The sequence below is a fragment of the Bos javanicus genome, chromosome 9 (assembly GCF_032452875.1).
Source record: "Bos javanicus breed banteng chromosome 9, ARS-OSU_banteng_1.0, whole genome shotgun sequence".
NCBI classification, from domain to species: domain Eukaryota; kingdom Metazoa; phylum Chordata; class Mammalia; order Artiodactyla; family Bovidae; genus Bos; species Bos javanicus.
In genome coordinates, this window is record NC_083876.1 from 68,075,859 (window position 1) to 68,191,859 (window position 116,001).

A 116,001-nucleotide genomic window follows, 5' to 3' on the forward strand; every position below is an offset into this window, starting at 1 on the left:
TCAGAGACTGAGTTGATCTTCATCATCACTGGTTCTCAGTTTAAGGCCCATTAACACCATGGAGCCCTGTGAGGTCCTTTCATATTAGCTGAGTTATTCATCCCTTCACTCATTCCTTTTTATATCCATTTCCCAAATCCATGTCCTTTTCCAAGTTATTCTAATCTGCTTAAATTATTAGAATTAAATAGATTAAATAGATTAGAATAAATATGTGCTATACAGTAGGATCTTGTTTGTCTATTTTATATATAGGAGTCTGTATCTACTAATCCCAAACTCCTAATTTATTCCTCCTCCACGCCCTTTCCCCTTTGGTAATCATAAATTTGTTTTCCATGTCTATGAGTCTGTTTCTGTTTTGCAAATAAGTTCATTTGTATCATATTCTAGATTCCACATATAAATGGTATCATATGGTATTTATTTGTCTTTTTCTATCTGACTTTACTTAGTATAATCTCTAGGTCCATCCATGTTGCTGCAAATAACGTTATTTCATTCTTTTTTTATTACTAAGTAGTATTTCATTGTATATATGTGCTACATCTTCTTTATCCATTCATTTGTCAGTGGACATTTAGGTTGCTTCCATATTTTGACTCAGAGAAGGCAATGGCACCCCACCCCAGTACTCTTGCCTGGAAAATCCCATGGGCAGAGGAGCCTGGTAGGCTGTTGTCCATGGGATTGCTAAGAGTTGGACACGACTGAGCGACTTCACTTTCACTTTTCACTTTCATGCATTGGAGAAGGAAATGGCAACCCACTCCAGTGTTCTTGCCTGGAGAATCCCAGGGACAGCGGAGCCTGGTGGGCTGCTGTCTACGGGGTCGAACAGAGCTGGACATGACTGAAGCGACTTAGCAGCAGCAGCATATCTTGACTATTGTAAATAGCACTGCTATGAACATCGGGGCATATGTATCATTTTGAATTAGAGTTTTCTCCAGATATATGCCCAGGAGCGGTATTGCTGGATCACATGGTAACTCTATTTTTAGGTTTTTAAGGAACCTCCGTGGTGGCTCAATGGTAAAGAATCCCACCAGCAATGTAGACACAGGAGATGCTGGTTTGATTCCTGGGTCGGGAAGATGCCCTGGAGGAGGACATGCCAACCCATTCCAGTATTCTTGCTGGAAAAATCCCATGGACAGAGGAGCCTGGCAGGCTACAGTCCACAGGGTCACAAAGAGTTGGACACAACTGAAGCTACTGAGCACATACACATACACAGCACAAGGAACCTCCATACTTTTTTTCATAGTGTGTGCTAAGTCCTTTCAGTCCTATCTGAGTCTATGTGACGCTATAGACTATAGCCCACCATGCTTCTCTGACCATGGGATTCTTTAGGCAAGAATACTGGAGTGGATTGCCATGTCCTCTCCCAAGGGATCTTTCTGACCCAGAGATTGAACCCATGTCTCTATGACTCCTGCATTGGCATGTGGGTTCTTTACCACTACCACCACTTGGGAAGCCCTTTTTTTCACAGTGGCTGCATCAATTTACATGTCCACCAATAGTGTAGAAGGGTTCCCTTTTATCCACATCCTGTCCACCATTTCTTGTTTGTAAACTTTTTAATAATGGTCATTTAATAATGGTCATTTTGACCAGTATGAGGTCATTGTCATTTTGATTTGCATTTCTCTAATAATTAGCAGTGGCCACAGGACTGGAAAAGGTCAGTTTTCATTCCCATCCCAAAGAAAGGCAATGCCAAAGAATGCTCAAACTACCACAGAACTGCACTCATCTCACACGCTAGTAAAGGAATGCTCAAAATTCTCCAAGCCAGGCTTCAGCAATACGTGAACCGTGAACTTCCAGATGTTCAAACTGGTTTTAGAAAAGGCAGAGGAACCAGAGATCAAATTGCCAACATCTGCTGGATCATCAAAAAAGCATGAGAATTCCAGAAAAAGATCTATTTCTGCTTTATTGACTATGCCAAAGCCTTTGACTATGTGGATCACAAGAAACTTTGGAAAATCCTGAAAGAGATGGGAATACCAGACCACCTGACCTGTCTCTTGAGAAACCTGTATGCAAGTCAGGAAGCAATGGTTAGAACTGGACATGGAACAACAGACTGGTTCCAAATAGGAAAAGGAGTACGTCAAGGCTGTATATTGTCACCCTACTTATTTAATTTCTATGCAGAGTACATCATGAGAAACACTGGGCTGGCTGAAGCACAAGCTGGAATCAAGATGGCCGGGAGAAATATCAATAACCTCAGATACACAGATGACACCACCCTTACAGCAGAAAGTGAAGAAGAACTAAAGAGCCTCTTGATGAAAGTGAAAGAGGAGAGTGAAAAAGTTCGCTTAAAGTTCAACATTCACAAAACTAAAATTATGGCATCCGGTCCCATCACTACATGGCAAACAGATGGGCAAACAGTGGCTGACTTTGTTTTTCTGGGCTCCAGAATCACTGCAGATGATGATTGCAGCCATGAAAGTAAAAGATGCTTACTCCTTGGAAGGAAAGTTATGAACAACCTACTCAGCATATTAAAAAGCAGAGACATTACTTTGTCAACAAAGGTCCACCTAGTCAAGGCTATGGTTTTTCCAGTGGTCATGTATGGATGTGAGAGTTGGACTATAAAGAAAGCTGAGCACCGAAGAATTGTTGCTTTTGAACTGTGGTGTTGGAGAAGACTCTTGAGAGTCCCTTGGACTGCAAGGAGATCTAACCAGTCCATCCTAAAGGAGATCAGTCCTGGGTATTCATTGGAAGGACTGATGTTGAAGCTGAAACTCCAATCTTTGGCCACCTGATGAGAAGAGCTGACTCATTTGAAAAGACCCTGATGCTGGGAAAGATTGAGGGCAAGAGGAGAAGGGGACAGCAGAGGCTGAGATGGTTGGATGGCATCACCGACTCAATGGACATGAGTTTGGGTGAACTCTGGGAGTTGGTAATGGACAGGGAGGCCTGGTGTGCTGCAGTTCATGGGGTCGCAAAGATTCGGACACAACTGAGCAACTGAACTGAACTGAACTAAATAATTAGTAATGTTGAGCATCTTTTCATGTGCTTATTGGCCATCTGGATGTCTTCTTTGGAGAAATGTCTATTTGGGTCTTCTGCCCATTTTTTGAGTGAGTTGTTTTCTCTTTGTTATTGAGTTATATGAGCTGTTTGTATATTTTGGAAATCCCTTGTCAGTCACATCATTTACAAATATTTTCTCCCAGTTTGTAGGTTTTCTTTTCATTTTGTTTATAATTTCATTTGCTGTGCAAAAGCTAGAATAAGCATATACTTAAGTGTTGTCATATTGCTGGCTTGCATGGCAGCACTGACCTATATTTCTACCAGCATTGCACAAATTTTTCACTAGCCAAATTCTAATTTTTGCTAGTTTGATTGATGTGAATTATTATCCTATTTTTATTTGCAATATTTTAGAATTTTCTTCTAAACTCACTGCCTAGTATTTTATAGTTTGACTCCATAATAACTGTTAATAAGATATTAAAAGTATAAACATGACCACCAGGAACAGTGCCTAAATCCTCAGAGTCACATAGGCCAAAGAGTGCTTGTGATAAATCAGTGAGTTTTGCAACTCCTACGTATATTTTGCTAGGCAATATTGAAAGCAAAACAGAAAACCACCACATCCAAAGAACATCTTAGTATTATTTACTAAAAATTAAAATGTTCATTTTATCATTCTCTCCATTCTTCTTGCAACAGGAAATGACTTCTGAATACACTGCCTCATCTGTCATTGTCAAGGATTAAATATAAACCAAATTTGCAAGGTATTTTTTTTAAAGATTGCTAGAGCAGAATAATGTCATTGTCAACACTTTTAAACGTTTTATGACTTTGGGATCTTTCCTTAAAAAAACTAATTAAAATTGGTCATGAATATTAATGTTTGAATTGAAAACAACTGCCACTAGGTGGCAAACAATCTACACATAGAATTATACAAAAGAGAAAATTATAAGGACACTATCATATATGCATATATGACAGTGCAAAATATCTGGTTAATGCAATATCATCTGTGTATTACGGAATGTAAACCTAATGGTATTTATTTTGTCAAATGAAAAAAATTTTTTTTTTAACAATGAGAATAGCAGATGTTTGGCCTTAAAATCAAACATTTGTCATTACCGTGGAACTGGAATATGGACATATATTGTTATGTTCGATCTCATCTGTGCTTTCCAAGTAAGGTATCTCTCTATGATTGGAGATACATCGATGATAAAATACTGTAGCCCTGAGTGACCTTGAATTTGTCCTAGGGCTTCTTGTCTGGCTTCATGTATTCTATATGGTCATCAATTTTTATAGAATGTTGAATATAGGAGAAGAGTGCTGCTGGGATTTCATTTCTCCATTTGATTCATCCCTCTGGAAATAAGAAATATGATGTTATGGTGAAAAATGCAGACTCTGGTGCTAGACTGCCAGATTTGGATATTAACACAGTTACCTACAAGTTGTATAATTGTGATAGACTGCATTATTCTTCCCAAATAATAATTTCCCCTTCTTGTAAGCAGATAATACATTCCTCACACTATTGATCTTGGGCTTGATCATGTATGTGCCCTGGCCAGTGGTATGTGAGGAAACATGATGTATACTATATCTAGCAAGCAGCTTTAAGAGCTGTTGTATGTTTCCACCATTTCTCTTGATCTTTCTCTCTACCAAGAAAATGATGTGCCCTCAGTTAGAACTGGCTACTCTTTCAACCTGGGTCTGTGCTGAGAAGAACCATAAAAAGAGCTGAGGAAAATGGCAGGCAGCTACCAGAATATAACTTCAGTGAGAAATAAGTATGTACTGTTTAAGCTACTGAAAATTTGAGGTTATTTGTTATTACAACAATACCTAGTGAAAACTGATAATTACAATGACCTTGGGCCTCAGTCTCTTTATCTATAAAATGAAGCTGATAATTTTACCCTTCTCATAGGGCTTGGGGGATAAGTTAATATAAAGAGTATAGAACAGTATATTGTATCACATTGGTTAGATAGCATTATTAAAATAGTCTATATGTATGTACAAAAAGAGCTTCCATCTATTAAATGACTACTATAGTCTAGGTGATTTTACTTATGATTTTATTTAGTCATACAATAAATTTCTAAAGTATTGAGGTTCTTATTTCATACAGAGGAGACTAAGACTCAGAAAAACCTCCCACTTCAGTGATTCTCAAATCATATGTGGCTAAGGACCTTTTTATTCCCCCTGAAAAGTCATGGGCTAATACTTTGAGGAAATACAATAAAAATGAGTTCTTATACTCAGTAACAGAAAACCAAACAACCCAATCTAGAATGGGCAGAAGACCTAAACAGACATTTCTACAAATAGGCCTTTAGTATATTTTTAATTTCCATTTCCCTTAAATACTGATATGTGTGAGGTCTTATCTGCATTACCACTAAGAGTAATTTAAAGTGCAGACATGTTTGTAGCATTAAATGTTTTCAGCCTAGAATAATGGAGTAGATTTAAAGAATGTATTGACCATCTTTTTATTTCTGAGTCACAGAAATAAACACATACTGTAAGCTGTATTTGAGTTCAACTTTCTTGAAAAAACAGTTCCCTTGACCTTCCTGTCTGTTTCCTCCAGGAGCTGATACTCAGTATAAAGACAAGCAGAAACACTTTATCTTATTCATGAAAGAGTTTTCAGATGTTAAAAAGGTGAGGACTGTTTATAGCATCTAGTTTCAGTACCTGGAAAGCTTAACTTTCTCCAGGTGAAGCAGGGACCATGTCAGGAGGCATCCTTTAGTCCAGGAAATTCAGTTTTTGCTCATGGACTTTCTTAACCAATTTTGAAAATATTTCTATCCTTTCAAATATATATATTTATTTAGTCAATAAGTTTTTATTTAGTTTTCTTTTTAGCATCTTTTATGGAGATACAATTGAATACAATAAACTGCATGTGCTTAAATTATCCATTTCTATAAGTTTCCCCATGTGCATATCCTGCTGCTGCTGCTGCTGTGTCACTTCAGTCATGTCCGACTCTGTGCGACCCCATAGACGGCAACCCACCAGGCTTCCCCCGTCCCTGGGATTCTCCAGGCAAGAACACTGGAGTGGGTTGCCATTTCCTTCTCCAATGCATGAAAGTAAAAAGTGAACGTGAAGTCGCTCAGTCGTGTCCGACTCTTCAGGACCCCATGGACTGCAGCCAACCAGGCTCCTCCGTCCATGGGATTTTCCAGGCAAGAGTACTGGAGTGGGATGCCATTGCCTTCTCCAATTTAGCATATCCTGCTAAAAAAACCATAAACAGTATCAGAAGAGTGAATGTTTCCATCACCCCCAAACATTTTCTCCTGCCTCTCTTTTTCTTCAATTTTCTTCTGCTTTATTTTTATTTTCATTTTTTTGTTGAGATAAAAATGACATCTAGCATTATAGTTTTGGGTGTACAACATAATGATTCAATATTTTCATATATGGTGAAATGATCATCACAGTAAGTCTAGTTAATATCCATGAGCACACATTGTTATAATTTTTTTTCTTGTGACAAGAACTTTTGAGATCTACTGTCTTAGCTACTTTCAAATATACAAGACAGTATTATTAACTATAATCACCATCCTGCACCTTATCTTTTCAAATATTTTAAAATTATTGTATTATATTGAACATCAAAAGTTTTTTAAAAGTTCAGAAGATAAGAGAACATTGGCCTTTTAAAATAAAATAGAACATTGGGAACACTGGCCTTTTAAACTAAAAGCTATGTTGCTCTTTTAATTGGAATATTTTTTACCAAAGCAATTTTATCTACCCATATACAGTTTAAATATATAAACAAATTGTTCCTTAAATGTAAGAGATCTAATTTTTTTCCTTTTTATCTTCCAAGACATATTTGTAATTTCCTCATGAGAACTGTAATATATATATATATATATTTATGATGCATGTTTATACTTAGGATCCTTTTATTGGTCTATAACACTTTATGTGTATCATTTGCATTTAAAAATTTAGTGAACAGAGACTCTAAGTATTAAAAATTCCATCTGGATTGAGTTATCATTCTGATTATTAATGTTCAAATGATCAAAATAATATTTATTATAAATATTGATAAAGGTCCATTAAACACTACACATTTCTCAGAAATACATCTTTTAATGAGATAAATGAGGTTATATCTGTATATGAATATTGAAAAAAAAAAGTGAAAGTGTTAGTTGCTCAGTCATGTCCAACTCTTTGTGACCCCATGGACTGTAGCTTGCCAGGCTCCTCTGTCCATGGGATTCTCCAGGCAAGAATACTGGAATGGGTAGCCATTCACTTCTCCAGGGGATCTTCCTGACCCAGGGATTGAACCCGGGTCTCCCACATTGCAGGCAGATTCTTTACCATCTGAACCACCACGGAAGCCCCACATATGAATATTACTTATTACTAAAATGGAAAACTTACATTTTGGCTTCATCTTTGTAGATGTAAGCACTAAGAAACACAGTGCAGCTAAATAAGTAGCCAGAACTGGGAGGGAATTTGTTATAGCCCTGTTACTCAATTCTTTGAACTCCTGAGTTACATAACAAATACTGTATCCATAGTGATCAGTTAAAAAATTGCTTTTTAGTGATCTATTGATTAAGAACTTGTTAGATTCTCATTTAATTTTGATGAAAAAAAATTTTAAGGAAACTCCTACTTAGAAGGATTTATTAACCAATCACCTGAGTTATTCACTTTTTCACCACTATTTGAAATTGTCCTCTCCTTTTCTGCTGGTAAAATTTTTCAACCAAGAAAAATACAATAGAGCAAAATTCAATTCAGGAAAGGTGGAATCCTTTACTTTTCTTTCATAGAGTGTGAGAAGGGAATTATAAAAGGAGACATGGAAAATAGGAAGTACAAAAGTCAGTTTTAACAGAGTTTTGGGGCAGCATACATGTGGAAGTTGAAGATCTGGAAACTGATTTCCTTAAAATCACAGTTCTATTCCTGGGCCTTGGAAAGCTTCCAGATACTCCCAGGTGTGCACAGACTCTAATTTGAAGATCAGTCCTCTGTTGTCAGCAGAGTAATTCTTTTCTGAGATAGATAGAGGAGACTTTGCTTTACAAGTTTATCAAAGTCCACTCTCCAGTCAATAGACCTAATAATATCATTATTTTACAAGTTGCTCTGTTGAGACAGAATGGACAACTCATTAGTTATTGTGTGTAAAAAGAAAGCTCTTGGCTAAATTAAGTAATATAAATGATTATGTTCTTGCCAAAGGACAAAACCATCTTTAGTTCTAAAATTACCTTTCCTGCTGTCCAATGTAGTGAGAACAAACTCTTCTCTAAACTCCAGGGATATTGAACTGCACCAGACTTTGTGGAAAGATATTGAGAAAGTCTTCTCTGAAACCCCAAGCTTGGCTGATTTCCCTTCCCCTAGTCATGCATATCTGTAGACCTTTATCGAACAGAAAGGTATTAAAATTATTTTCTTATCATCTGTCTTTCCCAAGGAATTTTGAAGTCCTGGAAGTAAAAGAGTCATCTTGTATTCATCTTTAAACACCCTGTTTCCTGCATGATACTTGTTATGTAGAGTTGCTCAATAAATATGTATCAAAATGAACTGTCCTGAATGAGGGAGAAACAATTATATTTGTATGGTATGATGTGAGAGATAGAGAAACTTTTCTGATGTAAAACATTAGCTCTACCAATTATTCTTAATTCCTTTGATAAAAGCTTTTGCTTGTTCTGGAATCCTAATATTAAAAAAATGAAATATGATTAAAATTTAGCTGCAAAAATAAGAATAGCAAGAACAGAAATTGTTCCCTGCCATGGGATCAGCCTCTGCAGTCTTATCGCAGACAATACAGGAGCACAGCCCAGAGCAGAGCTTGCCAGGGAGAGAATGTTCCAGGAGGACAAGGGAAGAGCTTGATCCCTCCATGATCACCAGGGTCTGCTGTGGGATTTGGGGTTTGATCATAAACCTTGTAAGTAGCCATTAGAGATTATTAAGCAGAATGGTGATATGATCTGGTTTGGTTATTAAAAGATCACTCTGACAGACTTCTCTTCCATAATTACACCAACTCTCCCACAAAAAACAGTCAAAACATCTAGAAAAGAATATCTTTTAAGATCTATATAAAGCACTGAAAGGACAATAACTGAATCAAAAATTTCCAGACCAAAATCAAATTAGAAAAATGGGAACCCTGAGAAGTCATTCAATAAATTCCAAGTAGGAGAAATCAAAAGGAGCCCACAGTTAGATATAGCACAGTGAAGCTGCAGAACACCAAAGACAAAGAAAAAAATTTCTTAAATCAATCATAAAAATAACATTTGTTTTCTTGGGGCAGCCATAATGCATTGCCACAAACTAGGTGGATTAAAACAACAAAAATTTATTCCATCATAGTTCCAAAAGTTCTGGAGACCAGAATCTGAAATCAAGGTGTTGGTAGGGTTGATTCTTTTTTGAAGTACCAAGTGAGAATCTGTTTTGTGCTTCTCTCCTAGCTCCTGTGGGTAGCTAACAATTTGTGGCATTCCTTGGCATGTAGCTGCACCACTCCAATCTTTTATCTTTATCTTTATAAGTTGCTTCACATGGCATTTGCCTCTCTGTCTCTGTGTGTCCTCCCCTCTTCTTCTCAGGGCAAAAGTCATTAGATCTAGGGCCCACACCAAATATAGGCTGATCTTGTCTTGAGATTCTAAGCTTATTAGTGCTACAAAGACCATCTTTCAATGTAAGGTCACATTCTGAGGTTCTGAATGAACATCAACCGTAAAGGAACACCATTAACCACAGTCAGTTCAGTTCAGTTCAGTCGCTCAGTCGTATCTGACTCTTTGCCACAGTATGGTTAGGTTATTTTAAAAAGAGAATAGTAGACTAATTTTCAATACTATTAACAGAAGCTAAAAAAATAGTGAAATTATATTTTAATATTTTTTATGTTAATATTTAAGAAAAGTTAAATATATTTAATAATTCTGCCTTATTGACTATACCAAAGCCTTTCACTGTGTGGGTGACAACAAACTGGAAAATTCTTAAAGAGATGGGAATACCAGACCACCTTACCTGTCTCCTGGGAAACCTGTGTGCAGGTCAAGAAGCAACAGTTAGAACTGGACATGGAACAACAGACTGGTTCCAAATCAGGAAAGGAGTGCGTCAAGGCTGTATATTGTCACCCTGCTTATTTAACTTATTGGAGAAGACTCTTGAGAGTCCCTTGGACTGCAAGGAGATCCAATCAGTCCATCCTAAAGGCATTCAGCCCTGAATATTCATTGAAAGGAGTGATGCTGAAGCTAAAACTCTAATACTTTGGCCACCTGATGTGAAGAACTGACTAATTTAAAAAGAGCCTGATGCCGGAAAAGATTGAAGGCAGGAGGAGAAGGGTATGACAGAGGATGAGATGGCTGGATGGCATCACCGATTCAATGGATATGAGTTTGAGCAAGCTCTGGGAGTTGGTGATGGACAGGGAAGCTTGGTGTGCTGCAGTCCATGGGGTTGCAAAGAGTCGGACACGACTGAGCGACTGAACTGAACTGATTTTTAATATGCTGAAAGTGACTTCCAAGTTAAATCCAGTGAGAATAGATTTTAAGAGCAAAGACAGAATAAATTTGTTTTCAGACAAATGCAGTGCAAGCTTGCTACAAGTAGAAATTTGTTAAAGAAAATCCTGAAGAATTTATTTTACCTTTGCTCTTAAAATCTATTTTCATTGGACTTAAGTTGGAAGTCACTTTCTTTCATTATATTAGAAATATAATTTCACTAGTTTTCAGCTAAAGGATATACTTCAGCATAAGGATAGTAGGCCTATGTACTGAAAAAAATGAAGAATACAGATAATGGTAAGTATGTGAGTAAATCTACAGGAGCATTGAAGGTATAGCTTGTAATGATAATGATAGTAGTGGAATTTTTTCAAGGTAAATGTAAAGAAAATGACAACTAAAAATATGTGAATCAAGATGGTGTAAACTGCATTCAAAATGTTCTAGGAATCTTATATTTTCCATGAGGAAGGTAAAAGTAGTGATTACTTTTTTGCTGATTTTTTTTGTTGTTGTCAGTCCATTGTGTCTGACTCTTTGTGACCCCATGGACTGCAGCACACCAGGTTTCGCTGTCCTTCACCATCTCCCGGAGCTTACTCAAACTCATGTCCAGTGACTTGGTGATGCCATCCAACCATTTCATCCTCTATTGTCCCCTTCTCCTCCTGCCCTCAGTCTTTCCCAGCATCAGGGTCTTTTCCAATGAGTCAGCTCTTCACATCAGGTGGCCAAAGGATTTAGCTTCAGCATCAGTCCTTCCAGTGAATATTCAGGATTGATTGCCTTTAGGATGGACTGGTTGGATCTCCTTATAGTTCAAGGGACTCTCAAGAGTCTTCTCCAACACCACAGTTCAAAAGCATCAATTCTTCAGTGGTCAGCCTTCTTTATAGTCCAACTCTCACATCCATACACAACTACTGGAAAAACCATAGCTTTGAATATATGGACCTTTGTTGGCAACATAATGTCTCTGTTTTTTAATATGCTGTCTAGGTTGGTCACGGAGAAGGCAATGGCACCCCACTCCAGTACTCTTGCCTGGAAAATCCCATGGATGGAGGAGCCTGGTAGGCTGCAGTCCATGGGGTTGCTAAGAGTCGGACACGACTGAGCGACTTCACTTTCACTTTTCACTTTCATGCATTGGAGAAGGAAATGGCAACCCACTCCAGTGTTCTTGCCTGGAGAATCCCAGGAACCGGGGAGCCCTTTGGGCTGCCGTCTATGGGGTCGCACAGAGTCAGACACGACTGAAGTGAGTTAGCAGCAGCAGGTTGGTCATAGCTTTTCCTCCAAGGAGCAGGCATCTTTTAGTTTCATGGCTGCAGTTAAACTTTCTGGCGTAAGCACTGAACAAAAGGAAAAGAGTGACTAAATTTCAAGTTACAAAAAAGAGTACAAAGTGATTTAAATACATACTTGAACACAATCAATTTCAAGAAAACAGAGAAAAAGAAACAGAATATGTAAGACAAGTAGAAAGTACAAAATAAGTTGCTGAATTTGCACCATGTATATCTACAGTAATTATATTAAATGTAAGTAGACTAAATGGGCTGTTTAAATGACAGAGATTGTCAGAAAGAATAAAAAATGCAACTGTTTGATGTTTGTGAAAAAGAAATAACTCAAATATATGTATACAAAAGATTGAAAATGAATGGATGCAAAAAGAAATACCATGGAAGCACACTTATAATATACATTTTAAAGCAAAATATATATTAGAGAAAAGATCATTATTTTGTATTTATTTAGAGGTTTCACTTACCAGGATGATATAATAATTTTATATTTGTCTTCACTAATAATAGTGCTTCAAATTCTACTATTCAAAAACAATAATTAAATGAAACAGAAAAAGAAATCAACAATTATACCCTAAGATTTTAACACACTTCTCTCAGCAACTGATAAAAAATACAAACGTGATTATATAAGATTTGGAAAATAAGACCTTAGGTCTCATTTTCAATCAAAAAACTGGCTTAAGGAACAAATTCTACCATTGTTTAACACATTCTTTTCAAGAACAAATGAAATATTTTAAAAATTGGCCATATATATTGGCCATAAATGAATTTCAGTGCATTTCAAAGAACTGAAATAATTGAAAGTACATTTTCTAATCACATACAATTAAACTAAGCATAATTTTTTTAAAGTATCTGAAATATTCCCATGCTTATAAATTAAGAAATATGCTTCAAACAAACCCATGGGTCACTTCTGATTAATTCTTATAGAATATGAAACAGTTCTTAGAAGAAAATGTATAACATTAAATGTGTATACTAGAAAAATAGGGGCTGCAATTTAATGGATTAAGAATCTATTACAAGAAGATAGACAAAATTCAGAAAAATAAATTTAAAAGCAGCAGAAGAAAATAATAAAGAAAAGATCAGAAATTAGTTAAATAGAAAACACAATAAAGAGGACAAACTCTGCCCGAAGTATAGTTTGCAGAAAGTTTGAACTGACAAAATTCTGTTATTACTGAATGTGAGTGCATGTGTGTGTGTAAGAAAAAGAGAGAAAGGAAACTAAATTATTACTGATAGGAATGAAGAGGGAGATATTACTAGATGCATTAAAAAGTTAATAAGAAAATATGAACAATGTTGTGCTGAAAAATTTGAAATTTAACACCAATTCAAAGCAAAAAATGCATCTTATTAAAGTGACTAGAGAAGAAGTAGAAAACTAAAATAGTTCTCTTGTACAGTTCTAATGAATTTGAATAACTAAAAACTTCCATATAAGAAAATCCCTGGATTTGTATGTCTCCAAATGTGAATTCTATCAAATATTTGCAAATGTCTCTATCTTCTTAAACTTTATTTTACCTATAAGAAGATTCCCCAAATCATTTCAGTAAGCTAATATAACCTTCATAGTAAAACCAGACCAGCTTACTATCAGAAAGGAAAATTAAAGGTCAATCCCACTCACAAATATAATTACAAAATCTTTAATGATAATTACAAAGTCTTTAATATATATATATATTTTAAATGTCCTGAAAAACTAATAATAAAAGTGAAAATCACTAATCCAATAGAGGGTATCTACCAAACCCTACAGCAAAAATTCCTAATCATGGAGGATTAATATCTTTCTCCTTAATATTGAGAATTTGATGAGAATGCCTGGTAGCACTTCTATTCAACATTTTATTAGAGATCTTAACTAGCACAAGTTAAGGTCTTCCCTGGTAGCTTAGCTGGTAGAGAATCCATCTGCAATGCAGGAGACCCCTGTTCAATCCTCGGGTCAGGAAGATCCCTTGGAGAAGGGATAAGCTACCCACTCCAGTTTTCTTGGGCTTCCCTGGTGGTTCGCATGGTAAAGAATCTGCCTGCAATGCAGGAGGGGTGGGTTCGATCCCTGGGTTGGGAAGATCCCCTGGAGGAGGGTATGGCAACCTACACCAGTATTCTTGCCTGGAGAATCCCATGGACAAGGGAGCCTGGCAGGCTACAGTCCATGTGGTCACAAAGAGTTGGACATAACTAAGAGATTTTAACTTTCAACATCACTGTCATTTTCAGACAGTAGGATTGGGAAAACAGAAAGTCCAAAATAATCTGGATGCAGAGGTTTCCCTGGTGGTCCAGTGGTTAAGAATCTGCCTTGTAATGCAAGGAACACTGGTTCCGTCCTTGGTCTGGGGAGATCCCACATGCCACAGTGCAGCTAAGCCCATGTGCCACAACTACAGAGCCTATGTACTGCATCTGCTGAAGCCCATGGGCTTAGAGCCTGTGCTCTGCAACAGGAAAAGCCAGTATGATGAGAAACCCACAAATCACAATGAAGAGTAGCCCCTGCTCATGGCAACCAGAGAAAGCCTGCATATAGCAGCAAAGACCCGCCACAGCCAAAATAATAAAATAAAATTCTCTTAAAAGAATCTTAAATGCAAATTATTAAAAGTAATAGTTGAATGTAGAATTATCAATGAATATATATACAAAATCATGTGCTATATAACATATCTGCAATAACCATGAAAGTGAAAGTTATTCAGTTGTGTTCGACTCTTTGCAAACCAATAGACTAAACAGTCCATGGAATTCTCCAGGCCAGAACACTGGAGTGTGTATCCTTTTACTTCTCCAAGAGATCTACCCAACCCAGGAATCCAACAGGGATCTCCTGCATTTCAGGCAGATTCTTTACCAACTGAGTTATCAGGGAAGCCTGCAATAACCATACTGAAGTGAAATTTTAATTTCACTTTTGCAATAACCATACTGAAGTGAAATTAAAAGATACCACTTACATAATACAAAAATGGAAGTATTCAGAATTAAATATATTAAAAGATGTATACACTTTCTCTAAGAAACTTATATAACATTATTGAACATAATTGCTTACTTGAAGGAACAATTAACTGGTTAAATTTTTTATAATTTGAGCACAAAATGAAAAATGATATAATGGACTACAATGGATGGCATTAAAAGAAAAAGAATCCATGAGTTCATGCTGACAGCAAAAACATTAAAAGGGAAATGGGGAGAATGGAAGGGTCTTCTTCACAAAAGAATGCCACCTAATAAAAAATGAATGATGGAATTTCAAGTCACCATTTTGCAACCTTCATAGTAATAAATGATTATCAATGGATGCTAAAATGATTAGATGAAAAATTACTAGGGAACCAGATGTGCATCCAATATTATAATCTCATTTGGTAGGTTATGTATTAATTTCAAAGGGAAAAAGTACCTTTCAAAGGAAAAAAAGTGAAATCTGGCAGAGGTCAGTTTTGTGAAGAGATCAAACTTAAGATTAGTAATATGAGACATGAGATCAAGTGTGTTCTGAGGTGACCATGGATCAGGGAATACTGCCTCTCATCCAGTACATCTGCCAAAATCTTTAACCAAAATATAATCACGAGGAAAGAATAAACTGTCCAAGTTAAAGATTTACAAAACAATTGGCCCAGGTTCTTTAAAAATGTCAGGAAAGACCCACCCGCCCCCCATACACACACAAAGAGAGAGCTGGAGGACTGCTACTTTAGACAAATGGGACTAGAGATACATGTCAATGAAATACTTTGAATGATTGTTTCTGAATGTTTTTGTAATTCCCAAGTATATAGATATTTGTTTCTAGGCTTGATCATCGAAGTGTAGCCACTTTGAATGATTTGTTATAGCAATTAGATCTTACACAATTATGGAAGCTAGTGGAGCAGTCTATGCTGGCCATTGCCTCTGGTTCTAGTATTAAGCCCCCAGATTGCTGTAGGTTAGCTAGTCTGGCAATCGGGAAAGAAAGATATGTATGGTAGGAAACCAAAAACTGAGTCTGTTTCTCACTGCCTCCAATCTCAGTATGATGGGAGACCAGCAATAGAAGCTAGCCCTTCCACCATGGAGCTGTACATGCATTTGGCTAGGACTTGAAGATGATGAAGAAGGAGAGCTAGCAGGAGATTAAAGAGCATCCAGACCAAGTGTTGTCACATACCAACAAGGTGAGCTAACAGAGCAGTGACAAGATATGTGAATTGCCACAAAATCTGGTACCCAGCCCCACTGACATTACATATAGCTGCAGCTTCACATCTTTCTTCCATATCTCATGCAAGCTTCTCTTATGGCCAATGCTAAATCAGAACCAGACAGAGAAAGAAAATCTGAGAAACAGTTAAAAATTGTACAAAGCTACTGCAATTTACCCTTTACCAAAGTGGCATCTGTAGCTACCTCATTTGATCATACTTATCTTACAAACAGGGCTTCCCTTGTGGCTCAGACAGTAAAGAATCCTCCTGCAATGCAGGAGACCTGGGTTCGCTCCCTGGGCTGGGAAGATCCTCTGGAGAAGGGAATGGCAACCCACTCCAGTATTCTTGTCTGGGAAATTCCATAGACAAGAGGAGCCTGGCAGGCTGCAATCCATGGGGGTCACAAAGAGTAGGACACAACTAAGTGACTAACTTGCACTTTTCACTTTCATCTTACAAAAAAGACAATAACAAACCATGCTTCAGCCTAACTTGATGCAAATATCTCCATGCAACAAAAAGACACGTGGGTGCTTTCTCCCAAAAGTTGATGTAAATCCGTTTCTCCCTCTTTCAGTGATATTCACACCTCTTTTAGCTGAGCCACAATCTCCTGTCAAAATTCTATAATTTAATACTGAGATGTAGGGTTAATTACTATCAACACATCTTATTTTAGATGATAGGGGAATGCTAGAGGGAAAGAAAAATTAAAGTAAGAAAACTTAAAGCTACTACAGTCTTTGTTCTGCAACTGATCACACGTCATGGCAGTTATGTTTAACTATCTTCTTCAGATATACTCTCTCTTCCTTTTGTCCTCAGGGAGCGCCTCAGATGGGCATGGTTCCTTGCCTGGTGGGATGACTCAAACCTTTATTCCTAAAGGGTCTAGGCCAACAGTAGCCTGTATTGGGTCAGTATAGCTTTCCATTGACTTAATTCCAGGATACGGGAATACCCCACATCCAAGGAGCGGTCGCTGCGCGCGCACAGGAGGGCCAAAAGGAGCTACTCCACGTTCAAGGTCAGGAGGGGTGGTGGTGAGGAGATACCCATGTTCAAGGTCAGGAGGGGTGGTGGTGAGGAGATACCCCTCATCCAAGGTAAGGAGCAGCGGCTGCGCTTTCCTGGAGCAGCCGTGAAGAGATACCACACGTCCAAGGTAAGAGAAACCCAAGTAAGACGGTAGGTGTTGTGAGAGAGCATCAGAGGGCAGATACACAAACCATAGTCACAGATAACTAGTCAATCTAATCACATGGACCACAGCCTTGTCTAACTCAATGAAACTAAGCCATGCCATGTGGGGCCACCCAAGACAGGCGGGTCATGGTGGAGAGGTCTGACAGAATGTGGTCCACTGGAGAAGGAAATGGCAAACCACTTCAGTATTCTTGCCTTGAGAACCCCATGAACAGTATGAAAAGGCAAAATGATAGGATACTGAAAGAGGAACTCCCCAGGTTGGAAGGTGCCCAATATGCTACCGGAAATCAGTGGAGAAATAACTCCAGAAAGAATGAAGCGATGGAGCCAAAGCAAAAACAATACCCAGTTGTGGATATTGTTTTCATTCCAATCCCAAAGAAAGGCAATGCCAAAGAATGCTCAAACTACCGCACAATTGCACTCATCTCACACGCTAGTAAAGTAATGCTAAAAATTCTCCAAGCCAGGCTTTAGCAATACGTGAACCGTGAACTTCCAGATGTTCAAGCTGGTTTTAGAAAAGGCAGAGGAACCAGAGATCAAATTGCCAACATCCGCTGGATCATAGAAAAAGCAAGAGAGTTCAAGAAAAACATCTATTTCTGCTTTATGGACTATGCCAAAGCCTTTGATTATGTGGATCACAATAAATTGTGGAAAATTCTAAAAGAGATGGGACTATCAGACCACCTGACCTGCCTTTTGAGAAACCTATATGTAGGTCAGGAAGCAAGAGTTAGAACCGGACATGAAACAACATGTTGGTTCCAAATAGGAATAGGAGTTTGTCAAGGCTGTATATTGTCACCCTGCTTATTTAACTTATATGCAGAGTACATCATGAGAAATGCTGGGCTGGAAGAAGCACAAGCTGGAATCAAGATTGCTGGGAGAAATATCAGTAACCTCAGATATGCAGATGACACCACCTTTATGGCAGAAAGCGAAGAGGAACTAAAAAGCCTCTTGATGAAAGTGAAAGAGGAGAGTGAAAAAGTTGGCTTAAAGCTCAACATTCAGAAAACGAGGATCATGGCATCTGGTCCCATCACTTCATGGCAAATAGATGGGGAAACAGTGGAAACAGTGGCTGACTTTATTTTTCTGGGCTCCAAAATCACTGCAGATGGTGACTGCAGCCATAAAATTAAAAGACGCTTACTCTTTGGAAGGAAAGTTATGACCAAACCAGACAGCATATTAAAAGTAGAGACATTACTTTACCAACAAAGGTCCGTCTAGTCAGGGCTATGGTTTTTCCAGTGGTCATGTATGGATGTGAGAGTTGGACTGTGAAGAAAGCTGAGCACCAAAGAATTGATGCTTTTGAACTGTGGTATTGGAGAAGATTCTTGAGAGTCCCTTGCACTGCAAGGAGATCCAACCAGTCCATTCTAAAGGAGATTGGTCCTGGGTGTTCTTTGGAAAGAATGATGCTAAAGCTGAAACTCCAGTACTTTGGCCACTTCATGCAAAGAGTTGACTCATTGGAAAAGACCCTGATGCTGGAAGGGATTGGGGGCAAGAGGAGAAGGGGACGACAGAGGATGAGATGGGTGGATGGCATCATCTATTCGATGGACATGAGTCTGAGTGAACTCCAGGAGTTGGTGATGGACAGGGAGGGCTGGTGTGCTGCAATTCATGGGGTCAAAAGAGTTGGACATGACTGAGTGACTGAATTGAACTGAACTGAAACCCTAGAGGGATCTCCTGCATTCTAGACCTACTCTTTCTTACACTTGTGGTGTAGTAAAATATCTTTGATAGTTGGGATCAATCACCACTGTCAAGCTGTAGCCCTGAACCCTAAGACTAATGGGTGTCCTTGGCATTTATGACACAAAGATGTTAGCAAGAACAGTATTGACCAGTTTTATGGGTGGAAACAGTAAGGAATGAGTGGTGGCAAAGGAAATGGAAACTGTGGATAAATAACATTTTTTTCGGAAGTTTGATGGGAAGGGGCAAAAAGAGACAGCCATAGCTGGAGAGAGGTGTGAAGCCCAGGGAAATGGGAGTGTGTGTCTATGTGACTATGGAAACACTCCCTTCACTTCTAGGGGTGGCAATGTTGCTAGTTTCTGGGTGCTCTAACATCTCTCTTATGTCTCTTAACGTTGCTTAAGTCTCTGTAAGTTGTCTCGTTAAGAGTCTTTTCATTAGAACCATATTAAATACGCTACTTATCTTCTGCTTGTCCTTCGAGATCAACTCTCCACCTGTTTTGCTTCCCAGAAACCTGCAAATAACATCAGGAAATCAAGGGTAGGAGACAAGGGAAATCATGGTGTTTACTCCCTGTCTCTAGCTACCAGGTTGTCTCAAAGAAGTGCTTTTCTTCCCCCAGAGGACTCAGGTCCTGTGAGGAAGTTCACGCTTACATCCAGAGTACTCACTCCCCTTGTCCTTTGAGACCTGGACTGTAGAAGCGTCCTGATTTCTACAAGTTCCAGAGTGTTGTTCCACCCCTTCCTGTTTTCTCTAAATCTTGTCCACATTTTTGCCTTGAGTCCCTTTATTAAACTCTCTGTGAACTACTCAGTTTGATTGTGCCATCTGTTACATGCCAGGGGACCCTGACTGGTACATAACATGGTGGCACTAGTGGTAAAGAACCCGCCTGCCAATGCAGAAGATGCAAGAGGTGCGGATTCAGTCCTTTGGTTGGGAAGATCCCCTGGAGGAGAATGGCAACCCACTCCAGTATCCTTGTCTGGAGAATTCCATGGACACAAGAGCCTGGTGAGCTACAGTCCATGGGACCCCAAATGACCTGCGGCTCCCCCATTACGTCAGATGGTGCCTCTCCAGTTGAGCTGTCTGTGCAGGTTAATTTATTTCCGTGCAATGGATTGTGCTTGTTATTCTCATTCTTTTCTCTCTCACTAAATAATCGTGACTGGATCAAACTCAGAGAAGACACACCCGTGGGATGAAGGGGGATGGGGCAGCTCTGCCTTGTGAGATTTCTCCTAATGCAGGCTCTGGTCCTTTATTAACCAATCTGCGTGACCCCTTGATGCTCTGTCTGCTCTGCTGTGCTGAAGGGAAGGTGTTCTGGATCTCAGGTGTATGTTGGATGGCCAGTTCCTCTTGCTGTGCTGACAGTTCTTCATCTCTTATCTACAACCGCTCAAGATTCACCCTTAGCCTAGTCAGCAGTTGAGGCTGAAGCCATGGTGTGTAGTGGTGACAGCATGAGAGTCAGATATCATGGGAGTGAGTTCTGACTCACCATGCAATTGCTCACAACAACCTAACACTCACACTAATGCTAACTCTGCTGAAACAGAAGGACGTCCCTCTGTGACAGATCAGTCACAGTTTTTTTATACTCAGGAATGACTCCTTTCTTTGGGGCTTTTCTTGTACTGTCTTATAGTGAGAGGAGGAGTTTTATAGACCAGTCTGAATTTGTAGGGGAAGGAGACAGCTTCCTGGCTTCCCTGGTGGCTCAGTCGGTAAAGAATCTGCCTGCAGCGCACGAGATGCAGATTCTATCCCTGGGTTGGGAACATCCCCTGGAGAAGGGCGTGGCAACCTACTGCAGTATTCTTGCCTGGAGAATCCCATGGACTGAGGCGCCTGGTGGGCTACAGTCCATAGGATTGCAAAGAGTCGGACACGACTGAAGTGACTGAACACACACGCAAGTACACAAGACAGCTTCCAGGTGGAATATTCCTTGAAAGTGTGTTCTCCTGCTGGCAGAAATCACTGATTCTGTGGAACACCATTTTTTGCTTGAAGCAACCCAAGTCGTGCCTTATTAGCATTCATACACACAATCCAAGGACTACAAGAGACCAAGACTCAAGGTGTTGAAGAGTGTCAACATATGGACATTTCTAATGTATACTTTTCTACATTAAAAAAGGTCACAAATATCGTGGGTCCTAGATGACATTGCAGAAACACAGCCCACACATATAGGAAAGACTGCATGGTGAAAAAAATATAGTCAGTGTTGCCTGTTTCAAGTCTCTTTTAAATTCTAAATTCTGACTCTCCCTGTCATAAGCCACAGTTCAAAAGAGAGTGTCTTTCTCTCTGATCTGCTTTAGGCATGGTTGGGAGTTCATGTGTAATAGTTAGGATTTGTTTGCTACAAAAAGCATGATATTTTCATGGTAGCTTTCACATTCAGGAACTCAGTTTTCTCTCCTAATGAGAAGACCTGTCCAGGAAGGTACAACTCAGTTTTCTCTCCTGATGAGGAGACTTGTCCAGGAAGGTACAACTCAGTTTTCTCTCCTAAGGAGAAGACTTGTCCAGGAAGGTACAACTCAGTTTTCTCTCCTAAGGAGAAGACTTGTCCAGGAAGGTACAACTCAGTTTTCTCTCCTAACGAGAAGACTTTTCCAGGAAGGCACAACTCAGTTTTCTCTTCTAAGGAGAAGACTTATCCAGGAAGGTACAGCTACTACTGGCTGGGACCCAAACTTAAAACTTTTGGTCCTGCCATACTCAGTTTGTAACTTTAATAAGCACAATGGCAAAATGATGGATGGCTGTAACCAGGCAACGCATCTGTGTAGCTAGCAGGAAGGAGGAAGGGACAGAAAGCCACAAGAGCAGGCCCACTAAGTCTCTCCAGTGATTCCGGATTATACTTTATTGTATAAGGTGGGGCCCGTGGTCATCCATTGCCACAAGGGGATCCAGGAAAGTTTTTTTAACAGAGTGCATTGCCATCGTGACAAACTTGGGGTTGTATCACTAAAGAAGAGAAGAGGTTAGTGAGGAAACTGGCAGTATCTGACACATAGTAATTTTTTTTTAATTTTCTTTCTTCCTACTATATATTCCTTTGCATCTTCTGATGTAGTTACTCTTTCCCCTAGAAGTATGTTTTATATACCCAAACCTAGAGAGTTTACTCTGTTGCAGTAGTAAATGCAGGATATTTGTTTGAGGGATGGGGTGGGGATGGACACTAAATTATTAATATTACCTGAATTAAGGTATTGGATTGGCCAATTCAGGTTTTTCCAATTGAACTTTTTCTGACAATTTATTTTATTTATTTCTGCCCCCACCAAGTTTATGTTTCTTGTCATTATAAAGTTACAAAAATATTTTTTTTAAAATTTAGGAAATAGAGAAAATAAAAGGGTAATTGTTAATAATTTTGCTACCCCAATACCTATAACTGTTAATATGCTTGTATATCTCTTGCTATTATTTTACCAGAGATTTTTTAAATCATCAGTTCAGTTCAGTTCAGTCTCTCAGTTATGTCCGACTCTGCTACCCTACGGACTGCAGCACGCCAAGCCTCCCTGTCCACTCCTGGAGCTTACTCAAATCCATGTCCATCAAGTTGGTGATGCCATCCAACTATCTCACCCTCTGACATCCCCTTCTCCTCCTGCTTTCAATCTTTGCCAGCATCAGGGTCTTTTCAAATGAGTCAGTTCTTCACATCAGCTGGCCAAAGTATTGGAGTTTCAGCTTCAGCATCAGTCCTTCCAACAAATATTCAGGACTGATTGCCTTTAGGATTGACTGGTTGGATCTCCTTGCAGCCCAAGGGACTCTCAAGAGCCTTCTCCAACACCACAGTTCAAAAGCATCAATTCTTCGGTGCTCAGCTTTCTTTATAGTCCAACTCTACGATCCATACCTGACTACTGGAAAAACCATAGCTTTGACTAGATGGCTTTGTTGGTAAAGTTGTCTCTGCTTTTTTATATACTGTCTAGTTTTGTCATAGATATTCTTCCAAGGAGCAATCATCTTTTAATTTCATGGCTGCAGTCACCATCTGCAGTGATCTTGGAGCCCAAGAAAATGAAGCCTGTCACTGTTTCCACTGTTTCCCCATCTATTTGCTATGAAGTGATGGGGCCAGATGCCATGATCTTTGTTTTCTGAATGTTGAGTTTTAGGCCAACTTTTTCACTCTCATCTTCATCTTCAATAAGAGGCTCTTCAGTTTCTGCCATAAGGGTGGTGTCATCTGCATATCTGAGGTTATTTATATTTCTCTCAACAGTCTTGATTCCAACTTGTGCTTCACCCAGGCCAGCACTTCACATGATGTACTCTGCATATAAGTTAAATAAGCAGGGTGACAATATATAGCCTTGATGTACTCCTTTCCCAATTTAGAGCCAGTCTGTGGTTCCATGTCTGGTTCTAACTGTTGCTTCTTGACCTGCATACAGATTTCTCAGGAGGCAGGTAAGGTGGTCTGGTATTCCCATCCACACAGTCAAAGGTTTTGACATAGTCAATAAAGCAGAAATAGATGTTTTTCTGGAATTCTCTTTCTTTTTCTATGATCCAACAGATGTTGGCAATTTGATCTCTGGTTCCTCTGCCTTTTCTAAATCCAGCTCGAACATCTGGAAGTTCATGGTTCACGTACTGTTGAAGCCTGGCTTGGAAAATTTTGAGCATTCTTTTGCTAGAGTGTGAGATGAGTGCAATTGTGCGGTAATTCAAACATTCTTTGGCATTGCCCTTCTTTGGGATAGAAATGAAAACTGACTTTTTCCAGTCCTGTGACCAGTGCTGAGTTTTTCAAATTTGCTGGCATAATGAGTGCAACACTTTCACAGCATCATCTTTTAGGATTTGAAATAGTCCAACTATTCCATCACCTCATAGAAAACACCCTCTTCTAACAACACAAGAGATGACTCTACACATGGACATCACCAGATAGTCAATACCAAAATCAGATTGATTATATTCTTTGCAGCCAAAGATGGAGAATCTCTATACAATGGAATTCCATCACCTCCACTAGCTTTGTCTGTAGTGATGCTTCCTAAGACCCACTTGACTTTGCATTCCAGGATGTCTGGCTGGAGGTGAGTGATCACACTATCGTGGTTATCTGGGTCATTAAGATCTTTTTTGTATAGTTCTTCTGTGTATTGTTGCCACCTCTTCTTAATATCTTCTACTTCAGTTAGGTCCATACCATTTCTGTCCTTTACTGTGCCCATCTTTTCATGAAATGTTCCCTTGGTATCTCTGATTTTCTTGAAGAGATCTCTAGTCTTTCCCATTCTATTGTTTTCCTCTATTTCTTTGCATTGATCACTGAAGAAGGCTTTCTTATCTCTCCGTGCTATTCTTTGGAATGCTGCATGCAAACGGGTATATCTAACCTTTTCTCCTTTGCCTTTGGCTTCTCTTCTTTTCTCAGCAATTTTAAGGTCTCCTCAGACAACCATTTGGCCTTTTTGCCATTCTTTTTCTTGGGGAATGGTCTTGATCCCTGCTTCCTGTACAATGTTACGAACCTCCATCTACAGTTCTTTAGGCACTCTATCAAATCTTGTCCCTTGAATCTATTTGTCACTTCCATTGTATAATTGTAAAGGGTTTGATTTAGATCATACTTGAATAGTTGAGTAGTTTTCCCTACTTTCTTCCATTTAAGTCTGAATTTTGCAATAAGGAGTTCATGTTCTGAGCCACAGTCAGCTCCCAGTCCTGTTTTTGCTGATTGTATAGAGCTTCTCCATCTTTGGCTGCAAAGAATATAATCAATCTGATTTTAGTATTGACCATCTGGTGATGTCCATGTGTAGGGTCATCTCTTGTGTTGTTGGAAGAGGGTGTTTGCTATGACCAGTGCGTTCTCTTGGCAAAACTCTGTTAGCCTTTGTCCTTCTTTATTTTGTACTCTAAGGCCAAATTTTCCTCTTACTCCAGGTATTCTTGACTTCCTCCTTTTGCATTCCAGTTCCCTATAATGAAAAGGACATTTTTTGGGGGTGTTAGTTCTAGAAGGTCTTGTGGGTCTTCATAGAACCATTCAAATTTAGCTTCTTCAACATTACTGGTTGGGGCATAGACTTGGATTACTGTGATATTGAATGGCTTGCCTTGGAAATGAACAGAGCTCATTCTGTCGCTTTTGAGAGTGCATCCAAGTACTACGTTTGCAGATGACACCACCTTTATGGCAGAAAGTGAAGAGGAACTATAAAGCCTCTTGATGAAAGTGAAAGAGGAGAGTGAAAAAGTTGGCTTAAAGCTCAACATTCAGAAAACAAAGATCATGGCATCCGGTCCCATCACTTCATGGAAAACAGATGGAGAAACAGTGGAAACGGTGTAAGACTTTATTTTTGGGGGCTCCAAAATCACTGCAGATGGTGACTGCAGCCATGAAATTAAAAGATGCTTACGCCTTGGAAGGAAAGTTATGACCAACCTAGATAGCATATTCAAAAGCAGAGACATTACTTTGCCAACAGAGGTCCATCTAGTCAAGGCTATGGTTTTTCCAGTAGTCATGTATGGACGTGAGAGTTGGACTGTGAAGAAAGCTGAGCATTGATGCTTTTGAACTGTGGTGTTGGGAGAAGACTCTTGAGAGTTCCTTGGATTGCAAGGAGATCCAACCAGTCCATTCTAAAGGAGATAAACCCTGGGTATTCTTTGGAAGGAATGATGCTAAAGCTGAAACTCCAGTACTTTGGCCACCTCATACGAAGAGTTGACTCATTGGAAAAGACTCTGATGCTGGGAGGGATTGGGGGCAGGAGGAGAAGGGGACCACAGAGGATGAGATGGCTGAATGGCATCACCGACTCAATGGACGTGAGTTTGAGTGAATTCCAGGAGTTGGTGATGGACAGGGAGGCCTGGCGTGCTGCAATTCATGGGGTCACAAAGAGTTGGACATAACTGAGTGACTGAACTGAACTGAACTGCATTTCAGACTCTTTTGTTGACTATGATGGCTACTCCATTTCTTCTAAGGGATTCTTGCCCACAGTAGTAGATATAGTGGTCATCTGAGTTAAATTCACCCATTCCAGTCCATTTTAGTTCACTGATTCCTAAAATGTCAATGTTCACTCTTGCCATCTCCTGTTTGACCACTTCCAATTTGCCTTAATTCATGGACCTAACATTTCTAGTTCCTATGCAGTATTGCTCTTTACAGCATCGGACTTCACTTCCATCACCAGTCACATCCACAACTGGATGTTGTTTTTGCTTTGGCTCTGTCTCTTCATTCTTTCTGGAGTTATTTCTCCACTGATCTCCAGTAGCATATTGGACACCTACTGACCAATCTGGGGAGTTCATCTTTCAGTGTCCTGTATTTTTGCCTTTTCATACTGTTCATGGTATTCCCCAGACAAGAATACTGAAGTGGTTTGCCATTCCCTTCTCCAGTGGACCACATTTTGTCAGAACTCTCCACCATGACCCGTCCGATTTGGGTGGCCCTACATGGCATGGCTCATAGTTTCATTGAGTTAGACAAGGCTGTGATTCAAATGATCAGTTTGGTTAGTTTTCTGTGATTGTGGTTTTCATTGTTTGCCCCCTGATGGATAAGGGTAAGAGATTTATGGAAGCTTCCTAATTGGAGACACTGAGGGGGAAACTGTGTCTTGTTCTGATGCGCAGGGCCATGCTCAGCAAATCTTTAATCCAATTTTCTGTTGATGGGCAGTGCTGTGTTCCTTCCCTGTTGTTTGTCCAGGGGTCAAACTGTGGTGGAGGTAATGGAGATAATGGCAACCTCCTTCAAAAAGTCCCATGCACGCACTTGTATTCATTAAATTTCCTAATCCAATTTTACAATTAGCAAATCATAAGCATTTTCTGTGTTATTAGAACAGTAATATCATGTCATAAATTATATATACATACATGTTTAGTTATACTGGAGTGGGTAGCCATTCCTTTCTCCAGGGGATCTTCCCAACCCAGGGATAGAACCTGGGTCTCCTGCATTGCAGGCAGATTCTTTACCATCTGAGCCACTAGGGAAGCCCCTCTTAGTTATGCATGAAGTGAAGTGAAGTGAAGCTCAGTCGTGTCTGACTCTTTGTGACCCCATGGACTGTAGCCTACCAGGCTCCTCTGTTCATGGGATTTCCCAGGCAATAGTCCTGGAGTAGATTGCCATTTCCTGTGTTATTAGCATTTCCTGTGTTATTAGAACAGTAATGTCATGACATAAATTATATATACATACATGTTTAGTTATACTGGAGTGGGTAGCCATTTCCTTCTCCAGGGGATCTTCCCAACCCAGGGATTGAACCTGGGTCTCCCACACTGTAGACAGATGCTTTACCATCTGAGCCACCAGGGAAGTCTTAGTTATGAATATATGTGACTAAATGGTAAAAACCAATACATGCCATGTTATAAGATTGTTGACATTCAAATAAGATCAAAATAATAGCCACCGTTTAGTGAGCACTTAGTGTATGCCAGACATAGTTTGAGCACAACTTCAAATGCATTATTTCATTTATTCCTTACAACAACCCTAAGAAAAGGGATTACTATCATCTTGTGAACAAATGAGGAAACTGAGGCTCATAAATGGTTAAGTCACCTTTGTAAAATCACACAGCTAGTTTTCATTTCTTTTTTAAATTAGAATATAGTTGATTTACAATATTGTGTTACTTTCTGCTCTACAGCAAAGTGAATCCGTTATACATATATCTATATCCTCTTTTTAAGATTCTTTTTCCATATAGGTCACTCCATTTCATTTTTTAAAATAATAATAACATGATAATAATATATACTTATGAAAGCATAATAATACTATCTTTAGTTCTCATGTCTTGCTTCAATTTTATTATAGAAATCATGCTTTGAAGCAGGACTCATAATTCTATTAGAAACATCTTACCATGAGAACTAAACATGTCAATGTGGTCACATGTTAGATGACAATTTGAAATTATCCTGTCAAGTTAAAGAATTATGTCTGTTTTATCCAATTGAGCCGTCCGTTGTATTCAAATTGCTAATACTTTGATGCATAAATAAGCTTTTAAAAAACAAATTCTTATATATTTGACAATTCTCTGCCTCTCAGCTTAATCACATTACAGTTTCCTGCTTATTTTGTGGTACTTATAAAATAACAATTATCCATATCAAAGCTTAAATAATTTTTCCATCTCTTTTTAAGACGACATAGATGTATTTAGAGTAGGGAGGTTCAGATGACCTATCACTCTTTTCAGAAAAGACTGAGTCAGAAAAGTGGAAAAGTCAGAGTTGCTTAGGATTTTCTTAGATTCTTAATGCTACAAAGTGGAAAGCTAATAAATGATATTCATAGCAATTTATAAGTACATTGATTTAAAACTTTTTAAACCTTTTTCCTTATACCAGGAAAGCTCATCTAAGAAGACGTCTCAGTGTTCTTATTCAAAGTGATTAAACCAGAGAAAAGAATTAGAAGACTCTTGTGATCTTGTAGTGAACTAAAACAATGAAATAAAAAGTTTTATTTATTTTGTGTTTTTAAAAAAAACAAAGGTGATACATTCAAATGAGCTTTTAAAAACTAAGAGAGAAGCATTTAACAAAGGATACATTGAGTTTTTTGCCACTTTCTAATCATCTACTTCACACTCTATTTCCTAAAGCCCACACCCCTCATGGTTAACCTAGTTGCTGGTACTGATTCTTCCATTTCCTGTATAAAATGTGGCCCTCTTCTTCACCTTGACTTTTACCCTTAATAATATCTCCTTGAGATCCTTCTCTACCAGTGCATCTCATGCTTCCTCACCATTTTTTGCAGATGCCTAATATTCCATTATGGTTATGTACCACTCCTCTGCTGATAGATAACTTGGGTTGTTTCCAATCTTTTGCTTTTACAAACAAAGCAATATTGAATAACCTTGGGCATAAATCATTTTGATGTGTGCAGATATGTCAGTAAGACATATTCCCAGAAGTAAGATTGCTGGGTCAAAGGGTAAATACATTTGTAACTATTAAAAATATTGCCAAAATGTCCTTTATGGTGGTTGTATTTTGTGTCCTTCAGCTAGCAAGGTATGAGAGTACCTATTACCCCATAGCCTTAGAAGCAGAATGTTGTTCAACTTTTTGATTATTGCCAAGCTGATAATGAAAAAAATGATGTTGGTTAGCATACTCTGGTTTTAATTCACAGAGATAATGCACTATCGTGAAGCACACAAAAGGGCTTTGGTGATTTTAACATGATCTATGTCTTTGCCGCACACAGTTGTCAGGTTTCATGTCACACAATCAGTGCTGTAAGAGGAACTGTGTTAATGAGGGCTTCCAGGATTTATATTGTTAGCTCTGTAGTATATAAAGGTATTGGTATGGTAACAAGAGCCCTTGAACATAAGCCAGGAGAAAGATGCAGAGCAAGGGGTCAATCCCTGGATCTTCCAGGAACAGATCATTTGCTTTGATACAGTCAATGAATCACTAGGGGTTTAGTAGCCTCAGGTGATGGGAGTATCAGTAAGCAGAAGAATGGGAAGGAGAGACACAAAGTTTTGATGACTATGGCTGGGCTCTGTTGAAGAAGACACCGATTTGAGACAGCAGAAACATGCCTGGCTGAAACCATCAGTTGAAAACACAGACAAGTGATGGTCTGGAGGAGGAATAAACATACTCTATTGGAACTCCATTTCAGTTCCAATCTGGTGAGATGCTCAGATGGACCCTGTGATACTAAATTCTGGTTACACACTGAGACCAAGCCAGTGTTGAAGTTTAAAAGGGACTGGTGTTTATAAACACTTAACTTTACAACCTATGATTAGAAGCAAATTAAATTTATTTTAGTTTGGAGATCATGCACATCTTATGACAATACTTTGAGTTAAATTTCAATTCCAAGATAGTCTGCTTAAAATTACATGCTAGATTTCTGGGCATTGATTCTTCAGTTCAGTTCAGTTCAGTTGCTCAGTCATGTCCGACTCTTTGTGACCCCATGGACTGCAAGCCAGGCCTCCCTGTCCATCGCCAACTCCCAGAGTTTACACAAGCTCATGTCCATTGAATCCGTGATGCCATCCAACTGTCTCGTCCTCTGTCATCCCCTTCTCCTCCTGCCCTCAGTCTTTCCCAGTGTCAGGTCTTTTCCAATGAGTCAGTTCTTCATATCAGGGGGCCAAAGTATTGGAGTTTCAGCTTCAGCATCAGCCCTTCCAATGAATATTCAGGGCTGATTTCCTTTGGGATGGACTGGTTGGATCTCCTTGCAGTCCAAGGGACTCTCAAGAGTCTTCTCCAACACCACAGTTCAAAAGCATCAATTCTTTGGTGCTCATCTTTCTTTATACTCTAACATCCATACATGACTACTGGAAAAACCATAGCTTTGATTAGATGGACCTTTGTTGGCAAAGTAATGTCTCTGCTTTTTAATATGCTCTCTGCTGCTACTGTTACTGCTAAGTCACTTCAGTCGTGTCCGACTCTGTGCGACCCGATACACTGCAGCCCACTAGGCTCCTCTGTCCCTGGGATTCTCCAGGCAAGAACACTGGAGTGGGTAGCCATTTCCTTCTCCAATGCATGAAAGTGAAAAGTGAAAGTTGGGTCACTCAGCCGTGCCTGACTCTTAGTGACCCCATGGACTGCAGCCTACCAGGCTCCTCTGTCCATGGGATTTTCCAGGCAAGAGTACTGGAGTGGGGTGCCATTGCCTTCTCCATAGGTTGGTCACAACTTTTCTTCCAAGGAGCAAGTGTCTTTTAATTTCATGGCTGCAATCACCATCTGCAGTGATTTTGGAGCCCTCCAAAATAAAGTCTGTCACTGTTTCTATTGTTTCCCATCTATTTGCCATGAAGTGATGGGACCAGATGCCATGATCTTTGTTTTCTGAATGTTGAGTTTTAAGCCAACTTTTTCACTCTCCTCTTACACTTTCATCAAGAGGCTTTTTAGTTCCTCTTCACTTTCTGCCATAAGGGTGGTGTCATCTGCATATCTGAGGTTAGTGATATTTCTCCTGGCAATCTTGATTCCAGCTTGTGCTTTATCCAGCCCAGCATTTCTCATGATGTACTCTGCATATAAGTTAAATTTATTCCCTGGTTGCCAAATGTTGTTCAGTCTCTTAGTCACATCCGACTCTTTGCAACCCTATGGACTGCAGCACTCCAGGCTTCTCTGTCCATCACCAACTCCTGGAGCTTGCTCAAACTCGTGTCCATTGAGTCAGTGATGCCATCTAACCATCTCATCCTCTGTCATCCCCTTCTCCTCCCACCATCAATCTTTCCCAGCATCATGGTCTTTTCTAAGGAGTCAGCTCTTTGCATCAAGTAGCCAAAGTATTGGAGCTTCAGCTTCAGCATTAGTCTTTCCAATGAATATTGAGGACTAATTTCCTTTAGGATTGACTGGTTTGATCTTGCAGTCCAAGGGACTCTCAAGAGTCTTCTCCAACATCACAGTTCAAAAACATCAAATATTTAACTAATAATATATAATATTATATATATTATATTATATATATATAATAACTAATAATATATGAGACTCACTTGTGAAACATCTACTTGAATGTAGAGTATAATCCTATTTTATTTGAACTTTGTTTGCTTATTTGTATATATTTATATAGAATATATTTATATAGAATAATATTGACAAGACTATATGGTAAAAAGCATATAGACTTCCAAACCCACTCTATCTAGGCTGTAAAGTTACAAGTAATTTTATTTTTTGCTTGCTTCTATATATTTCTATAATTTTTCTACATCAAATATATGAATATTTGTTATCTTTGAAAAGAATTCTATAAAGTCAAGGAAAAATGCTTCTGAGGTTAAAAAATGGAGGCAGGTGAGAATCTCATTGTTAAAAGTTCAGATAGCTCTCATATCTAGTCAATGCCCTTAAACTAACCAGAGCCATTTTGGATGAAGTCGGGTAAAAATTGCTAAGTGCTTTTTCCCTTTATTAGGGGTCTATCTGAACACTTTCTGAAGTGTAATTCTTTCTTTGTTTTACATTTTTTATTTGAAGTAAGAATAAAGAAAGTCATAGAGCTTGAAGGTGAAAAAGCCTTTCAGCATGCCTATTTGGCACATAAACATACTATTTCAACCACTTTGTTTTATCCCTCTCATGATTTCCAACAGATATAATAGGTCTTAGTTCCATTTTCTATTGTATTATAATGGTTATTTTCACAGGACGCTGTTCATAGTATCTTTTTAACTGGTCTCTGGGCAATCCATCTGACATAGAATCAGATTAATATATTCCAAAAATACCACTTTTATTATGTAACTTTCCTGCTCAAAAATCCTCAACAGTTTCCGTAATTTATAGTCATGATTTTCAAGTCTTTAAATAGTAGAACACTTTTTTCCCAAAAGAAACCTTATGTGGAATCTCCATGTTTAAAAAAGATGAAGATAGTATTTTATGAGAACTTGTAATAAAGTCATTCAATAAAAACCATGAGACTATTTTGATGGGCACAAGAAGAAAGGCTAAGTGTTATGGTTGACCCTGAAAGTCTTCAGCCTTCAAAATATTCCTGAATTTTATTTTGGTTGCATTGATCCAAGAAAATTTTCAATTTATTTGAAATATGTAGATGTTGTTAATAAAAAGCCTTTTTAATAACAATGAATCACCAATTATGTCAAAAATTTGCCCTAAGCTTTACAGTGAAAGTTAGTATGTTTAGAAGTTACTGGATCAAATGTGATATCACATGTTTCAGTATGGATACTGTTTTGCTTGTCTGTTTCCTTGTGTCTTTCAACTACAGAATTTGAAATTCAGAAATTCTATTTTAAAAATATTTAATATCAGATTTGTTCTAAAAGGCATCTTAGTTCATGGAAGGATTTTCAACAAATTAGAGTCAATTTGTTCTTGCGGTCTGAAAGTAGCCTTCTTTTTTCCTTCTTTACCCCATGCCTGCTATCAGAAAACTTAATAAAGAAGAAAAAGAAAAAATCAGTCTTGAGTACTGTGGAAGTCTGCCTAAGTGGGAAATAGTTGATCTCTGCAAATGTAGGGAATTGTTTTTGTGATGTTCACACCTTTTCTCACTTTGATACTGTGCATATTTCAGTAGAAATTTGCACCTATGGAAATATATCTTTCATCAAAAGTTTCAAGACCTCCTACTGTGGTTAGTTGGCTTTCAAATTTGCAAACTCTGAACGTCATCTCCAGAATGCATGCTATACAGAAGGCTTTGAGATTGCCCCTTAAGTCTCACCTGTGAATTTTCATTGCTCCATTTTTACATTTTGTCTGTTGATTACTCCCAATCACAGAGCAAAGCACTTTTCACATGTAGCAATATTTATTCTTAATTCTTTGGAAGACACCCTTCTAATGATTTGTCCCATATGCACAAGAGCAAATGCATTTTCATATCACTTTTCCTTTTAAAATTATTATTTTTTGTCATAAATGTCACTTTTGTTACTTACACTTTTAACACACGTAACTGCTTTTTTTGCACTCATTGCTCATGATTGGGTAAATGCTGATTGAAAACACTTTAAACACACATTTGGTAAACACACAGTAAGCTCCCAAGGATAGTAGTCAAGACTGAAGGAAACAGCACAGTGGTTGACTCCGTCTGTCGGTGACAAACAAAACTGACTCATTACTGCTCCAGATAGTCACTGTGTGTGGCTCTGGCAGTGTTGCAAGCTTGTCAGTTGGCCTTTCCTAAGGAATTTTGTACTTAACAAGTACATTTTAAAAAACAATTCAGGACTTCCTGGCAATCCAGTGGTTAAGAGTCCATGCTCCCAATGCAGAAGGCATGGGTTCCATTCCTGGTTAGGGAACTAAGATCCCTCATGCCACACAGGGCTGCCTAAAAAAAAAAAAAAAGCAATTCAAATCACACATTAGCAGTTAGTATATTTGTCTTATGAAGGCCCAGATAGTAAATATCTCTGATTGTGCAAGTTTCAGGGTCTTGATTTTGACTACTCAACTCTGTGGTTGTAACACAAATACAGCCATGCATAATACGGTGAGTGTGACTGTGTTCCAATAAAACTTTATTTATAAAAATAAGCAATGGGCCAGATTCAGCCCACAGGCTGTAGTTTGTCAAACCCTATATAAGAGTATAAGCAGTCCTCATTTGTATTACTGAGTGTACATTAATACATAAATAATCACTGTGGTGGATTAAAGATGATGTAAAATTCTTTGCTACTTCTTCCTTCGAGAAGTAGTCTAATTTTCCTTCCCTTGAATTGGAGTTGTCATTAATGACTTGTTTGACAAACAGAATGAACTTGAGTGTCATTCTGGAAATCCTGGGCCTCTTGGAATGCTTGTTTTAAGGAAGCCAACCACCATATAACAAGTAGTTCAGTCACTCAGTTCTGTTCAACTCTTTGAGACCCCATTGACTATAGCCCACCAGGCTCCTCTCTTCTTGGGATTTCCTAGGCAAGAATACCAGAGTGGGCTGCCATTTCTTCCTCCAGGGTATCTTCCCAACCCAGGAATCGAACCCGCATCTCTTGCATCTCCTGCACTGGCAGGTGGATTCTTGGGTTTGATCACTGGGTCGGGAAGATCCCCTGGAGGAGGAAATGGCAACTTGCTCCAGTATTCTTGCCTGGAAAATTCCATGGACAGAGGAGCCTGGTGGGCTACATACAGTCCATGGAGTCACAGTCAGACGTGACTGAGCAACTGAGCACAAGCACAAAGTAGCCCAATCCATGTAGCAAAGCCCTAGAGATGAACTGCAATGTGGAGAGAGAGAGAGCAACAGAATCATAAGGATTAAGAATCCATCTTGAAAGGGGACCTATGGTTTCAGTCTCCAGTTGATGCCAAATGTATCAGTGATAAGCCACCCGTACTACACTCTATCCAAATTGCAAATTGAGTCAAATAAATGTTGTTCTTTTAAACCATTGCATTTTGGGGTAGTATAGTTAGTTTGAGAATTTCAGGGCTCATCAAGAAAAAACAAGACCATGTGGTGGCAGTAGCAGGTACCAGCTTTATTGGGGGTGGGGGGGGGGAGTGCTTTGACAAACTTAGGTGTAAGTCCCTCAGGGCAGGAGACCTTCCAGTGGCAGCTGGTATGAAGCCACCACTTAGAAAGGGAAGAGGACACAGGAAACTCCACGGGACACGGAAATCAGAGAGCAAGCTTACACATTAAGCGATGTGAGGTGCTCAAAAGAGCAGTGACAGCTTGGGGTCTTTTATAGCCCCTTGCCTTGTCTTAATATGTGACTATCAGATATTGGGTGCAGTTTATGGATTTTATGCCAAGCAGGCAGGCTCTCAATGGCTAAAAATATGCTCTTTGGGGCTATATATTTTTAAAATTGGATGTGTAAAATTTGAGTTTAGTGCCAGCAGGCTTTGTGCTAACAGTCAGCCTACTGTGAAGATGTAAACAACACGGGGTCAATATACAAGGGTCATCTTTGGCTTATTCATATGACAGGTGGCTTATTATGCAGCAATAGATAAGTAGAACAATCATACAGCTATGCTATAATGCAGTCTTTTCATGTACCTATATTTGGTTTCCCCAATTAGACTCCACATTTCTTCAGCACACAGCAGATATTGTGAATGTTTTGTATTCTGCAGAGGATCTAACCCAATGCTTTGTAAACAGTTGCTAGGTAATAAATATTTTTTAAACGATGCAAATTTACATATATTTCTGTGGCCAAGAAGTCAATATTCTGATTGGTGGGCACAAAAGAAAGGGGTCTGTTGTCATGCAAAATGCAAATATTCTGGAGTCAGTGAAAGAGAGCATTTTCTGCAAAGGTTTGAGAAGAGATATGGAATTAATCTTTAGCTCTGTTGATCAGATCTTATTCTTTGAAATTTACTATATTCTTATTATCCGACTGTTACACATGCTTTGAAGAATATGATTAAATTTCAGTGGTAAGCCATATAATTTTTCTCTGTACTATTTGAAGTCTTGTCTATACCTAGCACTGTGCTATAACTGACATTACTTGGTGCATTTATTCTGTTAAGTAGTAGATTTTAATCCCTAGAGATGTAGATACGTCAGCTTTGTTAACAATATATCCCTCAGACTCATATTTATTTGATCAATGTGAGTTTTAAAAAATTAAATCATTTATTGAGCTACTATTTTGGACAAGAAACTACATTAGGTATTTCAGGGGCCATCAATATATGAATTCAACAAAAGATCTGTCTTCAAAGAGATTACAGTCTAAGAAGAGAGTCAGAATGAGTGTGAAAATAAGCATATGGTAAGGAGGAATAAAAGTCGTAGGAGATGAAGAAACATTGGGAAATAGAGAAATACAAGCTAATTTCATGAATCAGGAAAATCAAAGAAAAGGCATATTTTAGGAAGGATTTTACTGACAGATAACTTTCCAATAGCTAATCTATAAAAACTCATATTATTTTCTAATGTAGTGTTACACAAAGATTTTAGGCACTTCTCTTAAAAGCAATGTCTTAGACAAAAGATCTATAAATATTTTTATGCCATTTGAAATCATGAAATACATCACTGTTCTCTTGAAAAACAGGATAATATGAGAAACTTCTGTAGGCCATGGAACACAATGAACATGTGTACCTACAAAGTGGACCAGACCCACAGTAGTGTACTTTGACACTTGTCTGGACACCTAAAGCAAATAATCAAATGAGGTCAGGAGAGAGTATTAGCAAGTAGTGGAAGACAAAACTGCAGATGAGATAGCAACAACAGTATTTTGTTCTTCGTTGGCTCAACAGTGGGGAGTTGTAGATGGTTTCTGACCAAGAGAGTGATGGGTTTTGTGAAGATCAACCTAGTGGGTTGGAAACAGGAAAGTGAATGCAAGAAGTTTTGTAATACTTCTGTGGAACGAAAGATCATGATGGCTTAAACTAGAGTGATGGCCATTCTAGGAAGTGTTGGAATGGCTGTGAAAGAAACTTTCAATTAGGACTCTTTGGACTGCAAGAAGAGAGCCATTTAAGCTAGCTAAAATAAAGGTGGGTGGGAGTGTTTGAAGGCATATGAATCTTTGGTGAGTATTCAAGAAGAAAATTATAATTAATTAAGACAAGTCTTTTAGAAATTGGAGTTGGAAACCCAGCCTTGTCCCAAGGCTGCTCTGTGTCTGAAGACACACCTCCTTGCTTGCTTCCGCATCTCCTTGTGGGGCTGCCTCCTTCTCTAGTCCATTTCATCATCTTCTTGTACTTGCCCAGAATTTTCTGGTTCATAACTTAAGCTTGCCTCAGAATTTTAATGTATGCCTGAGAATTTTATAGCCCTGATATTGCCATGTGAGCCCTCAGCTGCCACTTCTCTAGCTAATTGGCAATAGTCAGTTGGCTTTCTGAAGTTCCTGCAAGTGACAGCTAATTGACTGAGATGGTCTTTTCTCCCCAGATCACTGGTCATTCTATGAATGGGCTGTCCTCGATAAGGGTGGACCACATCTCTTTAAACAGCTGAGATCAGTGCTAGAGTGGAATCAGCGATCAGTAACAGGTACAGGAAATGGATCATGGTAGATGTGATGGATTGGGGGAGGGCAGGGAGTCAGAGGCCTCAAAATATATCTTATCAATTGTGGTTTATTGTCAACTTGACAACTGACTATGTAGAAGTTCAGAGTTAAAGCCTGGACATCTGGGGGGGAAAGTGGTATCATTAGCCAAAATAAGGAAAGTACATGGGAGAGCCAGTTTTATGAGATGATGAGTCTGGTTATTGATCTTTAGAGAATAATATGAAGATATTCTGTCTGGATTTTCTTGTAAATGGATAGAGATCATTCCTGAAGCATGACTAAATTATAAATGTGGATTTTCAGGACAGTCTTCCTTTGTTAGTGTAGCTAAACAGTGAATGAAAAGGTTATCAGACAATTTTCAAATGGGAATAATTTTTTTTTAATTTATTGCTAATAACTAGGTAAATGATGCCCTGTCTTCTAAGCCCATTAACCTCAGGAAGTTTGGTCACAGCACAAAAATGACAAATAGTGCTGACCATACCTTTGAACTTCTAGGGTGTCAATAATAGCATTATCCAGGCATTTTATAGGTCAAAGGAGTAAATTAAAATTTACAAGAGATAAGCATTTGCTTCATTGCTGAACTGTCATAATTCTGGATACCTTGGAAGATGAGGTAATAGAATAAAGAAAACCAGGCAGGGAGTGGACTTCTTTAAAAGGCTTGCTCAAAGACACAGTTGTATTGTGGACTGATGACACTGATAAAGTGCATTGGATTTCTCGCTATAATGCCGTTTGATTGAGCATTTCTAGAGAGGGAACACTCAAGTAACAATAAAAGAGCCCAGTAAGTTTTCAAAATGTTCTCATCACTGGAAATGTCTTTCTTACCGTAAGTCAAATTATGCTTCCTATAACTACTCTCACTGATCCCAGTTCTTTCCTCTGAAGCTGTACAGAAAAAAAAAAACAAAACTATTTTCTTCAATCTTTTCTCATCTGACATGATTTTTAGATGCCCCACCAACTTCTTAACCTTCTGAATCTACTGATGACTGGCTTTGCTGATTTCTTAATATGGTCTGAGGAGTAAAATTCAATTAACACTTACAAACACAGTAGCCTGATATCAGGTAACTCAGGAGTTCAGAAAACATGGGAACAGGTTTTCTTTATTAAAGTTACAAAATAAAGGGTTAGTTGCTCAATGTCCAACTCTTTGTGACCTTGTGGACTATAGCTTACCAGGCTCCTCTGTCCATGGAATTCTCTAGGCAAGAACACTGGAGTGGCTTGCCATTCTCTTCTCCAGGGAATCGTCCTGACCCAGGGATTGAACCTGGGTCTCCTGCATTGCAGGGAGATTCTTTGCCATCTGAGCCACCAGGGAAGCCCTATGTATTCAGTTCAGCTCGGTCTCTCAGTCGTGTCTGACTCTTTGCGACCCCATGAACCACAGTGTGCCAGGCCTCCCTGTCCATCACTGACTGCCGGAGTCTACCCAAACCCTTGTCCACTGAGTTGGTGATGCCATCCAACCATTTCTCCCTCTTTCGTACCCTTCTCCTCCTGTCCTCAATCCTTCCCAGCATCAGGGTCTTTTCAAATGTGTCAGCTCTTCACATCAAGTGGCCAAAGTATTGGAGTTTCAGCTTCAGCATCAGTGCTTCCAATGAACACCCAGGACTGATCTCCTTTTGGATGGACTGGTTGGATCTCCTTGCAGTTCAAGGGACTCTCAAGAGTCTTCTCCAACACCATGGTTCAAAAGCATCAGTTCTTCAGCACTCAGATTTCTTTATAGTCCAACTCTCACATCCTTACATAACTACTGGAGAAAACATCGCCTTGACTAGACAAACCTTTGTTGACAAAGTAATGTCTCTGCTTTTTAATATGCTGTGTAGTTTGGGCATAACTTTCCTTCCAAAGAGTAAGTGTCTTTTAATTTCATGGCTGCAATCACCATCTGCAGTGATTTTGGAGCCCCCCCAAATAAAGTCAACCACTGTGTCCACTGTTTCCCCATCTATTTGCCATGAAGTGATGGGACCAGATGCCATGATCTTCGTTTTCTGAATATGGAGCCCCATCAAGTATTCTATCAAAGAAGACTAATGGTGATAATGACAGCTAACAAGGTGTGGATCTCCAGAATTTCTGAAGTCCTTTCCTAGTTGACATTTCTCCCTAGTTCCTATTTGTACTACAGTTCTAGTCTTATTCCTCATACTAAGTCCTCAGGATCCAAATAAAGAAGGCAGTAACCATGCATGCTTTGTTATAAAGAGAACAGAAAAAAAAAACCAAAACCCTGCTATTTACCAATACTAATCCTATCTGGTCTTGAAGATGTTGGAAACTGTACTGTTAATTTTTGAATATGTAATTCATACACATAGTACAGAACTCAAAAGATAGCAAACAATATATAAAAAATAATAATTCTCCATCTGACAGGAACTCCCAGCCTCCCCAAATTCCCGCAAAGGTTATGACTGATACCAGTTCCTTTTGAAGACTTCCAGAGATAGTCTAGGACTATATGAACACATGTATTTTTTTTTTACATATATGACTTAAACTGGTTTTGAACACAAATTGTACCAATATGTTTTGTGGACCATTTCATAACAGATCACAAAGTCACCTCATTCTGTTAAAATATCCATTGTACTCTGGTATCACAATTTATTGAACAGCCTATGTTAGACATTTTGGTTGTTCCCAGACTTTTGCTGGTAAAAACCATGCTGCTGCGGTGAATATCTGTGTCCACATTTCATTGTCCCCATATGCAAGTATACCTGTAAAAATAATTATTGGAAATGAAAATGATGTACACAGGAGCATGGGCATTTTTTATGTTAATGGATGCTATGACATCCAGAGAGTCTATACAAGTGTATGGGCTTCTGCACACCCTTGTCACAACTGTGTGTTATCAAATTTGTTGATCTTGCACAGAAAAAGGGTGAAATACGGTGAGCTGCATCTGACTTTCATTTCAACTGGCAAGTTTCCTGTAGTGATATTGAACTTCTTTTCAAATTTTAATAGTTGTAAGTATTTTTCATTGGGTTTCCCAGGTGGTGTTAGTGGTAAAGAACCCACCTGCTAATGCAGAAGACATAAGAGATGCAGGTTCAATCCCTGGATTGGGAAGATCCCCTGGAGAAGGAAATGACAACCGACTTCAGTATTCTTTCCTGGAGAATCCTATGGACAGAGGAGCCTGGCAGGCTGCGATCCATGGGGTCTCACAGAATCAGACATGACTGAAGTGACTTAGCACACAGCACATTTTTCATTATTGGACTGTTTTCTAGTGTGTTTAACAGTCTCTAAAAGACTCATTTGTAGGAACTTTTAAAATGCCAAGCTATTAACATTTTGTCTGTAACATGACATAGTATTTTGTATGTATTTTTGTATTTTGGCTAGAGAAATTTTGAGATGCAGATTTTTCTCTTTTCTGAGTTTACATGAAAGGTCTCCCATTTTCTTATAATAATGTTACCGTTTTAAGTTATGAATACTTGATCCATCTGTAATTTATTTTGAGGTAAGAGGTGGGGTAAAAATTCAACCTCATTTTTTCAAATATCAATTATCCCAGAATTATTTATTGAACATTCTAATTTTCCCTAATGATGTGAAATCTGACCTCCATCACTTACTGAATCTTGTTGGAGATCCTATTAATAGATCCACTCTTCTATTTCATTGGTGTATTTATGTGTACATGTAGCAGTAAAACTATTTCAATTACTATAATTGGTGAGTAATCTTTCCCCATGGCTGAATTTTTTTTTCCTAACTATTCTAATATACTTATCTTCACATATGATGTTTACAAGCTTGTTTAGTTAAGAAGATCTATTGGTATATTATTGAGATCATGAAAAAAATGATACATTACTTCAGACACAATAGATAAAATGTTCCTTTCTCTGTAAGGCTAGAGTACACCTTGTACAATTTTCTTTTTGGTCCTTTAGTAGCATTTTAAACTTGGCTTTACAGAGTTTTACACATTTTTTATTGTCTATTCTCAAGTATTCTTTTTGTTGTTATTACATTTTATCTTTTACATTTTTAAACTAGTTATTGTTTGCATATAGAAAGGATATGTCCCAGGGACTTTGCTGAATTATCATATTATCAAGTAAAAAAATTAATGTATCTTGTTGTTTAAGTAAATGTTAACATTTTATCATTTTTTTCAACATCTGTGAAGATGAGTATATTATTTTTCTCATTTGATTTATCAATATCAGTTCAGTTCAGTCGCTCAGTCATGTCCGACTCTTTGCGACCCCATAAATCACAGCACACCAGGCCTCCCTGTCCATCACCAACTCCCGGAGTTCACTCAGAAATATAGTGAAATATATTATTAGATTTGCTAATACTGAAACATCCTTTGGAGAAGGAAATGGCAACCCACTCCAGTGTTCTTGCCTGGAGAATACCATGGACGGAGAAGCCTGGTAGGCTGCAGTCCATGGGGTCACACAGAGTCGGACACGACTGAAGCGACTTGGCAGCAGCAAACATCCTTATGTTTCTGATATGACTCTTATTTAGTAAAAATCTATTACTGTTTTTTAAAATGATCAATTTTTCTGACTATTAATTTTTAGAATTAAAAAAATCACTTCTCATAAGTGAAATAGATCTGTTGCTTTATGTTTGTATCTATCAGATTTTGGTCATAATATTATTCTAGCTTCTTGTAAAGAATTCGGAAATTTTCCTAATTTATCTATATTCTGGAATAGTTTAGTTAGATTGGAGTTCTCTGTTCTTTAAAGTTTCAGAAAAATACTCTGATGAAATAGCTGGACCTTGTACATTTTGGGAGGAGGAGAGTGAGAAAAAGATGGCTCTTTTTGCGATTTTTTTTCTGTTTTTATTTACATTTTCTACCTCTTCTGTGGTTAGTTTTGATAATTTATATTTTCCTATACATTTCTCTATCTCTCAGAGATTTTCAAGTTATTTTTCATACAGCTGGAGCAAAACAATTCATTATAATTGAGTTGGTTTCCCATTTTCTTTCCTAATGGTGTATTTCTCCCCTTATCTTAGTTGTATTAACTAAATCTCTGTTTTATTGTTTTATTGTTTCCAAATAATCAATTTTTAGATTTACTCAATATTTCTATTATTTTTTTTCTATTTCTTAATGTATGTATTTCTAAAACTTTTTATCTTAAAGCTATGATTCATTTAAAGTGAAAAATATTCTTGTGAAGAATCATCTTTAAAAATGAACAAGAACTATAAGAAGAAATAAAAAATAATAAAAATAGAACTACCATATAACCTGGCAATTCCAGTCCTGTGCATATATCTGAAAATTCTAAAAAAACTAATTTAAAAAGATACATACACCCCAGTGTTCATTGCAGCATTATTTACAATTGCCAAGACATGGAACCAACCTAACTGTTCATCAACAAGTGAATGAATAAAGGAAATATATATAGTGGAATACTACTCAGGCATAAAAAAGGAAAGAAATTTTGCCATTTGCAGCTACATGGATGGACTTGGAGGGCATTATACTGAGTGAAATATGTCAGAGAGAAAAAGACAAATACTATGTGATATCATGTATGGGTGGAATCTAAAAAATGCAACAAAGTAGTGAATATAATATAAAAAAAGGAGACTCACAGAGAGCAAGCTAGTGTTTTCCAGTGGTTGCAGGGACAATATAAGGGTAGGAGAGTGGGAGGTACAAAGCGTTGGGTGTAAGATAGGCTCAGGGACATATTGTACAATACAGGGAAGATACCAATATTTTTTAATATGGCACAGCTGGTAAAGAATCTGCCTGCAATGTGGTAGACCTGGGTTTGATCCCTGGTTTGGGAAGATCCCCTGGAGAAGGGAAAGGCTACCCACTCCAGTATTCTGGCCTGAAGAATTCCATGGACTGTATAGTCTATGGGGTCCCAAAGAGTCGGACACAACTGAGCAATTTTCACACTCACATATACTTTTACATAAATGGAAAAGTAACCTTTAAAATTGTATAAAAATGGATATTAAAAATTTAAAAATACCTGAATATATTCCTCATTTTTTACTTCTTTTTAATTCATTGAATCATGGTATAGTTTTGCTTATTTGAAAGTTGATTTTCCATCTTTTTACAGCAAGCAGGTATTTAGCTTAATTAATTGGCTTTAAAATTCTGATGCTGAAGCTGAAGCTCCAATACTTTGTTCGCTTGATGCAAAGAGCAGATTCGCTGAAAAAGATCCTGATGCTGGGAAAGACTGAGGGCAGGAGGAGAAGGGGGTGACAGAAGATGAGATGGTTGGATGGCATCACCGACCCAATGGGCATGAGTTTGAGCAAGCTTTGGGAGATAGTGGAGGACAGGGAAGCCTGGCATGCTGCAGTTCACAGGGTCACAGAGAGTCGGTCACAATATAGAGACTGAACAACAAAATTCTGATAGCAGGATCTCACTCAAATTGCTAAAGTTTATGTTTAAATCATTATAGTCCCTACCCCCTTCTGAGAGCAAGTTGAAAGTCTGTACTTTTACTTAGGGACTCCTCCCCTGGGCCTGGGGCTTGCCAACCAGTACCATTTTTTAAGGAAACTTTCCTCCTTTGGTTACTTATTTACTCTAAGTTAATTGAAGTCTTAGGCCTTGGATATAACATCTGATGCAGCTTCATTATAGTATTAAATGTTGAGTGCCGTGCTGCCTTTGAAATGAAGCGGATGAGTAGTGCCTCTTTTTTTTATTTTCATGTTTAATCTTTTTTAAAAAATTCTGTGCTTCTGAACCTTTTGAAGTTTCTTTGATGGCAATACACAGGTAAGATTCAACATTCAAAACACAAATGGAGATATTGAAGAAAAAAAAAATCCACCTCTCCTGTCTGTCTCCAAGCCTCAGCTCCAAGTAGTAGAGACACCAGGGTTACCAAAATGTTGATTACCAGAGAGGTGTTCTTTACCCACCCCCACCCCCCATAACTCGATCCGAGGCACCACTCTGTATCAGTGTATACAGCTGTTCCTCATTCTTTTCATCTTCTGCGTAATATCCTTTGTTTAGATGAATCTTTTTTTTTTTTTTTATAACCAGCCTCTTCTGAAAGTTGTTTGGCTTGTTCCTAGACATTTGCTATCACAGTGAGGCAAATACATTTCTCCGCGTGTACTCTTCCAGGAGTAAGTAAAGAGTACATTTCTAAAATGAATAAGCTAGCTCAAATGGTATGTTGTCCAACTCCGTGCAACCCCGTGGGCTGCAGCATGCCAGGCTATCCTGTCCACTATCTCCCGGAGTTTGTACAAGTTCATATCCATTGAGTTGGTGATGCTATCTAACCATCTCATCCTTTGCTGCCCACTTCTCCTTTTACCTTCTGTCTTTCCCAGCATCAGGGTTTTTTCTAATGAGTTGGCTCTTCGCATTAGGTGGCCAAAGTGTTGGAGCTTCAGCTTCAGCATCAGTCCTTCCAATGAATATTCATGGTTGAAACGGCAACCCACTCCAGTATTCATGCCTGGAAAATCCCATGGACCGAGGAGCCTGGTGGGCTACAATCTATGGGTTCGCAAAGAGTCAGACAAGACTGAGTGAATTCTGTGTGTATTTGATCTCCTTGTATGCACTTAATTTTGCTAAATATCATGAAATTGTCTCATAGATAGAAGTTCTACAAATGTATTCTCCCAACAACTCCTGAAAGTAGTAGTGCTCTTGTACCCTTCCCAGAGCAATTTATTAACAAAATACTTTTCTTTACTATTGTGATAAGTGAAAAATAGTTTCTCACTGTCACCTTAATAAGTAATCTTCTTATGAGGGAGTTGAGTATCTTCTTAAAAATAATATAAAATAATATTAATAATAGGAAAATTATTACTAAAATACACATACACATAAGAAATGCAAATATAATAACAATAAAAAATAAGCACACCCCATTGGGCTTTAAAACATTGTCAATCAGAGTGAAGAACACTTTCTGTAGTGTGCCTTTCTGTAGTTGAATTTCCTCATTTCTTCTTTTCAGAAGCATTTGCTGCCCTGAATTTAGTACTTTTTATGCCTTATAACTCACATATGTGCTCCCTAACTACATGTATGTGTATGTAATTAGTTTGCATGTTTTTAAATTTCATATGGTATTATCTGCATGTTTTCTTCAGTGATGGTTTTTAATCCTCAACGTTATAAGAATGCATTCATGATATCTATATAGCTCAAATTCATTCGTCTTAGTGCTCAGTATTCCATTGAATAAACACATCACAATGTATTTATTTTACTGTTGATGTTCATTTAGTTTTTTCTCCAGTTGTTGCTCTTTAAGACAGTGCTGCTATGACCATTCTTGTAAATGTCTCTGCATCTTATAAATGTCTCTGTAATGGAATACTCAGGCCTGGGAGTGGATCTGCCATGGGATTTGGCATCTTCAACTTTACTGCACGTTGCCAAATTGCTTTGGAAGTAATTGCCCCAATTTATACTCCCATCAGCAGGGTAGAAGAGTTCCCATTGTTTTTCATCCTTGCCAGAATGTGGCATTAGGATGTATTAATTTTTTGCCAATATGATGAATTCGAAATGGAATTTCATTGTGGTTTTCATTTGCATTTCCCTGATTACAAATGGGAATAAGCATATTTATGTAAAAGCATTTGTATTTTTCGCTTATGTAAATAGCCTTCTTGTGGTCTTAGCTATTAGGTTATTAACTTTACTATTAGGCCATTGTTGTTTTATTTTTCACTGCTTTCTAGGAGGTTTTTGTATGTTATTTTGGGGATGTTAACTATTTTAGCTATCATTTTTATCACAAATAGTTTTTCTAGATTTTTGTTTTTCTTTTGTCCTTATTTAAAGTAACCTTTATTCTAAAGCAAAATATTTGAATGTATACATTTATACATATTTTCACATAAATAAAACTTTATATAAATGCATAAATGTGACCATATGTAGGAATTTTGTGCATAATTTTTTTCCTGTTTTTGTCTTTCTCTCCATTTTCTTCTATTTTCTCCTCACATGAATCTCCTTTCCCTGGAAAAATAGTTCATATTAAAGACTTTCTGTAACATCCATGTTTTTCACTATATTCAGATAATTCTATATGACATAATTTACAGACATATACATTTATATACATAGCACATGAGGTATTTTAATTTTATCATTATTTGGTTTATAAAAGTAGGATTCAATCCCTGGGTCAGGAAGATCCCTGGAGAAAGGAATAGCAACGCGCTCCAGTATTCTTGCCTGGGAAATTCCATGAACAGAGGAGCCTGGGCAAATTACAGTCCATGGAGTCACACAAGAGTCAGACAGAACTGAGCAACTACACTAAACTAATATGGTTTTTAAATATTTCTGTATTTTCACCTGATAATATTTTTTGAAAATCACTCCAAGTCAGTTTGTATAGTTTTAATTCATTCTTTTAGTGGCTCCTAAATTGCCTTGCATTAACAAAATCTTTGCTAAGAAAAAGCCAGAGTGTAGAAATCTCCAGAAAGCTAAAGAAGGATAATGATACTTAGTCAAGATTTTAGTAAATATATTTTGGACATGTGTCTATATGCATGAACTTTATAGTGACACTAAGAAGTACATTTTGCCCACAAAATTTTGTCATTGTAGAAATTAATCTATAGGTGAATGCATGTATACGTGGCACAGAACCAAATAATGCAAAGTACATCCTTCTATTCTGTTCCCAACTCTGTAGTAGATGGGTGTGTGAACTTGGGGGAATAATTTCCCTTTCTGGACTCCAGTTATCTCATTTATAAAATGAAGGACAGAATTCGATTGTAGGCCGTGTTCCTGAGGTAGTCATATTGTGAGAAAGCCGATTCAAGGCGGATTCAGGGTTTGCCGTCTTCACACCAGCGGATGTGGCGCCACCACGTGGTAGCAGTGTGAACACAATTTAAAATGCGTTTGATTCATCAACTTGCAAATTATGATTCCTCATCAGTTTCTAATTTGAGGAATTGGCCTCATTTCAAGTTTTGCACACGAATAAGCATCCTTAACATGCTTATTTTTCACTATTTCAAGTTTTTATAAAATGTGGCCACACTTTTTGAAAATTAATTTTTATTGGAGTATAGTTTTTTACAATGTTGTTTTGGTTTCTGCTGTACAACAAAATGAACCAGCCATACGTATACAAATGCCCCCTTCCTTCCAGATTTCCTTCCACGCTTGATAGTCAGAGCAGTTTTGACCTCCAACGTTCTTTCAACACCACAGTGTAGCAGTTAATCACGTGAGAAAAAGGGAAAAAATATAATAATCAGAGAAAATTATTCATACTATGAGAGTGAATTTTAGATAAAAGTATTCAATAGCTTTAGCAGTTATATGGCTAAAAAACATCAAAATGACTGAAGCCCCTTAAATCGGGAAGTAAGGGGAACCAGAAAAATTGGGGGCAGGCTTAGATATAAAGATATAAGTCACTGTATTAGAATTCTGTATTATCACTTAGTTTTCAAAGTATTTGAGACATATGCTAAATTGAAGCACATTACACAATCCAGGAATGAGATGGTAAATAAAGGACAATGTCAGTTTTTATTATTTTTCTAACACTTGTGGATCTATTACTGTTTATTGAAAATCATTGTGTCAACTCTTTACTGACATTATGTATTTGATTTTTGTTTATTTTAAAGTAAATATTGAATTTTAGAAAGTTTCAGATTCATATAAAAGCTTCAAAGATAAGACAGAGAGTTCCCATGTACCCTGTACTCAGCTTCCTCCTTTAATATCTTGCTTCACTCTGGTACATTTGTCAGAACTTGAAAGTAAATGTTTGTTGTTGTTGTTCAGTCACTCAGTCATGTCTGACTTTTTGTGACCCCATGGACTGTAGCACCCCAGGCTTGTCCATCACCATCTGTCCATCACATCACCCCTGCCCATCACCATCTCCTGGAGCTTGCTCAAACTCATGTCCATTGAGTCTTTGAGGCCATCCAACAATCTCATCCTCTGTTGTCCCTTTCTCCTCCTGCCTTAAATCTTTCCCAGCATCAGGGTCCTTTCTAATGAGTCAGCATCAGGTGGCCAAAGTATTGGAGCTTCAGCTTCAGCATCAGTCCTTCTAATGAATATTCATTTAGTAACTCATTAGAATATTCATTTACTAACTATAGAGCCACCAAGTAGATGACCCACAAACTGCAGAACAATTAAACTGAAGAAAGCAAACCTTGGAACCTTATTATTACCTAAAGTCCCTACTCTGTTCAGATTTCCTTAGTTTTCACCTAATGTCCTTTCGCTGTTGCAGGATCCCACACAGCTTTCCATGTTACACTGAGGCAGAGTGTCCTTTTGTGCTCCTCTTGGCTGCGGCAGTTTCTCAGATTTCCTTTGTTTTTGAAGACGTTGATGGTTTTGAAGAATACTGGTCAGGTGTTTTGTTAACTGTTCCTCAATTGGGGTTTGTCTGATGTTTTTCTCATGATTAAAATGAGGTTATGGTTTTCTTGTGAGGAAGACCACAAAGGGAAAGTACCACCCTCATAACTTCAGAACAAGGGTACATACTGTTCACATGGTTTATCACTGTTGACGTGGATCTGCATCACAAGGCTAGTATTTGCCAGATTCCTGACCAAAGTGGTGTCTGCCAGATTTCTCCACTGTGAAGCTATATTTTCCCCTCTTTCCATACGGTATCCTTTAGAAGGAAGTCACCACGCAAAGCCCACACTTGACAAGGTAAGAAGTTACCCTTAAGCCATTTAAGTAGGAAGTAGGCACACAAATTATTTGAAATTCTTCTACATGAGATGTTTGTCTCTTTTCCTCCATTTATTTACTTATTTCATAGGGACTTGTGGCTATTTATTTTGCACTTTGGGTTATAGCCCAGGACTTTGTTATCTATTTTGATGCTCAAGTTGTTCCAGTTTTGGCCATTGCCAGTGCCTTCGCGTTAGCCTCTGTGTCCCTTTGACATGCCCCATCATTTTGTTTTGGGAACACTTCCTTACTTTCTGTCACTGCAGTCTGCTCCAAGCTCATCTTGTGTGTTTCCAGCCCCAATGTTAGAATCAGCCATCTCTTCAAAGAGCTCTGGTTCTTTTTATTGGAGAATGTTATTAGAAACTAAGATCTGGGCACAAGATGTGATTTTTGTTAACTTTGAATCTTTCTTCTGTATGTTTTTACATATATAGTTCCCTCTCCATGTCTTAATCGTCTTAAAACTGAGATGAATTTCTAAAAGCTTTGAACACTTACGGATGACTTTGGTTAGTAAGATTTGCTTCGCTCTGGCTAACTGTTGTTTTGGATGATTTCTACTCTTACCACTACTCCATCACTATTTGTAGAGTTTGTCACTCACAGATATGAATTCAGGATAGAAGCTTTCTGGAGAGAAATTATAAATTATGTATGCAGTTTTTCTCGCTACATTACTTTTGACTAAATCAACAGCCGACAAATACGTTTCCGTAGTGAATAAAAAGCACTGCGTGTATATATGCATACAGGTGTTTCCCTTTAGGCTTCTTATTGGATCACATTTCGGGAAGAAAAGTGCCAAAATTATTAGCCTGTGATTCGCTTGAAAGTAGCACCTGTGTGTTCTCTCCCTCATCCTTATGTTTCCAGGGCTTAGCTTGTACTCGACACAATCCAGGGGTTTCCTCAACATTGGCTGAATAAATTACAGAGACTCCTAGAACATGGTGAGGCCTCTCATCAATAATTTAGGTGTGTCTAAGGGTTTTTTGTTTTCATTTTTGTTGTTTTTTGAATGGCCTGCTTTGTTTTGTGGGTTTCAGTACCACTAATTAAAAGAATGGTGGTCACTATCTTTTTCAGGGAAACTGTTTTCATCCCTCGGATTATGTTTCATCATGAGCCATGGTAAATGAATCAGTTTTAGGCTTCTTTTCCAGTGATGAAATAAGGCTCAAACTGTTCATTTAAGAGAAAGTGCTTGCCCATAGAAAGCCTATAAACAAGAGTGTGTTTTCCCTTGATTCACAGTAAAACATGAACCCTTTATCTGAGCTCTCTATTACATGGAAAAGCATTTCGATGTATCGTGTTGAATAAGCTCATCTTCTACTGGATGGTACTGAATTTAATTAGAAGAAAATATCTTCATGAAAATAAGGCTTAAATGATATACTGTTTCATTTTAAGACCATAAGTCATCATATCCTCTAAATGGTGGGATAATGACGCTGAAACAAAACCCTATAGCAGAAAAAGTATTCATTTGGTGCTCAGTCTTTCTGGGGAAAACATGTGCATTTTTATTCTTTATCTCCCTTATATTTTTACTTCCAGTTTCCCATTTGAAAGAAAGTTCTCTTGTATGTTTCATTTTAATTCTATTCTAGATTCAGTATAATCTTCATAAAATGAGATTCATTTAAATATACTTGAGGAACTGAGCAGTCTTGGATGAAAGTATTTGAGGCAGCATTTATGTCTTCAATATAAACACTAGCACCACCATCCGTCCGTCTATTCATTCATCCACTTATCAACACTGCTGTGTGTCCATTGCTGCTGTGGTGCTGGGGAAACATGGATGGGAAAGATAGATCGTGCTTTCAGCAGGGGAGGTGTTAAAAGAAACTGAATAACGTAGCAGGATGGTTCTGGTTGAGCAGAGGAAAACACAAAATCTGGGTCTGGCCTATTGTCTTGTGACATAAGGTGGCCTTTAAGGGCCATGTGTTGTGTGTAGCCGCACAATGACTGGGACAGAGAGAACTGGGGTGGCCTGGAGTCTTGTCCCTGGCCATTAGCTTTTTTTTTTTTTCCTTTTTAAATAATAAGTCACATTTACTAAGTCTTAGCCCATGTCTGGACACTGTTCTAGGGACTCTGTGTGGTCTTAATTGGTTCATTTTTCACAAGAGCCCATCCCAACAACTAGCTTACTGAGATGACTCTGTGGTCTGGAATAGGCATTGTAGCTCCTATTTCCATTTTGCAGATGAGGAAACAGAAGCACTGAGAGTTTAATGAAGTTAACTAAGACCATGCAGCTCGCAGTGGCATAGTCAGGAGGTGAGCCCAGGCAGTGTGCTCCAGAGCCAATCTCTCACTGTAATGATTATCTGCACTCTTTCGAAGTCTTAAGGAAAAAGCAACAACAGTCAGAAGCTAAAGAAGTTGTTTTTTAAAGGGCTCTATGAGCCAAGTAAAAGTAGTGAAGGAAGAAGGAGTGGGGGGCACACAAAGTGCTTCATTTTTTTTTTTAATTTAAATTTATTTGTTTTAATTGGAGGCTAATTACTTTACAATATTGTATTGGTTTTGCCATGCTGCTGCTAAGTCGCTTCAGTCAGGTCTGACTCTGTGCGACCCCATAGACGGCAGCCCACCAGGCTCCTCCGTCCCTGGGATTCTCCAGGCAAGAACACTGGAGTGGGTTGCCGTTTCCTCCTCCAATGCATGAAAGTGAAAAGTGAAAGTGAAGTCGTTCAGTCATGTCCGACTCTTAGTGACCCCATGGACCGCGGCCCACCAGGCTCCTCCGTCGCCATACATCGACATGAATCCTCCACGGGTGTACATGTGTTCCCCATCCTGAACCCCTTTTCCACCTCCCTCCCCGTACCATCCCTCTGGGTCATCCCAGTGCACCAGCCCCAAGCATCCTGTATCCTGTATTGAACCTAGACACGGAGGAAACCAGAATTGAAAGAGACACGTGTACCCCAATGTTCATCGCAGCACAGTGCTTCCTTTGAGTGGCCAACAGTGACCTAGAGTCTGGGAGAGGGAACTCAGCACTGCCCCTTGAGACTGATGGAGTCGGGAGACCTGAAAGCTAGCATCCCAACATGGACATCATTGTTCTCACCTGGGACACCAGCCATCCTGAGGTGAAACATCCTCTGTTAACTTCAGAAGCCAAGGACAATGACAGAGGGCAGAGGAGTAGGGCAGCGGGCACAGTGAAGCAAGAGAAGAGCCCAGAATCTTCAAGGGGACTGTTCGTGAAGCTGGATATATTGATACAGCTTAAGTTGCTTTGATGTGGTGCACATTCTGGCTGACCCCATGAGAGCTATGAAATCATGGTTTTGCTGTTTGTTGTTTTTTTTCCCAGGCAGTGTGTATAATATCCCTAAACCTTACTCTGCTTTGAGGCTCACTGAGATTATAAGAGATTTACATTTTCCACTTCATTAAATATAATTTGAATGTTTATGGATTTATATTATTTGTATAAATGAAAAAAAATTTCCCTATAATTTGATAGAGTTGGGTTAACTTCTAAAGAAATTATAGTACAAATTTATTATTCGTAATAAATTTTTATAATAGCAATCATGCTTTATTAGTATTACTGACAGAAATGTCAGAAATTTAATTGAGCATTATTGTGCCATCCAGTGCTAAGAATGAGGATCAACTATGTGGACCAAATAGTCTCCTCCCTGCTGTCTTTAACTTTAAGGGAGAGATGTGAACATTTTATGTAGCTCATTCAAGATGCAAGGGAATTCTCAGAGATGAGCAGATGCAATGCTTAGAATGATTGATGGTCTTTTCCGAGATGAGCGAGTACAGGAAACAAGACTGTGTGACCGTGTTTCTGCCGGGGTTCCAGGTCCATTCTCCTTTCATCTCTGGCCTCCCTCCATCATAGACTACCCCCTGTCGTAGAGGAGAACGATTGGATGAGTTTTCCCAAGGATAGCGTGAAGTGGTTTATTTTTATCATCACCTAGTAATACAAACTGTTAAACAGAAAAAACTAAGATAAGGTTTCATCCAAACATCTCATCAAAATGTCCCTGCTTCGGAACGTGTTGCACCCGAGGGACTCTTTCAAAGACTGAAGTCAAAACAGCTGCATCTGAGTGACTGCCTCCAAATGAAGAACAGCCCCATGGAAAGGTCAGGTACCTAGAGCCCATGGGAGATCCTCTCTTGACACTTCCAGGCATAACGGGACCAAGATTTTATAGTGTGTTCCCCCATGCCCACAGTCCCCTGGGGCTTTGAAATCTCTGTATTAAAAGTATCACATGAAAATAAATAAATAAATAAAAGTATCACATGACCTAAATGTCAGGGAAAAATTAAGCTCAGTGTTTTAGAGGAGGGAACCTTGAAAAGGAGATTTCCTGGAGGATAAAGAAGTGACCTAGGGGACTGGAGAAATGAGGGTAACTGGGAGGAGGGACAAGGGGGAAGGAGAAGGTATTCCAGGCTGAACAAAGACCCAGGCGTAAGAAACCGAGTGGATGATCACCACAACCTATAGGCATTTGAGGTTACTCACCATCCATCCTTTACTGAGCACCTACTGTGTGCTTCACTACACTGTCCCCATCATTTTAGAGAGGACATGACACGTGGTTGACCTAGCACATGGTTCAGTCTTTTTTCCCTCCTCTCAAAGACAACAACAAAATATACTTGATCCCTAAACCGATTTCAAAAAAACAATTTGATTTTAACCATGTGTGGTTTCCCCTCAGATATGTTCTACTTAATTTTTAAACTACTTTAATATGAATTAAACAATCCAGAAAACTATTTTTTTTCTATTTAGTTTTTAAATCACCTTAATCTGAATTAAATACAGATAAACAATTTGATTTATTTTGAAAAATACAATTACATTAGAAATAAAAATACAAATTGCTGACCAATTAAGTTATTAAGCATCCACTTAGTAAGCCATAACTTATAAAAATATCTTAATTACTCAATCTTAATAATGATAGTTTATATTCTATAGAATAGCAAACTATGCTGAAATATTTTAAATACTATATGTCAATCTTCTTAAAAAATAAATCAACATGTGGATTAAGTTTTCTGTAACATTGCTATTAACCTGAATATTCCCATGGTAACAAGACATATCTAACAGAATACAAAGCAGATAACTTTCAATATTTAATTCAAATTCATAAATAAAACCATATTTGTAGTTGTATGAAAGTTGCACATTAATCCAATCTATCAGGTATACAGAAATTTTTAGAATCATATTTTAGAAAATTTTGTGTTAAGACTTTATAATTAATTTCTGATTACAAAAGTAAGACATACTTTCTGTAGAAAAATGAAAAAATCAAAAGGAGAATTAATCTCAGATTAATATTTGTTTGCAGACTATTTGCAGTCTTTCTTATACATTGTTTCATTTATAAATGTTTTACAATTCTGTATCAAATTATAAATTTAGTTTTGTATCTTTTATTTTTGACTTCTTCCTATGTTGTGAATTAGCTTTTACATTTTTTTTGATAAGTAACAAATTTGTGACATCCTCCACAATGTAATCATGTACTTCCTGTTTAAGGAAATTTTTTTGAAGTCTTAACCACAATTAATCTAATACTAGCAATTATGAAGCCATACTCTGCCCCTTAAAAAATAATGACTAAATAGTTAATTTCTTTATGTCCTTTTTTACTGATTTTGTCAGGTGATTTCTATAAGCATCCAAAATTGATTAACAGTGTTTCAGACTTACTCATCCTTACCAAACATGTTTTGTGTGTGTCTAAAATAGAGTAATTGAGAGAACTTCTAGGAACTCAATCATAAAACAACTAACTTCTGAAGGAGAACTTAGGGGAGGCATTGCCTTATATTTCAGCATTTCTAGTAATCTCCCAGAAAGGCCATAGTATAAAATTTTAAGTATGGTTTACTACTTTGGTACACAAAGAAAAAATGATAGTCAGAAAATGCCCTCCACTTGGACATTTTCACTTTAAATATATCTGTTTCCATTATTTTAACTTTGAAATAATATCAAACAGCAGATTATATCTATATAGGATAGATACAACATAAGGACCATAAAATCTAACAGATCCAATTTACTGGAATATAAATGATCAGACAGGGAAATGATGACATTGCCTTCCTCTGGTTGCAAAGAGCAGCAAAAGGAGAAATTTACAAGTTAGAGAAGACCTCAACCCAAGAGGAGAAATGCCGTGGAAGACCAGGAACTTTGGAAACCAAGATTGCCAAGATTTGGGAAAACCTAGGAAGTCCTCTTCTTTCCCAGAAGTCTCATTTCAGCATATCTATGCCACTTGATTCGTGCTTCTTTCTCTGCCGAGCAGCCTCCTCTGCTCCTCAGTCACAGATTGAGAAATAATGGATGATACCTGCAGCTCCAAGACTTGCAGGAAGTTACATACAGGTACAGCTACATGGAGAAATGGATTTTCTCTCAGTTCTATCCATTAGGTGCTAGAAACTGGATGTTTGTGTCCCTGAAAAATTTCTAAGTCCAAACTCTAATCCCCAGTGTGATAGTATTTAGAAATGCAGCCTTTGAGAAGTAATTAGGTCATGAGGGTGGAGCCCTCAAATGAGATTAGTGCCCTTATAAGAAGCAGCACCAGGCAGCTCTCCTCTGTCTGCTCTCAGCCTTTAGAGGATACAATGAGGAGATGGCTATCTGCAAACCAAGAAGTGGACTCACACCAGACACAGGATCTGCTGGCATCTGGTTCTTGGACTTCTCAGCCTCCAAAATTGAGGGAAAGAAATTATTGTTTAAACTGCCCAGACTATATTGTTTTGTTATAACAGGCAAAGCTGACTAAATCAGCCAGTAGTTGTCTCAGCTTGACTCACATGCCTAATCCTGTGCCCATCAGCTGTGACCAGGGTCCAAGAGTCAACTTGGAATAACCTCTGAATCCCCTCTGATTACTGCAGCAGGGGCCAAATGATGCTTATAATTTTGCCCACTGCAGCCAGGTATCTAAGAAATAGTTTCTGAATTTGTACAAAATATGAGTTTCTTTTTACTATTTTTTCCTTTTTTGAGAATTATGTTAATAGTACACAAATACATTTTCCGTGTATCTGGTCCATAGACTTCCAGACCTTTTCCTTCGGAGAAATCTTACTGTAAATTTTGTTCTACAATTTGTTTTTGTTTTGTCACTTAACAATATGTCTTGGGTGTTAAAGTTATATATTTTAATGAATTAATTTTTGAAGGTATACAAGTAATACTTGAATTCATCTTTATTGTAAAAAAATTCTAGTAATACATATCATATGGATGAAGAAGTCAAAGTTCTGTTTCACACAACTCCTGAATTATTTTTTTTTAATTTTACTACTATCATGGTTATGTACATTGCTTTGCAACTTGAATTAATGCATAAATGTATATTCATTATTTTAAAAATACATTACTTAATGAAACATTATTTTTAAATATATGTGCACAGTGAAAAAAATAGAATACCTTTTCAACACCTTCCTGCTACCGCAGTCTACCTTGCTTTCTCAAAATTACCATTAACAATGTCTTTCTTGTTTTTATAAAACATTCATACAAAAGTGGATAGGTTGGGATTTTTTCTTTTAATGTAATTGGGATCAATTATATTGTAAAGTAAAAGTAAAGTAAAAATAACTACTCTTTTCAGTGTACAGATGTATTTTACAGATAGTTCCACATCAGTACATTGTTGTTGTTCGGTCACCCAGTCACGTCTGACTCTTTGTGACCTCATGGACTGTAGCACGCTGGGCCTCCCTGTCCCTCACCGTCAGTATATACAGACTTACTAAGTTCTCTCTAGCATTCCATTTTATGAATGTGCTGAACTATTCCTCTACTGATAAATTTTGTTTTCAATTTTTCTCTGTTAAATATTATGATGAATATATTTGTACATATTTCTCCATACTCGTGTGAGAATATTTTTCTATATTAAATAAACATAAATATTACAAAAGAGTCCTTCAGGAAAAGCTGCAATAATATAACTCCATTCCACATGCAGTGTTCATTTCCATACAACCTTGCCAACCCTGGATATCAACAATCCTTTTTAATTTTTGCCAATGTGAATAGTAAAAAAATTTTCTTTTCTTGTTATAATTTGTGTTTCCTCATTAGTGAGCCTGGGCATCTGTATTTGTTCACTGGTCATTCATATTTCTTTTTTTTTCTCTTGGAGTTTTTACCCTATTTTAAAAATCAATTTGTTGGAACAGTTTATTCGTCTGTCATTTTGTGTTCTGTAAATAACTTCCAGATTTAACTTTATTCCTGGTATCTTTATCATGTGAAGTTTTATTTTTTTTAAGTAGTCAACACCATTAGTCTTTTCCTTTATGGATTCCAGATATTGTGCATTGACTTGGAAGTTCTTTACCACACCAAGACTATAAAAACATTCTCTGGTTTATAAACACATTGATATATTTTTAAAGATTTAACTTTTAAAACAATCTAGAATTATTTGAGTATGTCTGTGTTGTACATTGAGAGCTAACTCTGTTATGAATAAGTGATTGTCTTATTGGTTATGTAATTGACTAATAACCACTCAACTGATTTGAAAATCTACTTTTCCTATAAATTGAATTCTTATACATAATTGTTCTATTTTCAGACCTTGTTTTCTACTCACCCCTTTCTATTATTTTTATAGTGCTATACTGTTTCACTGAACATAATTTTATATTATGCTTTGATATATGATTTTTCTTTTCTCGACTTTTCCTTTTTCAAATTTTCTCTTACAGATAAATACCTTCCAATTAAGTTACATAAAGAGTCTTATTGGATGTTTTCCTAATTTTCTTCCAACCTTCTGTAGGACTTTTTATTGGAATTATGTTAAATGTAGAGACAAATGTGAAGGAAAAAAAAATGCCCACAGGATTGGAAAAACTCACCTGTAAACCCGTCTCAGACTGGTGCCTTTCTAAGACTCGTCTTTGACTCGTTCCAATCTCTTCTATGGTTATTGGTCTTTCCTGGTCTTCTACTTCCTTTCCAGTCAAACATAGTCATTTGTATTTTCTAGAAAACCTTCCCTTTCACCAAGATTTTCAAATTTACTTATATACAAATCTTCCTCACTCATTCCTTATATTGGTGATTTTGTCTTCTCACTTTTGTCTTCATCAGACATGACAAAGATCTGTTGACTAGTAACTAGGCAGCTGGCTAAGGTCTCTTCTGAACTGTGTTACTTTGTTTCCCCAACTAGCTTCTTCTCCAAGAGTGACACCTGTGTTCTGTGTGAAGTTGGCAGGGCGTTCCAATGGCCATGTTTCATTCTAAGCAGGAAGAAGCTAGGGAGGTTGATGAGCTCCTTTTTCCTATTACCAAAATTAAGAGAGCTTTGATTTGGGGTGGGTCCCATCCTATTACCAAAATTAAGAGAGCTTTGATTTGGGGTGGGTCCCATGAGCGTCATTAGACACGTTTCCTTTTTCTTTCTTCCCTTTGTGTGTGTGGTAGAGTTCCCGAGGAGCCCCCAACTCTCTACTCGGCTTCTCCAAGGCAGGCCGTTCTCTGAGGAATGCACGTCCTCCTGTGGCAGATTATCCACCCTCCAGAGAGGGTTTTTCTGATTTTATCCAGGGACAAACACTGCTAATCCCTGCCACTCAGAATAAGTGGGAAGGGAGAGAAAAAGAAGGTGCCCAACTGGCCTAGCTATTTCAAGAATGTGTTGACTCTGAGTATGGAAAAATCACTGAAATTCTTTCAACACTGTAAAATGTTCTCTTCCCCGTGTTTTAGCCTGAGGTTTTCTCTAACCTTGTTTCTTCATCAACCTGATTCCATTTTGTTTCTATTTATCTTCCTAGAAACTTTAATTTTCTGGACATCCTCTCTCAATTTCCAGTGCTGAAACAGATTTATTCTTGAGAAGCAAGCAAATGAAATCCTTTCTGTCGTTTCCTTCAGGGGCTGGGAGTGGGGAAGAATGTGCGCTCTTCCACCATCTTTCGCCCGTCTCTGTTTTTAAGTTTGTTTACACTGAACTAAAGGGGATAGTCTCATAAGTAAATCACTTAAACAAAATAAGGAATGATCAGGCTCTCGTGTCACTCTGCATTTCCTCTATTGTTTCAGTAGTGAAACCTGTGCTACAGTTTGTCACTGTGAGGAAAATGATGGTGTCCCTCTCTGTGCTGCTCGTTCCTTAGCTCACAGCATTGCCTCCATCACAGTAAATGCTCTGGAATCCAGCTAAATAGAGACCTGAACACATTATTCTACATACAAACCAAAAATACAGAAATTCAAGAACAAGACCTCTGGAGGATTCAATGCAGGTGGATACGGACAAGGCTGAGACTAGGAACCAGGATGGTTTCTCTTGGAATGCGCTCATTTTAGTTGGCAGCGGCAGCAACTGTCACCCTGCCTCTCATGAGCGTCACTTCTTACGTTACCACTTCAGGGCACCAGCTTGAATAGCTTCATCCTCCTTCCTTTGCTCTCATGTCCCATATTAGAGTAATCAACTGAACCTCAGGTACAATTATCTTGTAAACTGTATTAGCATTTCTGGCCTTTAGTGCTTTTCCAAAGGAAAAAGATGTTGATTAGACTCTGTGTGTGGGTGTGTGGATCGGTGAGTGGGTAGGTGTGGAAGGCTTGTGTGTTTGTTGTTTTAAAGCTTAAGCTCAGAGTTAAGGAGAACTGTGAATTGGTGAGCCACTGGTTTCCTAGAATAAGATTGTTTCTTTCCAGAGAAAGGTAAAATGGCCTTTTTCTGTTTTGTTCCAGCAACATAATAACCATAGGTCTTTGAACCTAATAGCTGAATCCATTTATTCACTGACATCTTTCCATAGGTAAATAGATGTTATTTGTCTTGTCAGGGATAATGCCATTTATATGCCTAATGTGGTTGATAATCTGGATTTAGCAAAAATATTTTTGTTCACTTTTGTTGTAATTTATGTTTTATTACTTTTTAATAAAATAAACAGTACATATAAATTTTGTGAGGTAGGGGTATGTGCCTAACTCTTTCTTTTTTGCAGATCCATAATATGTATTATGTATAATGGAAAGTGATTATTACTGCAGAATGGTAATTAATAGATTATTACCATATCACATGATATAGACCAGACCTGCTGAGATTGTTCATGAAAAGGTTAATTACCTTACAAATAAAATTTTAGTTGATATATATAGTAATTTCCTTTTAGTATTATGAGAAATCTGGCATGTTTTCAGGTTGCAGGTTCTAACAGAATTGAATATATCTACTTCATATTAAGTAAAAAAGCTGCCAATAACATTTTAAATTATTTTCAGAATTGGCTTTCAGCAGTCTGTACATGGAATAGTTGTACCTAAAAAAAATGAACAACTATTTTCTTAAAAATAGGATATGTAATTCCAACTTAACTGGAAAATACTACTATAGAAAACAGAACAATCTAACACAATATCTCAGACTTGTCAAAGCAATATAACATCATGAAATCATGGGCTGTTTATAGATGAAAGTTACCTTGAAGATATATACATGTATAATATGTATTATGGATTTGCTCTATGACCCTTGAATATATGAAAAAAATAAAATGTCTTAATTTTTACAAGTCCTGTCAAAACTTTCTAGGCCTTCAATCTATAGGATTGTTGAAAATCTATTCTTTATTATTTGGAGTGCTGGCCTCTTCCTTGATTTAGGGCTGACACAGACCAGGAAACACTGGGGGAGGACTTCCAGCTTTCCATCAGTTTCATCCACACATGATGGTTAATTTGTCAGTTTCACTAAGCTATGATGCCCACTTGTTTTATCATGCACCAGTATAAAATGCTGGGCTTCCCTGATGGCTCAGATGGTAAAGAATCTGCCTGCAATACAGGGGACTGGGTTTGAACCCTGGGTTGGGAAGATCCCCCGGAGAAGGGAATGGCAACCCACTCCAGTATTCTTGGCTGGAGAATCCCAGGGACAGGGCATCCTGGTGAGCTACAGTGTGTGGGGTCGCAAAAGAGTTTGACACAACTGAGCGACTCACACACACACAGTATAGATGTTGCTGCAAAGTGTTTTTCTTTTAGATGTGATTAATATACAAAACAGTAGACTTTGAGTAAAGCAAATTACTTTCCAAAATGTTTGTGGCTTCATTCAATCAGGTGAACAAAAACTGAGGTTTCCCAAAGACGCAGAAATTATGCCTATAAAGACTACAGCGTAGGAATCCTATCTGTTTCCAACCTGAAGATTCCTGACTCGAGACTGTAGCACCAACTCTTTCCTGAATTTCCAGGTTGTTGGTTTGCTCTACAAATTTCAAACTTTCTAGCCATTATATTCACATGAGTATGTTGTGTGGTGTGTGTTGCTCCTCTGCTCATGGAATTCTCCAGGCAGGAATACTGGAGTGGGTAGCTATTCCCTTCTCTGAGGGATCTTCCCAACCTAGGGATCAAACTCAGGTCTCCTGCTTTGCAGGCAGATTCTTTACCATCTAAGCCATCAGGGAAGCCCTCCGCTCTGGAGAAGTCTGATTAAGAACTGATTAATAATTCTTTAGGTCTTCCCAGGTGGTGCTAGTGGTAAAGAATCAGCCTGCCAATGTAGGACATGCAAGGGACATGGGTTAGATCCCTGGGTCAAAAAGATCCTCTGAAGAAGGGAATTACAACCCACTCCAGGATTCCTGCCTGGAAAATCCCACGTACAGAGGATCTTGGCAGGCTACAGTCTGTAGCATCGTAAAGAGTTGGACACAACTGAGCGACTGAGCACACAATGCAGTAACTCCGTAAGATATTCACTGACAAAGTGCTGTTTCAAAGTCAAACCATTTTACTGCTCTCCACACCCTCCCTTATGATTATACAGTAAAAGTGAGAAATAGATTCAAGGGATTAGATTTGAGAGTGCCTGAAGAACTATGGACAGAGGTTCATGACACTGTACAAGAGGCAGGGATCAAGACCATCCCCAAGAAAAAGAAATGCAAAAAGGCAAAATGGTTGTCTGAGGAGGCTTTACAAATAGCTGTGAAAAGAAGAGAAGTGAAAGGCAAAGGAGAAAAGGAAAGATATACCCACTTGAATGCAGAGTTCCAAAGAATAGCAAGGAGAGATAAGAAAGCCTTCCTCAGTGATCAATCCAAAGACACAGAGGAAAACAATAGAATGGGAAAGACTAGAGATCTCTTCAAGAAAATAGAGATACCAAGGGAACATTTCATGCAAAGATGGGCACAATAAAGGACAGAAATGTTATGGACCTAACAGAAGCAGAAGATATTAAGAAGAGTTGGCAAGAATACACAGAAGAACTATACAAAAAAGATCTTCACGACCCAGATAACCACAATGGTGAGACCACTCATCTAGAGCCAGGCATCCTGGAATGCAAAGTCAAGTGGGCCTTAGAAAGCATCACTATTAACAAAGCTAGTGGAGGTAATGGAATTCCTATTGAGCTTTTTCAAATCCTAAAAGATGATGCTGTGCAAGTGCTGCACTCAATATGCCAGCAAATTTGGAAAACTCAGCAGTGGCCACAGGACTGGAAAAGGTCAGTTTCCATTCCAATCCCAAAGAAAGGCAATGCCAAAGAATGCTCAAACTACCACACAACTGTACTCATCTCACACGCTAGTAAAGTAATGCTCAAAATTCTTCAAACCAGGCTTCAATAGTTCATGAACCAAGAACTTCCAGATATTCAAGCTGGTTTTAGAAAAGGCAGAGGAACCAGAGATCAAATTGCCAACATCCACTGGATCATCGAAAAAGCAAGAGAATTCCAGAAAAACATCTACTTCTGCTTTATTGACTATGCCAAAGCCTTTGACTGTGTGGATCATAACAAACTGTGGAAAATTCCTAAAGAGATGGGAATACCAGACCACCTTAGCTGCCTCTTGAGAAATTGGTATGCAGGTCAGGAAGCAACAGTTAGAACTGGACATAGACTGGCTCCAAATAAGGAAAGAAGTACGTCAAGGCTGTATATTGTCACCCTGGTTATTTAACTTATATGCAGAGTACATCATGAGAAACGCTGGGCTGGAAGAAGCACAAGCTGGAATCAAGATTTCCGGGAGAAATATCAGTACCTCAGATATGCAGATGACACCACCCTTATGGCAGAAAGCGAAGAAGAACTAAAGAGCCTCTTGATCAAAGTGAAAGAGGAGAGTGAAAAAGTTGGCTTAAAACTCAACATTCAGAAAATGAAGATCATCGCATCTGGTTCCATCAGTTCATGGGAAATAGATGGGGAAGCAATGAAAACAGTGACAAACTTTATTTTCTTGGGCTCCAAAATCACTGCAGATGGTGACTGCAGCCATGAAATTAAAAGATGCTTGCTCCTTGGAAGAAAAGCTATGACCAAACTAGACAGTATAGTAAAAAAACAGAGACATTGCTTTGCCAACAAAGGTCTGTCTAGTCAAAGCTGTGGTTTTTCCAGTAGTCATGTATGGATGTGAGAGTTGGACTATAAAGAAAGCTGAGCACTGAAGAATTGATGCTTTTAAACTGTGGTGTTGGAAAAGACTCTTGAGAGTCCCTTGGACTGCAAGGAGATCCAATCAGTCCATCCTAAAGGAAATCAGTCCTGAATATTCACTGGAAGGACTGATGCTGAAGCTGAAACTCCAGTACTTTGGCCACCTGATGCGAAGAACTGACTTATTTGAAAAGACCCTGATTCTGAGAAAGATTGAAGGTGGGAGAAGGGGACGACAAAGGACGATATGATTGGATGGCATCACCAACTCAACGGACATGAGTTTGAGTAAGCTCCAGGAGTTGGTGATGGACATAGAGGCCTGGCGTGCTGCAGTCCATGGGATCGCAAAGAGTCGGACACGACTGAGGAACTGAACTCAACTCAGCACAGCTCAACATCCTCTCTTTCCACACTGCCCCTAACCACTATGATGCTTGCTTTGGTCCTGAAGGCATAGCCCTGAGTGTTCAGTCCTAAGAATCCACATACTGGCCTTGCTACATCCTGGGCTGGGTAGTGACAGGATTCTCATCTTCACCACGTTGAAGTCTCACTACTCCTCTATCTTCTCAACCACTGGGAATTCAACTTTTCCCCAGGGCTGAGTCTTTCCCTCAACCATCCATCACCCTCTTGTCCAAGTGTAGAACCCATCCTTTCCCACCCATCCCAACTCTCATACCTTGGGCAGAACCAACTCCCATACCTTGGGCAGAACCAACTCCCTCTTACCAAAGATCTAAGTGCAGATACATTTAAGAATTCTCAGACACAGAAAAGCTATTTATTTCCCCTTGGGCAACAAACTCAGAATACAAAATGTTGGCATTAAGTGCTCAGAAATTACCCATTTATTCCTTTGAAGTGAGAATAGACATGAATTAATGTCTCATTAAACTATCCTGCTTTGTGGGTAAGGAGTCAAGACCCAGAGAAATTAAGTGGTTTCCTCAAGTTTCCCAGAACATTCTTATACAAAGGAGAAGCTGCTGCTGCTGCTGCTGCTGCTGCGTCACTTCAGTCGTGTCCAACTCTGTGCGGCCCCATAGATGGCAGCCCACCAGGCTTCCCTGTCCCTGGGATTCTCCAGGCAAGAACACTGGAGTGGGTTGCCATTTCCTTCTCAAATGCATGAAAGTGAAAAGTGAAAGTGAAGTTTCTCATTCATGTCCGACTCGTAGCAACCCCGTGGACTGTAGCCTACCAGGCTCCTCCATCCATGGGATTTTCCAGGCAAGAGTACTGGAGTGGGTTGCCATTGCCTTCTCCGGAGCAGCTGCTATCGGATGCCATATCCCTCCCCACTACCTTCATCATATATCTGGCTATAAGCTGCTCCAGACTTGTGCACAAATTTGTGGAAGTCCCAGTGTTGACACTACTTTGCTACCTTGATATGAAATGGCAGGTTGGAATTTGATGCTTAAATGTATCACAGTCTTTGTGGGTTTTGGCAACTGTAGCTTCCTCCAGATAATTCAGCCACAGGCTTTGGAAGGAAGAGGGTCTTTACTGAAATATGTGATTTAGTCAAGCTTGAAATTCAGTGGGCACTACCTGGCATCTGTGGTTAGAACGTTCTCTCTGCTTTTTTTTTTTTTTAAGTTTAGCAGGTCCTGAAAAGACAGTGCAAAATGTGGCTTTGGGCTGCAGTGTTATAATGGGCTCTTCCTATCCATCTCAGAGGCTCATTATATAAGCTTATTTCTTCTACTGATATCGGAGCAAAAATGGCTGAGTTGTGACTTTTTTCCTATTGCATTCAGTTGTCCAAACATACTCAGACATTCAACAGTACATGAGCAGCCAGCCGTTTGGTCTTTCAACCAAAAAGGCTGTGGCTGGAGTTTCTTGAGAAAATAGCTGCTTTTGATCAAAATAAAATTCAAACTTCAAACGAATACAGTTCATTGCCTATAATAAGCCTTTGTACCTTAGGGGTCACAATAAAACTGTTAGCCTTATGTGTCACTCTCTTCTCTCTCTCACTCACTCTTAGTCTCATTATTTAACTACTTCTGTAGCTAAAGGTCTCTGTGTTTCTGATTGTTTTTCTTTAGAGACCTGCTTTCTGTAGAGATGATCAAAGGTGTCCTTGAATTTATGATACATATACGTATGTGTGTATGTATATGGGATTCCCAGGTGACTCAGTGGTAAAGAATCCACTGCCAGCGCAGAAGATGTAAGAGACTTGGGTTCCATTCCTGCGTTGGGAAGATCCCCTGGAGGAGGAAATGGCAACCCACCCCAGCATCCTTGCCTGGAAAATTCCATGGACAGAGGAGCCTGGCAGGCTACTGTCCCTGTGGTCACAAGGAGTTGGACACTGATGCTGGGAAAGATTGAGGGCAGGAGGAGAAGGGGGCGACAGAGGATGAGATGGTTGGGTGGTATCATTGACTCAATGGTCATGAGTTTGAGCAAACTCTGGGAGACAGTGAAGGACAGGGAAGCCTGGCATTCTTCAGTTCATGGGGTCACAAACAGTCAGACATGACTGAGCAACTGAAACAATTCTAAGAGAAAAGAGTGTGGGTGTAGACTGTTAGGCAGTTGGAAGACATAGCATTGTTTGGAATCAGGATATCAGAATATGTCTTCCTGGTGTGATACCATTAAATACATCTGCCAGGTATGGAGAGCTCAAGATTGCTCCAAAGCCTATTTATGCCAGATTAGCACCTGTGGCCACTGCCTTGGGACCACACATTACAATTACTGTAAGAAGCAGGTTGTGCAGATTCTAAAACCAGGCTGCCAAAGTTCAAATCCTAGCTTTACTGCTTGTTATCTCTTTATAAAGCTTGTATAAGTTACTTATTTTCCCCATGCTTCAATTCCCCACCTGTAAATTCGGGATTTCGAAGAAAGGACACACATCACAGAGATACTGTGAGGCTTTGGTGAATCAGTGCATGTAAAGCCCTCAGAATAGTAGTTGGCACATTGTAAGCAGTGATTTAGGGTTACTGTTATTAACTAGATTTTTGAGACACTTTTGTACAGTTTTACCAAACACTGGAATAGAAGGTATGTTTTTTATATTTGACTCTATTGCAAACCCTGATCTAGAACACTGTAATATTCCTTCAGTTTTCTGGATGGAGAACTATATTCCTGTTCTGGAAAATAATTATTTCTTCTGGGTTGGTTTGTTAGTTGGTTCATCTCAAGCAAGTTGCTCTTGAAATCGCTATAGCCGAGAAATTCTTCAGATCATTCAGACCCCCACCCATTTCTTTATGGTTTGGAAAGAAAAATAAGAAGAGATAAGAGCAATGGACTTAGCTTAAGATGGGGGAGGTTTAAATTCTAGGCTTTATTTGGTTGTGTAAAAAAATATCTGTGAGAGTCAATTTCCTCATCTGAAAACTGAGGATGTCCCTACAAAGAAGCTATTTTGGAAATAGTCCTGTTGCAGCACTAATTCATAATATAATAAACATTATTTTAAGTTGTACATATAGAAAAGAGTTAAATATAAAAACAAAAGTATTAAAATTGATCAGCACAAAATATAGATGAAACTCTGATCCTGGGGTGAAAAGGATCTTCCTAAGAAACATCTCAAAAAGGAAGAAGTTGAGTTGATCATCAAAATTTTTAAAATAACTTCTATAAATCAAAAACTTAAGGAACTATAAAAGCAAACATCACAGTAGTATTAACCATGTAACAGGGGAATATGTATACTGGATGAGTAATTCTTAAAAATCAGTGAAAAAGATGAAAACATCAATATAAAAATGAATAAAAAATATGAAACCAATCACAATGCGTGGATTTGATTTTGATTCTGATAAAGAAACTTAACAAAAAAGTATAAGGCAATTGGAAATTGGAATACTTTATATTTTCTGATAAAAATATTATTGTTCATATTTTCAAGTATGACAATAATATTGTGTGTGTGCTTTGGAAAGAGTCTTTACCTTTTAAAGATACATTCTGAGACATTTGCTGATGTCTGAAGTTTGCTTCAAAATAATACAGGGGTGAGGTGTGTGACTTGAGGGTATAAATGAAGTAAGATTGGTCATTACTTGATCATTTTTAAAGATGCGTAATGGGTTCCTTATTCTAACAACCTTTATATGATATTTGATTTTTCAATAACAAGAGTATAAAAATTATAATACTGTTTATGAAAATGATAATATTTAAAATATGTTCATGTAGATACATAAATGTATGGTTTGGGGGCATGCATGCACATGTGTGTGTATGTGTTTATGTGTAAACCTTACCTCTGGGTTGGGGGGAGGGGTTGAGAAGGAGAGGAGTGTGATCAAGAGGGGTCCATGGGGACATAATTGTACTGTTAATTTTTCATTTCTTAAACCAGATGAAGCATAAAGTGGTGATTAAGATATTTTTAAAAAATTATGTGCATCTTTATTTTCCCTTATATTTAAAGAATTTTTTTAACTGTCGTGGAGAACATTGGAGATGTTGGATACAAGGTTTTTTAAAAATATGAAAAGATGTTTTTTAACAAAAGAAAAAATAAAACAGCAATAACTACAGGGGAAAGTGTTGAAACTTGTTTTTACTAAAATAAATATAAATTTAGATAAGATAGTTTTTTCCTAGCCCATTGAAAAAAATTAAAAATTATAGCAATCAGTACTGGCTAAAGGATAGTGAATTAGTCTCTCATACACTGCTGGAAATAAAGGTTATTTCAAACTTTCTGGAAGAAAACTTTGGTACAGATCAAGACAAAATATTTCCACTTGTTGCTATTTATTGTTTGAAAGTAACCATGGGGAAACACAGAGTTTTTATTGAAGAATGTTCACTGCAATTGTATTTTACAGGAAAATTAGAAACATCTATGTCTTGCAATTGGAATTTAGTTAAATGTATGATGGCGTGTTCATAAAATAGAATTCTGTGTAGGACTGAAACATCATGTTTTTTAATGACATAGAAAACATGGGTGACATAGGATTATGTTTTAAAAAACATGGTAAAGAGTGTGCATATAAACACGATCCCACTTTCATAAGCGACAGGTGAAATCTGAGTGTGGATGTGGTGGGAGAGCCGTCTCTGGGATTGTGTGTCACCTCCTGAGATGTAAGCAAGTCTGGGCAGGCTTAAGGGACTGGTGGGTGGCCTTCTGGGCTTCTTTCAGTTTGCTTAGGGGAATGAAGGAACCTCCTAGAAAATAATTCTAAGGGAAAATTATTCTAAGGGAAAAGGGAGTTGTGAGAAACAAATTTGGCTGTGAGACAAAACCTTAGGGTGAGAGGCTGCAGTAGTTCTGAGCCCAAAGGTGTCGTCTGGCATCTGTCCTGGCTCCATCTCCATGGACTTGGGGCTTGTCTTGGGAAACAGAGGACAGTATGCAAAGTGGGAGGATCTGCTCAAGTAAAGATTTTGCACAGCCTGGGGAGCACCCATGACACTTTCAGTGTGCCCACAACAAATGTAAGATAAATAGGAAGAGAGCTTTCTTTGCTGCTTTTCTGTGGCCTGCACCCAACTTGGAGCTTTGAAGGCTTCATTCAGTGTGTCTTGATAGTCAAAAGCAGTCAAAGCTCTGCGGAAACAGCACTGGGGCCTGGGGCTTGCCATGTGGGTGTTGCCTGGGCTGGCACCTGTATGCACTCTCTGGAAATCACAGAAACATGCTGGGAGCAGGGCAAGATTTTCCAAGGCGCTGAGGTTTGCAGTTCGCAGCAAAACAGTACTGCTGAAGTGACACTACATTTAACTCCCTACTGGGGTGGTTGCATGTGTGTGTGCGCGCGTATCCCAAGAACATAAACCCAGATATTATTGGTGCTTATTATTGTAGCTGATCTCAATTTTTTTTCTTTTGTGTGTAGATTGTGATAGTGTCAGTGTCAGATTAAATGTTTCTATCACTGAGGTTTAGATATGACTGAGCATGCCCAAAGAACATTATTTTGAATGCAGTGAAACTTTCGTTTCTAGCTTAGGGAAGGCCTGAGGATCCCTCTAAAGATTTTGACTCTTAAGAAAAAGAGAGGGAAAAAAAAAAAAAAAAGAGAGTATATTTTCTGTACATTTCTGTTATCAGAAAAATATTGGATATATCTCCATTCTCCTCAAGGTCAAATACTCTACGATTTTACAATTCTGTGAAAACATGTGTAGGCCCATGATTAAATATTTTTACTAAACTAGGAAAATGAAAGTATAATAAATAACTTCTGTTGCACATGTTATGTTTTACTTCTAAAATTCCATTTGTCTCCTGTGGAATTCACAAAAATAGTTATGGAGACCATTAGTTTAATTCTTATGAGAGATCCAACAACTAAAATGTCTAGAGCAATGAAAAATAATGAGAAGTTGCTTAAATTGTGTTTTTATTTACACTTCAGTTCACTAGTCTTCTGAATCCTTTGCATATGTAATAGAGGCTGTGTACTTTAGCTATTAATATACTAAGCTGCTTTGTATTTCTCAATTAAGCTGGGATATGAAAATAATGCTTTTGCATATGTTAAGGGATAAAGTCTGACTCATATGTGATAACATATGATAAATGCCTAAAGTTCCCAAGGGGCAGAGAAGGTGGACCTTATAAAAAGGAAATTTGAAAAAGGCAATTTAAAGAGGATACAAATTATATATGTTCAAAAGGTATCAAGGTAATACATTTAGAATATATAAACTACACACAGTCTTTGTCTTAGGGAGTACCACATTAAGAATCTTTACTAGTTGAGATTTTTAACTTTTAGAATATCTATTGTTTATGGAGGAACTGAGCCTTCACCCTACCTCAAGGCCAATGTAGGAGACACGGGTTCGATCCCTGGGTCAGGAAGATCCCCTGGAGAAGGAAATGGCAACCCACTCCAGTATTCTTGCCCAAGAAATTCCATGGACAGAGGAGCCTGTTGGGCTACAGTCCATGGGACCGCAAAGAGTTGGACATGACTGAGCAACTAAACAACCACAAATATTAAATATTATTAATACCAAAATGAGTATATTAGTATTAAGATTAAATAATATTTGTTTTTCAAATGTGAGTTGAAAATCAAAATAGATCCAATGCTTTTTCAAATGGTCATCTTTCCAAATGCTTACAAGGGTTTTTTTTCTGTTCAAGTTTCTATTCTTCTTGGTCAAATGTGGTAAATGTATTAGTCAGAACAGGTTATGCTACACTGCAGTAACCAAACACTAAATTTTTGAAGCTTAACATGGTAAGAGTTTATTCTGGCTCAAATCATAATTTGAGATGGGTCAGAGAGCCATCTGTGGCTCTCTACATAGCTAGTAGCTATGCTATATGGAGTATGTGTCTTCTAAAATCATCAGATGAAAGGACTAGTGGAACGAGCAGGATATTTTTAGGTGCCAGACCCTGAAAATGGCTTATATCACTTGTATTCTCACTCATTTGACGGGATCTCGGTCTCATGGTCTCAACCTAATAGCAGAAAGTCTCAGTGTCCAGGAAGAAAATATAGGAAGCAAAATAGCATCTTTCTACCCTAGTAGTTTTATTTTTCCAGGAAATCATCTAGGTTCTCTTGACTTTCAAGTTCATTACCACAGAATTGCACATAATGTTCTTTTATAATCATTTAAATCATATCCCTATCTCTAATTATATCTGTTTTGTCATTCTTAATTTTGTGCGTTTTATTTTATCCCTTTCATCCTAATTTGTGCTTGTCTGCTATTTGATTGGTCTTTACAAAACACAAGCTTTTACTCTTATTTATCTTTCCATTGATATCACAAATAATTATTGAGTGCTATTCTAAGTAAGTGAACATTTTGTGACAATAGGTAAAAGAAAGTTCCTGCTCAGGAGAACTTGGACTCCTCCTGCTGCTTTCAGGCTATTTTGTTGTCCTCATAGCATAAGTTGCATGCTTTTCTCATTTATCTTTAATCTTTCTTTTTATTTTTAATAAAAGGCAGGAGGAAAAGGGGACGACAGAGGATGAGATGGCTGGATGGCATCACCGACTCGATAGACGTGAGTCTGAGTGAACTCCGGGAGTTGGTGATGGACAGGGAGGCCTGGCGTGCTGCCATTCATGGGGTCGCAAAGAGTTGGACATGACTGAGCGACTGAACTGAACTAAGGCTATAAAATTTCTTTTTAGGTTTGGGTATCATGACTTCTCATTTTCCTTTTTAGCTCATTTTCTTTCCTTCGGTTAAGATTTCTATTTTGATTTAGGATTTTTTTTAATAGCACATTTTAATTTCCAAGTAGTTAAGTTTTTTGTTGATGATTTATTTTTTCTCTCTGTGTTGAATTATTATCAGAGAATGTAAGTCTATAAAATCTCTGCTTTATAGAATTATTGTTTTCTTTGTGGCCAAGAACGTGATTAATTTTTAGACATGTTCTATGGATTTAAGCAGAGAATATATGTTCTCTGATATAAGACATAGTTTTTTATAGCTTGTTGATTGTATTATTAAAATAATCTATGTCTTTCCTTATTTTTTGTTTACTTGAGCTATCAAATTCCAGAAAAGTGACATTAAATTCTTCCACTATATTTCTTTAAAGACCTAACTATACTTATAAACCTTTTTATGTATTGATGGATATGCTATTTTGTGCATAAATTATGGGACAAAACTTTTCTGAATCTAGGCAAATTGTATCTCTTGCCATTAAATAATGTCTAATGTTTAATGTTTTTGGTCTTGTTGTTTATTGATATTTTCACATTTGCATTCTATTTGTATTTACCTGCTGTATCTTTGTCCATGTCTTCATTTTCAGTGTTTCTTTGCAACTTTGTTTCAGATGAATTTCACATTTAAATTATTTTTAATAATGGCCATGATAAAAAATTTAGTTAGCATTGATATTCTTAATTTTATTCTTTCCATTATGTTGTATGTTTTCTGGATATTTTGCCTCATTGTCATTATTTCCTCTCTTCATTACATAGTCTGTCAATGTCAAATTTTTCTTTATTGCTTTTTAAAATTTGATAATTTAGAATTTCTTCTCATATTTAAATTGTTTGTGATTAAGCCTATCAGTTCAGTTCAGTTCAGTCACTCAGTCATGTTGACTCTTTATGACCCCATGAACCACAGCACGCCAGGCCTCCCTGTCCATCACCAACTGCCAGAGTTTACCCAAACTTATGTCCATTGAGTCAGTGATGCCATACAACCATCTCATCCTCTGTCGTCCTCTTCTCCTCCTGCCTTCAATCTTTCCCAGCATCAGGGTCTTTTCAAATGAGTCAGCTCTTCGCATCATGTGGCCAAAATATTGGATTATCAGCTTCACCACTATATAGCTATATTTACCTATTATGAGAATACAAAAGCTCTATTTAATCCTATATATTTTGTTTTTTATTTCTCTTTCTCCCATAGCTGAGTATTAGAATATTTTTGTTTACTCAGTCTCCCACATGTTCTATTCTTATAATTGTTTATTCTCAAATTTCAGGAATTTCAACGTGATAATCGAACTGTATAAATGAGGACATTTGTAGAGTTCATGTCATTTGTTTCCTTTTTTCTCATTGATCATGGTTATTGCATATAATTGTCTGGTTTTCTCATTATTTAATGTGAGAGGGTAAACCTAGTTCCTCTAAATCCAACATGGTTAGAAGTGAAAGTGTGTCTCTCTCTATTATTACAGTAATCTTTCCTAAAATTTGGTAAACCCCGTTAATTCATACTTTCAGTCTCTTGCTACTCAGGGAAATTTCATCTTATAATTTAATTTCCAGTTTGCCTCCTTCTGAGTTCCAGAAGTCCCAGATGTTGAATTAATCCCTTGTTGGGTTTCCTGAATCTGTCTTCATATTTTCCTTTCCCTCATTGATTCCACCTCTTTGTATTTTGTTCTGTGTTCTGATATGTTTTTCCCAGTAGATTCTCTGCACTACCAATTTGCTTCTCAGCAGTAAACATACCCTACAGTAAGTTGTTTCCTGACTGTGGTTTTGGGTTTCCTAAGCACTTCACCTGGGTCAAGCTGTGGGGTCTAAGGAGCAGAAGAAACAACCGAAGGGTATAAGACAGAGCAGAACCTTTCTGTCATTAGAAAGTAGCAAACAGCTCCTTTCCACACAATGAGGAAAACAAGGAAATTTGGATGGCTATCATTATGGATGCATTGACTTTTTTCTGAAATCCCATGGTGGACAGTCTTGGGAGAGAAGTAAAGCTTTGGATTTCTTACTCTGGGTAGGCTAAGAAAATATCGAAAGGTTCTGAATAAAGAACGAGTAAGTGTCACGTGGTGATAAGTATTCCAAGTAAGCCCAGAGCTAGCCCAGTCATAGGCAGAGTATTCTTGCATGGAGAATCCCATGGACAGAGGAGCCTGGAGGGTTAACTCCAGTTCAGTTCAGTTGCTCAATTGTTTCCGACTCTTTGGGACCCCATGCACTGCAGCATGCCAGGCCTCCCTGAACATCACCAACTCCCGGAGTTTACTCAAACTCATGTCCTTTGAGTTGGTGATGCCATCCAACCATATCATCCTTTGTCATCCCCTTCTCCTCCCACCTTCAATCTTTCTGAGCATCAGGGTCTTTTCCAATGAGTCAGTTCTTCGCATCAGGTGGCCAAAGTATTCGAGTTTCAGCTTCAGCATTACTCCTTCCAATGAATATTCAGGACTGATTTCCTTTAGGATGGACTGGTTGGATCTCCTTGAAGTACAAGGGACTCTCAAGAGTCTTCTCCAACACCACAGTTCAAAAGCATCAATTCTTTAGTGCTCAGCTTTCTTTATAGTCCAACTCTCACATCCATGCATGACTACTAGAAAAACCATAGCTTTGACTATATGGACCTTTGTCGGCAAGGTAATGGCACTGCTTTTTAATATACCATCTAGATTGGTCATCGGAGAAGGCAATGGCAACCCACTCTAGTACTCTTGCCTGGAAAATCCCATGGACAGAGGAGCCTGGTAGGCTGCAGTCCATGGGGTCGCAAAGAGTTGGACAACTGAGCGACTTCACTTTCACTTTTCCGTTTCATGCATTGGAGAAGGAAATGGCAACCCACTCCAGTGTTCTTGCCTGGAGAATCTCAGGGACGGTGGAGCCTGGTGGGCTGCTGTCTATGGGGTCTCGCAGAGTCGGAAACTACTGAAGCAACTTAGCAGCAGCCGCAGCAGGTTGGTCATAACTTTTCTTCCAAGGAGCAAGCATCTTTTAATTTCATGGCTTCAGTCACCATATGCAGTGATTGTGGAGCCCCCCAAAAATTAAGTCTGTCACTGTTTTCCATGGTTTACCCATCTGTTTGCCATGAAATGATGGGACCAGGTGCCATGATCTTAGTTTTCTGAATGTTGAGCTTTCAGCCAATTTTTTCACTCTCCTCTTTCACTTTGACCAAGAGGCTCTTTTGTTCTTCACTTTCTGCCATAAGGGTGGTGTCATCTGCATATCTGAGGTTATTCATATTTCTCCCGGAAATCTTGATTCCAGCTTGTGTTTCTTCCAGCCCAGCATTTCTCATGATGTACTCTGCATATAAGTTAAATAACCAGGGTGACAATATACAGCCTTGACGTACTCCTTTCCTTATTTGGAACCAGTCTGTTGTTTCATGTCCAGTTCTAACTGTTGCTTCCTAACCTGCATACAGATTTCTCAGAAGGCAGGTAAGGTGGTCTGGTATTCCCATCTCTTTCAGAATTTTCCACAGTTTATTGTGAACCACACAAAGGCTTTGACATAGTCAATAAAGCAGAAATAGATGTTTTGCTGGAACTCTTGCTTTTTTGATGATCCGTGTATGGGAGCAGTTTGATCTCTGGTTCCTCTGCCTTTTCTAAAACCAGCTTGAACATCTGGAAGTTCACAGTTCACTTGCGAAGCCTGGCTTGGAGAATTTTGAGCATTACTTTACTAGCGTGTGAGATGAGTACAGTTGTGTGGTAGTGTGAGCATTCTTTGGCACTGCCTTTATTTGGGATTGGAATGAAAACTGACCTTTTTCTGTCCTATGGCCACTGCTGAGTTTTCCAAATTTGCTGGCATGTTGAGTGCAACACTTGCACAGCATCATCTTTTAGGATTTGAAAAAGCTCAACTGGAATCCCATCACCTCCACTAACTTTGTTCATAGTGATGCTTCCTAAGGCTCACTTTACTTTGCATTCCAGGATACCTGGCTCTATGTGAGTGATCACACCTAGGGTGTGATAGTGAAGGTCTTTTTTGTATAGTTCTGCTGTGTATTTTTGACACCTCTTTTTAACATCTTCTGCTTCTGTTAGGTCCATACCATTTCTGTCCTTCATTGTGCCCATCTTTGCATGAAATGTTCCCTTGGTGTCTCTAATTTTCTTGAAGAGATCTCTAGTTTTTCCCATTCTATTGTTTCCTCTGTTTCTTTGCCTTGATCACTGAGGAAGGCTTTCTTATCTCTCCTTGCTATTCTTGTGAACTCTGCATTCAAATGGGTTATCTTTCCTTTTCTCCTTTGCCTTTCACTTCTCTTCTTTTCACAGCTATTTGTAAGGCCTCCTCAGACAACCATTTGACCTTTTTGCATTTCTTTTTCTTGGGGATGGTCTTGATCCCTGCCTTCTGTACAGTGTCATGAACCTCCATCCATAGTTCTTCAGGCACTCTGTCTATTAGATCTAATCCCTTGAATCTATTTCTCACTTCCACTGTATAATCGTAAGGGATTTGATTTAGGTCATACCTGAATCCACTCCAGTGTTCTTGCCTGGAGAATCCCAGGGACAGAGAAGCCTGGTAGGCTGCTGTCTATGGGATCACACAGGGTTGGACACGACTGAAGTGACAGCAGCAGCATACCTGAATGGTTTAGTGGTTTTCCCTACTTTCTTCAATTTAAATCTGAATTTTGCAGTAAGAAGTTCATGACCTGAGCCACAGTCAGCTCCCAGTCTTGTTTTTGCTGACTGTATAAAGCTTCTCTATCTTTGGTTGCAAAGAATATAATCAATCTGATTTTGGTATTGACCATCTGGTGATGTCCATGTGTAGAGCCTTCAGGTGGAAATAACCCAAATGTCTACCATCAGATGAATGGATAAATAAAATGTGACACATATAAACAATGGTGTATTATTCAGCCTTAAAAAGGAAATTCTGGCACATGCTACAACACAGATGAATATTGAAAACATTATATTTAGTGAAAAAGCCAGATGCAAAAGAGCAAATATTATGATTCCATTTCCATAAAATACTTAGAGTAGTCAAATTGATAGGACAGAAAGTAAAACAGTGTTTTCCAAAACTGATGGGGAATTCCTGTTTAATGGGCAGAGCTTCAGTTTAGGATGATGACAAATTCTGGAGATGAATGATGGTGATGGTTGCATGACAATGTGAATATACTTAATGCCACTGAACTGTACCTGAAATGCTTAAAATTATAACCTTTGTTATGTACACTTTACCACAATAAAAATAAATACAGTGGTAATATATATGTAACAAAATTATATACATAAAGTATATATTATATATATAAAACAAAGTTATATATGTATAATTCTCAAAGAGTTACAGTAACTTTGTTTTTTACTGACCCTAAAACTACTCTTAAAAAATAAAGTCTTTTTTTAAAACATAGTTTATCTACATTTTAGCTTGTGGTGGCAAAGGGTATGCAGATAAGCACTACAAAAAACAGAAATATGTGTAGGAAAAGAACTAAGCCTCGTAAAACAGTTAACTGTGAAAAAGAACAAAGGAAGGTAATTATATGGTTACATTGTCATTCAAGGCTATTTGACATTTTTTCCAGGAGATAATGTCAGATCCCTGGTATGAATGACACGGAGAGCAGGATTAGAATGTGACCTATTAGCCTGCAGAGTTCACACTAAATATGCCTCTTTAAAAAAAAAAAAAAGCTTTATTGAGGTATAATTGATATACAAAACCCTGCACATATTTAATATATACAATTTGGTGTCTTTGGACACACACATATACCACAGTAAAGGTAATAAACATATTCATCATCTGAAAAAGTTTTCTCATCCCTTCCAACCCTTTGTGTGTGTGTGTGTGGTAAAAACACTTAGCATGAGATCTACCTACTTAGCATTAATTTTTAGTACACAGTCCAGTACTGTTAGCTACAGGCAATACAGGTAAACTCATCTCTAGAATGCATTCATTTTGCATAACTGAAATCTTATACCCATTGAACATCAACTCCCCATTTACCCAACCCGCAGCCCCTGGGAACCATCTTTCTACTCTCTGCTTCTATGAATTTGACTGTTTTAGGTACCTCAGAAAACTAAGATCATGGCATCTGGTCCCATCACTTCATGGGAAATAGATGGGGAAACAGTGGAAACAGTGTCAGACTTTATTTTTCTGGGCTCCAAAATCACTGCAGATGGTGACTGCAGCCATGAAATTAAAAGACGCTTACTCCTTGGAAGGAAAGTTATGACCAACCTAGATAGCATATTCAAAAGCAGAGATATTACTTTGCCAACAAAGGTCCGTCTAGTCAAGGCTATGGTTTTTCCTGTGGTCATGTATGGATGTGAGAGTTGGACTGTGAAGAAAGCTGAGCGCCAAAGAATTGATGCTTTTGAACTGTGGTGTTGGAGAAGACTCTTGAGAGTCCCCCGGACTGCAAGGAGATCCAACCAGTCCATTCTGAAGGAGATCAGCGCTGGGTGTTCTTTGGAAGGAATGATGCTAAAGCTGAAACGCCAACACTTTGGCCACTTCATGTGAAGAGTTGATTCATTGGAAAAGACTCTGATGCTAGGAGGGATTGGGGGCAGGAGGAGAAGGGGATGACAGAGGATGAGATGGCTGGATGGCATCACAGACTTGATGGACATGAGTTTGAGTGAACTCTGGGAGTTGGTGATGGACAGGGAGGCCCGGTGTGCTGCAATTCATGGGGTCACAAAGAGCTGGACATGACTGAGTGACTGAACTGAACTGAACTGAGGTACCTCATACAAAAGGAATCATGCAATATTTGTGATTTTATATAGATAGATAGATATGGCTTATTTCACTTATCAAAATATTAGGATGGCTATTATAAAAATGAAAAATATTGTTGGTGAGAATGTGGGAAAATTAGAACTTTCTTACACTGTTGGTGGAAATGTAAACTGGTACAGCCACTACCACAACAGTATAGAGATTCCTCCTAAAATTAAAAATAGAAGTACTGTACCATATGATTCAACAATCTTATGCCTGGGCATCTATCCAAAAGAATTGAAATCAGGATCTCAAAGAGATATCTGCAATTTCATGTTCATTGCAGCACTATTCACTATAAGCAATTTATGGAAACAACACACTGTCCATTGACAGATGAAAGGATAAAGGAAATGTGATTTATATGATGGAATATTATTTGGCCTCCTTAAAAAAGAGAGTAATTCTTTCATATGCAACAACATGGATGAACCTGACTAGGGAGCACTGAGGGGGTTTCTTTCATAATGGCATTAATTCCACTCATGAACACTCCTCCTTCATGACTGAGCATCTCCCAAATGTCCCACCTTTTAATATCATCCTATTGGGAATAAGGATTTCAATATATAAATTTTGAGGCAGGGGGATACAAACGTGCAAACCATTCCTCTAATGGATAGATTTCCTAGATTTCTTGAAGGCGCTTCTTACGGAAGGCCTCCCACTGTAGTCGCCCACATTTAGGCAATGCCTCTAATCCTGTAGGCTATATAGGCTTCATCCATTAGTCCCAGAGCATCACCAGAACTTCCTTCCAGGAAGTGCTATTGAACCTGATTCAACAAATATCTAAGTTAGGCCCACATAGCCTAACTGTAGTCCCCCAGAGCTACATATGAGTCCGTGTCCACTATTGCTAAAAAAAAAAGCAGGAAATCCTCAGTACATCTCTTTCCCTCTCTTGCTCAGCCACCTTGGGCTGCTCCAGTACAGCTTTTCCACCAGGCTTCATGCTCCTCACCTTCTGGAAGCATAGGTTAACTTCTCTAAGAGGTTCGCATACAGGCCCCTCTCCAGCGTGGCTTAAGGTAAAGAGGGAATGACAAGACACCATTTTCCTCTCTGGACAAAGTGTAGTCAGGGAAACCCCAAAGTTTGCAACAACCTTCTCCAAAGAAATTCTCTCTTTCTCTCTTTTTGCATCTTTAACTTCAAAAAGGTGCCTTTAGGTGAATAATGAAATAGGGATTTAAGTAACCAGTTTTAACAGGGGCAGTCTAGTACCTCCTCTTTGGAGAAGGCCATGGCACCCCACTCCAGTACTCTTGCCTGGAAAATCCCATGGATGGAGGAGCCTGGTAGGCTGCAGTCCATGGGGTCGCAGAGAGTCGGACACGACTGAGTGACTTCACTTTCCCTTTTCACTTTCATGCATTGGAGAAGGAAATGGCAACCCACTCCAGTGTTCTTGCCTGGAGAATCCCAGGGACGGGGGAGCCTGGTGGGCTGCCATCTCTGAGGTCACACAGAGTCGGACACGACTGAAGCGACTTAGCAGCAGCAGCAGCAGCAGCAGCAGCAGTACGTCCCCTTAGAATATCAAAGATTTTAGAAACCACTGTTTTGTTGTTGGTCTTTGTTATCTCAGCCAAAAACTCACATGAATTATCTCCACATGAAATAGAGTGTTTTAGTTTATACTGTTTTTAAAATTATTGGCCCAGGTAATACATTTTAAAACATGTTACTTCCATTGCCTGCCTCTCTTCTCCCCTCTCAGTTTTGGTGCCTTAGAAATGTCTGAAAATTTAGAAAAGTAACAGGGAAATACTAATTACCTTGTTGTAAAACAAAAACAGAACCTTTTTCCTCTCTAGCTTGACAAATCATTCAAGAACTCTCTCCACTGCATGAGTAAGAACAAATGTTATATTGGTAAATACAAATATAAAACATAATTAAATCTTACTTAACTGGAACATTTTGAATGAACCACTTTGCTAAATTGAATTTCCAGGTTAAGCAGCAACCCCTTTTTGTTTCAACGTTCATCATTAAATATCTTCCTTATATTCCTCAGCTGCCTTAAATTCCTCATGGAATCAGGCGATAGGTAAGTCCCTCCTCATCTGCTGATTTGCTTTCCACGATTTCATTTACCCACGGACAACTGCGATCTGAAAATATTAAATGGAAAGTTGCAGAAAGGAACAATTCATGAGTTTTAAATTGTGTGCCATTCTGAGTACAGTGATGAAATCTCGCAGGGTCTTTCTATGTCCCACCCAGGAAGTGAGTCACACTTTTAGTTCAGGGTATTCCCTCCCGCCCCACATTAGTCATTTAGTAGCCATCTCCGTTATCAGATCCACTGTCTTAGTATCACAGTGCTTGTGTTCAAGTCACTCTTATTGTATTTAATGCCCTCGAAGCACAAGACTAGTGATGCTGGCAATTTAGATACGCCTAAGTATTTCCTTTAAGTGAAAGGGTAACAGTTCTGGACTTCATAGGGAGAGATAAACACTCTTTTGCTGAGATTGCTAAATTCTACAGTAAGAATGAATCTTCTGTCTATGAAATAGTGAAGACAGTAAAAGCAATTTGTGCTAGTTTTGCTGTTATACCTCAAACAGCAAAAGAAATGGCCACAGTGAGGGACGACTGCTTATTTTGGATGGAAAAGACATTAAATTTGTACAATAAGATGCTTCCAGACAGAGACCACACAACATTCACATACCTTTCATCACAGTATATTGCTATATTGTTCTATTTTGAGTTATGGTTGTTAATCTCTTACTGTGCATTCATGCTGAGTTGCTTCAGTAGTGGCTGACTCTTTGCAACCCTATGGACTGTAGCCCATCAGGCAACTCTGTCCATGGGCCAGACAAGAATACTGGAGTGGGTTGCCATGCTTTCCTTCAGAGGGTCTTCCTGACCCACGGATCAAACCTGTGTCTCTTATGACTCCCGCATCGGAGTTCTTTATTTCTAGTGCCACCTGGGAAGCCCAGTCTCTTAATGTGACTAATTATAAATTAAATTTTATCATAGGTATGTATGTAAAGGAAAAAAACATAGCCTATATAGAGTTCTCAGCAGGGCATCTACTGGGGGTCCTAGGATACATGCCCTGTGGAAAAGGCGAGGACTATTGTATATGAATGAAATAAAATTAATATACATGTCATTGCCACCTTTATATGGCTTATAGTAACATAATTTAAAGGTTGAGAACTATAGGAAATATCAGATAATCGTCGTACTTCTGGCCTTCCTCTTTTGACATTATCTGGGTCTGGAGGTACCTATACTACACAGGAAAGTAAAGCAGCAGGATAGAACAGGCATCGTTCTGAGCAGCTAGGGCTAAAATCAAGTGCTTAGTCTCAAGTCAGGTGCCGCTTTGTACACGACAATATGGAGAACCCAACTGGAACCTGGGTCCTGTCTTGGGAGACAACTGGATGAGAAGACTGGCAGAATGATATACTGCCAGTCATATATGGTAATAACATAAAGCCACTATACACATGTTCTCCTGTATTCTCTTATATTCTATATTCTCTGGTATTCTCCTGTATTCCATTACACTATTTTATGCCAGTAGCCAGACTTAAATTCCTTGATCAACAATTTTGGGGAAGATGCCTGAGGTCAGCATTTTGTGGGTAATGCCCATTGAAGGGCTTTTGCAATGTGGCTATAATGACAATGAGGAAGAATGATTCTAAGAGACTGACAAGAAGAAGAGGAAGTTCTGTAGACTGGGAATGAGAAAGGGGCCAAGGGTCCCTGGCAGTTTCTCAGGGGTGGTGAAGGTCTAAGGAAGGGTGACGGCTTGGAATACCTCCGCAGGAGGAATCTAGGCATGGGTTTCTAGCTTAGGCAAAGAAGCCTGTCCTTCCACCATGATGAGTTGTTGTTATAAAACCTCACAGGTTTCTGAGAGCTGAATTGTCTTTCTTTTTCTAGGTTTCCCGATGGAAGCCATGGTTACTGTAAGCAGAGTTCTAAGGTGGGTAACAATGTCAAAGATGGCCGGCCACATGTGTGAATGACCAGACGGCTTGTCAGAGATCTAGGGAGATCTGCCTACAGCTAGTTGTCTCCCCAGCAGGGGTAGCTTATACTGAATGGTAATTAAGTCAATTGAACTTTTCATCTTGGGGATTTTAAGTGTGAAATACTAGAGTTAATTATTAGTAGTAAAGGCAGAAGTTTATCTATTCATTTATTCAATAGACACTTCTTGAACTTATACTATTTTTCAAAGACACTGCTAGATGATGAGAATATAGTCAGTGAACAAAACAAAACAATTTCCTGCCCTCCCAGTACTCATATTCTAGTGGTAGAGACAAATATTATTATATTTAATTGATTTGAAGACATGCATTTTTTCACATTTTAAATTTCTGGAAAAAAATGGAATGCATTTTAAAGTCATTGGCCTCTTATAACCACAGTTGGACAGAGAGCAGTCAGAGTCATTTTTCTGTGTGAACTTAGTTATCTGTTTGTAACTATAAACACAATTGAATTACATGCATTGTTGGTACTGAATATGTGGACTTTAAATGCTGTTTAAAATATCTTCAAAATGTGGTATTCTGATATAGCTGAAAAAGAAAAGTTATTGGTAGACATCCAGGCTCAGAAATAGAGCAATGAGACATAAATTTGATATTAGAGAAGCAAGTAATATTATTTGAAGAATGACCACAATTCCATATTTCTTGCTTTATGAGTCCTAGAAAAGAAAGCCACTAGCAAGTAGATTAAGCTGTGTTCCATTTTATTAGTGAGATAGTGGGTGGAAAAACAGTGACATTGAGTATGAGATGAAGAATATATCAGAATATTGAATTCCAATTGTAAAGATGTCCTAGATATAATTTAATTGATTTATTTTGCTTATAGTTTTCTTTTTTGTGTGTGAAGGATATATGATTTTTAAAAAAAGTCTAAATAAGCCTAAAAGACCAATTCCAATGAGTATAAAATAAAAATTCTCAGCGATAAGAAAGATGACATGATTTTATTTGTCAGAGTTTCTCTTTCTCGATGGGTATATAAAATAATGGCACATGTTTCAACCGATAACATCTTAGAGTCACTGAAATTCACTAGCTATATAATGTCAGTGCTAAGTGCCACAAGAGAAATAAAGCAGATAAGAGGATAGAGAGTAATGGACAGATTATGCTATTTTGGGATGTGGTGTTCAAGTAAGTTCTTTCTACTAAAGAGACATTTGAGCAGAAATCTGAAAGAAGTGAGAAAATGAGTCATGCAGTTATCTAGGGGAGGGCTTTTCCACATAGAAGGAACTTCAAAAGCAAAGGTTCTGTGGGAAGAGCGTGTGTGGAGTGTTTGAGGAATCAGGAAGAGTTTTCTGTGTTTGGAGCATAGTGGGGAAGTGGAAGAGTGAAGTCCGAGAGGTGGTGGAGCATGTACATTATGGGAGTCCTTGTAGACCATGGCAAGAACCTGGAATTTTATATACGTTATGTAAGTCCTTGGAGACCAGAGCAAGGAACTAGGATTTTATTCTGAGTGTGATGACAAGTCATTGAGGATTTTTAACACTCAGAATGCTGCACGGGGAATAGAATAGGGGGCTAGTTAGAAGATTGTTACAGTAAACCATGGAAGACATGATGGCAGCTTGTAATGGAATGTTTGTGGAGATGGTGGCTTTTGAATACATTTAGTAGGTAAAATCCATAGGATTTATTGATGATTATTTATGAGGATGTCAGGAAGGAATCAGGGATGGTTCCATGGTTTTGGGTGTGAACACCTTGTTAATGGTGGTGACCTTATGGAAATAGGCAAAATTGTAGGATAATTAGGACCTATAGAGGGTTTCAGGGAGGGAATTAGTAGATTAAGACTTTGTTTTGGACTTGTTAAACTTAAGCATCTAAGAGAAAAAGTTAAGTACACAGTCATATATAAGAATCTCTGTTTGGGGGAGGCTAAGGCAGTAGAAACACATTCAGGAGTCATCAGAGTACGGATGGTATTTAAAGTCACCACGCAGGATGAGATCACAATGGAAGTGAATAAAGAAGACTGAAGAGAGGCACGTAGGCAGTGATACAGGGAGTAAATTAGGAGGATTTGGAAGACAAGTGAAGAAAGTGTTTCAAGAAGACGAGACTAATTAACTGTGTCAAATGTTGATGAGATTCAGATGAGGCTTCAGAATTGACCACTGGATTAAGCAATGTGATGGTCATCAACAGCTTTGACAAAAACAGTTTTTCAGTGGAGAGGTGGGAATAGAACTTGACTAGGGTAGATTCAAAAATGAGAGGTGGAAGGTGAAGAAAATGAGACTGAGGAAAAATGGTACATGTGAATTTGTGAGAGAGAAAAAAGAAACAAGTCAGATGTTGGAGGAAGACATGAGGTCAAGAAAGTTTTTTTCTTTCTGCTTCTTTTAAAAATTATGGGAATTACTACAGTGTTTAGTTGTGGTTGATGATATGAATGATCTAGTAGAGAAAAGAAACTGAAAGAGAGATATCAAAGAGTAAGCAAAAGAGATGGGATTCCCTCTATACAAGGAGAGTTTGTATAGGAGCCTTAGACAGAAGAATGACTGTGGTCCAGAACCAAGTAATATTGAGAGACGATTCATGAGTTGCTCATGGTTTTGCACATTTTGAAAACAGAGGCACTGACTCATTTACGTCCAAATATCTTTTCAAGAATGTTGGTGTAATGAACCGTCTTGGAAAACTGTGATTTTGTCTCTCTCTGGAGAAAAAGGTAGGCTAACCTGCTACCTATTATAAAAGATATGGGCCCCTAGTCTGAGGATTCCTTTCCTATAACACAACCGATAGCATGCATAAGCATCCATCTGGACTCACCTGCGGCGGGCATGGGACAAAGGGCTCTGACAGAGATTAAAGAGATGGAATAACATTGCAAAATTATATTGGGATAATATTTGAATACTTTGAGATATAATATGAAGTGCCATCACTCTATATGGGTTTTATCCAAGGTGTGGATGCTGAAGGGAGATTTTTGGTGGGCTTGAAGAATTGTTGAAATAGACATACTATGGGGTATGATCTGGAAAGGTATCAGGGAGTGGTTTAACAACAGGATACCTGACACTGAAATTTTGGAAGCAGTTACATTATGGGTAATTTGTTCCTGTATGGGTATTGATATAGGAAGATGATGATGACTAAGGTAGTGGTAGAGAGAACGGTAATAACTCAGGGATAAAACTTACAGTGAATGAAAGAAATACTGTAGATGACTACAGTAATGAGATGAAGTGGTCTCTCAGGGTGGCTACTAGTCCATACAGTGGGTGCTGTCACAGAAATTAGGAAATCACCCTGTTGATATGGGCAGCCTTGCCTAAACCTGGCTTAGGCAGGTCTGTCTCTGTGCAAATTACAAATGGCGCCCTTCCTTGGGCCACAGCCATCATCCTCCCACCTTCTGCAGGTTCTGGCTACACAACACTGTACTATAACCCTGAGTCAGATGGCATAAACATGAATGTGAAGTCGCTCAGTCGTGTCCAACTCTTTGTGACCCCATGGACTATAGCCTATCTGGCTCCTCCGTCCATAGGATTTTCCAGGCAAGAGTGCTGGAGTGGATTGCCATTTCCTTCTCCAGGGGATCTTCCCGACCCAGGAATCGAACCCTGGTTTCCCACATCGCAGGCAGAGGCTTTACCGTCTGAGCCACCAGGGAAGCCAGATGGCATATGTCTCCTCCAAAATAGACTTTTGGGGGTATTTTTGCATATTTGTTTTAAGAAGTGGGTTTTTTTCCCCCCTAGAAATGGCAATGGGAAGCAAGGATATGGACTTTCATTCTACCTCAAGGCCAAGCAGTTTGTGTAATATAGCAAAGGAAGCAATCATCACTTGTCAGGATTTCAGGGTAAGCTGAGTCCTCAAGGGAGAGTCAGGCTATAGTGAGAGAAAGAAGGTTCAGATAAGAGTTTGAAGTCATAGAGTATTTAACTGATGACATATTATGAGTGGCTTCCCTGGTGGCTCAGATGGTAAAGAATCTTCCTGCAATGCAGGAGACCTGCCTGAGTCAGGAAGATCTGGAGAAGAGCACAGCAACCCACTCCAGTATTCTTGCCTACAGGATACTATGGATAGAGGAGCCTGGTGGGCTACAGTCCATTGGGTCACAAAGAGTCAGACAAGACTGACTTATTAAAAGTTTCACTTTCTTTCATACTATCAGTATTGAGGGGTAAAATTTCATTTTTTAATTTCACTGAGTGATTGAACTGAACTGAGTCCTTATTTCATTCTTTTTATTTTATAATACACACTTTTTCTATCCAATTCTATTCTCTTACTGAAAATACCTGGACTCCTCTAAGATTCTTCTTTGTTTAGTCACTCAGTTTTGTCCCTCTCTCTGTGACCCCATGAATTGCAGCACACCAGGCTTCCCTGTCCCTCACCATCTTCCAGAGCTTGCTTAAACTCATGTCCATTGAGTCAGTGGTATGATCCAACCATCTCATCCTCTATAGTCCCCTTCTTTTCCCGCATTCAATCTTTCCCAGCATCAGGATCTTCTCAAATGAGTCAGTTCTTCGCAACAGATGGCCAAAGTATTGGAACTTCAGCTTCAGCATCAGTCCTTCCAATGAATATTCAGGACTGATTTCCTTTAGGATTGACTGGTTTGATCTCCTTGCAGTCCAAGGGACTGTCAAGAGTCTCTTCCAACACCACAGTTTAAAAGCATCAATTCTTCAGCACTCAGCTTTTTTTATGGTCCAATTCTCACATCCATACACGACTACTGGAAAAACCACAGATGGACCTTTGTTAGCAAAGTAATGTCTCTGCTTTTTAATATGCTGTCTAGGTTGGTCATAGCTGTTCTTCCAAGGAGCAAGCATCTTTTAATTTCACGACTGCAGCTATCATCTACAGTGATTTTGGAGCCCAAGAAAATAAAGTCTCTCACTGTTTCCATTGTTTCCCCATCTACTTCCCATGAAGTGATAGGACCAGATGCCATGATCTTCGTTTTTTGAATGTCAAGTTTTAGGCCAGCTTTTTCACCCTCCTCTTTCACTTTCATCAAGAGGCTCTTTAGTTCTTCTTCACTTTCTGCCCTAAGGGTGGTGTCATCTGCATATCTAAGGTTATTGATATTTCTCCCGGCAATCTTGATTCTAGCTTGTGCTTCTTCCAGCCTAGCATTTCTCATGATGTACTATGCATTTAAGTTACATAAGCAGGGTGACAATATTCAGCCTTGATGTACTCCTTTCCCGATTTTGAACCAGTCCTTTGTTTCATGTACGGTTCTAACTGTTGCTTCTTGACCTGAATACAGGTTTCATAGAAAGCAGGTAAGGTGGTATGGTATTCCTATATCTTTAAGAATTTTCCACAGTTTGTTGTGATCTACACAGTCAAAAGCTTTAGCATAATCAATGTAGCAAAAGTAGATGCTTTTCTGGAATTCTCTTGCTTTTTCTATGATCCATCGATGTTGGCAGTTTGATCTCTGGTTCCTCTGCCTTTTCTAAATCCAGCTTGAACATCTGGAAGTTCTTGGTTCATGAACTATTGAAGCCTGGCTTGAAGAATTTTGAGCATTACTTTGCTAGCATATGAAATAAGTGCAATTGTACGGTAGTTTGAACATTCTTTGTCATTGCCCTTCTTTGGGACTGTAATGAAAACTGACCTTTCCCACTCCTGTGGCCACTGCTGAGTTTTCCAAATTTGCTGGCATACTGAGTGCAGCACTTTCACAAAATCAGATCCTTAGGGATGGCCAAGAGTAAGAGATTGTAGAAATTCTGAGTAAGCAGAAACCCAGAGGTAGAGAGGGAGATGGAGTGGCTGAGGCTTAAGCACAATGGCCATCTGCGACAGCTTTTCAATCATCAGAGATTCTGGTCATCACTAGGGTGACCACTGGGACTTTTACTCTAGCAGCTGCCTCCCACAGATCTCCCTGAGGCTAGGTGGACTATTATTTTGCTCTTCCTTCCTTCCTGGGTATTCTTACAATAAACCTCTATTATCTAAGGTAGATTTAACATATTTGTGGCATTTGAAAATAGAAAAGAACCTAATTAACAATGACTACGGTAGTTTTCGGAGAAGGCAATTGCACCCCACTCCAGTACTCTTGCCTGGAAAATCCCATGGATGGAGGAGCCTGGTAGGCTGCAGTCCATGGGGTCACTAAGAGTCGGACATGACTGAGCGACTTCACTTTCACTTTTCACTTTCATGCATTGGAGAAGGAAATGGCAACCCACTCCAGTGTTCTTGCCTGGAGAATCCCAGGGACGGGGGAGCCTGGTGGGCTGCCGTCTATGGGGTCGCACAGAGTCGGACATGACTGAAGTGTGCTAAGTCGGACACGATTTAGCAGCAGCAGTAGCAGCGGTAGTTTTAGTGCTAGTTTTTTTAAGATATCTCCATACTGTTCTCTGTAGTGGTTGTATCAATTGACATTCACAACCGTGCAAGAGGGTTCCCTTTTCCCCAGCTGTAGTTGTCTGTAGATTTTTTGATGATGGCTATTTTAATTGATGTGAAATGATAACTCCTTGTTGTTTTCATTTGCATTTCTCTAATAATGAGCTATGTTGAGCATCTTTTCATGTGTTTATTAGCCATCTGCATGTCTTCTTTGGAGAAATGTTTGCAGAGCAGCAATAGAGACACAGATAAAAAGAACAGACTAGTGGACACAGTGGGGGAAGGAAAGGGTGAGAGAACTGAGAGAGCAGCATTAAAGCACATACATTACCATATGTGAAATAGACAGCCAGTGGGAGTTTGCTGCATGACACAAGGTTCTCAAACCCTGTGCTCTGTGACAACCTAGAGGGATGGGATGGGATTGGGTGGGAGGTGTGAGAGAGGTTTAAGAGAGAGGGTACATATGGATACCTATGGCTGATTCATGTTGATGCATGGCAGAAACCAACACAATACTGTAAAGCAGTTATCCTCCAATTAAATATAAATAAAATTTTTTAAATGACTATGAATCACAATGCCTCAAACATACTGGTTAGTGATAAGCAAGCACAGTAACAAAACAGGTCTTCTTACCCCAGGATCAAATTGATCTTCTCCAAGGCAGTGCTTCTCTAACTTCAGCGTGTCTTTGTATCACCCAGGGATCCTGTAAGAGTGTGGATTTCGACTCAGTAGATCTGGAGTGAGGCCTGATAGTATGGATACCAGTTTTCATATCATACTTTGACCAGGGAGACTCTAGAGTAAGGTGTGGAAATTCTATAAACACCCAACTTTGAAATATTTAAGGCCTGGGGGACCGTACAGTGGCCGTCACAGCTACACAACTCTGCCGTTGTAGCATGAGAGCACAAAGCCACACTTAATACTTAAAGAAATGCACCTATGTTCCAATAAAACTTAACAGGTATATCTCAGAGATCTTGCAGGTTTGGTTCCAGACCACCCAGACCACTGCCATAAAGCAAATATTTCAATAAAGTGAGTCACAAAATTTTTGGTCTCCCAGTACATATAAAAGTTACGTTTACACTACACTGTAGTCTATTAAGTGAGTGATAGCACTGTGTTTAAAAAAAATCCTAACACCTTAATTAAAAAATGCTTTATTACTAAAAAGTGTTAACTGTCATCTTATAATGCTGGGTTGCTACAAACCTTCATTAAAAAATATATAGTATCTGTGAAATGCAATAAAGTAGAACTAGGTAAAATGAAGTATACTTGGACTAATGGACACTAAAATTTGAATGTTTATAATTTTCATATGTCACAAAATACTGTCATTCTTCTGGTTTTTTTTTTTTTTTCAGCCATTTAAAAATATGGAAGCCATTCTTAGCTCACAGACCATACAAAAATATGTGACAAACCAGATATGGCACGTAGGCTATAGTTTGCCAGCCTCTGCTCTAGAAGGGGCTGTTTTCACTACCCGGAATCATCACCCGGAATTCCCCCCATAGTCGGGGTAAACTTGCTCTTGGCCCATCTATTCCAATTTTAGTGGCACCATGAATATCATGATATCCTGACCAAAGAGTAGGCACCTGACCTGAGCTAGGTTTTTCTCTCCCAGGAATTTAGCTCTTGGGTGAAGTGATCTAAAAGACTTACCATGCTAGTTTCTCCTACAGTGGGGCTCCAAAGAGACTGTCCTCTAGTTCCTGCTAACGAGACCCAGGAAGCAAATGAGACCATTCCTTGCTGCAGAATTGTTTCCTAACAGTGTGATGTACACATATGAAACGTTTCTAGGTATAGCCTTGTCAGTTCATTGATTATCATGTAACTCCAAATTCATCTTTTTTTGCCAGCTCCATCCAAATAGAACCAGGCTCTTTAAATATTGATAGGAAAGTTATGACCAACCTCAGTTCAGTTCAGTCACTCAGTCATGTCTGACTTTTTTGCGACCCCATGAATTGCAGCACACCAGGCCTCCCTGTCCATCATCAACTCCCGGAGTTCACTCAGACTCACGTCCATCTAGTCAATGATGCCATCCAGCCATCTCATCTTCTGTCATCCCCTTTTCCTCCTGCCCCCAACCCCTCCCAGTTTCAGAGTCTTTTCCAATGAGTCAACTCTTCGCATGAGATGGCCAAAGTACTGGAGTTTCAGCTTTAGCATCATTCCTTCCAAAGAAATCCCAGGGTTGATCTCCTTCAGAATGGACTGGTTGGATATCCTTGCAGTCCAGAGGACTCTCAAGAGTCTTCTCCAACACCACAGTTCAAAAGCATCAATTCTTTGGCACTCAGCTTTCTTCACAGTCCAAATCTCACATCCATACATGACCACTGGAAAAACCATAGCCTTGACTAGACGGACCTTTGTTGGCAAAGTAATGTCTCTGCTTTTGAATATACTATCTAGGTTGGTCATAACTTTCCTTCCAAGGAAATCTTCCAAGCGTCTTTTAATTTCATGGCTGCAGTCACCATCTGCAGTGATTTTGGAGCCCAAAAAAATGAAGTCTGACACTGTTTCCACTGTTTCCCCATCTATTTCCCATGAAGTGATGGGACCAGATGCCATGATCTTCGTTTTCTGAATGTTGAGCTTTAAGCCAACTTTTTCACTCTCCTCTTTCACTTTCATCAAGAGGCTTTGTAGTTCCTCTTCACTTTCTGCCATAAGGGTGGTGTCATCTGAATATCTGAGGTTATTGATATTTCTCCCAGCAATCTTGATTCCAGCTTGTGCTTCCTCCAGCCCAGTGTTCTCATGATGTACTCTGCATATAAGTTAAATAAGGGTGACCTAGACAGCATATTAAAAAGGAGAGACATCACTTTGTCAATAAAGGTCCATCTAGTCAAGGCTATGGTTTTTCCAGTAGTCATGTATGGATGTGAGATTTGGACTATGAAGAAAGCTGAGTGCCAAAGAGTTGATGCTTTTGAACTGTGGTGTTGGAAAAGACTCTTGTGAGTCCCTTAGACTGAAAGGAGATCCAACCAGTCCATCCTAAAGGATATTGGTCCTGGATGTTCATTGGAAGGACTGATGTTGAAGCTGAAACTCCAATATTTTGGCCACCTGATGCGGAGAACTGACTCATTTGAAAAGACCCTGATGCTGGGAAAGATTGAGGGCAGGAGGAGAAGGGGATGACAGAGGATGAGATGGTTGGATGGCATCACCAACTCAATGGACATGGGTTTGGGTAGACCCCGGCAGTTGGTGATGGACAGGGAGGCCTGGCGTGCTGTGGTTCATGGTGTCACAAAGAGTCGGACACAACTGAGCGACTAAACTGAACTGAACTGAACCTTTCCTATTCCAATTGGTACAGTGTTAAGTTGCACCAGAGGAGGAGGATGGAGAGGCACTGCAGGAGAAAAAAGTTTTGCTTCTTGGTTTTAGTGGACCAGATTAGCCAGCTGCTACTGTGGGGACCAGTTCCTAAAGCATGGACAACTTCCACAGTACATGCCTTCTGCAGTATCCAGAGCTGCTCAGCATCAGACTCTTCCAATACACTGCAGCCAGCAGTACATAGTGGCCAGCAGCTGCCCCTGGAAACCCCCTCAGGTGGTTTTGCTGCAGAGTGCCTCTGGTGAGACACTTTCTTGTGAGCAGCTCTCCTCAGCACACCCAAGGGTGGATTTCTGGCAAATTCCAAAGGGCGAGTTTCCAGCAAGTTCCTCTGGTGTGTGTGCATACTCAGTCACTTCAGTAATCCAACTCTTTGGGCCCCTATGGACTGTAGCCTACCAGGCTCCTCTGTCCATGGAATTCTCCAGATAAGAATACTGGAGTGGGTTGCTATGCCCTTCTCCAGGGCATCTTCCCCACCCAGAGATCAAACCCACATCTCCTGTGGCTCCTGCATTGCAGGCTGATTCTTTACTGCTGAGCCACCAGGGAAGCCCCTCCACTGGTGTGGTATCACATGAATTCTCTTCCGAGTCAGCCTGCTCTAACACCGTCTAGATCTCAGCTTTGAGGGATGAGAGCTCTTCCTTGGGTATCTGTTTAAGCCCCAAAGATAGTGGCTGCTTCTTACATCTGCTCTGCCCCCGTGTTCTTCAGACTTACTTCTTACTACCAATCCCGTTTTCATTCTAACAGGATTGGAGTAACAATTCTTTATATTAAACTTCCACTGTTCAAATAACTGTGGTTTCTGTATCCTGTTTGGATTCTGGATGATATATATGATACAATAACCAATTTAATTTCCAAAATGATTATACCAATTCACCATTTTATGAGTTTTTATTTCCTCAACCCTTTGAATTGGAAGATTTTTAATAATTGTGCATTTGATGAGTTTTGAAATTCTATCTCCTTGAAGATTGAATGTGTTTTTTCCCAATCACAAGCCCCTTCATCAGTCTCTCTAAGTAATTTCTACACCATGTTTTTGTATGCCAGCCAGAGGTGTGCCTCCTCTGGGTTCTTCATGATCATCCCCTAGATGGTATGCTAACAAAGTACATTGAAGCAGCAAGGCATTTTATTCATAAACGAAAAATTCAAAGCCTAAATCTGATTGCCATACCAAACCCTCAGATTCCTATGGCTACATTTTAAAAACCTCAGCTTTCCATTGTTAACATTTTCCCACATCTACTTTTGTAGATATGTGTATGAATTATATGAATACACAAATATATTGTTTTCACATCATATGAATATACACATATATTATGTTTATTATTATGTTTGAAACCATTTGAGTGTAAGATGAAGATGTCATATCCCTTTATCCCAAAATATTAAAATTTGCGTAATTTATAAACAGGAACAATATCTTCTATGGTCATGGGTACAGTTCATTTATAAAATAGGAAAAATTTAACAGGAATAAATTTGGTGACTGTAATATACAGTCAATATTTAAATAGTCCGATTTTTTTCCCTTATCTAGGATCTGATATAGGCTCATGAATGGCATTTAATTATCATGTCTCTTTAGTCTTCAATCTGAAGCAGGCTTTCTGTCTCTTTTATATGTTACAACGTTGATATTTTTGAATACACAATAGTTGTTTTATACATTGTTCCTCAGTGTGAGTATGTCTGATGTTTCCTTATTATTAGATGAAGTTTAGGCATTCTTGATTGAAATATCACAGAAATGATGTTCTTTCCACTGCTTTATATCACAAGGCACGTGGTATCAGTTTCTCCCAATATTGGTGATGGAGGCTTTAAGTGGTATCTCTCAGTTTCTCCATATAAAGTTATTATTCCTCTACTTTATAATTAATAAGTAATCTATGAGGAAATACTCTGGGCCTATGTACTTATCCTGTTTCTCCCCTTCCCCAATGTAATTTTTTATAGTCCCTCCTCCCACAGTGAGAACCCTAGTGCTCCACTCATTTGCTTTATCTTATAAATACATCCAATGTCGTTTTATAATTACCACACTGATGCCACAAACAGCAAGAAACTAGTTACTGAGTAAAATTCAAAAATTCTTTACACTCCTTTTTTTTGATAGACTATGTCCTATTGAAGATGTATAGAGTAGTACTGAGTTCAAAGTTACTTAAATTATGTTTTTTTTCTGTTTTTTATTATTTTGATTTACATTTAGGTTTATTCATTTTGGTTTACATACTAGTTAGTGATTTACTTTTTTGTCCTCTTAATTTTATGTTTTGAATATTTAAAATATTAGTTTATTTCTATCAACCTCTAAAGAAAACCATTTTTATAAGTTTATGGTTTATTCTTTCAGTGCTTCTCTTCATAAAAATAAACATATATATGTATATGTTTTTATTTCTCTTCTTATACAAAAGGTAATATACTATACAAACTCTTTTTTACTTTGCATTTTTCATTTAACTATGTTTCACAGAAATTTACATAGCTTCATAGGGATCTTCCTCATTCTTTACAGCTTCAACAGTTCTCCCTTGTGGGATATATGATAGTTTATTCAACCACTTTCCCTGTGTGATCATTTAGGTCATTTTAATACTTTCTAATTATAGACAATATTGTAAAATGTAATACTGTGCACATAAATTTTTGATTTTTTGAGGTGTAACTTTGGGGTAAGCTCCAAGAAGTGGTATTTCTGCATCAAAGCAGAAATGTGTAAGGGTTTTTTTGTTTTGTACTATTTTGCATTCCCATGAGGAATACATGAGAGTGTCTTAGGCCAACTTTTGAGGCAGATGCTTTTCTATCACCTGAAAAATGTAGTCTATTAGTTAAAGAAGGCCAATAAAGGAAGTTGGGATAGGAAGACACCTTTTCATGGTCTCCACTGGGAATAAAGAGAAATGAATGGAATAGAGAAAAGCCTCAGAAACAGACCAAAGTGTTTGTTGAGTAAAACATAAATGTGACAAGTTTGAAACCTGTGTGGAAAAGATACATTTTCAACAAGTGTTATTGACTAAGTGGTTAATTGTTGGGAGAAAAATTTTTGCCAGATAGCAATTACAGAATGTGCTATTCAGATGAACCTGGATCAACCCCTGATGGAAATAACTAAAGAGCCTGGATAAAATGTAAAAAAAAAAAATTTCCTAAAAGCACAGAAGACATGATGAGAGAGTAAAAAAATTTCTAGACTCAAACAGAAAGAAAATAAGAACTAAGATTAATCCCATTGACTCGGAAGTACCTTGGCCTTCAGAGCATTTTCTGATTCTTGAAAAGTAGCAGCTTAGTTGTGACAACTCATAGGGTGAGAGAAAGGGAAATTAAAACCTATAACTCATCCAAGAAAGGCATTCTCCCTACAATAAACTGGCACTCCAAAGGGCTACACCATCAAGGTAACGGCAAGCCAGAAATTAAAATAAACAAAACTAAAATAGACTTAAAGCTCAAATTCAATTTACTCCAAGTGGTTGAATACAGCCCTAGTCTGCCAGTGCCCCCAAGTGTCTGATAGAAGCAAATGTAAATCCTCTGGAAGAAGGATTTATTACAGGTCTCAGATTATTTCCACAAAGATTTTACAAGTATAATGTTCAACACATAATAAATAATAAAGAGGAAAATAAGGAAATGAAGCTCTGTGACTAAGAACCAATAGAAAAAACAAACAACAGAAACAGATGCACAAAGACTTCAGATATTAGAATTATCAGATACAATATAAAATAACAATGTTCACTACACTTAAATAAATTTTGAAAAGGCTTGAAAACATCAATAAAGAAGATAAAGTTATAATAAATGATATTTCAGATTCAAAAAAGAACCTAGAATTTCTATAATTTAAAAATATAAGCAGAATTAAAACTCAATAGGCACCTAAATCACTCCATATATAAAAATTAACTCAAGATGGATTATACAACTCAAAACCATAATGCTTTCAGAGGAATACATATGACAATCTTTGTGATTTGGTGGAACATAAAAGTTTTCTTAGGTCATAAGAAGAAAAAATATTTAACACCAAAAGAAACTTATATATAAAGGAAAGAAGAAAAATAGAAACTGTAAATATGCCAGTAAATATAAAAGACCTCATTTTCAGTGCTCTTAAATTATAAAGTGAAAGCAAAAATAATAATTTATTATGACATTTCTAATAGGTAAAATTAAATGTATGAAAATAATAGAAGGGAAAATGGAAGTGTACTGTTTTCAGTTTCTTATGTGAAAAGTGAAGTGGTATAGTATTATTTGAAAGAATAATGTAAAAGATAAAGATGCATGTTGTAATTCATAAATAACCACTTCAAAATAAAATGAAGAGGCAGAGATAATAAGCCAAAGGTATGGATAAAACAGAACAGTGAAAATGCAAAAGAAGACAGGAAAAGAGTAAAAAAGGCAAAGAACAGATAAAGCAAAAAAAATAAATAATATCATTGTGTTGACAACATTAAATGTAAATGATCTAAGCACTGCAATTAAAAGGCAGAAAATGTCATACTGGATAGAAAGCAAGAGCCAATTACATACTGCCTGTAAAAGAAAACACTTATATGTAAAGATACAGATAAATTAAAAAAAACAAACTTGCAGTCACTTCTAATACTATTAGAAGCAGTACTAATATCAGAAAAATACATCACAGAACAAAGAATATTAGCAAAGATAGAGGGACATTTCAAAATGATAAAAGGAATAAGTTATCAAACATATGTTCAGATCTCAGATGTGTATGTACAGAGTAATAAGCTTAAGATATATAATATATTTTTATATATTTTATATTTGTATAAAATACATAAAGCCAAAACTGACAGATATAGAAAGATAAATAGATAAAAACACATGAAAGTTGAAAATGTAATACTCCTATCTCAGTAACTGATAGATTAAACAGAGATAAAACCAGTAGCAATATAGTGGAGCTGAACATCACTATCAAACAGCTTGACCTAATTGGTATTTAGAAACACTGTATCAACCAAAGGCAAAATAGACATTCTTTTCCAGTATACAAGAAATGCTCATTAAGATACATGATATGCTAAAAAATTTTAGTGTATTAATGCATAATAGAAGTGTCTATATGTTTAAGTAGACTGAAAACATGCATAGTATGTTAGCTAACACTATAGTGGTAATTGCTTTGCAATATGTTTATTGCATTAACATGTTGTACACCTTAAGCTTATACAGTGTTATACATCAATTTATACCTCAATAAAAGTTTTTAAAAGCATACACAATATATTCTCTAACAGTAATGAGATTAAATTAGAAACTCGTAACAGAAATGTCTTGAAAATTCCAAATTTTTGGAAATAAACAACACACAAATAACTCATGATCAAAGATAAACCACAAGTGAAATTAAAATATATTTAAACTAAAATTTTAAAATATAAATAAAACAGACAAGATTTAAATGGTGCAGCTAAAGCAGTGCTTAGAAAGAGAGAAGTAACTTTAAAAGCTCATGCCAGAAAAGAAAAAAGTTTTAGTGTTGATCATCTAAGCTTTTATCCTAAGAAATTAGAGTCAATTAAATCAAGAGTAAATTAGTAGGAAAGAAATAGTAATAAGAGCAGATATCAGTGAAGAAATAAAAGGTTCAAACAATAAAATTAATGAAACAAAAGCTAGTATTTTAAAAAGACCAACAAAATTTATAAGCAATTACTTAGACTGAGTGAGAAAATAAGAGAAATCACAAGATAAATTAAAATTACCAAAATCAGAAATAAAAGAAAGACAATCACTACAGATCCTATAGTTTAAAATCATAAGGGAATATTATGAACAATCTTAGGAGAATAAATTTGATAATTAGATACAATTAATGAACTCCATGAAAGATACAAATTACTAAATCTAACTCATTAAGAAATAGAAATTTTAAATAGCTCTATATTTGTTAAAGATATTAAACAATAATTTTATAATTTTCAACAAAAACTCTGGGCCAGATAGCTTCACTGGTAAATTCTGTCAAACATTCACAAAAAAATAATATAATTGTAGACAAATTTATTGAAGAAACAAAAAGGACCACATCCTAAACCTTTCCCTGACACTGAGGCAAAACAACATCTTTAAAGTTCTGAAAGGAAAAAATGTATCAACTCAGAGCTTTATATCTGCCAAAATATTCCTCAGAACTAAGGCAAGATAAGGCAGTCCCTCCGCTATCTGGGAGAAGGCAATGGCAACCCACTCCAGTGTTCTTGCCTGGAGAATCCCAGGGATGGGGGAGCCTGGTCGGCTGCCCTCTATGGGGTCACACAGAGTCAGACACGACTGAAGCGACTTAGCGACAGCAAGGGAAAACTAAAATAATTTGTTACCAACAGCCCTGCAATATATATTTAAAAAAATGCTAAAAGAAGTCCTCAAGGCCGAAGCAAATGGTGATAGAAGGAAATTTTTATTTCAGATCAAATATCAAACATCAGAAATGATAAATATCTGAATAAATATGGGTCTATTTTCTCCCTCTGAGTGTTGTAAAACACATATGACTTTTTAAAGCAAAATTATGATGCTCTCCTGCATTACTTTCAATGTATATCAATATAGTCTGTATGTAATAGTCACTCAGTTGTGTCCAACTCTGTGACCCTGTGGATTATAGTCCACCAGGCTCCTCTGTCCATGGAATTCTCCAGGCAAGAATATTGAAGTGGGTTGCTATTCACTTCTCCAGGGGATCTTCCTGACACAGGGATCAAACCTGGGTCTCCTGCATTGGCAGGCAGATTCTTTACTGTCTGAGCCACCAGGGGAACCCATATCAGTATAATGATTATCTATAACATAAGGATGGCAAGAGGAGAGTAAGCAGTCTATATTGTTAAAAGGCTTTAATATTTTGCATGAAATTGTTAGTATAATATTAGTTTTAGATAGACTGTGAAAGGTGATAGATATAGAGAGTAATTCCGAGATCAATTTCTTAAAAAAATGAAAAAGATATCTTAAAAACCAGTAGACAAAATGGAATACTGAAAAAAATAGTGAAATAATCCAAAATCAGGCAAGAATGGAGGAAGAGTGAGAGAAAATAACAGGGGAAAAAAAAAAACCCAGAAAACAATAAGCTGGCGTACTAAATCCATCTCTATCAATAATGGTATTAAATGTTAATTGGACCCTAAACATTCCCAGTTAAAAGAAAGACATTGTCATATTGGACAAAAAAAATTATATCCTGCCTGTAATAAGTGAACTACTGATTATTGCAATATATATGTATATATACACATATAAAACATATAAAAGCATTTTGCTGAGTGATAAAAGTCAAAAACATATGATTATATGTCATTTATATAAAATTTTATACTAGACAAAACTAAAAAGACAGAAAGCATGTCAGTGGTTGCCTGGGACCAGGAACTAAGAGGTGGTGAAACTTTATGTGTGATAGAAATATATTTTTTTGATTTGGGTGATGACTAAAAGGCATATGCATTTGTCAGGCTCATTCAGCCTGTAAACTTAAGATGATGAATTTTATTTTATATAAATTATCTTCAATAAAGTTGAATCAAAACATTAAAACATAAGTTAGAATTTAGTTACAAACCTTTAAGTTTTTTTATATGTATATGTTTATGTATATTTTAATTTCAGAAGAAACACATTAGTTTAATTTTACTCCCCCTTCTGCTTTGTGCTACACAAAATTATTTTGAACTCAGTAGTCTAGTCCTTGGGAAAATAATACTTCACACTGTTTGGAAAACATAGCTCATCAGAGGGGGGAAAACTTATGCCGTGGCTTCAGATTTGGATTTAATTCCCATCTGATATTTATTAGATAAGTCGAGATAAATCCCTTGCTCTTGTGGAGTTACTCTCCCCTGACGTGTAAAATGGCCCTGCTGGGCTGCCAGAGTAAACAAGAGAGGGTGTGTAAAGTACCTGGTCCAGATGGGAAACCTGAAAGAAACGGTTGCCCCCTTTTTTAGAAGAACTACAGGTTCTAGATTTTTAAAAACAAGCCTAATTCCAAATGTTTCATTGAATTTATAATCTCATGTATACTCTTCATACTATGCATTCTGGAGTGTTTGTTTAAAAAAATAGATGACTATATTTTTGAAGCAAAAACAGATAGAGTTTACTTCAGTCATCACTAAAAATAAAAGACTTGGTCAACAATCTATTGACTACCGATTATGGGTCAGGCACTTTTCTAGCCTATGGGGTTACTGTTGGAAGGAGTGATGTGTGTGTGTGTGTGTGTGTGTGTGTGTGTACGCGCGCGCGTGTGCGCCCGCGCGCTCCATGCTCAGTCATATCTGACTCTTTGCTGCCCCTGTGCCGTAGCGCACCAGGCTCCTCTGTCCATGGAATTTTCCAGGCAAGAATACTGGATCTGGTTGCCATTTCCTTCTCCAGGGGATCTTTCCCACCCAGGGATCAAAGCCGTGTCTCTTGTGTCTTCTACCCTGGCAGGTGAATTCTTTACCACTAGCGCCACCTGGGAAGCCTATATATATGCACATACACACACACAATTATTGTATGAGTAATACAATACACAACACACCCAAATGTAATATAGTGAACTTGTACAGATTTTGAAACATCTTGGAGTATCCCACACAGTGATAAGACTGTAAGATTCTGGTTCAGTTCTGTCAAAACTGATGTCATACTGGGCAAGTAAACTACATTAATTTCCTCATCTGTGGAACAAGAGATTTGAACTATGTCTCCTTTCAACTCTAAGACACATGTATAGAAAAATATCTGAAGTTTTTTTTCTGATTTTCAAAATCACTCATTTATATGTTGTTTTTCCCACTCACTCTAGGTGTACATTATTAATCAGTTATAAGTCTATAGATAAAGAAGTTTGGTTTCTGAATTATCTTAAACCAAAACAAAATTTTCATTCATTCCGTCATTAAGTATCTTCTGAGCACCCTCTATGCATAAACAGCCATGCCAGATTCTAAGTATCAAGTAATGATCAAAACGATCTTGGTCCCTAACCTCATAGGACATAATAGGTGTAAAGGATAAGGAAGAGGTTCTCCGATTTGGGAAGAAGATAAATTCAATTTTGATAGGTTAACTGAGAGGTTAAGTTAGGATGATGTATGTTCCAGTGGAGCTGGCAGGTGAGACAAATTAGGGAGATATTACCAGGAATATAGTGTTTAAAACCACAAGACTGGATGTAATTAACTTGAGACAGTGTGTATACTGAGAAGAAAAGAAATCACAGGTTTACATTTTCAGGAATGTTAATTTTAGAGATTAGGCATAGGAAGAGTTGCTAACAAAGAAGACTAAGAAGAGATAAAAGAGTTAGAATGAAAGCCACAGTATAGTATATCCCAAAGAGGGGATTGTTAACTGTATCAAATATAAATTAAGTGAAAGAAAGATCCGTTGGGTTTGGAAAAACTAATGTTACTGCTATACTTGGCATACATAGTTTCAGTGGGCTGGCTGAAACAAGATTGCAATGTGCTGAGAAGGAACTGAGGGTGCAAAGTCAACCTTGGACAAGATTAAGAGAGGAAAAACTCTAGTAGTTGGAAGGAAATACAGGCATGCCAGTTATTGCTGTTTGCTTGCTCCTTAGTGTGACTGTTTTAATTTTATTTTTTAGAATGAGTAATACCCGGGCTGAAGGGAAGTTGAAGATGCAAGAGACAGAAGAGAACTAATGAATGAGACTCCTTGGATGGTGAAGAGTGATGCGATCCACAGGAGAATGGGAGAGGTGGTCTTCGACAATTTTCAAAGACTGGAAGCAGTGGCAGGATGAAGATGCAGAATGGTTTGTAGAAGGATGAAGGGAAAAGAGGCAGCATGGTGGAACGTTTAGGAGCCAGACTGTGAAGACGGGCTCAAATCCAGCTTCTTCCACTTGCTGAGTTTGATTAAATGCTGCTCTCTGAACTTCAATTTCTTCATCAGTGACATGGAAGCCAAGTGTTACCTATAACATAGATTCGTGAATTTTTAAATGAGTTAACACTTTATAAGAGCACTTAAAAATATCTGGCGCCTACCAAGTGCTGTATGGGAGGTTGTTGTCGTTTAGTTGCTCAGTGTATCCGACTCTGTGACCCCATGGACTAAAGCATGCCAGGCTTCCCTGCCCTTGACCATCTCCCAGAGTTCGCTCAAACTCATGTCCATTGAGTTGGTGATGCTATGTTTATGTTACTGTGAGAGGATAAAGAAGGTCCTGTGTGATGGTTTCTACTTTATCCAAGAACTGGGATGAAGATGAAAAAGCTGTTAACCTTTCCAGAATGCAGAATCATGTAAACAATGAGAGCACCTTTTTGCTGTTAAATTGCTCATGATGTAAAGACTGTAATACCCACTGTGCATGATGGTGGGGTGAATCAGGCCTACACCTCCACATCTGGTGAAAGCATAAAGTGTACATCCTCTTCAGGAGGCAATTCAGTTCTATGAATCACAAGATTTTATTATGCCAATAACACAGAGGTCCTCAGAGGAGGGGTGTGTGCTGTACAGAGCAGGTGGAAAGCCCTGCCACTGAGAAAGCCAGCTACTTACATTTGACTCCATCCCCAGTCCCCTAACTGGTGAAACTCCGAGTCTTCCCTGTGGCTCCTGTTAATTCCCAGGTTTATGCTCTGCGTGTAATTGGCCTCGGGCTACCGTGTTTGTATGCTGTCTTTGTTTCTCTTTCCAACAATTCGGCTTCTTCACAAGTCTCCGAAAGAAATCCACACAGAAGGAGGGGGTCTTGGAGCCCACCATCTTATATTTTATTTCTCTCTCATATTCTCTGTCCCCACCCCCAACCACTCCACCAAGTCTCCATCCTGCCATTGCCGCTGGGGATTCAAAATTCTCTATTGTGCAGAGCACTTCAACTCTTCCAAATTTCTAATTCCAAAATTGCACAGTAAGCCCTTCAAAACATCCTGGAGACTATTGTAAGACCAACTGTGTTCCTACAAGGGTCATCAGTGACAAAATTTTACTACTGCTTCAGCTAATCCATGTCCAGAGCTGCTGCTGCTGCTGCTAAGTCACTTCAGTCGTGTCCGACTCTGTGCGACCCCATGGACTGCAGCCCACCAGGCTCCCCCGTCCCTGGGATTCTCCAGGCAAGAACACTGGAGTGGGTTGCCATTTCCTTCTCCAATGCATGAAAGTGAAAAGTGAAAAGTGAAAGTGAATTTGCTCAGTCGTGTCCGACTCTGTGCGACCCCATGGACTGCAGCCCACCAGGCTCCTCTGTCCATGGGATTTTCCAGGCAAGAGTACTGGAGTGGGGTGGCATTGCCTTCTCCACGTCCAGAGCTAAGAATAATCAAATAACCACCAAAGCATAAACAGCTTAAATATTCAACTAAAAGGGTTAAAAAGCATAATATATATCATGTGATGGAATGTCACTCAACCATTAGAATAGAGTGTGACAAGCACTTAATACGGGGGAAATTTTTGCAATATATTTTTTAACATACACTGAAGTACAAAAAATAAAACAACCAAAAAGGGGTAGGTCCTAACCTCCCTTCTCATCAACACTTTAGTAAGGAATAATGCTTGTATGAGGGTATAACATTTAAACAATGCTGAAAGTTCCAAAACGCAAAGCAAAAGCCCTCATTTCCGTCTTTCCCCTACCATCCTCTCCAAGTGAACAATTGCTTATTATACTTCCTAATTTTAAAAAGCATAAATCTACATAAATTCACATCTCTCTTTATTTTAATTTTACACAAAAGAGGGCATACAATTTACATAGTTTTATACCTTTTTAATGTTTATGATACATCTTAGAGATCTTTCAATAGCAGCAAATATGTATATGTATGGATACCCATTAATATAGCTTTAATAATATTTCACATTATTCCACTGTACCAATATACTCTAGCTAGTATCCTATTTGTGAAAACTCTGGTTGCCATACTTTGTTCCAAAAGATTGCTCCAATTTATACAGTTTTCCCATTCATTGTATCTGTACTAAGTATCATTAAAATTTATGATATATATTTAAAAGAAAAAAAAGCCCAGTATAAAAATGTCAGTAAAGTCATTCAGCTACCCATGAATGAGAGCATACTATGTGAATCTGAAAATTATTGCATGGTATTATACAACAATTACAGGGATTAGTAAAATATAGTCCTTAATCTCTGTCCTCAATCTAATAATCTAGGGTGGAGGGGGAGAGAAAGATGTAAGTAAGTAACAACAATACAGATGTTGTTGTTTACATCTTTCTTTACAACAAGTAAGATGTTGTAAGTAACAACAATACAGAAGAGAATAGAAAAGAGAAAGAGCACAAAGAGAGAAATAATTGCCATACTAAAATTAAAACAAAAAGCAGAGCATGGAGGAAGAAATGATTTATTTCCACTGGAATTATAGACACCTTCACAGTACAGGTACATTTTATGTGGTCATTCTTAGAAACCATAACAGCGTCCATTTGCTGATGGTACCAGGCACTATGTTGATTTACCTTAAGTGCACTTTCTAATTTAATCTCTATAACAATATGAGGTAGGTAAGATCTTCACAGGCATTTTACAGGTAACAAATCAGAATCTGAGCAAAATTAATCACAACGTCACTCATCTGTTACCATACACCTTCCCTGTACATCTCATTTCATTTCATCCTCATAATGTTCCTATGAAATAAGAACTATTATTACCCCTGTTACAGGTGATAAAAATAAGGCACAGAGGGCTTAAGCTATTTAAGGTCACAGAAGGTCACAGTGACAGGTAAGTGTCAGAGCAAGGTCACAAACCAAGGCAATCTTAGAGCCCAAGTCCGTCCTTGATTTGTTGTGGGAGGGAATAGGGTGAGGAAGGGGCATGGTAATAGAAGAGAGCTGCATGATTTTTGTGAGGGATGGGTTGGCTCAGCCATACTTTGGAAGCACAGTGACCAGCAAAGGAGCCATTCGCTGGAGACTGGATAAGGCCAATGGGAGTGAGGGAGTTAAGCTCGTGGAAATTAGATACAGAGCAGAGGAAGAACAGAGAAGACTTTGATGACTAATCGGATGCCTCAATCACAGCCCTCTCAGCCTTCACCTCTCTAAACTAAGCGTTGTACTCCTTTTAGTCAATGCTCACAGGCTTGATTATTTTAGAGGCCTGTTTCGAGATGCTTCTGTTAGAACTGAGATCCATCTTGTACAACGTGGGCTTGAGAAAGGATGATGCTAATGAGCTTTGTGATTGGAATAGTACTTCTCCCTCCCTCGCTCAAGAAGGCAGCAATCATGAGGTTAGGATAGTGGTTATTAATCAGGTTGCAAGAGAAAAGACATCCTACCCTCCAGTAGTTGCTAAGATGAATGAAGAGATATGTCCAATTGCCAGTTTCCTCTTATCCTAACATTTCTTTCTGTAGCATTGGACACTGTTGATTACCCCCTCCTTGAAGTCCTCTCTGCCATTAACTTCTGCATTATTACTCTTACTGATTTTTCTCCTACCTCTCTGACTTGCCTTCCCATTTCCCTTGAATAGTACTATCTGCTCCTTTGCCTCTTAAAGGACCATGTTCCTCAAGGTTTGCTCAAGGTTTTCTCCTTCTGTTGCTACTTAAAATCTCAAATAAATTTACTTAGAATTTTTCAACTGTCAGTTCATAGAAAGCAAAGGTCTTGGACCTCTTTGTTTCACTGCTTTTATTCAGAGAACCTCATGTTCATAACTAGGACTCTAACTCATTTCTGAGAAGGTCACGTGGGTCAACTTTATATCTCCTATTTTCAGCAGCCTTGATGATTGGTCCTGATTCAGCTCTGACCTGGACTCTGCTCCTTGACTACATTCATGCTACACCTATGACTGCCCTGCTTCCAGCTACTATGTACAAACACTTTACTTGTTATCAGCTGTCTAGTTATCAGTAATCTACATCAGTAGTTCCCAGATTTAAAGCACATCAAATCACCTGGGAATCTTAAAAAATCTTGACACCTGTTTCCTGCCCCAAACATGTTGACTTAATTGGTATGAGGGAGGGATTTTAAAAAGCTCACCACATTGTTCAAATGTGCAGTAAATTTGGAAACTACAGCCTATGTGGTAGTTCTTACATCCAGTTGCTTGTGGGAATCACTTGGGGAGCTTCTTTTAAAAAATACAGATTTGGGGATTCTACCTTAGACCTCAGCCACAGGAACCTAGGAATCTACCTTTTATGTCTCCATTTGAATGGAATGTTGAGATTGATTCCCTGTCATGTGTGCAACTTGAAGTGGGACTTTATGGCCAGATTACCACTGCCTTCATTCCAGTTTTTTTTTTTTTTTTTAATGCCTCCACAATATAACGTCTATCTGTATCTGAAGGGAAGCCAGTCTAGCTTTTTTTCCTGCCCACCTTCTGTGAGTCAGACTTGTGTGTATAAGATCCCAAAGATATTTGGCTGTCATGCCACATGCACTTCAAACTCAACATGGCCAAAACTGAACTCATCAATTTTAATTTTTTGTCTCATCCAGGTGAGCTTCACCCGTACCAGCACCAGTGTACTTGTCCCAAGCCTAGTCACCCTGTTTGTCTCTTAACCATAGCCAATAGCAACCACGTCAGCTATACTATCGGAGAAGGCAGTGGCACCCCACTCCAGTACTCTTGCCTGGAAAATCCCATGGACGGAGGAGCCTGGTGCGCTGCAGTCCATGGGGTCGCTAGGAGTCGGACATGACTGAACGACTTCACTTTCACTTTGCACTTTCATGCATTGGAGAAGGAAATGGCACCCACTCCAGTGTTCTTGCCTGGAGAATCCCAGGGACGGCGGAGGCTGGTGGGCTGCCGTCTATGGGGTCACACAGAGGGTCGCAGCTGCTGCTGCTGCTGCTGAGTCGCTTAAGTCGTGTTCGACTCTTATCGACCCCATGGAGCAGCTACCCTAAATTCTATCCTGTTGGTTCTATTTTGCAGATGACAGCCTTAGTTCAGATCTGTATTCTCTGTCTACCAGAGTACTTTTTAATAACCTAACTGGTCTTCCTGCCACTAATTTCCGGACTGCTAATCTCAGCTTTCTTCCAGTTCTTTGTGTGTTAGTAGCTCAGTCATGTCCAACTTTTTGCCACCCCATGGACTGTAGCCCACCAGGCCCCTCTGTCCATGGGATTTTCCAGGCAAGAATACTGGAATGGGTTGCCATTTCCTTCTCCAATTTTTTACTGCTACTTGAATGAACTTTTCTAAAGTGCAAATCCGATCTTACCACCACTATGCTTGAAATCTTCTAATGGTTCTAGCTTCCCATTAGGATACAATTCAAACTTTCAAGCTTACAAAGTCTCATGAGTTTTGCCTCTAGTCTCATTCCTTGGGACAAAGTTTCCCTTTTATGTAAGTCACCTGAGCCCCACTCCAGACATACTGAGATTCCTGGGAGGAAGAGACTAGATACCTAATATTTAACAAGCCCTAGGTGATTCTGCTGATCGGGCAAGATTGAAAAGCAGAGTACACACATACACACGTAACACTTCAGAAAGCCAACTTGCGTGAGGCTTCTGGAATGTTCTATACTGTGTCACATCTTTACTGTCATTTGCCTGTGCCCTTCCACCTGGCTCCCTTCTACTTATTCCCTCAAGGTCCCCTCAGGAGTTGGAGTTTCCTGACTTCCTGGACTTCTCTTTGGTGTTTCTGTAACATCCCGTGCCCTTCCTTATTCCACTATTTGTGTGCATGCATGCTAACTCCTTCAGTCGTGTCTGACTCTTTGTGACCCTATGGGCTGCAGCTTGCTGGGCTTCCCTGTCCATAGGATTCTCCAGGCAAGAATACTGGAGTGGGTTGCCATGCCCTCCTCCAGGGGATCTTCCTCACCCAGGGATTGAACCCATGTCCCTTGTCTCCTGTATTGGCAGGTGGGTTCTTTACCACTAGCACCACCTGGGAAGCCCCATTCCACTGTTTACCACCTCATTATTTTCTTATCTAGCTTCCCCATTAGAATTTGAATTCCTTGATGGTAAACATACTGTCTTGCTTTTCTTTTTTTTTTAATCCCCAGATTTCAGCACAATGTTGAACATAATGAATGATCGTTGAATGAATTACTAGAAGATGAAAACGGAGGAGTCCATTGTTAAGTAAACAGGGTTGGCAAAAGCCAGGGCAGGATTAGCAATACAGACAAGTATCTGGATTTGAATTTAAGTCTGAAGGTCCTATACCAATAATTTAAAATATAAGTATGTAGAATCATGGTGTAAGTACAGCATACATCAAAATTTTTAATGCAGGTGATAGACACAGACGCAGGCTGATTGGAATAGAGAAGGAATTTATTGAAAGGTTGTTGGAAAGCCCACAGAATTTCCAGGAAGACTAAAATGCCAGGCTTTGAAAACAGACAGGAACAAAGGACGGCTGAGCAGCTAGAATCACGGCCACGGCTAAACAATGGAGGCTGCAGCCCACCCACCTGTCTCCACCAGCGCGGGGCACGCTGCTGCAGTTGGTGCTGCTTCTAGTGAAGTTGCTGTGGCTGCTGTTGCTAAAATGATTTCTCCACTGACTACTTCGTTGCCTTATTCACCCCACTGGAATTGCTATGCTACGCTATGCTCAGATGCTCAGTCATGTCTGTCTCTCTGTGACCCCTTGGACTGTAGCTTGCCAGGCTCCTCTCTCCATGGGATTTTCCAGGCAAGAATACTGGAGTGGGTTGCCATTTCCTTCTCCAAGGGATCTTCCCTACCCAGGGATCAAACCTGGGTCTTCTGCGTTGCAGGTGGATTCTTTACCAACTGAGCAATCAGAGAAGCCCACTGAAATCTCAGACTGGTTCAAATGACTGGACAAGTGTACATCTGGGTGTGTGTGAGATGGAGTTTCTGTGAGAGCAAGCTTCTGAAATTCTCAGCATCCATGTCCCATGGAGCAGATGTCCATAGTTTGGAGAACTTCCCAAATAAAGGCTGGAGTTCAGGTCCTGGATAGCCAATTTAAAATAAAAGTTTCCAATTTTATGTAGTGTTACAAAATGGTAAAATTAATTAAAATCTTAGGGTTCCCTTAATTTCTGAGTAAAATAACATTCACTACATCTTATGCTATCAGACTTGCAGAAATCTTTAGGCAGAAAAAACTGCAGCCTACTTCCTCTAGGATACTTGGAGCATGGATAGGTATCCAGAGGAGAAAGTTAGGTTCCAAATAAGGAGAACAGAGAGGGTAGGGGATGAGCTCAAAATTGGGACTGCAAGGCCAAGAGTTTATAGTTGGCGAGATCAAATTGAAGCAAGAGTGTGAAAACAAACATAAGTTCTGGATGATTGCCTATATAAGGGGAAGTATTCAAGGTTAATGGTTCACTTCAACATGTATTTCTTTTTTATTTAAAGAAAAATGTTCTTTGTAAAAAGATTAGATGCTTTAAAAATTTTCAGCAATATTGAAAAATGCAAAGGAAAATGTTGGAACAATCACTTCATATCCAACCCCCTAGAAATAACCATTAACACTACGGCAACATCATTCCAACCATCATTCCACACTTGGTAGATGTGCAGAAAATATATACACATGTATACAGATAAAAGCATCTGGGCTGCCACACTGCACCACTCAAGTGGTCATCATTCATCCAGAATGTATGTGATAAGGATAGTCGATTGGATGGATGGATGAACTTTTGTTACATGATCTCATTTCAAAAATAAAAGTAGCAGCTTTAATTTTCATTGAGAGAAAAAAATTAAAGGAATTGGTGGACTTCAAATAAATTTTTTTTATCACAAAATACATTATTTCCTTTTTATAAAAAGTTAAAAATGAATTTGTTAAAAATAAGAGGTTGAAATTGTTTTTTTTTTTTTTTTGGTGTGTTTCAGTTAAATGCTTTGGTTTTAGACAGTGTCAATTGGCTCACTGCTTGCTATGAAAGATGAGAACTGCAGCCCTCTTAAGCTTGTTGTCTCATACCCTTCACGATTTTGCCATATTTGTGAGTTGTTTTTTTATACTGTCAAGATTTATTACAGTTGTATTCTGTATTTTCCAGTATTTTATTTGGAAATGGATTAATTGCTCACATTTTTTTTTTTTTTTTGGCCACCATTTACCCATTTCCCAGTTGTTACTTTTGATTCATTTCTTAATCAGCTGAGTTTTTGTCATCAGATATATTTTACAAGAAAAGCTCGGTGTGTTATATTCCCTGAGGTCTTTCTTTTTAAAGTATGTTTGTTTTTACTTACATGACACCATGCCTGGGAAAATATTCTTTGGTCCTACTTACTTTACTTCAGAACTCTGTTTCACATTTCCTCATCAGTTCTCTGGCACTGAATACTGCTGTGGAGAAGAGTGTGATGCCAACCTTTCTCTTTTTTTTCTTTTGTACATGATTTGGTCTTTTGCCTTTGAAAATATTTCAAGCTCAACAAGTGAATTGGAAGTTTCCTGGGGCTGAGACTTCCTTATCTAATTATTCTCATCAGAATTTGAGGTGTGATTATCACTCTCCTGTCTTTGGCAGTCCTGAGAAATAGTCTTCTAGCAAGTCTGTAGAGCCAGGGAGTATGAATGCATCAAGAAAAATCCCAGATGGTATCTCTGATTCTCATTTTGTCTTCTAGATCCATTGCCTTTGGTTTTTGTTCCTTTTAGTGTTCAAGCGAGTCCTGTAGATTTTCTTGGGTAGCTTGGAGTGATTTCAGAAACTCAGTAGTTGCTGGAAAGGTAGTAAGGTAAAGAAGTAATAGAGGTAGAAATTATTGAGGGTGTTCTTGGTGGAGAGTTGTAATGAATTCTGAATATAGGAAGTGTGGTAGGTAGACCAGATATACTGTTAGGAAGATGAATTTTATAAGATTCCTTCTGCCTGGCCAATGATCTATGATTGGCTGTAGATAGATAGATACAAATGGATGGAAGGCTCTGAATAGAATTCTGTTTCTGGAATAGGTAGATGAAGTAGTTGACAGTCCACCAAACTAAAATATTTCTGTACTGTCCTCTCATACAAAGATAATGCATGTCATTTTGGTGAGGACGTGTACTTCCACCAAGATAATTTCGTACCTTAGTAAGGAAAAGGGGAGCAGCCAATGATAAAACAAAGGATAATATTATCCCAGAGGTGCCTGGGCAGGGAAGGGTCAGAGGACTTGAAACATTATTCTGGACCATTAACTCTATCCTGCCTATATGTATGTGACATAGTTGTTTGTATTTTAGATGTCAATATGCCAAAGACCAGGCTTCCTTGGTGGCTCAGACAGTAAAGAATCTGCCTGCAATGCTGGAGACCTGGGTTTGATCCCTGGGTTATGAAGATCCCCTGGAGGACAGCATGGCAACCCACTCCAGTATTCTTGCCTGAAGAATCCCGTGGACAGAGGAGCCTGGCGGGCTACAGTGCATGGCGTCACAAAGAATCGGACATGACTGGACAACTAAGCACAGCACAGCACGTGCCAAAGACAGAGTCATCAGAAATTCCAGAGATTACTTTTAAATGTTTTTAGTGGGTCTCACTGACCCCAGATGTAGAAGCACAGAAATTGTGGTTATGCATTTCATGCCAAGACATATATCTAATTGGTTTGGTTAAGAAGTCTATCTCCTATCACTGAACCACACTACTGGGAACTCTGCATATTGACCAAGTGCTGGGCCTCTAGGCATTGGTTGGCTTCTCTTGGATTGCTTTCCTTAACTGTGAGTGAGGCTGAATGATCAGAGAGTTTTTTATACAGGAATATTCCTTGTGATGGGCTAGTATGGTGCCTATAGAGACGTGTGTACATGTGGTTGAGCTCCTGTCTCTTGTTAGTGATGTGTATGTACATGTGTGTTCAGTCGCATCCAACTCTTTGTGATCCTGTGGACTGTAGCCCTCCAGGCTCCTCTGCCCATGGGACTTCCCAGGCAAGAATACTGGAGTAGGTTGCCATTCCCTCCTCTAGTAAATCTTTCCAACCCAGGAACTGAACCCACTTCTCTTGCATCTCCTGCACTGGCAGGTGGATTCTTTACCTCTGCAGCACCTGGGAAGCCCCTTGTTAGTGATACAGATAGCAAAATGTAGCTCCCCTTCTCTGATACAAGTAGAGTTCTCAAGATCACTGTGCTACTCATAGCCACCAAGTGAGATGTGAACATATCAGGGTGTTTTAATTTAGTGTACTGCCAAACTGTCTTTGTCAGTAGATTTTTGCTCGCCCCCTCCCCCCACCCACCCCCACACTGGGGAGTTACCCTTGGCTAGAATGGGCTGCCCTGAAGAAGAGAAACGGGTCAGCTGCGATGGAATTCTCTTTGGGCCCCAAATGGCATTCACAAAGATATTAGAAAGTTAATTTAGATCAGAGATATCAAGCTATAAACCTATATTATGAAATCAGCCCACAGGCACTTTTTCTTTGGCCAAGACACTCTTTGCCTGCACAGTCATTAAAGGATTTTTCTTTCAATTAGTTGCCAATTTTCAAAACTTAGAAAATGTCCCATTTAAAAAAATCCAGATTTCTCTCTCTTCTTGTAAAATGAGAGATATTATAATCACACCGAGAGCACATGTCTGCTGGCAACACCAGATCCAAAGCCTCCAAGAAGACCCTGAGGGGTGGGCATCCTCCTGACATTAACCTGTGCTCACCACCTCCCCAAGGTCCCACCAGTTATTATCCTCCCGACAGCAAGTCCAGCTGTCAGTTCCCATTTATTGTTACACCTGAACTTTTGTTTTTCTTGTGGTAGAATCAAGAGGAACATCACAAATATCCTACCGTAAGTGGAACTATATAAGACAGAGGGAAATAGATTTCTTCTTCTTGGCCTGCTTTACTCATTACCTGCTGGTAACCTCTGAGCATCTGAGTGTATGACTGTTGCTTTAGATGATAGAAGGGTAAGGTGGTTCAGGTAGGCCAAGATTAGGATATATGCAAACATGATTTATAGAACAGGGCAGCCCATTCCATGTGACCAGCACTTAGCTTTGTCATGGAGACTTATTGCTTAGCAGTGGGAAAGGGACTGCTGGGGAAACAAAAGTCAATGGTGGGACTTCCCTGGCAGTCCAGTGATTAAGACCACCTTCCAATGCAGGTGTGCTGGTTCAATCCCTGGTCAGGAAGCTAAGATCCCAGGTGCCTTGCAACCAAAAAGCCAAATAAAAGAGAAGCAATATCGTAACAAATTTAATAAAGACTTAAAAAACAAAGAAAGAAAAATCATTGGTAATCAGGGATGATTTAATATCCTCAATTGTTTGTAGTAACATATAGCTTTCCAACTTTTCTCCCTGAGTGTTACTATAGAATTATAATGTAATTTATTGCAAGTCCACTGTTTACTCTCCATGCCTGAACTACTGGGCCAATTAGTGGTTTGTGTGTGAACCTAACCAATGAATCTCAGCTAAGCCTCCTTGTGAGCCATCTGAGTTTTATACCAGCCAGACACTTTGCAACTATGCAGCCATGCAGAATATTATCTTTGTATAAATACAAGCTGTCACCTTACTTTCCTTTGTCCAGCTATCAAGTTTCTTATGCTCTTTAAAATCATTTTTACATTTATCTTGGAATGACTAATACATTCCCATGGTATAAATTCAGAAAGCAAAAAGGGTTTACAGTGAAACATCTTCTACCCACACCTGTCCCCCAATTATCCAGTGCTCCTCATTGAGGGACAATAATGTTACCAATTTCTAATTTATTACTCCATAAATTGTTTATGCTAATATTTTTTCAAACTGTGATCCACGGGACACCTGTGTGTTTCCAAGCTGCATTGAGGAGGTCTGTGAGGGCAGAACTATTTTTTTATGATAATAAGACATGTTTGCCATGTTTGCTGTTGACATTTTCCCTGGTGATGCAAAAGCAGTGGTGGATAAAACCACTAGTACCTTGACATGAGTCAAGACAGTGGCACTAAACTATCCTAGGAGGCATCGTTGTATTTTTGCCTACCACATGTTCACAGTGAAAAACATTCAAATGTCACTTAAGAACGTCCTTGATGAAGCAGGAAAAGCTAATAATTTTGTTAAATCTTGACTCTAGTGTGTCTTCTCAATATTCTATCTGATGCAAAATGAAGTACACATGAAGCACTTTTGCTGTATACCAAAGTACCAGGTTATCTCAAGGGAGTGTTCTTGCATGCTTGTCTGAGTTGCAAACCCAACTAGCTGCCTTTTTCATGGAACACTATTTTTATTTGAGAAAATGATAGACAAACTACGGTTATTCATACAAGGGTTTGGGAAACATTTTCTTAAAAATGAACGAAACGTGCCTGTTGATTCAAGAAAAACAAATGACGGTATGAGCTGCAAATTATAAAATTTGAACTTTCAAGTAAAAATTCGAATTTTGGAAAAACTGTGTCCACCAGTGTGAGCTCAATATCTTCACAGTATCTAAGAACTTTTCTGATGAAATTGGTGGTGATACAGCAAATGCAGTTTTTTATGTTGTGAAATGAGATGTGTTAACCTTTAGAAGATATGTGTAACTCAGTGGACCAATATTTCCCAAATGACCAACACATGATCCTAAAAATCATTCATGGGTAAAAGAACTACTCAAAGAGCAAAGCAGACCAGTGGATTTTAATGTAACTGGGTATGAATAGTTCTTTGATAGTTTCAGCTACTACATTAACCTTTAAGAAACTATTAGTTGTCGAGTTTTGGTGTAATAGCAAAGAAGAATAGCTAGAAGTCATATGAAAAGTATTTTAAAATACTTCTCTGTTTTCCAACCTCTTATCCAAATGAAATCAAGTTTCTTTCCTTATAATTCAATCAGAACAATGTATAACAATAGATTGAATATGGTAGCAGATATGAGAATCCAGATGTCTTCTATCAAGCCAGATATTTAAGAGATTTGCTAATATATGCCACTCAATTTTTATTTTGAAAAACCCAGCTAATATTAATAAAATATGTTATTTATGGTAACATGTAATCGGTTCATTATTTCTGTATTTTCACATAGTGGAAGGGGCAAAGGAGCTCCCTAGAGTATCATTTATAAGGGCACTCATCACTTCCTTAAGAGCCCATCTCCTAATGCCATCAAACTGGGGACTTGATATCAATATATATATATTTAGAGGGACAAAAACACACTGTTGATAGCAACATATATTAAATATAAATACATATGTACATATATGTTCTTTATGTGTTCTTTTCTTATACAAAACATCCTACGCTCACTGATCCTGCACCTTGCTTTCCGAACTTAACATGTCCTCAAGAGTTATTCCATTATCAGGAC

The 116,001-nt window shown here is 38.4% G+C and overlaps 1 long non-coding RNA gene across 1 annotated transcript; it reads left to right on the forward strand.

Moving 5' to 3' along the window:
* The first annotated feature begins 49,244 nt into the window (after window positions 1–49,244).
* On the forward strand, window positions 49,245–115,679 carry LOC133254011 (uncharacterized). The gene is made up of 3 exons (XR_009738531.1): window positions 49,245–49,383; window positions 82,799–82,841; window positions 102,356–115,679. It is a non-coding gene; the product is annotated as an uncharacterized LOC133254011 (long non-coding RNA).
* The last annotated feature ends 322 nt before the right edge of the window (window positions 115,680–116,001 follow it).